A 144,179-nucleotide genomic window follows, 5' to 3' on the forward strand; every position below is an offset into this window, starting at 1 on the left:
CACATTGTTGGGTAAAGTTATGCACAGCATGGAAGTCGCGCATTCACATTTTTGAGCTTTGGTCTGTACAGCGTGGTGATCACTTTCTCACGTTGTTGGTTTATGGTCTGTACAGCATGGAGATCAATCTCTAACATTGTTTGGTTATGGTCTGTACAGCAGGAGGTCGCGCTCTCACATTGTTGGTCTGTGGTACGTACAGCATGGGGATCACTCTCTCACATAGATGTGTTATGGTCTGTAAAGCATGTAGATCACTCTCTCAAACTGTTGGGTTATCATCTGTACAAAGTGGTGAGCACTCTCACATTGTTGCATTATATCGTTTACAACATTGAGATCACTCAGTCACATTGTTGTGTTATGGTCTGCACAGCAGGGAGTGCACCCTCTCACATTTTTGGGGCAATGTCTCTGCTGCAGGGAGTGGGCTCTCTTACTGTGTTATGACACAAGTATGGTAGGAAATCAACTCGGGCAGTTGAGCATAATGGGCGGGATCGGATTGGCCGCCTGCTATTGGCAGCGCCTGATTTTCACGTCCTTTTACGATACTGGAACTGAATTTCACGTGCTACTTTTAATGAGCGGCCGAACAAAAACATGGAAACACAGAAACAAAGATGATAGGAGAAGGATTAGGCCATTCGGCCCCTCGAGCCTGCACCGCCATACAATGAGATCATGGCTGATTATCGAAATTCAGTACCCTGTTCCTGCCTTCTCTCCATATCCCTTGACCCCTTTAGCCTTAAGAAATATATCTATCTCCTTCTTGAATATATTTAATGAATTGGCCTCTACGGCCTTCTGTGGTAGAGAATTCCACAGGCTCACGACACTCCGGGTGAAGAAATTCCTCCTCTTCTCTGTCATAAATGGCTTACTCTTATCCTTAGTCTGTGACCCCTGGTTCTGGACTCCCTGAACATCGGGAACATCCTTCCCGCATCTAGTCTGCATAGTCCTTTTAAAATTTTATAATTTCAGTGAGATCCCCTCTCATTTTTCTAAACTCCAGCGAGTATAAGCACAGTAGACCCAATCTCTCCTCATACGTCATTGCTGCCATTCCAGGTATCAGCCTGGTGAATCTTCGCTGCACTCCCTCCATGGCAAGTACATCCTTCCTCAGATAAGGCGGCCTAAACTGCACACAATACTCAAGATGTGGTCTCACCAAGGCCCTGTACAACTGCAGCAAGACATCCTTGTTCCTGTACTCAAAGACTCTCGCTGCGAAGGCCAACATACCATTTGCCTTCTTAACCGCCTGCTGCACCTGCATGCTTACCTTCAGTGACTGGTGCACATGGATACCCAGGTCTCGTTGCCCTACCACTTCTCCCAATCTATTGCAATTCAGCTAATAATCTGCCTTCCTATTTTTGACACCAAAGGGGGTAACCACGCATTTATCCACGTTATATTGCATCTGCCATGATTTTGCCCAATCACCCAACCTGTCGAAATCGAACTGGAGTTTCTCGGCATCCTCATCACAGCACACACGTCCACCCAGCTCTGTGTCGTCTGCAAACTTTGAGGCATTACATCTAGGCCCCTCATCTACATCATTAGTATATATTGTGAATAGCTGGGGTCCAAGGACCGAACCCTGTAGTACCCGCCTAGTCACTGCCTGCCACATGGAAACAATCCCCTTTATTCCAACTCTTTGCTTTTTAACTGCCAACCAGTTCTCTATCCAACTCAATACCTTGCCCCCAATCCCATGTGCCTTAACTTTACATGCTAATCACTTATGCGTGACCTTATCGAACGCCTTTTCAAAGTTCAAAAACACCACATCCACTGGTTCTCCCTTATCTATTTTACCAGTTACATCCTCAAATAATTCCAGTTGATCAGTCAAGCACGATTTACCCTTTGTAAATCCACGATGACTTTGTCCGCTCCGGTCACTGTTTTCCAAGTGCTCTGCTATTACATCTTTTATAATGGACTCTAGCATTTTCCCCACTCCCGATGTCAGGCTTACCAGTCTATAATTCCCCGTTTTCTCTCTACCACCTTTTTTGAAGAGTGGGGTAACATTAGCTAGACTCCAATCCATGGGTACTGTTCCTGAGTCTTTCGAATTTTGGAAGCCGACCAGCAATGCATCTACTATTTCTAGGGCCACTTCCTTAAGTACCCTAGGATGTAGATTATCAGGTCCTGGGGATGTTTCGGCCTTCAATCCCGTCAATTTCCCCAACACCATTTCCCTACAAATACTGATTTCCTTCAGTTCCTCCCTTTCATTAGACCCTATGTTCCCCGACATGTCTGGGGTTTTATCTGTGTCCTCCTTTGTGAAGACAGAACCGAAGTATGTATTTAATTGGTGTTGCCATTTCTTTGTTCCCCATTATAAATTCCCGTGATTCTTACTGCAAGGGACCTACGCTTGTCTTCAACAATCTTTTTCTCTTCACATATCTATAAAAGCATTTACAGTCAGTTTTTATCTTCCCTGCAAGGTTACTCTCATACTCTATTTCCCCCCTCTTAATTAATCCCTTTGTCCTCCTTTGTTGAATCCTAATCTGCTCCAATCCTCAGGTTTATTTCTTTTTCTGACCAATTTATATGTCCTCTCCTTGGATCTTATGCTATCCCTAATTTCCCTTGTCAGCTGCGGTTGAATCATCTTTTTTGTTTTGTTTTTATGCCAAACTGGGATGAACAAATTGTGTAATTCATCCATGCGATCTTTGACTGTTTGCCATTGCCTATCTACCGACAACCCTTTGATTGATATTCCCCAATCAATTCTACCCAACTCGCGCCTCATACCATCGTCGTTTCCTTTATTTAAATTCAGGACCAAGTCTCTGAGTCAACTACTTCTCTCTACATCTTAATGAAGAATTCTATCATATTATGATCGCTCTAACCCAAGGATCATCGCACAACAAGTCTGCTAATTAATTCTTTCTCATTACATAATACCCGTCCAAGATGGCCTGATCGCAAGTTGGTTCATCGACATACTGGTCCAGGAAACAATCCCGTATACAATCCAAGGATTCCTCCTTTCTTTTGTCCAATTTATATGTAGATTAAAGTCACCCATGGTAACTGCTGTGCCCTTATTGGAAGCTTCTCTAATTTCCCTTTTAATGCCATCCCCAACATCCGCATTACTGTTTGGAGGTCTATATACCACTCCCACTAACGTTTTCTGCCCTTTGGTATTTCTCAGTTCTACCCATACAGATTCCACATCATCAGAGCTAATATCCTTCTGTACCATTGTGTTAATCTCCTCTTTAACCAGCATTGCTGCCCCACCTCCTTTTCCTTTTTGCCTATATTTCCTGAATATTGTATAACCCTAGATGTTGAGTTCCCAGCCTTGGCCAACCTGGAGCCATGTTTCCGTAATCCCAATCGTATCATATTTGCTTACCTCTATTTGTGCAGTTAATTCATCCACCGTATTTCTAATGCTCCTCGCATTAAGTCACAAAGCCTTCAGGCTTGTTTTTTTAATTCTCGTAGACATTTTAAAATTATTATTTACAGTGGCCATGCTTGATTTCATCCCTTGATTTCTCTGACTTCCTCTTTTGTTTTTCTCCATCCTGTCTTTTGCTTTTATCCTTGTTTCCCTTTCATCTGCCTCCCTGCTCAGGTTCCCAACCCCCTACCATTTTAGTTTAAACCCTCCCCCAGAGCACTAGCAATCACTACCCCTAGGACATCGGTCCCGGCCCTGTCCAGGTGCAAACAGTCTCGTTTGATCTGCTCCGACCTCCCCCAGAACCGGTACCAATGTCCCAGGAATTTGAATCCCTCCCCCTTGCACCATTCGTCTAGCCACGTATTCGCCTGAAATATCCTTATCGTTCAACTCTGAGTAGCACTTGGCACTGGTAGCAATCCTGAGTTTACTGCATTTGAGGTCCTATTTTTTAATTTACCTCCTAACTCCCTATATTCAGCATTTAGGACCTCATCCCGTTTTTTACTTATATCGTTGGTACCTGTATGCACCACGACAACCGCCCCTTTTGTTACATTGCAGAATATCAAAATCTACCCACTTTTGCTTTCCATGAACCGCATACCTGCAAGAGACCATTGGTTGCAATGACACCTGCAGATTACCACTTACTCATTATCCATTTAAATCAATCATATCGAACTTTTCCGTAAAAGTATTAGTTAGAAACAAGAAAATGATACAATCTATTATTAGGTATGTGGTAACAGGGCAGTTAGAAAAATCATAATATTATTGGTCAGAGTCAAGGCGGAATTCTGAAAGGGAAATCGTGTTTGACGAATCTGTTATGGTTTTTGAGGGTGCAACTAGCAGGGTTGGTAAGGGGGAACTGGTAGGTGTAATGTATTTGGATTTTCAAAAAAGCTTTCGTTCAGGTGCCACTCAAAATTGGGGCTCATGTGATTTGGGATAATATTGTTGCGTGGATTGATGTTTGGTTAACGGACAGAAAACAGTGAGCAGGAATAAACATGTCATTTTCGGTATGGCTGGCTGTGACATTGACGTAGTGCACGATCAGTGCTTGGGCTTCAGCTATTTAGAATCTACATCAATGAAAAGATCAGGGGACCGACTGTAATTTATCCAAGTTTGCTGACATTACAAAGTTCCGTGGCAAAGTGAATCTGGCAGGGTGGATTGCACGCTGCTCACAGAAATCACAGGATTTTTGCTTCCATTTAAAGCAACCACAAATGCAATCGGAGCTGAACTGAAGGCCAAGAAAACAAGAGAGATTACTGCAGTTGAACCAATGTATACATGAAATAACGCTACAAAGCAATAATTATTAAAATCCCCATGTTACCCGTCAAACACAACTAACAACATCAAGACATTAAAATATTTATGAATTAATGTCTGATCGGATGTCAGTGTCAAATCTAGGGAAGAGTATCTGCTGAAAACAATAAAAAGGATCATTGTTTCAACCTTGTCTGTGGAGGACATTGAAGAACCGTTAGTATTTCAATTAAGAAATCATGTTAAGAAAACAAGACAATCAATTAATTTACTGATAATAACAAACGGAACGGATAGCCTGAACAGTCACACATTAATATTCAAGTTTTACTCTCTCGTTTTACTGTCTTACCAGGAATACCAAGGGCTGCAAGAACCGGGTAGTAAATGAGGTCGATCTGGAAAATTACTGGGTACCTCATTTCTTACGTGAAGCACCAAAGTCTGTTCTGCCAGACACAGAGCTCTGACTGTGTGAATGTTAAGGCTGATTCAGAGAAGCTCTTACATATACCATATAGAAACATCCCCGGAGACAGTCATCTGGGGAGAGTGAGCAGGGATATTAGTTACAGTTCACCAAACAAACAAATTTAATGAAATAACAACAGGAAACGCTGGTAAAATTAAGCAGGTCAGGCAGCATCGGTGGAGCGAGAAACAGAGTTAAAGTTTCAGGTCGATGAAATTTGCCAGAACTGGAAAAAAAGCAGTAAATGGAAAGCTAGGTTGGGGGCTGGGAAAAGGGGGAGGGGATGCAAGAACAAAAGCAAATGTCAGTGATAGGATAGAAAGCAGGAGAGATTAAGAGGCATTGAGAGACATTAAGAGATATTCAAGGCAAGGGGGGGTGGAAATGGGGCAGGTTAAGGAACAAAGGATGGCTCTAGATGGTGTGTGAATTGCGCTGGCAGATTGAAGGACAGCTGAAGGGAGGGAAAAAACGTGTGGATAATAGATGAAGAAAATATACATATGTGACAGGGGCCGAGGTTATGATCTGAAATTGTTGAACCGCTTTTACTCCAAGGATTTGTGTTTAATAAGATATTATCATTAGATGATAGGCAAAACAAAATAATTTTATGTTTCTTTGAAATTTAATCCAAAGTTAAATTGTAAATTATTTTGCTATTATCCCGCTGTTGAGCTGTATGAACACTCCTGATGTTGAGGGGGGTGAAGTGTCTCATTTAAGAGAATAAGAACAGAAGAAATAGGAGAAGTAGTAGGCCATTCGGCCTTTCGAGCCTGCTCCACCATTCAATAAGATCAGAGCTGAAATTCTACCTCCATCACACCTGCCCACGTTAACCACATATCCCTTGATTCCCTGAAAATCCAAAAACCTATATATCTCTGACGTGAATATACTCATAGCTCTGACTGTGTTCTAAGAAGTTCTAGCCTCTCCAGATAAAGGCAACTTCCTCTGAGCATCTACATTAATAAGCCCTGTTAGAATTGTAAATGATTCAATGAGATCACATTGCAGGCCCAGTCTCCTCAATCTCTTCTCTGGGGCAATTCCCCATCCCAGGAAACATTCTGGTGAACCTTCATTGAACTCCGTCACAGAAAAGTAATCCTTCCTTGGTAAGGAGACCAAAACTGTACACAATTCTCAATTGTGTTTTCACCAGGCCCCCATATAATAGCAGTAGAATGTCTTTACACTTATACTGGAATGGTTTTTGTAATCGCTGTGATTTTTTCCATGAACACCTTTGTGACCTTCTGCAATGCACGCTGCAAATTGGAGCCAAGCATGCATACCCGATCCCCTTCCACGGATGCGTGCTGTATACCGGAACCTGCATGTGGGCCACACTTTCATCGGCTCAGTGCAGAGAAGGTCGGGGATACATCAATAGTTGGTGTTGGGGGAGGGGGAAGATGGAGGATAACAAGTGGAGAGAGCGGATCGAAGTCGGGGGATGGAGGAATTCGGAGGGGTGAGCGAGGGGACGGGGGGAAAGGAGATCGGAGAGAGAGGCAGGAGATCGGAGAGAGAGAGAGGAAATCCGAGGGAGAGTGATGACAATTTCAATTTCAATTTCAATTTCAATTTTATTTGTCACATAAACAAATACAACAAGTGAAATCCAGTCAGTGAAATGCTTTTTTCTTACAAGCCGAGCGCACCAAGGAGCAAAGGATAATGGCTGCCTGGTACGCATGGAGCCCGCAAGGATGGTAGCCATCTTAATCGGCGCCATCAAAATGGGGTCCGCTCTCGCCTCGCTCCGCCTTTCCCGCACTCCTGCCTGATGAGATGATCGTAGGGGAGAGAGAGGTGATAGGAGAAAGAGGGGACATGAGAATGAAGAGAGGAGATCAGAGCGAGAGAGGGGATTGGAGGGGAGATGGTGAGGAGATTGGAGCGAGAGAAGATCGGAGAGAGAGATGAGATCGGTAAGAGAGAGAAGATTGGGCTGGAGATAGAGGAGATCTGAGAGAAAGATGATAAAGTACGTAGGTGGAGAGGAGATCAGAGAGAGCAGAGAGGGAGAGAGAAGATCAGAGGGGGAGAGAGAGGAGATTGGAGAGAGAGAGGAGATTGGATAAGGAGTGCAGAGAAGATCGCAGAATGAGGAGGGGGAGAGAGGAGATTGTATTGTGAGAGAGAACAGACTGAAGAGAGAGAGGAGATTGGAGAGGGGATGAAAGGGACTTCGGAGAGAGAGGAGGGGAGGGAGGAAATCGATGAGGGAGAGGAAATCGGAGGGTCATGGATAGGAGTTCAGCGAGAGAGAGGAGGGGCAGAGAGGACATTTGTGATAGTGATGACATCAGAGAGAGAGAGCAGGGGGAGAGAGAGGAGACGGAGAGAGAGAGGAGATAGGAGAGCGAGCGTATATGGGAGGGAGAGTTATTGGAGAGAAAGAGGAGAATGGAGAAAGAGATCTTGGAGAGAGAGAGGAGATGGGCGTTGGAGAGGAGATCAGAGAGAGAGAGAGGAGATTGGAGAGAGCGAGGGGAGATGGGAGATAGAGGAGATCGGAGAGAGTGTGACGAGATTTGAGAGAGAGAGACGAGATCGGAGAGAGAGTGAGGATGAGCAGGTGGGAGAGAGGGGATCAAAGGGGAGAGAGAGCCAATGGGAGGGAGCGAGGTGAAGGGAGATGAGAGATAGGAGATCGCAGAGACAAGGTGTTCAGAGGGGAGAGAGGAGATCGGAGGGGAGATAGATGTAATCGGAGCAAGCCTGGTGATAGGAGGGGAGAGAGAGGAAATCGGAGAGAGAGGGGTAATCAGAGGGGAGATGAGAGGAGATAGAGGAGATCGGAGTTAGCGAGGAGATTGGAGGGGGTATGCAGAGGAGATCTTGGGGACAGAAAAAGGGGAGATGGAGAGGAGTTCGGGGATAGAGATCAGAGGTAGAATGGAGAGGAGACCAGAGAGAGTGATGAGTTCGAAGAGAGTTCGGAGTTCGGAGGGGAGATGGGGAGGAGATCGGTGAGAGAGAGCAGTGGTAGGATGGCGAGGAGGTCTGAGGGAGAGGAGATCGAAGAGAGAGGCGAGATCAGAAAGAGAGTGGAGATTTGAGGGGAGAGTGAGGAGATTGGAGAGAAAGAGGAGATAGGAGGTGGGATGGAGAGGAGATTGGGGAGAGAAGAGGGGAGAGTGAATATCGGAGGGGAAGAGAGACGTGATTTGAGAGAGAGAGGTGATCGGAGAGACAGAGGAGATTGGAAAGAGAGGGGGTCGATTAGAGAGGAGATTGGAGGGAGCGAGATGAGATTGGAGAGAGAGGTAGAGTTTAGAGTTTTACAGCACAGAAAGAGGCCCTTCGGCCCATCGTGTCTGCGCCGCCCATCCATCCCTGTCCAGTCTAATCCCATTTTCCAGCATTTGGTCCATAGCCTTGTATGCAATGGCATTTCAAGTGCTCATCCAAATACTTCTTGAATGTTGTGAGGGTTTCTGCCTCTACCACCCTTTTAGGCATTGAGTTCCACATTCCAACCACCCTCTGGGTGAAAATGTTCCTCCTCAAATCCCCTCTAAATCTCCTGCCCCTTACCCTGAATCTATGCCCCCTTGTTATTGACCCACCTACTAAGGGGAAAAGTTCCTCTTTGTCTACCCTATCTATGCCCCTCATCATTTTGTACACCTCAATCAGGTCCCCCCTCAGCCTTCTTTGCTCCAAGGAAAAGAACCCCAGCCTGTTTAGTCTTTCTTCATAGCTGAGGCGCTCCATCCCAGGTAACATCCTGGGTAATCTTCTCTGCACCCTCTCCAAAGCAATCACATCCTCCCTATAGTGAGGCGACCAGAACTGCACACAGTACTCCAGCTGTGGCCTCACCAGCGTTTTGTACAGCTCCATCATAACCTCCCTGCTCTTATATTCTATGCCTCGGCTAATGAAGGCAAGTATCCCATATGCCTTTTTAACCACCTTATCTACTTGTTCCGCTGCCTTCAGAGATCTATGTACATGTACACCGAGGTCCCTCTGACCCTCTGTACTTCCTAGGGTCCTACCACTCATTGTGTATTCCCTTGCCTTATTTGTCCGTCCAAAATGCATCACCTCGCACTTTTCAGGGTTAAATTCCATTTGCCACTTTTCCGCCCATCTGACCAACCCGTCTATATCGTCCTGTAGCCTGAGGCTTTCCCCCTTGCAATTTACCACCCCACCAATTTTCGTGTCATCTGCAAACTTACTGATCATCCCTTTTACATTCTCATCCAAATCATTTATGTAGATCACAAACAACAAGGGACCCAGCACCGATCCCTGAGGTACCCCACTGGACACAGGCTTCCAGTCACAAAAGAAAACTTCGACCATCACCCTCTGCCTCCTGCCACTCAGCCAGTTTAGGATCCAACGTGCCAAGGCACCCTGGATCCCATGGGCTCTTACCTTCTTGACCAGTCTCCTATGCGGGACTTTGTCAAAAGCTTTACTGAAGTCTATGTAAACCACATCCAGCGCATTTCCCTCATCCACCTCCCTAGTCACCCCGTCGAAAAATTCAATCAGATTTGTCAGACATGATTTACCCTTGACAAAGCCATGCTGACTATCCCCGATTAATCCTTGCCTCTCCAAGTGGAGACTAATTTTGTCCCTCAGAATTTTTTCCAATAATTTCCCTACCACAGATGTTAGGCTCACTGGCCTGTAATTCCCTGGTTTATCCCTGCTACCCTTCTTGTATAATGGTACTACATTAGCTGTTCTCCAGTCCTGTGGTACATCCCCTGTGGCCAGAGAGGTTCTGAAAATTTGTGTCAGAGCCCCTGCAATCTCCTCCTTTGCCTCCCACAGCAGCCTGGGATACATCTCGTCCGGGCCTGGGGATTTTTCCACTTTTTGGCCTGCTAAAACCGCTAGCACCTCCTCCCTCTCGATGCTAGTATGTTCAAGTATGTCACAATCCCCTTGCCTGATTTCTATGTCTGCATCGTCTTTCTCCATAGTGAGCACAGATGCAAAAAAATCATTTAAAACCCCGCCTACAGGTGATGGGAGAGAGAGAAAAAAAAGGAGAGAGAGGCGAGATTAGAGAGATAGAGAGTTTGGAGTTAGAGGAGATCGGAGAGAGAGGAGATCGAAGAGTGAGAGGAGATTGGAGGGAGAGGAGATCGGAGAGAAAGGCGATCGGAGGGGCAGAGAGAGGAGATCGAAGGTACGGGTAGAGATGAGATCAAAGGGGGGGATAGGGAGTGAATATCATAGGGGGAGGGAGCATCGAAGGGAAAGAGAGCGGATGGAAGAGGAGAGGAGCATGAGCTCAGAAGGGGGGAGATGAGGTTAGGTACTCGGGGGGAGAGAACGTCAGGAACCCAGGGGTCGTTTAAGGAGCATGGAGAGCACAGTGGGGATGGGGGAAATACGTGATCTAGGCCTAAAGGGCGTGAGAGCGAGAACGTGATCCAGATGGTAAGATGGATCACGTTCTTCAAATCCCATCCGCTTTACATCTGCACCACCTTCTCCCTCTCCTGACCGAGACCTGGTTGATGTTTCGGAAAGCCTGGCATGTTTGCGACAAGTGACATCATTGGACTGGAGGAAATCCGAAAGTAGTGACACTGTCACTATTCACTTCATACCCACTGAACATGCTAACACCCCGTGACCCACACACAACGCCCCATCGATGGGTAGGGATGATCAGGAACTTGTTGCGGGAGAAGCACAGGAACCCGAGGGGGAGAAGCTCAGGAAGCCGGGTGGGGGGGAGAGGGGATGGTGGCGAATGTCAGGCAGAGTCTAATTTCACATTGCAGATGAACTGCTGGGTGCGCCTTGTCCTCCAAGGGGACCAATCGGACAAATTGTGTTGCAAATAGAAATGACATTTTGTAGCAAAGGCTAATGTAACCTGTTCTTTCGTAATTACTTTTTGTACCTGCATTTTAAATATCTGTGATTCGTGTACAAGGGCACTCGATCTTTCCCAATCTCTCACCATTTAAAAAATATTATGCTTTCCTATTTTTGCTACCAATGTTCTTTCTCACTCACGTAACCTTTCTATATGCCTTGCAGCTTCTTTGCATTCTCATCACAACTTACTTCCCCACCTAGCTTTGTATCGTCAGAAGACTTGGATACATTTCACTTGGTCCCGTCATTTAATTCATTGAGAAAGATTGTGAATAGCTGAGGCCCAAGCATTGATCCTTGCGGGACACCACTAGTTACAGCTTGTCAACCTGAAATTGACCCTTTTGTTCCTATTTTCTGTTTTCTCTCCGTTAACCAATCCTCAATCCATGCTAATATATTACCCTCAATTCCATAAGCTGTAATTTTGAGTAATAAACTTTAGTGTGGCCCCTTATGCCATAGCTTTTTGAAAATACAAATCGACTGCATATACTGGCCCCCCTTTATCTATTCTGCTAGATACTACATCAATAAACTATTAGGTTTGTAATCATGATTTTACTTTCATAAACCCCTGTCGACTCTGGTCAAACATATAATGATTTTCGAAGTGCCCTGTTAACACGTCCCCAATAATACATTCTAGCATTTCCCCTACTACTGATGACAAGCTAACTGACTCAATGCTCCATAATTTATCTTTCCCTCTTTTTTTTTGAAATGCGAGGTTATATTTGCTACCTTCCAATGCACGCACACCCTTCTATACTCTAGGGAATTCTGGGAGATCAAAACCAAAGCAGGCACTATTTCTGTAGCCACCTATTTAAAACCGTACAAATGTATGCCATCAGGTCCAGCGAATTCCTCAGCTTTTAATGCCATTAAATTCTCCAGTACTATTTCTTTACTAATACTTATTTTGTTACGTTCCTCATTCTCACTCGACCCTTGGTTCCCCACTATTTTCCTAGTGACCTGGCTCAATCTTCAAGCCGCTACCACCTTATTGATAATTGGGAATTCCCTGTTTCATTCCACAAATACACAATGAATGGCACCAGAGTCGAATACATCTGGAGGTAAATGATAGAAGTTCACCTGGTAATTCAGAATGGAGGCGGCTATTCGGCCCGTCGCAGCTCATCCATCTAGCAAGTCCTTAGTCTCTTCAATGCAATATCTGCTTGTTCGGTCAACAGTCCTGAGGCTCTCGTCTCTCTGGGAGTCCATCCCATGTGTCTGTGGCAAATGAACTTCCTGAGCCCGACCCTAACTTTGCATTTTGCTAGTTCGAAACAGTTACCACTTGCTGAAGAGATCAACTCGCTCCCAAACTTTCCTCACATTCGAGCCTGCGGATCAACCTCACCAGTCTTCTCAGCAATGAGAAACTTGATTTGCTGCCCCAATTTTCTCCAAATGTTGTGAGATGCAAATACCCTGTGTCTAATGTACTGAAACATTAGTACATAGGATTATCTAGGATAGAATTACAGAGGAGATAAGCAGCAGAAACAGACCATTCGGCCCAACCAGTCCATGCCGGCAGTTATGCTCCACACGAGCCTCCTCCCGTAATTCCTCATCTAAATCTATCAGCATAACCCTCTATTCGCTTCTCCCTCATGTGCTTGTCTAGCCTCCCCTTTAATGTAACGATTGTAGGAATCGTCGAATTCCTAACTAATAACTGAGGTCGACTCAGGAGATCAAACAAACAGGCCTTTAATGTAAGACTAAACGAGTTAGGACCGTTTGTGAGATCGATACAGGAGAACTGCGAAAACAGGTCTTAACAAGATGGAGATTCCATGAGGACTGCCTGGGCAGTCACGTGGTTTCCGCTGTCACGTCATCGCGTATGCCCGCGTTTTCCCGAGCTCTTAAAGTGGCCACGCCCAGCCCATACAAAACCTATTGCCCAGAAATTCGGTTCGGGGGCTTCACGCGGGTGCAAGCCCCCGACCTACACATACCTAGCGTGCCAGCAGTTGAGCTCTGGGCCTGTGTGGAATTCCACTCTGGGGCCTGGCCCAGATGCCGGCACGCTGTGCTTGTGTGACCCAGGGGTGTAGTTGGTGCGATGCGTCCCCTGGGATCATGTGAGCCATGGACAGCCAATCGGAGGAGGGAAAAGCCCATTCATAAGATTGAAAGAAGGACCTGTCGAAACGTATGAATGCTGAGGGCCCAAAACAGTAGTAAACCTTCAAATAATTTATTAAAAAGTCACACTTTTTAAATAAACTATAAATTACACTAAATAACTATTTTAAATAATAATTTAATTTTTGAAACAAATAATTTTATAAAAAAACGGAGCTAAAAATAAACTTACCTTGTTTAAAGTATTTAAAAATAATAAACCTGTGGAAAATATGTTTTAATTTTAATTAATTGACCACTTACCTTTTAAAATGCAGTCATTTCGCCTGGTTTTTACAGTTCTAAAATCTAAAGATTTACCCTCACGGAAAAACCTGTAAATAAAGCGTTAGTTCAAAGTGCACTCGCAGACTCCCGTGCGCACGCGTTCATCCTCTGGAACCCTTCGTTCAGAGGATCAAAAGTGCCAGTTTTCCATGCATGCATAGTGCATGCAAGAAACCGGCACTTCCATCGGCTCCACACGTGAGTACCCCGTGCGTACTCACGCGTTGGGACCCGAATTTCTGGGCCCATATACAAAACACAGTAATGTCTAACACAATGGTACCGGCTTAGGCTGGTGTTAGAACATCGTTAAAGGGAATTATATACAGTTGCCCAGAGTCATTCAGTGGCTCCGCCACATGCGCCCCCCCAGAATTCGCTTTAACTGACAAAGTCAAGCAGTGAGGTGGTCTGATGAGCCTGTCAGTACGACTCCTGTACTCCTGACATGGAGGCTGTTGGGCGGCTGGTGGTCTGGCGGGTGGTTGCACTTCGTCTGCTGTAATGACGATGGGTGGCCGACTTCGTCTCGGCGGTTGTGCTGTCTCGACGGGGTGTTCGATATCCAGATGTGCTGGTTGTAAGCGATCGACCGAAATGTGGTCCAGTTTAGCACCGACATCCCCTGCCTTCAACACGCAGAACGGGCCAGTATATGGGGACTTGAGTGGTTCCGTATCAGCATTGTGGCGAATAAAGTTGTACTCAGCCTTGTGAAGCTCCGGGGGAACGTGCAAACTCTGCAGCCCATCATGCGAATTGGGCACCAGTGCGAAGCATCTGGCCGCCTCCTGGTAACTAGTAAGCTGGTCAGACACAGACCATGGCTTCGTCGAAGCTGCAGGAAATCCCCCGGGACTCGCAGCAGCTGACCGTACAACAGCTCCACTGATGAAGAATGACGGTCTTCCTTGGGGGCCGTGTGAAGACCTAACAGGGCCCAAGGTACCTTGCCTGCACATCCAGCGTCCTGGAGGGAGGCCCTCAGGGCGGCTTTAAGTGTTCGGTAGAAGCATTCACAGCGGCCATTCGCCTGTTGGTGGCAGGCCATTGTGCGGTGCAATTTGACACCGAGTCCTTGGGCCACTGGATTCCAGAGTTCGAAGGAAAACTGCGGTCCTCTGTCAGAAGAAATATCCACGGGCACTCCGAGATGGGCGACCCAGGTAGAAATGAACACCCTGGACACGTCCGCCAAAGTAGTGGATGACAGGGGAACCGCCTCCAGCCATCTGGTGGTGCAGTCAACCATGGTCAGGATGTGTGAAAATCCTTGGGAGGTTGCGAATGGTCCTACTAGGTCCACATTGACATGGTCAAAACATCGCTCCGGAACTGTGCAGGTGGCCAACGGAGCTTTGATGTGGCGCTGTACTTTGGCCTTTTGGCAGATCACGCAGTTGTTGGCCCAGTCACGGACATCATTGTGCATGCCATGCCATACGAATTTCACTGACATCAGCTTCTGAGAGACCTTCTTTCCTGGGTGTGAAACCAGTGTATGGCGTTGAACACTTTACGGTGCCAGACGACAGGCACGACCGGGCGAGGGTCCCGTATGGAGATGTCACATAACAGCATGGTACCTGCCGAATGGAACTTGACGTCAGCCAACTGAAGGCCAGTGACGGCCGTTCTGCAGGCTTGGACTTCTGGGTCTGAGGCTTGGTCCGCTGCCATGAGGGAATAATCGCTGCCCAAATGAGCCATATTGATGGTCGCGCGGGAGAGGCAGTCTGCCACCAGGTTGTCCTTACCGGCCACGTGCTGTATATCCGTGGTGAATTTGGATATGTCGGTCAGTTGAAGTTGCTGTCGGCATGACTACGGTTCGGCCGACTTGGACATGGCAAAAGTTAATGGCTTATGGTCCACAAAGGCGGTGAAAGGACGTCCTTCCAGGTGGAAGCGAAAATGGCTGATGGCCAGAAAAAGGGCGAGCAACTCTCGTCGAAAGTGCTATTTGCTCTCCCGTTCTGCCATAGTTGATGTCTGAAGAACGCCAACGGCTGCCATGTCCCGATCACCCACTGCTCTTGCACGGCGCCTATTGCGTAGTCTGACGCATCGGTGGTGAGGGCGATGGTGGCTCCTGGCAGCACGTGCGTCAGCATGGTTGCGTTGGCTAAAGCTCTTTTGGTGTGGGCGAACGCTCGGGCCATGTCATCCGTCCATTCTACCGGGTTCTTGCCAGTCTTGCCCTTGAGGGCCTCGCACAGGGGCTGCATGAGCAGTGATGCCCTAGGCACGAAACAATGGTAAAAGTTTATGATGCCTAGGAATTCCTGCAGGGCCCTAATGTTTTGCGGTTGTAGAAAGGATATCACCGCCTCTACCTTCGCTTGTAAAGAGCCCGCTCCCTCTGCAGTGATGCGGTGCCCCAGGAAATCATTTTGGTGCAGGCCAAACTGACAATTGGCCTGGTTGATTATCAGGCCGTTTTGGCTGAGGCGTCGAAAAAGGGTGCGTAGGTGACAGATATATTCGTCTTTAGTAGGACTGGCAATGAGAATATCGTCCAGGTAGACGAAGAGGAACTTGAGGTCCCGCAGCATGGAGTCCATCAGTCGTTGGAAAGCCTGGGCAGCGTCCTTTAACCCAAACGGCATTCGCAAAAACTCGAAGAGGCTGAATGTGGTGATGACTGCGGTGTTCTGGACGTCCTGTGGGTGCACTGGGACCTGGTGGTAGCCCCATATGAGGTCGACTTTCGAGAAGACGGTGCTCCCTGCCAAATGAGCAGAGCAATCCTGGATGTGGGGGATCGGGTACCGATCAGGAGTGGTGGCATCATTTAGGCGTCGATAGTCGCTGCATGGTCGCCGTCCGCCGCCAGGCTTCGGGATGATATGGAGGGGTGAAGACCAGGGACTATTCATCTGGTGATTAATCCCTAACCATTCCATGGTCACGAACTCTGCCTTTGCGACCGCCAGATGCCAGGTACCAGGCGCCGGGCTTGCGCGTAGACCGGGGGGCCATTGGTGGTGATGTGGTTCTTAACACCATGTTTCGTTTCTTTGGTGGAGAACGTGGGTCTTGCCATGTCGGGAATTTCGGTGAGCAGACGAGCGAACTTGTCAGGAGTCGGGAAAGCATAGGCGACAGTGCGTGATGTAGTGTTACTGCGGCAAAAAGGGATTGAATTGAAAGTTGCTGCGTTGATCAACCGCCGGTTCTGCACATCGACCAGGAGGCTTTTGGCGCACAGGCAATCCGCGCTGAGAATGGGTTGAGAAACCTTGGCCCTTACAAACTCCCAGTGAAAACATTGCCCCCTGAAGCACACCTTCACTCGCCGTCTGCCAAAGTTCCGAATTGCTCTGCCATTGGCCGCTTCAAGGGCGAGGCCGTGATTCCCCGCCTGCACATCGAGGGCGGACACGCCTAAAATGATGCACTGCGCTCTGGTGTCGCACAGAAAATGACGACGGGAGAGCATATCAGTGATGGAAAACAACTTGCCCGCGTTGCCAATCGCCATGGCACCCATTAAACTCATTCCTCAGTAGTCACGGTTGCTTTATTTTGGGGAAAGCTGCAGGGAGAGCGGCAACATCTCGCCTTCGCGCTGAACTGCGCGTGGCAGAAACACAGCCCAGCAGGCTGACGAGCTGGTGCAGCGTCTGTGGGGGATGGGCGCCTCGTGGCGGTGCAGTACTGCTGCATTAGCACAAAAATGTTGTGCGCCTCTGCCACGAGTGCCGCGCAGTCTTCCACCTCGGATCTGGCCAGGGCAACTTGCACCTGCTCAGGCAGCTGGCTGAGGAATAATTCACGGAAAAGGAAGCATTCCAGTTCCGTGCCCAGGAGTGTGAGCATTTGTCTCATCAACTCCGAAGGCCTGGAGTCCCCGAGCCCGGGCATAGCGAGCAATCGACAGGTGCGCTCCGATTCAGTGAGCCTGAAAACTTGCAGCAACCGCGCCTTGAGTGTTTCATACTTGCGCTCCGTTGGAGATTTCTCGAGGAGGCTGATGATCCGCGAGGTGGTAGACCCATCGACTGCGGAGACCATATAGAGATATTTGGTCTGATCCACAACAATGTCCCTCAGGGCGAACTGGGCCTCGGCCTGAATGAACAACGAGGTCGCTTGCTGCTGCCAGAACTGCGGTAGCTTCAACGAAACGGCGTTGGCCTCCATGTTGTGTTCTTTTTGCGAAAAACCTTCACAAAAAACGGGGTCACCAATGTAGGAATCGTCGAATTCCTAACTAATAACTGAGGTCGACTCAGGAGATCAAACAAACAGGTCTTTTATGTAACATTAAACGAGTTGGAACCATTTGATGAGATCGATACAGGAGTACCACGAAAACATGTCTTAACAACATGGAGATTCCACGAGGACTGCCTGGGCAGTCACGTTGTTTGTGACGTCACGTCATCGCGTTTGCCCGTGTTTTCCCGTGCCCTAAATGTGGCCATGCCCCGTACATAAAAACACTATACACAAAACACAGTAATGTCTAACGCAATGGTACTGGCTTAGGCTGGTGTTAGAACATCGTTAAAGGGAAGTATATGCAGTTGCACAGAGTCATTCAGTGACTCCGCCACACTATACTATTTGCTTCAACCACTTCCTGTGGTAGCGAGTTCTAAATTCTCACCACTCTTTCGGTTTATGAAGTTTCTTCTGAATTCCTGATTGGATTACTTGGTGACTACCTTATATTGATGGCCTCTAGTTATGATTTTCCCCACAAGTGGAAGCTCTCTCGCTGTAGCCACTCTATCAAAAGCTTTCTGTTAGATCACCCCTCCGCCGTCTTTATTCAAGAGAATAAAGACCAAGCCTGTTCCTTCTTTCCTGATATGTATACCCTCATATTTCTGGTGTCATCCTTGTAAATTTTCTCTGTACCCTCTCCAGTGCCTCTATATCTTTTTATAATATGGCGACCAGAACTGTATGCTGTATTCTAAGTGTGATCTATCCAAGGTACGATATAGGCCTAGCATAACTTCCCTGCTTTTCAATTCTATCTATCTAGAAATAAACCCTACTCTTTGGTTTGCTTTTTTATGGCCTTGCTAAACTGCGTCGCAACTTTCAGCGATTTGTGTATTTGTACTCTTAGAACCCATTTTTCCTCTACCCCACCTAGACTCGCACCCTACTTGTGTTAAGTAACGTCCCTATTCTGCCTACCGAAATGTAATAGCGCACATTTATCTGTGTTGAACTTAATTTGCCAATATATGCACATTCAGCAAGTGTATTAATGTCCTCAAGTTTGTTGCAGTCCTCCTCGGTATTGACGATCCCCCAGCCAATTCGGCGTCATCTGCAAATTTAGAAATTGTGTTTTTGATTCCGAAGCCTAAATCGTTAATGCAAATTTTGAACAGCAGTGGTTCCAGCAATGGACCTTGTGGAACACCACTACTCACCTTCTGTCATTGTGAATAGCCAACCTTTATGCCTACTCTCTACATTCAGTCCTGAAGACAGCCAACAATCCATTCTGCAGAATGCATTGCTAGCAGGCTTCAGGACAGAAAGGCAGAAAAAGATGAGTACATCCAGGAATAACGCTCCTTTCCCCTTATTGAGCCTCTCCTGGGCTGGCTAATTCTTCCCGGCAGCAGCTCTTGAGGCTCTGCTGCCACTCCCAAGGGGACCTTTTCTTTGTTGAGACGAGACAGTGATTATTGGTTTCATTGATATGGCAGAGCCCAGATTGATACTGAGGATTGGGAGCAGTTTAGGATTCAACAAAGGAGGACAAAGGGATTAATTATGAAAGGGAAAATAGAATATGAGAGTAAGCCATCAGGGAACATAAAAACTGACTGTAAAAGCTTTTATTGATATGTGAAGAGAAAAAGATTGGTGAAGTCAAGCGTAGGTCCCTTACACTCAGAATCAGGGGAATTTATAATGGGAAACAAGGAAATGGCTGACCAACTAAACACATACTTTGGTTCTGTCTTCACAAAGGAGGACACAAATAACCTCCCAGAGAGGTCGGGTCTAAAGGGTCTGATGAAAGGGAGGAACTGAAAGAAATCAGTATTTGTAGGGAAATGGTGTTAGGAAAATTGATGCGACTGAAGGCCGATAAATCCCCAGGGCCTGATGGTTTGCATCCCAGGGTACTCAAGGAAGTGGCACTAGAGATAGTAGATGCATTGCTGGTCATCTTCCAGAACTCGATAGACTCTGGAACGGTACCCATGGATTGGAGGGTAGCTAATGTTACCCCAATATTCAAAAAAGGTGGTGGAGAAAAAGTGGGGAATTATAGACCGGTAAGCCTGACATCGGTAGTGGGGTAAATGTTGAGTCCATTATAAAAGATGTAATAGCAGAGCACTTGGAAAGCAGTGACAGGATCGGACAAAGTCAACATGGAGTTACCAAAAGGTAAATCATGCTTGACTAATCTACTGGAATTTTTTGAGTATGTAACTGGTAAAATAGATAAGGGAGAACCAGTGGATGTGGTGTATTTGGACTTTCAGAAGGCTTTCGGTAAGGTTCCACATAAGAGATTAGCGTGCAAAATTAAGGCACATGGAATTGGGGGCAAGGTATTGACTTGGATAGAGAACTGGTTGGCAGAAAGAAAGCAAAGAGTTGGAATGAACGGGTCGTTTTCTGAGTGTCAGGCAGTGACTGGTGGGGTACCGCAAGGATCGATCCTAGGACCCCAGCTGTTCTCGCTATATATTAATGATCTGCACGAGGGAATTGGATGTAATATCTGCAAATTTGCAGTCGACACAAAGCTGGGTGGGAGGGTAAGCTGTGAGGAGGAAGTCGTGAAACTGCAGTGCAATTTGGACAGGTTGGGTGATTGGGCAGAAACATGGCAAATGCACTATAATGTGGATAAGTGTGAGGTTATCCACTTTGGTGGCAAAAACTGGAAGGCAGATTATTATTTGAATGGCAATAGATTGGGAGAAGGGGAAGTGCAAAGAGACCTGGGTGTCCTTGTGCACCAGTCGCTGAAGGTAAGCATGCAGGTGCAGCAGGCAGTTAAGAAGGCAAATGGTATGCCGGCCTTCGTAGCAAGAGGGTTCGAGTACAGGAACAAGGATGTCTTGCTACAGTTGTACCGGGCCTTGGTGAGACCTCACCTTGAGTATTGTGTGCAGTTTTGGTCACCTTACCAGAGGAAGGGCGTTCTTGCCATTGAGGGAATGCAGCGAAGTTTCACCAGGCTGATACCTGGGATGGCAGGAATGACGTATGAGGAGAGATTGTGTCGATTGGGCTTATACTCACTGGAGTTTAGAAGATTGAGAGGGGATCTCATCGAAACCTTTAAAATTCTTTCAGGTCTGCACAGACTAGATGCAGGAAGGATGTTTCGGATGGCCGGGAGTCCAGAACCAGGGGTCATTGTCTAAGGATAAGGGTTAAGCCATTTAGGACTGAAATGAGGAGGAACTTCTTCACCCAGAGAGTGGTGAACCTGTGGAATTCTCTGCCACAGAGGGCGGTGGAGGCCAGTTCATTAAATATATTCTAGAAAGAGTTGGATATATTTCTTGAGGCTAAAGGGATCAAGGGATATGTGGAGAAGGCAGGGACAGGGTACTGAATTTGGATGATCAGCCATGATCTCATTGAATGGCGGAGCAGGCTCGAAAGGCCGAATGGCCTACTCCTGCTCCTGTCTTCTATGTTTCTATGTTTCTATGAAAAAAGCCGCCCTTTACACCACACTTAATACAGGGTCCGCACACAGTCCACAAGCGGAAGGACACTCGCAGAGATCCCAGTCTTCCTGGTAGTTTCCTACCTGGTTATTCTTTAAGAGATTTAACAACTTGCCTAACACCCTTTAATTCAGTCCTGCTCCAAGCACGGGCCGCTGAAACTACTCTATCCACAGCGACCTTCTTACTTTGAAGCGGATTTCAATCCATTATAATGAGACTTGAAACTTAGGCCTGGCATTGATCAGCTTCTCCAGCTCTTTGCAACCTTGAGAAGTGAAACAATTCATGTGTAATTTGTAAAAGTAGGGGAAAATACCAACCATTTAAGGGGGGCTCTGTGAAATTATTTTAGATTAAATGACATGGAATAACATTTAATTTAAATTTACATTATGGATTATCTGTCAGTGTAATCGAAATTGTGCACCATTCAGTCTCCCTCTCTCTCTCTGTGTGTATTTTTATATTTCTTTATTTAGCATATCATTATCTTTTACCTCGTCTCTCTCTTTCTCCCTCTCTGGGTCTATCCACATCTCTCTGTCTCAATCTCCTACCATCCCTCTATATCTTTCCATTGTTCTATCTCTCCAACTCTAGCTATCACTTTCTATTCCTCTTTTTACCCCGTCTCACTGCATCCGCCTCTATCTTCCTCCCTCTCTGAATTTATTTCTACCTCCATCACTCCATTTATCTATTCCTTTTCATCTCTCTCTCTTCCTCTGTCTCTGTCTCCACCTCTGTGTATATATCTAACAAGACTGACTAGACAGACTAGATGCAGGACTGATGTTCCCGATAGTCGGGGATTCCAAAATCAAGGGTCACAGACTAAGGATAAGGAGTAAGCCATTTAGGACAGAGATGAGCAGCAATTTCTTCACCCAGAGAGTGGTGAACCTGTGGAATTCTCTACCACAGAAGGCAGTTGAGGCCAATTCATTAAATGAATTCAAGAATGAGCTAGATATATCTCTTTAGGCTAAAGGAATCAAGGGATATGGAGAGTAGGTAGGGACATGGTACAGAATTTGCAAGATCAGCCATGATCTGACTGAATGGCGGAGCAGGCTCGAGGGGCCGAATGGCCTACTCCTGCTCCTATCTTCTATGTTTCTATGTTTCCATGTTTCTCTATTTCTATATACCTCTCCCTCGCTCTCTGTCTCTATCTCTCAGTATTTGTTCCTCTGTCTCTGTCTCTATCTCTCTGTATATATACCTCTGTCTCTGACTCTGTCACAGTGTATATATTATACCTCTGTCTCTGTCTCTGTCTCTGTCTCTATCTCTGTGTATATTTACCTCTGTCGCTGTCCCTATCTCTGTGTATATTTACCTCTGTCTCTGTCTCTCTGTGTATATACATCTGTTTCTCTCTCTATCTCTATTTCGATTTACCTCTGCCTCTGTCTCTATCTCTGTGTATATATGCCTCTGTCTCTGTCTCTGTCTCTATCTCTGTGTATAATTCCCACTGTCTGTCTCTATCTCTGTGTATATATAGCTCTGCCTCTGTCTCTGTCTCTATTTCTGTGTATATTTACCTCTGCCTCTGTCTCTAACTCTGTTCATATATACCATTGTCTCTGTCTCTGTCTCTGTGTATACTTACCTCTGTCTCTCTCTCTATCTCTGTGTATACTTACCTCTGTCTCTCTCTCTATCTCTGTGTATATTTATCTCTGTCTCTGTCTCTGTGTATGTTTACCTCTGTCTCTGTCTCGATCTCTATTTATATTTACCACTGCCTCTGTCTCTATCTCTGTGTATATATACCTTTGTTTCTCTCTCTGTCTCTGTGTATATTTACATATGTCCCTCTCTCTATTTCTGTGTATATCTACCTCTGTCTCTGTCTTTATATCTACGTATATTTACCTCTGCCTTTGTCTCTTCTGTATCTCTGTGTATATATACCACTGTCTCTCTCTCTATCTCTGTGAATATATACCTCTGCCTCTGTCTCTGTCTCTATGTCTCTATATTTGTACCTCTGCCTCTGTCTCTGTCTCCGTGTCTATATACCTCTGCCTCTGCCTCTGTCTCTATATGTGTGTCTATTTACCCCTGCCTCTCTCTCTGTCTCTATCTCTATGTTTATTTACTTCCGCCATTGTCGCTGTCTTTTTCTCTGTGTATATATACCTCTGTCAGTGTCGCTATCTCTGTGTATATATACCTCTGTCTCTGTCTCTATCTCTGTGTTATATTTATACCTGTCTCTGTCTCTATATCTGTGTACATTTACCTCTGCCTCTGTCTGTCTCCATCTCTGTGTATATATACCTCTGCCTCTGTCTCTGTCTCTGTCTCTCTGTATTTATACCTCTGCCTCTGTCTCTATCTCTGTGTAAATATACCTCTGCCTCTGCCTCTGTCTCTAGCTCTGTGTATATTTACCTCTGTCTCTTTTTTTATATTCCTCTGCCTCTGTCTCTATCTCTGTTTATAGATACCTCTATCACTGTCTCTATCTCTTTGTATTTACACCTCTGCCTCTGTCTCTGTCTCTATCTCTGTGTATATTTGCCTCTGTCTCTGTCTCTATCTCTGTGTATATGTAGCTCAGCCTCTGTCTCTGTCTCTACCTCTGTGTATATTTACCTGTGTCGCTGTCTCTATCTCTGTGTATATTTACCTCTGTCTCTGTCTCTCTGTATATATACATCTGTTTCTCGCTCTAATTCTATTTCTATTTACCTCTGCCTCCGTCTCTATCAATTTCAATTCAATTCAATTCAATTCAAATCGCTTTATTGGCATGACCAGGTAAATCTTATGTTGCCAAAGCATCTAAAAAACATTTATGATTGAACACATAATCGCAGATCTATCCATACAGTGTATAAACAGATATATCCCTGAGTGTATAAATATACATTCAAGTAATTTGTATATACTCTATTCTTAGATTTAATGGTTGTCCCTCTGTTTATGGCAAGCTGTAACATAGTGCACCACTAAGGTTACACAATTTCTCTGTTCCCCTAATAGGTATGGGAGTTTTTGGTCGTCATTCACATTTTTGAATTCAGGGCATATTTTTGTGAATTTTGGGTAGAAATTCCCCCTAATGCCCTGATATTTTCCACAAGCTGTGAGGAAGTGCATCTCTGTCTCCACCATTCCCTGACTGCAGTGAGAGCCTATCCTGTCCTCTCTTGTCAGCCAGGTTTGTCTGTGTCTGCCTTTTTCGATAGCCAGGCTGTGTATATATACCTCTGTCTCTCTCTATCTCTGTGTATTTATACCTCTGCCTCTGTCGCTGTCTCTATCTCTGTGTATAAATACCTCTGTCTCTGTCTCTATCTTTTTGAATATATAGCTCTGCCTCTGTCTCTGTCTCTATCTTTTTGAATATATAGCTCTGCCTCTCTCTCTGTCTCTATCTCTGTGTATATTTACCTCTGCCTCTGTCTCTAACTCTTTTCATACATGCCATTGTCTCTGTCTCTGTCTCTGTGTATATTTACCTCTGTCTCTCTGTATATCTCTGTGTATATTTACCTCAGTCTCTGTCTCTGTCTCTATGTATGTTTACCTCTGTCTCTGTCTCTATCTCTATTTATATTTACCACTGCCTCTGTCTCTATCTCTGTGTATATATACCTCTGTCTCTCACATAGACACATAGAAGATAGGAGCAGGAGTAGGCCATTCGGCCCTTCGAGCCTGCTCCGCCTTTCAATGAGATCATGGCTGATCATCCAAATTCAGTACCCTGTCCCTGCCTTCTCCACATATCCCTTGTTCCCTTTAGCCTTAAGAAATATAATCAACTCTTTTTTGAATATATTTAATGAACTGGCCTCCGCCGCCCTCTGTGGCAGAGTATTCCACAGGTTCACCACTCTCTGGGTGAAGATATTCCTCCTCATTTCAGTACTAAGTGGCTTACCCCTTATCCTTAGACTATGACCCCTGGTTCCTGACTCCCTGGCCAACATAAACATCCTTCCTGCATCTAGTCTGTCCAGACCTGACAGAATTTTATAGGTTTCGATGAGATCCCATCTCAATCTTCTTAACTCCAGTGAGTATAAGCCCAATCGACACAATCGCTCCTCATACGTCATTCCTGCCATCCCAGGTATCAGCCTGGTGAATCTTCGCTGAACTCCTTCCAAGGCAAGAATATCCTTCCTCAGATAAGGCGACCAAAACTGCACACAATACTCAAGATGTGGTCAAAGCAAGGCCCTGTACAACTGGAGCAAGACATCGTTGTTCCTTTACTCAAACCCTCTCGCTACGAAGGCCAAAATACTATTTGCCTTCTGAACAGCCTGCTGCACCTACATGCTTACCTTCAGCGACTGGTGCACAAGGATACCCAGATCTCGTTGCACGTCCCCGTCTCCCAATCCATTGTCTTTCTGATAATAATCTGCCTTCCTGTGGGGATAGCCTTAGCAAGGTGTTTGTCATCATCGATGACATGTTGAAGGCTGCGAAGAACATGGCGTAGTTTCTCCGCTCCGGGGAAGTACTGGACGACGAAGGGTACTCTTTTGGTTGTGTCCTGCGTTTGTCTTCTGAGGAGGTCTATGCGATGTTTTGCTTTGGCCCGTCGGCCCACGAGTCCACTACTCGCCTTCAAACAGCTGCCTAACCTCAAACAGACCATCGGTCGCAGCAAATTACCCAGGTTACAGGAGAAAAGCGACCACAACACCACACAACCCTGCCACGGCAACCTCTGCAAGACATTCCAGATCATCAACACAGATACCATCATCACACGTGAGGACACCATCCACCAGGTACATGATACTTACTCATGTGACTCGGCCAACGTTGTCTACCTCATACGTTGCAGGAAAGGATGCCCCGGAGCATGGTACATCGGCGAGACCATGCAGACACTTCAACAACGGAAGAACGGACACCGTGCAACAATCGCCAGGCAAGATTGTTCCCTTCCAGTCGGGGAACACTTCAGCAGTCAAGGACATTCAGCCTCCGATCTTCGGGTAAGCATTTTCCAAGGCGGCCTTCGAGACACACGACAACGCAAAATCGTCGAGCAGAAACTGATAGCCAAGTTCCGCACTCATGAGGATGACCTAAACCACAATCTTGGCTTCATGTCGCGTACATGTAACCCCACATGACGTATGGCCACCCAGACTCGAGTCGTCGTTGGCTTGTGCTATCTGCACTGATGCGGCCGGACCTGCTGTAATTTCCAGCAAAAAACATGTTTTTCGGTCTGTTTTTTGTTTTTCATACAAACCCCAGCATCTGCAACATCTGACCCCTTGTGACCCCACCTCATTGTTCTTTGCTGTTATGTTTTCCTGACTAACCTGTTTGGACACCATTCACACCTTTGATCGCTGTGATTATCTCTCTGCCGAGGTGCGACAAATGGCAGTTAGAAAGATTACCTGTAATCATCTGGCTTTATTCTCTGACTATATAAGTTGTGTCTTTATGCATCTCTCCACTTCACCTGACGAAGGAGCAGCGCTCCGAATGCTTGTGATATCAAATTAAACTGTTGGACTATAACCAGGTGTTGTGTGACTTCTTCTTACATTTGTCCACCCCAGTCCAACTCCGGCATCTCCACACAATGACTTCTATCAACACCACAATCTGCCAGCTCAAAGTGGAGAGGATCTCCAAGAAGATCGCGCATATTGACACAGACATCAAGTTTCTACAGAGATGCAAGAAATCAGACAAGATCCCAAAAGCACTACAGATCACGAACCCACTCAAGTCGAGCTACAGCACAGACTACGCTGAGAGACTCTGCCGTCGAAACTCTCGCACATTCCTCAACCATCACGTACACCAGCTCTACAGCAGACGCCAACCTCGAAACCGAGATAGAGTCCATATTCTCAGCCTGTGCTCAGGACACAGCAGACCAACTACGTGACACTGCCAAACAGGCGAGGCAAAGGAACTACTCTGCCTACATGCACACCAAGAACAGGAAGCTTGAGAAACACGGCATCACCACCAGCAGCAACTAAGCCATCCCTGGTACCACGGTTGAAACCACAGGGAAGTCCATCGTCATCTTGTCCGACCACACCCTTCAACCAGACGAAAATGAAGTTCTCAGCTGAGTGCTCAACTTCTGCCCCACCTCCAAAATGGACCCCATCAGTCTCACGGCAGACACAGAGGAATTCATCAGGAGAATGAGGCTTCGGGAATTCTTCCACAAATCCCAAGATGTCAGCAGCGAACCCAATGAGACAACCAATGATCCGGAACTGCAGACAGAGGGATCCGCAGTGCAGCAACCAAAGAAGAAAGAGTCAAATTGGACCCCTCCGGAGGGTCGCTGCCCTAAGCTTGACATGTATGCTCAAGCTGTCAGGAGATGCATCAATGCCAGATTCATGAGCCGCACTCACAAGACAGTCCAGAATGTCACCCGAGCACAATGCAACGCCATCCACGCTCTCAAGACCAACCGCAACATTGTCATCAAACCAGCAGACAAAGAAGGAGACAACGTCATACAGAACAGAACGGACTATTGCAAAGAAGCATACCGACAACTGGACAACCAGGAACACTACAGACAGTTACCCACAGTTCTGACCAAAGAACACACCCGCCAACTAAACAGACTGATCAAGACCTTCGATCCAGACCTTCAAAGCATCCTATGCGCTCTCATCCCACGTACTCCCCGCGTGGGAGAATTCTACTGCCCCCAAAGATACATATAGCCAACACACCCGGACGTCCTATCGTTTCAGGCAACTGAACCCTACAGACTTAATTCAGAAACTCAGCACCCACGGACCAGTTGAACCAGGAACACTCCTCGCCACGATGATCGTCTCGGCACTCTACACCAGTATCCCCCACGATGACGGCAACGCTGCGACAGCCTCAGTACTCAACACCAACAACAGCCAATCTCCATTCGCCATCCTACAACTCATCCGATTCATCCTTGACCACAATGTCTTCACCTTCAACAAACAGTTCTTTACCCAAACACACGGAACAGCCATGGGGACCAAATTCGCACCCCAATATGCCAACACCTTCATGCACAAGTTCGAGCAAGATTTCTTCGCTGCACAGGACCTCCAACCAACGCTGTATACCTGATACATCGACGACATTTTCTTCCTATGCACCCACGGCGAAGAATCAGTGAAAAGACTACACGATAACATCAACAAGTTCCATCCCACCATCAAACTCACCATGGACTACTCCTCAGAATTGGTTTCATTCTTGGACACACGAATCTCCATCAAAGACGGACACATTAGCTGTTCACTCTACCGCAAGCCCACGGACAACCTCAGTATGCTCCACTTCTCCAGCTTCCAACCTAATCACGTTAAAGAAGCCATCCCCTATGGACAAGCCCTGCGAATACACGGGATCTGCTCAGATGAAGAGGAATGTGATGGACACCTACAGACGCTGAAAGATGCCCTCGTAAGAATGGGTTATGACGCTCGACTCGTCCATCGACAGTTCTGACGGGCCACAGCAAAAAATCGCATAGACCTCCTCAGAAGAAAAACACGGGACACAACCAACAGAGTACCATTCGTCGTCCAGTACTTCCCCAGAGCAGAGAAACTACGCCATATTCTTCGCAGCCTTCAACATGTCATCGATGACGCCGAACACATTGCTAAGGCCATCCCCACGCATCCACTACTCGCCTTCAAACAGTCGCCTAACCTCAAACAGACCATCGTTCGCAGCAAATTACCCAGATTTAAGGAGAACAGCGACCACAACACCACATAACCCTGCCACGGCAACCTCTGCAAGACATGCCAGATCATCAACACAGATACCTTCATCACACGTGAGGACACCACCCACCAGGTACATGGTACATACTCATGTGACTCGGCCAAAGTTGTCTACCTCATAGGTTGCAGGAAAGGATGCCCCGGAGCAAGGTACATCAGCGAGATCATGCAGACACTGCGACAATGGATGAACGGACGCTGTGCAACAATCGCCAGGCAGGAGTGTTCCCTCCCAGTCGGGGAACACTTCAGCAGTCAAGGACATTCAGCCTCCGATCTTCGGGTAAGCATTCTCCAAGGCGGCCTTCGAGACACACGACAACTCAAAATCGTCGAGCAGAAACTGATAGCCAAGTTTCGCACTCATGAGGATGGCCTCAACCGCGATCTTGGGTTCATGTCACGTTACATGTAACCCCACCTGACGTAGGGTCACCCAGACTCGAGTCGTAGTTGGCTTGTTCTCTCTACACAGATGCGGCCGGACCTGCTGTGATTTCCAGCGAAAAAAATGTTTTTCGGTCTGTTTTTTGTTTATCATAAAGCCCCCAGCATTTGCAACATTTGACCCCTTGTGATCCCACCTCATTGTTCTTTGCTGTAATGTTTTCCTGACTTACCTGATTGGACACCATTCACACCTTTGATCGCTGTGATTATCTCTCTGCTGAGGTGCGACAAATGGCAGTTAGAAAGATTACCTGTAATCATCTGGCATTATTCTCTCACTCTATAAGCTGTGTCTTTATGCATCTGTCCTCTTCCCCTGACGAAGGAGCAGCGCTCCGAAAGCTTGTGATTTCAAATAAACTGTTGGACTATAACCTGGTGTTGTGTGACTTCTTACAATTGGATCATAGCTGTTCTTCTAACTTATCTCCACTTTCCTGCACTATCCACATATCCCTTGATTCCCTTAAAGGGAATTGGAATGTGTGCTCAGTTATATTTGCAACATGTCCATGGCGTGTTAATAAAGACAAGATTTATGAAAGAATGTATTTGACAATTATCTGCAGATGTTAAAGGAAATACAAAGCAGAAACATTAAAGCTATTACGTAATCTCCTCCAGACTGGCACAGTTAAGTATTAGCTGGTGGAATTGCACCAGAGATTTGTCTGTGAATCCGTTAAAGGAGAGTTCCAGGACTTTCAGCATGTTCTTCACACAGAGAGCAGAAATAAGTTCCTCACAACACTCGTCTGTCAGTTATTTGCTCTTCAGGTTATTCGATAAATGGAAACACGAAGCTGCCAGATTGTTACAGAGAGCGAGATTGATAGAGACAGAATGGCAGAGGGAGAGAGAGAGAGAGAGAGACAGAGAGAGAGTGGGATAGACAGTGTCAGAGAGAGAGTGGGGAGCGAGGCAGAGAAACATAGAAACAGGGAGAGACGGATAGACAGGGAGAGACACAAAGAGAGAGAGAGAGAGGCAGATAGTGAGAGATAGACAATGACAAACACAGAGAGAGAAAGAGAGAGAGAGAGAGAGCGGGATGAGACAGAAAGTGATAGAGACAGAGAGAGAGGGAGGGTAGGAGAGACAGAGAAACAGAGAGACACAGAGAGAGGGATAGACAGAGAGAGGCTGAGAGTGAATGAGAGCAAGAGGGAGGAAAGAGAGGGGAGATAGAGATGGGGAGGAGAGAGAGAGAGACAGTGAGAGAAATGCAGAGCGAGGGATAGACAAAGAAACAGAGATATAGTGAATAAGAGAGACGGTGGCAAAGTGAGGGAGAGATAGAGAGAGATGGATAGACAGACTGAAATAGAGAAATAGAATGAGAGAGAGAGGGGGAGAGAGAGAGGTAAGAGAGCGAGGGAGAGAGACAGAGATGGAGGGAGAGGGAGAGAGATAGATGGGGAGATATTGAGAAACAGATGGAGCCATAAAGATGAAAAGAAAGAAAAGATAGGCAGTCAAAGTTGTACAAACACAGAGCTGGAGAAAAAATGTTATAAATAAACAGTCCAGTGTGGCGGAGCCATTAAGGGACTGCAGTCAATTGTGTATAATTCCCTTTAATAATATGTTGGCTGCAGCCTGAGTCTGTATCTTTGTTTTCACTGTTTACATGTACAGAGCGCGATCACTTTAATAGCGCGGGTAAACGCGATGACGTCACGCCGTTCATCACGTGATCCCCAACGGCGGGAAAACGTGATGACGTCATGACGTCAGCCACAGGACCACCCAAGCATTCCTCGTGGAGCCTCCACATGACTAGATCTATATTCGATGTTCTCCTGCAGTTATCTGTTAAACTCTGTTACTTTTCATTGAACCTCGTTTATTTGATCACCTGAGTGGACCTCAGTTTTTTCGTTAGGAACTAGACATTCCTACAGCAGGATAAAAAGCAAAGAGATGGTATACGCAATGTGATGCGAAGGAGAATGAGAGAGAGAGCGTGCACAAAGCAAATAACAACAAAATTAGTCACAGAAATGCCTGAATAATAAACGTTTTCATCCAGAATAATAGCAAACTGCAGTTTAAGTTGAAGCATTTGCAACAACCTTCAGCCTCTGCCCAAGGTTCCCACCATCACAGAAGCCAATCATCAGCCAATTCAATTCACTCCACGTGATAACAAGGAATGGCACGGGGCACTATATAAAGCAAATGATACCCCGGCTGTGGTGCTGAAGACTTGTGCTCCAGAACTAGCCGTGCCTCTAACCAAGCTGTTGCAGTACAGCTACAACACTGCCATCTATCCAACAAAGTTAAAAACTGCCCAGGTATGCCCTATGTAGAAAAAGCAGTAAAAATCCAAACTTATCTGTCTAATCTCAATCATCAGCAAAGTGATGGAAGGTGTCGTCGACAGTGCTATATAGTGTCACTTAAACAATAATAACCTGCTCAGCAATGCTTAAGTGGATTCTGCGAGGGCCACTTGGCACCAGCCCTGATTGCAGCGTTGATCCAAACATGGACAATAGAGCTGAACTCAAGGGGTGAGGCGAGACTGACTGCCCTTGACACCAAGGCAGCATTTGACCGAGTAAAGAATAAAGGAGGCCGAGAAAAAACCTGATGTCAATGGCAATCACGGGGGAGAACGCTTCACTGGCTGGAGCCATACCTAGCACGAAGGAAGATGGTTGTGGTTGTTGGAGGTCAATCACATCAACCCCAGGACTTCGTTGCAGGATTTCCTGAGGGCAGTATCCGAGGCCCAATCACCTTCAGCTGCTTCACTAATGACCTTCCCTCCTTCGTAACATCAGAAGTGGGGATGTTCTCTGATGACTGCACAGTGTTCAGCGCCATTCGTAACTCCTCAGATAACGAAGAAGTCCATGTCCACATGCAGCCAGACCTGGACGACGTTCATTTTGGGCTGATAAGTGGTTCAAAATCCTGAAACTTAATTCCGAACAGTACTGTGAGAGTCCCTTCACCACATGGACTGAAGCCATTCAAGGTGGCGGAACATCATCACCTTCTCAAGGGTGATTAGGTATGAGCATTACATGCCAGCAACGCTGAAATCCCTTGAATACATTCAAAAAATTGTAGCAATGCTTTCATTTATCCTTGTGATACGCATTGGATTATACAATGTCTTAGGATTGGAGTCGAATAGTTTACCTACTTAATTGACATATATAAAAATCGATGCTAACAGCAATAATTACCGAAAATGAAACTGTAAACCAAATGAATTTGTGGATATCCGTTGGATACTGAGAATATGTGAGACGATGATTTCTGCGAGGCTGACATCATGTAAGACGATGGGTTCTGGGAGACTGAGAACATGTGAGATTATTGGTTCTTCGTGAATGTAAGAACACATATAATTCTGGAGACTGTGAAACCGTTAACCCGGCTGAAACAATGTATATTGTGAGAGAAAAGATTACATGGTCACCGACACTGTCAGAGCAGGTCTCTCGTGGATACTGAGACAATTAGAATTAATGACTCGTTCCATAAGTCGACTTTTCAAACATGTAAGACATTGGATCCTGAGAGCCTGTTACAACAGGTGAGACATTGGATCCTGAGAGATTATTAGAACAGGTGAGATAATTGATCCTGAGAGACTGTTAGAACAGGTGTGACATTGTGAGCAGAGAGACTTTTGGAAAAGGAGTGATATTGGGAGCAGAGAGACTGTTAGAACAGGTGAGATATTGGGTGCTAAGAGACTGTTAGAACAGGTGAGAAGTTGGGTGCTAAGTGACTGGTAGAACAGGTGAGACATTGGCTGCTAAGTGACTGGTAGAACATGTGGGACGGTGGGTGCAGAGAGGCTGTTAGACCAGGTGAGGCATTGAATCCTGAGAGACGGTGAGAGCAGGTGAAACATTGGATCCCGAGAGACGGTTTGAACAGGTAGGCAATGGGTGCAGAGATACTGGTAGAGCAGGTGAGTAATTGAATCCCGAGAGATGGTTAGAACAGGTGAGGCATTGGGTGCAGAGATACTGGTAGAACAGGTGAGACCTTGAAAGCAGAGAGACTGGTACAACTGGTGAGACATTTTTTGCAGAGTTACTGTTAGAATTGGTGAGGCATTGGGTGCAGAGGGACGGTTAGAACAGGATATTATTTGTTGCAGAGTGAAGCTTTAGTGACCCGTTGTGACATTACGCCTATTACTGGAGCCGTAGTCATTGGCTATGATTTCCTCAAACTGCCTAACCATGTTTCGATACAGGTTTAGCATAACTTCCCTACTATTCAGTGCTATACTTCGAGAAATAAACCTTAGTTCTTGGTTTGCCTTTTTATGGCCTTGCTAAACTGTGTCGCAAATTGTCGTTATTTGTCTATTTTATTCCGAGATCCCTTTGTTCCGCTGCCCCACCGAGACTCGCACCCTCGAAGTAATAAGCGACCTCCCTATTTTCCTACCAAACTGTAATACCTCGCATTTATTTGTGTTGAACATAATTTGCCAATTAAATGGCCATTCTGCAAGGTTATTAATGTCCTCCTGTATTTTGTTGCAGCCCTCCTCAGTATTGAATATCCGCCCCCTTCCCCCCGATGGGGTGTCATCCACAAATATAGAAATTGTGTTTTTGATTCCAGTCTAAATCGTTAAAACAAATTGTGAACAACAGTGGTCCCAGCCCTGATCCTTGTGGAACACCACTACCCAACTTCTGCCACTGAGAATAGCTACCCTTTACTCCTACTCTCTGCTTTCTGTCTTGAAACCAGCTCGCTATCCATTCTGTTACTAGTCCCCTGACTCCGCATTCTCTAACCTTGTTCATCAGTCTATTATGGCGTATCTTATCGAAGGCGTTTTGAAAATCTAGATGAATTACATCTGATGCATTACCACCAGCAGGACTTTCCCTCTGGAAATCCATGCTGAATTTTCATTACAATATTTTTGTTTTCTAGATGTAGTTCTATTTTATCCTTTAGTAGTGATTCCATTATTTTTCTACCATCGATGATAAGCAAACAGTTCTATAATTCCCTTGACATGTTCGATAAGCCTACTTAAATATACGTATTACTTTGGCCAGCAGGCAGTCATCTGGCTCAATACCTTTATCTAACACATTATTAAATATGTGTAGTAATGCCTCTGGTATCTCTTCTCTAGCTTATTTTTAAAATGCGTGGATGCAAACTGTCTGGACCAGTGGTTTTATCCTCTTTGTTTCTGATTAGTTTATTTAATATATCCTTTAAAAAAAAAATTAAATGCACTTATCAGATTACTATTCCCATCATCCAATGTCATATTTACCTGTTCCTTCTCTGTTTGAGATTATTGGATTTTTCTGGTGCAGAATGATTCCCCTGTTATCGCACTCCAAAGGTAACTTACTTGCTGAAGCGCATTTAAGATATTTTGACAACATTTTGGCTTTTACTAATAGTGGAATGGAAGTGTGCTTTATAAAACACTGGCTAGGCCTCAGCTGATGCATTTACTCAATTCTGGGCACTCTACTTTAGGAACTATGTCAATGCCTTAGAGAGGGTGCAGCAGAGATTAACTAGAATTCTACTAAGGATGAGGGACATCATTTACGTGGAAAGACTGGAGAATCCTGATTATTCTCCTTGGAGTAGCGAAGATGAAGAGCAGATTTGATAGAGGTGTGCAAAGTCATGAACGGTTTTGATGGAAAAAAATTTAGAAACTGTTCCCAATGGCAGTAGAATCGGTAACCAGAAGGCACCAGAGATTTAAAGTGACTGGCAAATGAACCAGAAGCGACATGAAGAAAGAAACATTAATGCAGCGAGTTGAGAGTAATTGTGATCTGGATGTGCTGCCTGAAATGATGGTGGAAGCAGATTCAATAGCAACTTTCGCAAGGGACCACGCTTTAGGAAGAATGTCTTCGGAAAAGTGTGCAAACGAGATTCCTTAGAATGGTTTCAGGGATGAGGTACTTCAGTTATGTGGAGAGACTGGAGAATCTGGGGTTGTCCTCCTTGGAGCAGAGAAGGTTAAGAGGAGATTAATAGTGATGTGCAACATTTTGAAGTGCTTCGCCAGAGCCAATAAAGAGATACTCTATCCATTGGCGAGAGGGTCGGTAACCAAAGGACACAGATGTTAAGGTGATTGGCAAAAGAACCAGAGGCGACATGAGGAGACATTTCTTTTACCGTGAGTTGTTATGATCTGGACTGCACTGGAAAAGCAAGTGAGAGCAGATTTAATAGTAATTTTCGAAAGAAAATTGGATGAAGACCTGAAAATGAAACATTTGCTGGGCTTTGGGGAAAGAGCAGGGGAGTTGGATTAAATGGATAACTCTTTCAACGATCCGGTTCAGACACGAGGGGCCGAATGGCACCTTTCTGTGCTGTACCACTCTATGAAGCTATGATTCTATGATGAATATGGAAAAAACCCAAGAGTGAACACAAGACAATTCAGTTTGTGGGAAAGTTTGCGTTAAATAGACGAAAGCCATAGTTACATAACAGCACTGGTCGTGGGTCATCAACTGCAGACTGCGAAGTGCAGATTTTCCATGAGATAAGAGAATTATCCCCAAGTTCTCAGTCCAGAGTGTGAATCATCCACCGGAAGTGGCAACATAATGCTGACAGACAGTCACCTGAGACACTGGATATTGGAATTGCTGTTTTTCAATACTTGACACAAAAGTTCAACACCTGCATCAGGTAATTTTTCCGCGCTGAGGAGCAGGTCCAATAACCCTGAATTCTCCTTGAGAGCAGAGGATAATTCTTTACAGCAATCATATGTCAAACTGTTATGTTTCAAACTGAAGGAAAGTGTTTTAATTGTTTAGATAGCCAGTGCTAATCGAATGGATTCTTCGTTAATCGGTTGAGGGCTGGTGCAGGAGGCGAATTAACACTTTACTAATTAAGTTACGTACTATATGATGCTACTATCTTCATTTTCAGAGAAAATTTCTGTGAGATTTAGTGGGAAATAATTCTGAATTTTTTGTGGAGATTGAAACCATTCAGCATTCAATGTCTGTTTAGGATTTTTGAATAAACAATCCATTTCCCCATTCCCCATTTCATTTCAGTTTAATTTTCTTGCTGAAACAATTGTGGACTTCACTTATAAACGTTAGAATGCTTTCAGGTTCCAGCTCCGTTTCTGGAATCATCGCATCATAGAATCTTCCATCACAGGAATAGGCCATTCGGCCCATCGTGTCTCTGCCCGCTCTTGGAAAGAGCTGTTCAATTCATCCCACTCCGCTGCCCTTGGACCATAGCACCACAGATTTTGATCCTGATGCCTTTATCTCATTAATTTTGCAAGTTATTAATTAATCTGCCTCCACCACCATTTCTGACAGTGAATTATAGATCGTAACATGTCGTTAAGTCAAAAGAAATTCCTCAACTCGCTTCTGGTTCTTTTGGCAGGCTTAACCTTAAAACTCCATCTGTAAGTGTAAGATGTTGTAAATTCTCCCCTTATTCTTTTAATGTTAATCCGCTTGTGTAATTCTTCCTATTTACCTTACCAAATCCTCTCAGGGTTGTGATCGCCTCTATGAGAGCTCCTTTAACAGTCGCTGTTCTAGTAAACAGAATCCTTATTTCTCTCGTTTCTTCTCATAATTAATGCCTCACCCGCCAGTAGCATCTTAGGAAGTCTCTACTGCACTATCTGCATGGCCTTGACATCCTTCATGAGGCAGGGCACCACCAACTGGACCAAACACAGGTACTTTATTATATCCACATCAACCCGAGCTGTTTCCTTTAAAGTTCTAAGAATCAATCCCTCCACTGATCCACAACGTACTTCAGATGACAATTACTGCTGATATCATTACCAAAAAGTATCATTTATTGACAAAATGTAGTAAACATACGAAATAGTTGCAGGAGTAGGCCATACGACCCCTCGAGCCTGCTGCGCCATTCAGTAAGATAATGGCTTATCTTTGACATCAACAACACTTTTCCGTCCGATCCCCATGTCCCTTGATTCCCTTAGAGTCCACAAATCTATCGAACTTAGCCTTGGATATAATCAACGACTGAACATCCACAGCCCTCTGTGGTAGAGAATTCCAAAGATTCTCAACACTTTGAATGAAGAAATTTCTCCTAAACCCTGTCCTAATTGGCCGATCCCCTATCCTGAAGTTATGCCCCCCAATTCCTAGACTCGCTCGCAAGGTAAAGCAGCCTCTCACCATCTACCGTGTCAAGCCCTCTAAGAATCTTGAAGTTTCAATGAGATCACCTCTCATTATACTAAATTCGCGAGAGTATAGACACAATCTACCCAATCTCTCGTCATAGGACAACACTCTCCTTCCAGGAACCAATCAAGTGCACCGCCGCCAAGGCAAGTCTGTCATTCCTTAGGTCTGGGGACCAAATCTGTCTAAATTGCTTCAGTTCGCACCAAAGCCCCATATAATTGCAGTCAGATTTCCTCACTCTTAGACTCCAACCCGCTTTCAATACAGGCCAACATTTGCTTTCCTCATTTATTGCTGTACCTGCATGGTAACTTTCTGTGATTCGAGTACAAGAACACACAAATACCTCGACATACCAATATTTTCTAGTCTCTCAACTAATTAAAAATATTCTGCTTTTCCATTCTTCCTAACAAAGTGGTAACCTCACATTTCCCAATGTATTCTCCACCTGACACCGTCTTGCCCACTCACCTAACCTGTATATTACACTTTGCAGCCTCTTTATATGCTCCTCGCTGTTTACTTTCCATCTAGTTTTCTATCCACAGCTAAACTTGGATACATTACACTCGGTCCCCTGGGCTAATTGTTGAAATAGTTTGTGAATAGCTGAGGACCAATCATTGATCCTTGCCCACTTAAAAGCCTGCCATCTAGAAAATGACCCCTTTATTCCTATTCGTTAACTTCTGTTCGTTAACCAGTCGATGTAATATATTTGGATTTTCAGAAGCCTTTCGATTAGGTGCCACAGTAGAATTTATTGCACAAGATTAGGGCTCTTGGGATTACCCCAACAACCTCTATTGTGGCATCTTAACGAATGCTTACTTAAGATCCAAATATATTACATCGACTGGTTCCTCCTTTCCAAATTATAGGTCTTTAACCTAAATCAGTGGGGAGGATTCAAGTGAGTGGAAATTTATAAATCTAAAGAAAGAAGTCAAAGACATGGAGGAATGTAGCGATTTGGATAAAGATAAGCAGGATATGATCGGAAGTGACAGAGTGCTTAACGATAATGGTGCATCAGTGAAACAGGTCAAATCAGGGAAAAATTCCCATTTACAACTCTTCTAGATCCAGCATTTGTTTCTTTAATTCCACTACCATCTCCTTCCGCCTTGCACCATCACCCCTTTTGTCTTTTGATCTCTCCTGCCTTCCAACCTATTACAGGCCTTCTCCTTTGTTTTTCCTCCACTCCCCTTTCCCTGCCCCTGCACTTGCGTAAGACCTAGAACACCACTAACCTTTCCTAGTTCCAAGGAAAGGACATTTAGCTGAAATTTTAAATCTGTTTCTCTCTCCACAGATGCTGGCTGACCCGTTGCATATTTCCAGCATGTTCTGCTTTTATTTCAACATTCCTGTTGGATTATTTCATCTTCCAGATAATGATCCTGGATTAGTTCCCACACTCTATCCAAGTCCTTTCCAAATTCCACACAGACCGTGCAACAACCAGCCTTAGTTATAACTCCAGCATTACCGAGCTTATTTTGGGTCAGGTTTAGGCAGGACAGCGCATGGCAACTGCTGCTGGTGATCTGGTTGTGATTCATGTGGTGTATGTGCCTTTAAGAGCCCCAGGTGTGCGTAATGCCGGTAATTGCCACTTGGGCTATATAAGCCTGTGTATTGTTTATATCCTTTAGAACCCCCCCCCCCAGACTTGCTCAGTAAATACCTATGAACCAACTCTTGTCTTCAGTGTCTTTATCTACACACGGACACTACAGTGGCGATGAAGTAGAAGCGGACTTACCTGCAATTCGGCAGCACCTCAAGAACATCGATTCCTCCGGCGTCCAGAAGACTCAAGGAAGTAAGAGAAACTGTGGTTTCACCAGCTGGCCAAGCTGGTGGCAGGTACTGCGCTAATCCTTCCTGGGCATCAGGCTGGGTCTCCAGCGGTTGGCTCTACAGCTGAGACAGGCAGCGAAATCGGAGGCAAGCAATAACGGACTGGGAGGGAGCACACAGTAGACGGCCGGCGCGGCAAGCAGGTCAGCGTTCAGACCTCTGGCCGGCATGAGTCTCCAACAGTGAATAAATGGAAACCGCAGTAAAACAGCGTTGTTATTGGCAGCAGTGGCAGGAAAGCACGGGAAGCACCATATTATTGCTACAGAAAAAAAAAGCGCGGGTAGCGCCATATCTTTTCTGAAATGCCTAAATCTGGTAATATTGTTGCTTTTGATAGCGAAATAAAGGATTGGACCACATACGTGGAAAGAGTAGAGGTATATTGCACTGCAAATGGAATAGAAGATGAAAAAAAAGCTTCAGTACTTCTGAACTTAATGGGCGCAAAGACATACGGACTGTTATGAAACTTAATTACTCCAGCCAAACCAAAGGACAAGAATTTTTAAGAAATTGTTGATACCCTGCAGGACCACTTAAACCCAACACCGCTGCTGATAGCGGAACGATTCAAGTTCTTCAAGAGAAATCAACACAAGAATGAAAGTAACGCTGATTACCCAGCCGAATTAAGAAAGCTATCAAAGTACTGCCAATTCGGGGCAGGACTATCGGATTACATTCGAGACAAATTCGTTTGTGGTCTCTTAAGTGAAGGAACACAAAAAAGACTGCTTTCTGAAAAAGATTTAACATTGGACAAAGCTTTCAGTATGGCTGTATCATACGAAGCAGCAGCAAAAGGAGCTGCAGAGGTACAACAAAAGACACAGGACTTCGGCACCCATGAAATGACACAGGGGTTCGGAAGATGTTATCGCTGTGGCAGATCCACCCATAACCAGAGGGACTGCTGGTTCAATGACAAAGCATGCAGGCAATGCTGGAAGATTGGACACATTGCACGGGTATGCCAATCTGGACAAAATAAATCCACCGACAGAAAACAAAAAAGCAATAAAGAAAAGTACAGGAAGGTACAAATGATGACGGACAGTAGCTCCGAAGACCAGAAAAGCGATAGCGACTCCAGAAACAAGAGACTAAGCTGTCTCAAATTACATAATGTACTTGCCAAAGAGGATTACCAAACCATTTGGGTTACCCTCACAATAGCAGGGTCCCCAGTTAAAATGGAGCAGGATACAGGATCAGCTCTGACCGTAATAAATCGACGAGATTACGAGAGGCTATTTTCGCATATACCTCTAAAAGACACATCCATTATCTTAAAAACATGTACAGGGCAGAAAGTATAGCCCAAAGGAAAAATAAGGGTGCCTGTTGTAGACAACGGCAAAGAAATACAAAAGTTGTATTTATACATTCTACAAGATGGTCGTCCACTGTTGTTGGGACGTGAATGGATCAGGAAGATACGTTTAGACTGGCACTCCATTCAGGCACTGACGGTGACCCATAATGAAAAAAACAATGATGACATCATACCTGAACGATTAAAAGACATCTTGGCCAATGCCAAAGAAGTGTTTCAAGATAACTAGGAACCTTGAAAGGCATCACCGCCTCAATAAAAGTGGAAGATGCAGCAATTCCCAAACATTTTAATGCAAGACCGGTGCCATACGCAATACGTCCAGCAGTCGAGGCAGAGCTGGAGAATTTGGAAAAAGCAGGCGTATTATCCGAAATAGATTGGAGCGAATGGGAAACATCCATCGTTCCAGTAATGAAAAAAGCATTTGAAAAATAACTCTGAAGAACAGAGAAAAATTCGCATCTGTGGTGACTTCAAGGTGACTGTAAACCCGGTCCTTCACACAGTACAGTATCCTCTTCCGAGGAGAGAAGATATTTTCGCCTCACTATCCAGAGGGAAACGTTTAACCAAAATTGAATTGGCAAAGGCATATCTACAGATGGAGGTTGAGGACGCCTCTAAAAAGTATCTCACAATAAGCACACACAAAGGCCTGTACCTGTACAATCGACTGGTTTTTGGAGTAGCATCAGCTCCAGCTATCTGGCAAAGAGCTATGGAGCAAGTCCTGCAAGGGATTCCGGGGACCCAATGCTACCGAGACGACATCCTTATAACAGGAGAAAACGACAACGAGCACCTTGCCAATTTGGAGCAGGTGCTCACTAGGCTGAAAGAACGGGGCCTACGAGCAAATCGCTCCAAGTGCGAATTTTTCCAAAATCAGATATCATATTGTGGCCACATAATTAATAAGGAAGGGTTGCATAAGTCACCTGAAAAAATTGAAGCAGTTATAAAAGCCCCAGCACCTGAAAATGTTTCACAATTAAGGTCATTCCTGGGATTAATAAATTACTATCATAAATTTTTACCGAACTTATCAACTGTTCTACACCCTCTTAATGAACTTCTACAGACAGGAGTGATTTGGAAATGGAACGAAGACAGTAAACGTGCCTTCCATAAATGTAAAGACTTAATAACATCCGAAGAAGTTTTGGCTCATTACAACCCATCACTACCAATCAGACTGGCGTGCGATGCATCCCCTTATGGCATATGAGCAGTATTATCCCATAAATTCTCTGATGGCTCAGAACGGCCGATAGCTTTTCCGTCACGCTCATTTAACTCAGCTGAGCGTAACTATACCCAAATAGACAGGGAAGCACTCAGCCTGGTATGGGGAGTGAAGAAATTCAACCATTACCTCCACGGACAAAAATTTACCTTGTTGACTGACCATCAACCCCTCATCTCCATATTCAACCCTAAAAAAAGGTGTTCCCATTATGACAGCACAAAGGCTACAGAGATGGTCCCTTTTTCTAGGGGCACACCAATACAACATAGAATACAAAGGGTCAAAACAGCATGGGAATGCTGACGGTTTATCGCGCCTACCGTTGCCAACGATAGAAGAGGCACCTACAGCAGACCCAGTAGAGATATTCCACTCTACCATAGTGGAATGTCTACCAGTGACAAATTCTGCCATTGAAAGGGAGACAAGAAATGACCCAACTCTCTCATGGGTCTACGATTTAACAGTGAAGGGATGGCCAGCACATGGCAAACCACTGTTGCCAGCATTCTCGCAAAGAAGAGAACAGCTGTCAGTGTGCCGAGGCACCTTGTTATGTGGATCCAGAGTGGTGATTCCACCCAAACTCCAGGATAAAGTGCTAAAGGAGCTTCACGAGGGCCATCTGGCTGGAGTGAAAATGATGAACCTAGCTAGGGCGTTTGTATGGTGGCCAGGTATCGATGGAGACATCGAAGACATGACCAAGAGCTGCCTAGGATGCCAGAAGGTCCAAAACGCTCCACCACAGGCCCCTCTACATCCATGGGGGTGGCCCTCATCTCCCTGGCAAAGGGTGCACATCGACTTTGCTGGTCCATTTATGGACTCAATGTTCTTAATCACGGTTGATGCACACTCCAAGTGGCCGAAGGTAATAAAGATGTCCTCCACCACCACGGAAAAAACCATCACAGTATTAAGGACCATATTTGACTGGAATGGGCTCCTGGAACAGGTATGTTCTGATAATGGACCGCAATTTGTGTCCGAAGAATTCAGAAAGTTCTTAATGAACAATGGGGTAAAGCACTACACGTCCACCCCATACCATCCCGCCACCAATGGATTGGCTGAAAGGTTTGTCCAGAGATTCAAGAAGGCCATAAAGGCCATTGGTAATGAAGACATAAAACTTCAGCACAAGGTGGATAACTTCTTATTCGCATACTGGAATGCAACGCATATGCTTACCAACCAAACTCCTGCCATGATGTCCTTCAATAGAAACCTAAGATGCCGGCTGGATTTGGTCAAGCCCAACAACTGAAGGGACGTGGAGAACCGGCAGTTTCAAGGCATGAATGAAAGGCCAACTAGGGCCTTACAGATAGGCCAACAGGTTTTCGCCCGGGACTACCGTACCGAAAAATGGCAGCCTGGAACTGTCTGCACATGACTAGGACCACTGATGTATGCCGTGGACATCGGAGGAAGCATAATAAGGCACCATGCTGACCAAATCATAAAGTCATCCGAAAAGGGACAACCTACACCACCACTCTATACATCTAACGATGAAGTAGAGATACCCATATCTACCTCCGATCCGGTGATACTGGAGCCCAATGAACCCGACACTGGCATTCAAGCCGAATCAGCCTTGCCAGAAGAACCTACTACACCACCAGAAACTACTACACCCCCGAGGCATTATCCGGACCGAGTCAGAAAGCCTCCTGAGAGACTAACTTATAATTGATTAATTACAGCAATGTATATTATTTTGCATATAACATGTAATTAATAATTACTTAAAATATGATGTACTTGTTAGCTAAAAGGGGAGGAATTGTGGTGTCTGTGCCTTTAAGAGCCCCAGGTGTGCATAATGCCGGTAATTGCCACTTGGGCTATATAAGCCTGTGTGTTGTGTATATCCTTTTGAACCCCCCCCCCCAGACTTGCTTAGTAAATACCTATGAACCAACTCCTGTCTTCAGTGTCTTTATCTACACACGGACACTACAATTCAGACTGGAGGAGAAAGCACATTTATGAAACACAGTGAAAGGAGATGATAAAAATTCATAAAATGTGATTTTTACGTGGAATTGCATCGTAATTTCAGCACATAACCCGGCCATTCGGCCCAACAGGTCCATATCGATGCTCCACACTAGCCTCCTCCCACCGCTCTTCAACTCACGCTATCAGCACATCCTTCTATTCCATTCTCCTTCGTGAGTTTATATAGTTTACCGATAAATACATCCACATTATTTGATTCAACTACTCCTCACGTTAGCGAGTACTACATTCTCACTGTTCTCTGGGAAAAAACAGTCTCCTGCTTTCCCTATTTTTTATTCGTGACTATCTTTTATTTATTGCCCCTACTTTTTGTTCTTCCCATGAGTTTTATCATCTTCGCTATGCCTATGCTATCAAACCCATTCATAATCCTAAAAACCTCTATCAGGTCATCGCTCAGGCTTGCAGATGCTGGGGTCTGTATGAAAAACAAAAAGCATTCCGTTTCCTGGTAGTTACAGCAGGTCCGGCCGCATCTGTGTCGTTGTTGGTTGGGTCTCTCTACACAGGTGTGGCCGGACCTGCTGTGATTTCCAGCAAAAAAAAAGATTTTTTGTTTTTCATACAGACCCCAGCATCTGCAACATTTGACCCCTTGTGACCCCACCTCATTGTTCTTTGATGTAATGTTTTCCTGACTGACCTGTTTGGACACCATTCACACCTTTGATTGCCGTGATTATCTCTCTGCCGAGGTGTGATAAATGGCAGTTAGAAAGATTACCTGTAATCATCTGGCATTATTACCTGACTATATAAGCTGTGTCTTTATGCATCTCTCCCCTTCACCTGACGAAGGAGCAGCGCTCCGAAAGCTTGTGATTTCAAATAAAAATGTTGGACTATAACCTGGTGTTGTGTGACTTCTTACATCTGATATCTATGGCCACGAAATCCAGTGTTCAAATATCCATGGACCCTATATCCAGGGCTCTAATATCTATGGACCCTATATCCAGGGCTCTTATATCTATGGTCCCTATATCTAACGCACTCATATCCACGGCTCCTATATCCAGGGCTCCTACAGCTATGTCTCGTATATCAAGAGCTCTGATATCTATGGAGCCTACATCCAGAACTCTAATATCCACGGATCCTATATCCAGGGCTCTTACATCTATGTCTCCTATATCCAGTGTCCTTACATACTCGGCACATATATCGAGGGCTCTTGTATATATTGTTCCTATATCCTGGGATTTTATACCCACATTCCCTATATCCAGAGCTCTTATATCTATAATCCCTATATCGAGGGCTATTATTTCAATGGCCCCTATAACTAGAGATCTTATATATATGGACTCTATATCCAGAGCTATTTTCAATATGGTCCCTATATCCAGGGCAATTATATCTGAGTACCTTAGACCCAGATCTCATTTACTATGGTTAATATATCCAGGGCTCTTATATCTATACCCGCTATCTCCAGGGCTTTTATATGGATGACCCCTATATCCAGGGCCCTAATATATATGGTCCTTTAATCCCAGGTTCTAATATCCATGATTCCTAAACCCAGGGGTGTTATATCTATATCCAGAGCACTTATCACTATGGCCTCTTTATCCGGTGCTCTTTTAGCTATAGCCCCCTATCTGCAGGAAACTTATATGTAAGGCTCTTCATATCCAGTACTCATATATAAGGGCCCTATATCCGAGCTCATAGCAGCGGCACCTATATCCAGTGCTCTCATATCTATGGCCACTATTCGCAGGGCTCTTATATCTATGATAACTGTAACAAGGGCTGTAACATTATTGCTCCCTATATCCGGGGCAGTTATCTCCTCGGCCCCTATATCCAGGGCTGTAATATCCACGGAACTTATATCCATGGCTCTAATATCTATGGCCCCTATATCTAGGTCTCTAATATCTATGGCCCCTATATCCCGAGCTCCAATAGCTATGGCCCTATATCGAGGGCACATATATCCACGGACCCTATATCCAAGACTAATATCCACGGCCCCTATATGCAGGGCTCTTGCAGCTATGGCTCTATAAACTGGGCCCTTATATCTATGGCCCCTATATTCAGTGTACTTATATTTATGGTTTCTGATATCGAGGGCTCTAACATCAAAGGCCCCTATATCCAGGGCTCTTACATCTATGTCTCCTATTTCAAAAGCTCTTATATCTATGGCCCCTATATTTAGGGTTCTTATATGCTCGACACATATATCGAGGGCTCTTGTATATATGGTCCCTATATCCTGGGCTCTTATACCCAAAGTGCCTATATCCAGAGCTCTTGTATCTATAATCCCTATATCGAGGGCTATTATATCTATGGCCCCTATAACTAGGGGTCTTATATTTATGGGCCCGATATCCAGAGCTGGATTCAATATGGTCCCTATATCAAGGGCAATTATATCTCAGTTCCTTCGATCCAGATCTCATATATCTATGGTTCAGTTTTGTATTCGTGCATCCAGAATTCTCATTTGCATTTTAGCTTTTTTTGCTGTTAACGAACAGGAATGAACTCAATGTTATTAAAACATTTCTAGTAACCGTTTGTAGACATTTTATTGTATTTAGCAACACAAATGTGAATCGCATACAGTGCCAATCGCTGTGACACATTTAGTGAATCTGACCAAGAATCAAACTAAACTCTGAATTTATATTTTCAGCATTCAATTCATGTGATGTATCAGACAGGAAGTGAAGAGCTAGTGCAGTCACAGATGCATAGAGGAAAGAGAGAAAGAGACACAAATATATAAAGCAAACGTCATTTAAAATGTGATCCACTGTGCTTATTTGTTTATAATAGGAAGTCTGATCATGCATTGTTCAAAATATTTAGATATTTACAGTGAAGTAGTAAAATAGTTCGCAATTGCTGAATAAATTAGTGTCAGTGTAAGCATCACAGGATTTTGCAAACATGCTGAGAAGTGGTACAGCGGCACCACTGCTGAGTATCTGTAATTACTGCATGGCAAATTTCTATCGGCAGATTTTGATGCTACAAGTGAACAGAGCAGTGTAATTTATAATGGTCAAAGAGATGCAAAAGTGTGACAAACAATTACAATCGGAAGTGAGTTTATATAAAGAGCACACAAAAGATTTTTATTGCATTACTAATCAAACTCGCAGTGCATTAGGTACGTGGAGTCCGGAAGAAGTGGAGTCTTCAGGTGCAGCATTGTAGGGTAATACCTTACTGGGCCCGGCTACACAGATATAATTATATTCCAATGTTGTCAGTCTTTCCCTTTTGTACAATACTTAACTTTTTATTATTATTTATATTTAAATAGCGTTATCATTGCCAAGCTGTGAAGCTAACATATTGGGATGAGTGGGGCATCAAACTTCCTTTACAGTACAGGTTAATGCTCTGTAGTGCCACCAGTGGTGAGACGGTGTAACTACAGTGTGGGTAATTTACATAGACAGCTTCCAGCATAAAGGTTCACATAAGGTATTATAATGAGAAAAGTCCAGGACAAAAAGTAGGCAGAGCATTTACAACAGGACGTAAGATTTTCTAGAGAGGTAGCAAGATGCCTGTATGATGTTATTACGTTAAAGCCATATAAATAATTCGGTATCAAGTGCTTCCTTATTGAAATTGGTAAAAATAATGTCAAAGTTAAAAATACATGAATATTCAACAATGGATACAGGTTAACACTCAGTGAGATCACAGAAAAACTCAAGACAAGCAAACTATTGCTGCATATGCAGTGGTCCGAGAAACATCAAGCTACACAGAGAAATTCTACTGCCCACTTCGAGAGAAACCTCGGCCAACCCATCCACTTCCTGGAGAAGGAGAGGAAGTGGGAAGGGAAGCTCAGCATAGGAGGTATATTCACTTCCTAGTGGACAGTCCAAGACCAATTGGTGGTTGTCAAGAGTAGCAATTTCCCATTATTGAGAGTGGAGATGGTGTCCCGTCCATATGAGGGCCCACAAAATCCCCATAGGCATCAAACTCTTTAATAAAAGTGGGAAACCCTCTAAGTGTTTAAACATCAATGCATTCTTTTGTGTGTTTCGTTTTATTTAGATGCTGTTCTTAACCTGCAAACACAGCCGAGGAGAAACGCTGTGAATGACAAATGAACTTGGGAATTTAATTTTTCCTTTGATGTTGTATTTTATCTCGCTCATTAACGTTCCTGGAAAGATGTGTCCAAAATATGTTGCTGCTTTCTCTCACAGGGCCTGTGCTCTTTTCAAATAACACAATTGTCTTGTCCAGTACTTAAAACACATGGGGCGAAATACGTTTTCGTTCACACTTCAATATGTCTACAAACGACGACAAGAAGGTGTACAAGAAAGAATAGTGAACATATCTCTGTTTGTCTCAGCAGACTGAACAAATGCTTCTCAATGGAACTCGAATCTTTGAGGGATGAGGCTCCCTCTATAGGAACTGAAGGGAAATGACCGAGTTTAATTACCTCGATTGCAGCTGCATTTGTGTAAATACACTTCTCTACAACCGAATCTAGACAGTGTTCAGCAGTTACCGTTTCATTGTTGGTTAATGTGTGGAATATACAGAACATTGTGATGCAAACAAGACACTGAACCAGCTTCCGATTTCCAGGACTTAAACCCACGGTCCTTGTATCCACCTGGAATGTCGCCCTTCATTTTCCTATGCTATCAGAAATGGGCAAAGGAACTTTTGGCTTGGGGGGGCGTAATAAGGTGATTTGAATTCAGCCGCCCATTGTACACCCTCCCGATGTCCCTTTCCATCTCAACACTGTGCCCAGTGGCCGAAACCTTATCGCCCTTATCGTGCCTTTAACGCGCCTCTGATCAAGCAGAAAGTTCCTCCCGCTATCTGTTTCAAGCGTCTTCTGTTGCCCTCCAGCTGCGCGAGAGCCCCTTCTTGTTTTTAAATAAACAGCATTAACTTGAGCTGATAAATGCATCAGAGAATTAAACCGTTAGCAGAGAGTTAATACCGGTTATAGTCGCACAATATTTCACGTTAACTATTGCTCTCTGGAGCAACAGCGCTTTTGATAGTTTTCGGTTTCGGCCAGGACGCATCTGCTGATAGAATTTCGCTGAACTGTTACCAGAGTGTAGGATGATCGATTGAATTTCTGACCAAAGGCACCGTTCATTTTAGGATCAGTGCAACACTGTCCAAACCCTCGCTGAGATCTCCACCATGTAAGCAGCGGTGAAGCTGTAAAACATTTGCAGACACCAGGTGCGTCCATCTCAAAAAGGCCGGGAAATACGGTGGTCATCAGCATTTCACCCATTACAATATTTTTCAGACAGACTTTGTGTTTGCAAATCGTTATCTATACAAATCTTATCTAGGAAAAATGTCCGACCCCACTCCAGGTATTTAGATTAATTTTTTAAAGTAATTAGTTGAGGTGGTTGAAGTTCAATCATCAGAGCCCCAGAACATCGCTGCAAGATTTCCTCAGTGCAGTGTCCGAGCACCAGCCAACTTCAGCGTCATCATCAATGACCTTCCCTCCAACATAAGGTCGAAAATGGGGATGTTCGCTGAAGACTGCACAGTATTCAATGCCATTTACAATTGCTCAGATAATTAAGCAGTCCATGCCCGCATGCCAAAAATAACTGGACGACGTTCAGTCTAGAGCTGATACGTGGCAGGCAATACTTGCGCCAAAGAAGTGCCAGGCAATCACTACCTCCAGCAATCGAAAGTCTAACCACCTCTCCTTGACATTCATATGCATCACCATCGCCGAACCCCGTTCATCGACATCCTGAGGGTCACCACTGAACAGAAACATAACTATTTCCTCTATATTGTCCTTGATATTTTGGTGGTGATTATTCAATATCCCGACGTCTTTTCTCTGACTGTGTGTCTCTGAGAAAAGCACAGAAGGAAATAGATTTCAGGTGGACGCCTACCAGCACTTGATGCTGTGGTTTCGCAAACAGGTCATTTGTGATCTGGCCTAAAAAATTTCACCTTGTACGAAAAGTTTGCCTGGCGTGAAAGTGATCTGAATTTCAAAGCAGCAAGGAGGAAAGACTGCATTGTTCTGCTTGCTGGCGGCACGCTTCCAACAGCTTCCTTGATGGTCTAGTGTTTAGAATTCGGCGCTTTCACCGCTGCGACCCTCGTTCGGTGCCCAGTCAGAGAGCAGTGCGTTTTCGGGCTGTTTGAAATGCCAGCAATCAAAGGACCCACGCGAAGCAATGCTGGCACCTCATCAATCTTTCACCTTTGCACACCGCTGCTGTTGCCTCAACAGTCAGCAGCGCATCATTCGGGACAGAGGCACAACGTTCACTTCTTTGCCTTCTGTGAAATATTTGAGCTACAGGGGAGTCAAGGGTTGTGGGGAGCGGGCGGCAAAGTGGCGTTGTGTCGAAGATCGCATCAGCCATGAACTTATTGAATGGCAGGGCAGGCTCGAGGGGCCGAAAGGTCGAATCCTGCTCCTATTTATTCTTTTGGGGAAGGTTAGTTTCTTAAGATGAGAGCTCATGCACCTGAAAGGTTCACCTGTGTTTCTCTGTCCATAGATGTTCAAGGACCTTCAGAGTGTTTCCAGCATTTAATCTACAATTCCAGATCCAGCATCTGCTGCATTTTGCTTTATATGTTAATGCAGTGTCCCCGCTTGTATTAACAAAAGTCAAATATAAATTGTAGCTACCAGAAAATGGAATGTCTTGCATATGCGTGCATTGGTGGTTCAGATGTAGAATTCTTGCCTGGTATGTGGAAAAACTGTGTTTGATTCCCGGTCAATGCAGGTTAAATGTTTTAACAATTTATTTCATAGCAAACACATCACATGAAGCATTAATAATGGGGCAAAAATTCCTCCTCAAATGCGTGAGTACGGAAGGGGTACTCACACGTCTGGCCGGAGGAAATGCCGGTTATCAGCATGCACAGCGCATGCGCTGAAAACCGGCATTTCCTCTCCCGCAACCCAAGAGGTGAAGAGGCTAGCACGTGCGCTGTAGGGGACAGCGCGTGCATCTTGGATTTCCTGTGTTTTGGGGGATTTGCGCATGTCTAAAGGCCTCCGGTCTTTCCGAGTGTAAAAAGCACACATAAGTATTTATTTTTACATGTAAGTGGTGTTTCAATACAATTTAGAATTTTTTTTTCCACAGGTTTATTATTTTAAACAATCTACAATAAGGTAAGTTTAGTTTTAGACCCTTTTTATTAAAAATTTATTTTTTTCAAAAAAAAATTATTGTTTAAATTATTTTTTAAAACTTATTTATACTTAATTTAAGGCTTGGGATGTGTTTTAAAATTATATTTAAAGTTTAAGTAGTGTTTAGAGGTGCAGTACTTCTCATGAGTTTGACAGTTCTTACTCTCAAACTTATGAATGAAGTTTCCCCTCCCCTGATTGGCTGAACAGTGCTCACCTGATCCCAGCCGGCACATCGCACTAACTATGCTGCTGGGTCAGGTTAGCACAGTGCGCCGACATCGGAACCGTGCCTGTCACAGGAAATCCACTGCGGGCCAGGTTTCAGATGTCGGCGCGCAGGGTGAGCGCACATCGGGGGCTTGCACGCGCGGCAGGCCCCCGACACCAGGTTGGCCCAGAAATTCATGTCAGGGGCTTCCCGCTGGTGCAAGCCCCCAACCTACACTTACATTGTATGCTGACATTTGTGGCCTGGGCCTGCGTGGATTTCCTGTCTGTGGCCCACTCCAGCTCCCAGCGCGCGGTGCTTGCGTGATCCAGCGGGGTACTGAGTGCGATGCGTCGGCTGGGATCACGTGAGCACTGGGCAGCCAATCGGAGGAGGGAAAAGTCCATTCATGAGGTTGACAAAAGACCTGTCAAAATCATGAAAACACCGGGCGCCCAAAGCAGTACATAACCTTAAAATACAATTTTAAAATCATCACACTATTTAAATCAAATATAAATAACATTAAATAAACATTTTAAACAATAATTAAAATTTAAAAAAAAATAATTTTATAAGAAATCGGAGCTAAAAATACACTTATGTGGCAAAACAACTAATGATCTTCTGCACAAATGCATAACTGTCTTTACCCCAATGCTGCAGCATCTGTGCTTGTTGGCTGAGTGTAAATAAGCTTTCTGCAAAAGCCCTGAAACAACGTGATGGCGTCATCACGTTGGTCACGTGATGCCACGAACGGCGGGAAACGTGATGACGTCATGACATCAGTGAGTGGGAGTTTCTAAAACCAGACCTCGTGTAACAAGCTGTTGAAAAGACCTGTTTGTTGTTGCTCCTGCATGTTTTTGTTTTGTTCACTTGTTTGATTAAATTCAGTTGAATTATTGAACTGACTCGACTTCAGTGCTTCAGTTAGGGATAGATTGATCCCTACATTGGTGACCCCGAAGCTTCGCGGAAGATTTTCGTGGTGAAAAGTTCGAGGACAACATGGATGTGAACGCAGCGAGTCTGAAGCTTCCTCAATTTTGGGAATGACAGGCAGCCTCCTGGTTCGTGCAAGTGGAGGCTCAGTTCCAACTTTGGAACATCGTGCTGGATCAGACCTATTACCTTTACGTGGTCTCCGCACTGGACAGCTCGACGGCTTCCCGAATCATCAGCCTGCTGGAGAACCCGCCCGTGGATGACAAGTATGAAACACTTAAGGCGCACCTTATGCAAATATACAGTCTCACGAAAGTGGAGCGCGCAGGATGTTTGCTCGCACTCCCCGGGTTAGGTGACGCTAAACCTTCCGAGTTGATGAGCCAAATGTTCACACTCCTTGGGTCTGAGCTACAGTGTTCTCTGTTTCGGGATCTGTGCCTGAGCCAGTTCCCTGAGCAGTTACAAGCAGCCCTCGGCAGTTCAGAGGCTACGGGCAGTGTAGCGCTCGTGGCCGAAGCCGACACCATTCACGTGGTGATGCAACAGTACTCTGCCAGTTCGAAGCGTCCTGCCTCGAGGAACCCCGCCTCGGCGCCTCCACAGACCGGCCTCTGTTACTAGCATGCCTGGTTCGGACCGAAAGCCAGATATTGCCGACCCCCATTTAGTTTCGTGCCACTGGCACCGAGAAAGCAGCAAAACCATGCAAGAGAACGGAAGAGCGACACCGAGGTCGGGTTCGCGTCCATAATGACGGTGGGTTATTCCGGGATTTCAGAGTCGCTCTGACAGAATTGTCCTTTGTGATTAAAGACACCTCTGGGGGGGGCGCATGTGGCAAAACCACCAATGATCTTCTGTAGAAATGCATTACTGGCTTTAAACCAATGCTACAGCATCTGTGCTTGTTGGCTGAGTGTAAAAAAGCTTTCTGCAGAAGCCATGAAATCAACGTGTTGACGTCATCACGTTGGTCCCGTGATGCCCCGAACGGCGGGAAACGTGATGACGTCATGACGGCAGAGAGTGGGAGGATCTAAGACCAGACCTCGTGCAACAAGCTGCTGAAAAGACGTGTTTGCTGTTGCTCCTGCATGTTCTTGTTTTGTTCACTTGTTTGATTAAATTCAGTTGAATTATTGAACTGACTCGACTTCAGTGCATCAGTTAGGGATAGATCGATTCCAACACTTATGTTATTGTGAGGTAATTAGAAATAATAAACCTGTGGAAAAAAAATTCTAATTTTAATTAATTGCCCACTTACCTTTTCAAATGAAGTCCTTACTTCTGCTTTTTTAATGTGTAAAAAGTGGAGGCCTTCACGCACGGGCAAACCTGTCAAAAAAAAGAAAGTTCAACGCGCACGCGCTGCCTCATATGTCACCCGCGTTTCACCTCTTAACCCCTGCTTTCAGGGGACCGGAAGTGCCGTTTTCCCGCGCATGCGCTGTGCATGCATGAAACCGGCACTTCCATCGGGTCCATTCGTGGGTACCCCGTGCGTACTCATGCGTTGGGACCCAAATTACTGGGCCATTAGCTGTACCTGTGCAACTGGGTCAAGGGAGTGAATGTTCTCCTCCTGTTCCTGTCTAACAGGTTTGAAGGGCTAAATGCCACCCTGTTCCTGTGTAACATGCTAGATTCTTACTCTGACAGAAATTGCCTTGCTCACTTCCTCATTAGTATAGTGGTGAGTATGGCCACCTGTCACGTGGGAGACCGGGGTACAAGTCCCCGATGAAGAGGAATTTTAACATCCCCAATTTTAAACCTTTGGGCAGAACCTCAAAGTGCTCCTTGGAAAAGTTGAGCAGATAAAAACGAACTAAAATAATTTTAAACGGTGTACTGGCATGTGAAGAACTGTATAACAACTTCCTGCATCAATCTCTCATTAGCATAGTGTTCTCCTTCTGTTTGTGTTTTGTTTGCTGCCCAGTTCAATTACCAGACAGGGAACTAAGCGTTTTCGTGCTGTTTGCAATGCAAGCAATCAAAGCACCCGCGCGAAGCAATACTTGCACCTCATCAATCTTTCAACTTTCCACACCGCTGCTGTTGCCTCAACAGTCAGCAGCGCATCATTCGGTACAGAGGTACAACATTCACTTCCTTGCTTTCTGTGAAATATTTGAGCTACAGGGGAGTCAAGGGTTATGGGGAGCGGGCGGCAAAGTGGCTTTGTGTCGAAGATCTCATCAGCCATGAAATTATTGAATGGCGGGGCACGCTCGAGGTGCTGAATGGCCCAATAGAGCTCCTATTTATTCTTTTGGGGATGGTTAGTTTCTTCATTATGTAATTTTCGAACAGCTTAAAAACTTTGGAAGGAAACTCACACAGGACCTACAAAGCTGCAAAATCTTAGCTCTGCTGAGAGCTCATGGACCTGAAAGGTTAACCCTGTGTTTCTCTGTACACTGATGTTCCAGGACCATTTTTAATCAACAATTCCAGATCCGGCTTCTGCTGCATTTAGCTTTTTATGTTAACGCACTGACCCTGCTTGTGGTAACAAAAGTCAATAATAAATTGAAGCTACCAGAAAATGGAATTGCGTTTGTCTGCGTTCATTGGTAGTTCAGGGGTAGAATTTTCGCCTGCTCCGGGGGAGACCTGGGTTCGTTTTCGAGTCAATCCAAGTTAAATTTTTTAACAATTTATTTCATATCAAACACATCACATGAAGCATTAATAATATATTAGCTGTACCTGTGCAACTGGGTCAAATGAATGAATGTTCGCCTCCTGTTCCTGTGTAACAGGTTTGAGGGGCTGAATGACATCCTGATTCTGTTTAACAGGTTACATTGCTCACTACCTCATTGGTATAGTGGTGAGTATCCCCACCTGTTGCGCCGGAAACTGGGATTCAATTCCCCAATGTGGAAGAGTTTTAACATCCCCAATTTTAAACATTTTGGCAGCACTTTAAAGTGCTCTTGGAAAGGTTGGACAGAAAAAAATGAACTAAAATAATTTTCGAAGGTGTACTTGCATGTGAAGAACTGTATAACAACTTCCTGCATCAAGCCCTAGTTAGCATAGTGTTCTCCTTCTGTTTGTCTTTTGTGCGGGGCATTGAGGAAGGAGAGAGGACAGATAAATGGAGATTACAACGGGAGTAAGCACGACTGCTCTCTTTCAAGGAGACAGCACTGGCACGAATGGCCTCACACTGTGCTGCAAGCCTCCAAGACTCAAATGGATATCTGAGACATACCCACACAAAGTTAGCACACGCCTTTGTTCGAGGATATGTTTGAGTCTTTGTCTCAAGCACTGCATAACTATTTCCTGTACATTGTCCTTGATATTTTAATGGTGATTATGCAATATCCCGACGTCTTTTCTCTGACTGTGTGTCTCTGAGAAAAGCACAGAAGTAAATAGATTGCAGGTGGACGCCTACCCGCACTTGATGCTGTGGTTTCGCGAACATGTCATTTGTGATCTGGCCTAAAAAATTTAATCTTGTACGAAAAGCTTGTCTGGCGTGAAAGTGATCTGAATTTCATAGCAGCAAGAAGGAAAGACTACATTGTTCTGCTTGCTGGCAGAATACTTCCCACAGCTTCCCTGGTGGTCTAGATGTTAGGACTCGGTGCTTTCACCGCCGTGGCCTGGGTTTGATTCCTGGTCAGGGAACGGTGCGTTTTCAGGATGTTTGAAATGCCAGCAATCAAAGCACCCGTGCGAAGCAATGCTTGCAACTCATCAATCTTTCAACCCTGCTGCTGTTGCCTCATCAGTCAACAGCGCAGCATTTGGTACAGATGTGCAATATTCACTTCCTTGCCTTCTGTGAAATATTTGAGCTACCGGTGTGTCAAGGGTTCTGGGGAGCAGGCGGCAAAGTGGCGTTGTGTCGAAGATCTCATCAGCCATGAACTTATTCAATGGCGGGGCAGGCTCGAGAGGCTGAATGAGCCAATCGAGCTCCTATTTATTCCTTTGGGGAATGTTAGTTTCTTAATTATGTAATTTTTGAGCAGCTTAAACATTTTGGAAGGAAAGTCACACGGGACCTACAAAGCTGCAACATCTTAGCTCTGCCGAGAGCTCATGGTCCTGAAAGGTTAACCCTGTGTTTCTCTGTCCACAGATCTTCCAGACCCTTCGGAGTGTTTCGAGCATTAATCAACAATTCCCGATCCAGTATCTGCTGCATTTTGATTTTTATTTTAAAGCAGTGTCCCCGCTTGTATTAACAAAAGTAAAAAAAATATTGTAGCTACCAGAAAATGGAATCGGTTGCATCTGCGTTCATTGGTGTTTCAAGTCAGCAGGAAATGACATTGGGAATAATACACATTAAATGTTGACTTGATCACATTTAACTGTACCTCACAGTGTCAGAACAGTCACAGTTATTATCCGTCTTCTATGTATTTTCTTGCCGACTGCATCTCCCTAACAAACTTCGCTGATCACAGCACGGCTATCAGTGAACTCATTGCCAGTATGAAAAATGCCACATTAGCAACGTGTGCAAGACTGGAATGAGAGGGTACCTGGGCCGTGATAACCTACACTGAGCATTAAGTTATTTATTAGTCCTTAACCCTTGCTGCGGAAGACAAGTCTCCCCATGCTGGTTATGAAGGCTCTAGCGATGTCCGCCGAAGTGGTGGAAACCAAAGGAATTGGCTCTGGCCACCTGGTGGTGTTTTCCACCACAGTGAGGAGATGAGTTAAACTACGCGAAGGTGGAAAATGTCCCAGAAGGTCCACATGTATGTGGTCGTAACGATGCTCCAGAGCAACGAACGTAGCTACTGGTGAATTGACATGCTGCTGGACCTTGGCCTTCTGATAAACCACACAGGTGTTGGCCCAGACAACAGTGCTAACCACTATGCCACCGTGCTGCCCTCCCGGGGTCAGAGTGTAAAGCTCCTCTCACACATTCCAATCAATCCCTCCTGGGGTCAGAGTGTAAAGCTCCTCTCACACATTCCAATCAATCACTCCCGTGGTCAGAGTGTAAAGCTCCTCTCACACATTCCAATCAATCCCTCCCGGGGTCAGAGTATAAAGCTCCTCTCACACTCTCCAAGCAATCCCTCCCGGGGTCAGAGTGTAAAGCTCCTCTCACACATTCCAATCAATCCCTCCCGGGGTCAGAGTGTAAAGCACCTCTCACACTCTCCAATCAATCCCTCCCGGGGTCAGAGTGGAAAGCTCCTCTCACACATTCCAATCAATCCCTCCTGGCGTCAGAGTGTAAAGCTCCTCCCACACATTCCAATCAAGCCCTCCCGGGGTCAGAGCATAAAGCTCCTCTCACACTGTCCAATCAATCCCTCCCGGGGTCAGAGGATAAAGCTCCTCTCACACTCTCCAATCAATTCCTCCCGGGGTCAGAATGTAAAGCTCCTCTCACACATTCCAATCAACCCCTCCCTGGGTCAGAGTGTAAAGCTCCTCTCACACATTCCCATCAATCCCTCCCACGGTCAGAGTGTAAAGCTCCTCTCACACATTCCAATCAATCCATCCCGGGGTTGGAGTGTAAAGCTTCACTCACACATTCAAATCAATCCTTCCCAGAGTCAGAGTGTATGGCTCCTCTCACACATTCCAATCAATCCCTCCCGGGGACAGAGCGGAAAGCTCCTCTCACACATTCCAATCAATCCCTCCCGGGGTCAGAGTGTAAAGCTCCTCTCATACTGTCAAATCAATCCCTCCTGGGGTCAGAGCGTAAAGCTCCTCTCTCACATTCCAATCATTCCCGCCCGAAGACAGAGTGAAAAGCTCCTCTCACACATTCCACTCAATCCCTCCCGTGGTTACAGTGTAAAGCTCCTCTCATACATTCCAATCAATCCCTCCCGGGGTCAGAGTGTAAAGCTCCTCTCACACTGTCCAATTAATCCCTCAAGGGGTCAGAGTGTAAAGCTCCTCTCATACAATCCAATCAATAACTCCCGGGGTCAAAGTGTAGAGCTCCTCTCACACATTCCAATCATCCCTCCCAGGGTATGAGTGTAATGCTCCTCGCACACTTTCCAATCAATCCCTCCCACGGTCAGAGTGTAAAGCTCCTCTCACACATTCGAATCAATCCCTCCCGTGGTCAGAGTGTAAAGCTCCTCTCACACTGTCCAATCAATCCCTGCCAGTGTCAGAGTGTAAAGCTCCTCTCACACATTCCAAACAATCCCTCCCCTGGTCAGAGTGTAAAGATCCTTTCACACATTCCAAACAATCCCTCCCGTGGTCAGATTGTAAAGCTCCGCTCACATTGTCCAATGAATCCCTCCCGGGGTCAGAGTTGAAAGCTCCTCTCACACATTCGAATCAATCCCTCCCAGGGTCAGAGTGTAAAGCTCCTCTCACACATTGCAATCAATCCCTCCCGGGGTCAGAGTGTAAAGCTCCTCTCACACTCTCCAATCAATCCCTCCCGGGGTCAGAGTGTAAAGATCCTCTCACACATTCCAATCAATCCCTCCTGGGGTCAGAGTGTAAAGCTATTCTCAAACATTCCAATCAATCCCCTCCGGGGTCAGAGTGTAAAGCTTCTCTCACACATTCCAAACAATCCCTCCCGGGGTCAGAGTGTAAAGCTCCTCTCGCACATTCCAATCAATCCCTCCTGGGTCAGAGTGTTAAGCTTCTCTCACACATTCCAATCAACCACTCCCGGGGTCAGAGTGTAAAGCTCCTCTCACACCTTCCAATCAATCCCTCCCGGGGTTAGAGTTTAAAGCTCCTCTCACACATTCCAATCACTCCCTCCCGGGGTCAGTGTGCAAAGCTCCTCTCACACATTCCAATCAATCCCTCCCGTGGTCAGAGGATAAAGCTCCTCTAATGCAGTCCAATCATTCCATCCCGGGGTCAGAGTGTACAGCTCCTCTCACACTGTCCAATCAATCCCCCCCGGGGTCAGACAGTAAAGCTCCTCACACACATTCCAATCAAACCCTCCCGCGGTCAGAATGTAAAGCTCCTCTCACACATTCCAAACAATCCCTCCCCTGGTCAGAGTGTAAAGATCCTTTCACACATTCCAAACAATCCCTCCCGTGGTCAGATTGTAAAGCTCCGCTCACATTGTCCAATGAATCCCTCCCGGGGTCAGAGTTGAAAGCTCCTCTCACACATTCGAATCAATCCCTCCCAGGGTCAGAGTGTAAAGCTCCTCTCACACATTGCAATCAATCCCTCCCGGGGTCAGAGTGTAAAGCTCCTCTCACACTCTCCAATCAATCCCTCCCGGGGTCAGAGTGTAAAGATCCTCTCACACATTCCAATCAATCCCTCCTGGGGTCAGAGTGTAAAGCTATTCTCAAACATTCCAATCAATCCCCTCCGGGGTCAGAGTGTAAAGCTTCTCTCACACATTCCAAACAATCCCTCCCGGGGTCAGAGTGTAAAGCTCCTCTCGCACATTCCAATCAATCCCTCCTGGGTCAGAGTGTTAAGCTTCTCTCACACATTCCAATCAACCACTCCCGGGGTCAGAGTGTAAAGCTCCTCTCACATCTTCCAATCAATCCCTCCCGGGGTTAGAGTTTAAAGCTCCTCTCACACATTCCAATCACTCCCTCCCGGGGTCAGTGTGTAAAGCTCCTCTCACACATTCCAATCAATCCCTCCCGTGGTCAGAGGATAAAGCTCCTCTAATGCAGTCCAATCATTCCATCCCGGGGTCAGAGTGTACAGCTCCTCTCACACTGTCCAATCAATCCCTCCCGGGGTCAGACAGTAAAGCTCCTCACACACATTCCAATCAAACCCTCCCGCGGTCAGAATGTAAAGCTCCTCTCACACATTCCAAACAATCCCTCCAAGGGTCAGAGTGTAGAACTCCTCTCACACATTCCAATCAAACCTTCCCGGGGACAGAGTGTAAAGTTCCTCGCACACATTCCAATCAATCCCTCCCGGGGTCATAGTGTAAAGCTCATCTCACACTGTCCAATCAATCGTTCCCGGGGTCAGAGTGTAAAGCTCCTCTCACACTGTCCAATAAATCCCTCCCGGGGTCAGAGTGTAAAGGTCCCCTTAAACATTCCAATCAGTCCCTCCCGGGGTCAGATTGTAAAGCTCCTCCCGCACTGTCCAATCAATCCCTCCCGGGGTCAGAGTGTAAAGGTCCCCTCAAACATTCCAATCAGTCCCTCCCGGTTTCAGAGTGTAAAGCTTCACTCACACATTCGAATCAATTTCTCACGGGGTCAGAGTGTAAAGCTCCTCTCGCACATTCCAATCAATCCCTCCCGGGGTCAGAGTGTAAAGCTCCTCTCACACTGTCAAATCAATTACTCCCGGGGTCAGAGTGTAAAGCTCCTCACAGACATTCCAATCAATCCCTCCCGAAGTCAGAGTGAAAAGCTCCTCTCACACATTCCAATCAATCCCTCCCGTGGTCAGATTGTAAACCTCCTCTCACACATTCCAATCAATCCCTCCCGGGGTCAGATTGTAAAGCTCCTCTCATACATTCCAATTAATCCCTCCAGGGGTCAGAGTGTAAAGCTCCTCTCATACATTCCAATCAATACCTCCTGGGGTCAGAGTGTAAAGCTCCTCTCACACATTCCAATCATCCCTCCCGGGGTCAGAGTTTAATGCTCCTCGCACACATTCCAATCAATCCCTCCCATGGTCAGGGTGTAAAGCTCCTCTCACACATTCGAATCAATCCCTCCCCTGGTCAGAATGTAAAGCTCCTCTCACACTGTCCAATCAATCCCTCCCAGTGTCAGAGATTAAAGCTCCTCTCACACATTCCAAACAATCCCTCACGTTGCCAGAGTGTAAAGCTCCTCTAACACATTCCAAACAATCCCTCCCGGGGTCAGAGTGTAAAGCTCCTCTCACACTCTCCAATCAATCCCTTCCGGGGTCAGAGTATAAAGCTCCTCTCACACATTCGAATGAATTCCTCCCGGGGTCCAGAGTAAATAGCTCCTCTCACACATTCCAATCAAACCCTCCCGGGGTCAGAATGTAAAGCTCCCCTCACACATTCCAATCATTCCCTCCCGGGGTCAGAGTGTAAAGCTCCACTCACACATTCCAATCAATCCCTCCCGGGGTCAGAGTATAAAGCTCCTCTAATGCAGTCCAATCATTCCCTCCCGGGGTCAGAGTGTAAAGCTCCACTCACACATTCCAATCAATCCCTCCCGGGGTCAGACTTTAAAGCTCCTCTCACACTGTGCAATCAATCCCTCCCGGGGTCAGAGAGTAAAGCTCCTCACACACATTCGTATCAATCCCTCCCGCTGTCAGAGGGTAAAGCTCCTCTCACACAATCGAATTAATTCCTCAGGGGGTCAGAGTGCAAAGCTCCTCTCACACATTCCAATCAATCCCTCCCGGGGTCAGAGTGTAAAGCTCCTCTCACACATTCCAATCAATCCCTCCCGGGGTCAGAGTGTAAAGCTCCTCTAACACTGTTCAATCATTCCCTCCCGGGGTCAGAGTGTAAAGCTCCTCACACACTGTCCAATCAATCCCTCCCGGGGTCAGAGTGTATAGCTCCTCTCACACTGTCCAATCAATCCCTCCCGTGGTCAGATTGTAAAGCTACTCTCAAACATTCCAATCAATCCTTCCCTGGGTCAGAGTGTAAAGCTCCTCTCACACTTTCCAATTTATCACTCCCGGGGTCAGTGTGTAAAGCTCCTCTCACACTCTCCAATAAATCCCTCTCGGGGTCAGAGTGTAAACCTTCTCTCTCACATTCCAATCAATCCATCCTGGGTTCAGAGTGTAAAGCTCCTCTCACACATTCGAACCAATCACTCCTGGGGTAAAAAGTGTAAAGCTCCTCTCACACATTCCAATGAAACCCTTGCGGGGTCAGAGTGTAAAGCTATTTTCAAACATTCCAATCAATCCCTCCCGGAGTCAGAGGATAAAGCTCCTCTAATGCAGTCCACTCAATCCCTCCCGGGGTCAGAGAGTAAAGCTCCTCACACACATTCCAATCAAACCCTCCCGGGATCAGAATGTAAAGCTCCTTTCACACATTCCAAACAATCCCTCCCGGGGTCAGAGTGGAAAGCTCCTCTCACACATTCCAAGCAACCATTCCCGGGTACAGAGTGTAAAGTTCCTCCCACACATTCCAATCAATCCCTCCCGGGGTCAGTGTATAAAGCTCCTCTCACACTGTCCAATCAATCCCAGTCGGGGTCAGAGAGTAAAGCTCCTCACAGTCATTCCATTCATTCCCTCTCGAAGTCAGAGTGGAAAGCTCCTCTCACACTGTCCAATTAATCCCTCCCGGGGTCAGAGTGTAAAGCTCCTCTCACACATTCCAATCAATACCTCCTGGGGTCAGAGTGTAAAGCTGCTCTCACACATTGAAATCATCTCTCCTTGGCTCTGAGTTTAATGCTCCTCGCACACATTCAAATCAATCCCTCCCGGGGTCAGAGTATAAAGCTCCTCCCACACATTCCAATCAATCCCTCCCGGGGTCAGAGTGTAAAGCTCCTCTAACACTGTCCAATCATTCCCTCCCGGGGTCAGAGTGCATAGCTCCTCGCACACTGCCAATCAATCCCTCCCGGGCTCAGAGTGTAAAGCTCCTCACACACATTCCAATCACACCCTCCCGCGGTCAGAGTGTAAAGCTCCTCTCACATATTACAATCAATCCCTCCCGGGGTCAGTGTGTAAAGCTCCTCTCACACTGTCCAATCAATCGCGGTCGGGGTAAGTGTGTAAAGCTCCTCTCACACATTCCAATCATCCCTCCCGGGGTATGAGTGTAATGCTCCTCACACACATTCCAATCAATCCGTCGTGGGGTCAGATACAAAGCTCCTCTCACACATTCCAATCAATCCCTCCCGGGGTCAGAGTGTAAATCTCCTCTCACACATTCCAATCATTCCCTCCCGGGGTCAGAGTGTAAAGCTCCCCTCACACATAAGAATCAATCCCTCCCGTGTTCAGAGTGTAAAGCTCCTCTCACACATTCCAATCAATCCCTCCCAGGGTCGGAGTGTAAAGCTCCTCGCACACATTCCAATCAATCGCTCCCGTGGTCAGAGTGTAAAGCTCCCCTCACACATTCCAATCAATCCCTCCCGGGGTCAGAGTTTAAAGCTTCTCTCACACTGTCCAATCAATCCCGGTCGGGGGCAGAGTGTAAGCCTCCTCTCACACGTTTCAATCAATCGCTCCCGGGGTCAGAGTGTAAAGCTCCCCTCACACATTCCAATCAATCCCTCACGGGGTCAGAGTTTAAAGCTCCTCTCACACTGTCCAATCAATCGCGGTCGGGGTCAGAGTGTAAAGCTCCTCACACACATTCCAATCAATCCCTCCCGGGGTCAGAGTGTAAAGCTCCTCTAACAATGTCCAATCAAACCCTCCCGTGGTCAGAGTCGAAAGCTCCTCTCACACTGTCCAATCAATTCCTCCAGGGTTCAGAGTATAAAGCTCCTCTAACACTGTCCAATCAATCCCTCCCGGGGTCAGAGTTTAAAGCTCCTCTCACACTGTCCAATCAATCCCTCCCGGGGTCAGTGTGTAAAGCTCCTCTCACACATCCCAATCAATTCCAACCGGGTTCAGAGTGTAAAGCTCCTCTCACACATTCCAATCAATCCCTCCCGGGGTCAGAGTGTAAAGCTCCTCTCACACAATCCAATCAAACGTTCATGGGGTCAGAATGTAAATCTCCTCTCACACTGTCCAATCAATCGTTCCCGGGATCAGAGTGTAAAGCTCTTCTCACACTGTCCAATAAATCCCTCCCGGGGTCAGAGTGTAAAGCTCCTCTCACACATTCCAATCAATCCCTCCCGGGGTCAGAGTGTAAAGCTCCTCTAACACTGTCCAATCAATCCCACCCACGGTCAGAGTGTAAAGCCCCTCTCACACTGTCCAATCAATTCCTCCCGGGGTCAGAGTGTAAAGCTCCTCACAGACATTCCAATCAATCCCTCCCGAAGTCAGAATGAAAAGCTCCTCTCACACATTCCAATTAACCCCTCCCATGGTCAGAGTGTAAAGCTCCTCTCAAACATTACAATCAATCCCTCCCGGGATCAGAGTGTAAAGCTCCTCTCATGCATTCCAATCAATCCCTCCCGGTGGTCAGAGTGTAAAGCTCCTCTCACACATTCCAATCAATCCCTCCCGGGGTCAGAGTGTAAAGCTAATCTCACACATTCCAATCAATCCCTCCCGGGGTCAGAATGTAAAGAAATTCTGAAACATTCCAATCAATCCCCCCCGGTGTCAGATGTGTAAAGCTCCTCTCACACATTCCAATCAATCCCTCCCGGATCAGAGTCTGAAGCTCCTCTCACACATTCCAATCAATCCCTCCCGGGGTCAGAGTGTAAAGCTCCTCTCATATATTCCAATCAATCCCTCCCGGGGTCAGAGTGTAAAGCTCCTCGCACACATACCAATCAATCCCTCCCGGGGTCAGAGTGTAAAGCTCCTCTCACACATTCCAATCAATCCCTCCGGGGTCAGAGGATAAAGCTCCTCTAACGCATTCCAATCATTCCCTCCCGGGGTCAGAGTGTAAAGCTCCTTTCACACATTCCAATCAATCCCTCCCGGGGTCAGAGTGTAAAGCTCCTCTAACACTGTCCAATCAATCCCTCCCGGGGTCAGAGTGTAAAGCTCCTCTAACACTGTCCAATCAATTCCTCCCGGGGTGAGAGTGTAAAGCTCCTCACAGACATTCCAATCAATCCCTCCCGAAGTCAGAATGAAAAGCTCCTCTCACACATTCCAATCAACCCCTACCGTGGTCAGAGTGTAAAACTCCTCTCATGCATTCCAATTAATCCCTCCCGGTGGTCAGAGTGTAAAGCTCCTCTCACACATTCCAATCAATCTCTCCCGGGGTCAGAGTGTAAAGCTAATCTCACACATTCCAATCAATCCCTCCCGGGGTCAGAGTGTAAAGCTCCCCTCATATATTCCAATCAATCCCTCCCGGGGTCAGAGTGTAAAGCTCCTCGCACACATACCAATCAATCCCTCCCGGGGTCAGAGTGTAAAGCTCCTCGCACACATACCAATCAATCCCTCCCGGGGTCAGAGTGTAAAGCTCCTCTCACACATTCCAATCACTCCCTCCCGTGGTTAGAGTGCAAAGCTCCTCTCACACATTCCAATCAATCCCTCCCGGGGTCAGAGGATAAAGCTCCTCTAACCCATTCCAATCATTCCCTCCCGGGGTCAGAGTGTAAAGCTCCTCTCACACATTCCAATCAATCCCTCCCGGAGTCAGAGTGTAAAGCTGCTCTCACTCATTCGAATTAATCTCTCCCGGGGTCAGAGTGTAAAGCTCCTCTCACACATTCCAAACAATCCCTCCCGTGGTCAGTGTGTAAAGCTCCTCTCAGACATTGAAATCAATCCCTCACGGGGTCAGATTTTAAAGCTCCTCTCACACATTCCAATCACTCCCTCCCGGGGTCGGAGTGCAATGCTCCTCTTACACATTCCAATCAATCCCTCCCGGGGTCAGAGTGCAAAGCTCCTCTAACACTGTCCAATCATTCCCTCAAGGGCTCAGAGTGTAAAGCTCCTCACACACATTCCAATCACACCCTCCCGCGGTCAGAGTGTAAAGCTCCTCTCACACATTACAATCAATCCCTCCCGGGGTCAGAGTGTAAAGCTCCACTCAAACATTCCAATCAATCCCGGTCGGGGTCAGAGTGTAAAGCTCCTCTCACACATTCCAATCATCCCTTCCGGGGTATGAGTGTAATGCTCCTCGCAAACATTCCAATCAATCCCTCCCGATGTCAGAGTGCAAAGCTCCTCTCACACATTCCAATCAATCCCTCCCTGGGTCAGAGTGTAAAGCTCCACTCACACATTCGAATCAATCCCTCACGCGGTCAGAGTGGAAAGCTCATCTCACACATTCAAATCAATCCCTCACGTGGTCAGATTTTAAAGCTCCTCTCACACATTCCAATCACTCCCTCCCGGGGTCAGAGTGTAAAGCTCCTCTCACACATTCCAATCAATCCCTCCCGGGCTCAGAGTGTAAAGCTCCTCTCACACTGTTCAATCACTCTCTCCCGTGGTCACAGTGTAAAGCTCCTCTCACACTGTCCAATCAATCCCTCCCGTGGTCAGAGTGTAAAGCTCCTCTCTTACTTTCCAATCAACCCCTCCCGTGGTCAGAGTGTAAAGCTACTCTCACACATTCCAATCAATCCCTCCCTGGGTCAGAGTGTAAAGCTACTCTCACACTTTCCAATTAATCGCTCCCGGGGTCAGAGTGCAAAGCTGCTCTCACACTCTCCAATCAATTCATCCAGGGTTCAGAGTGTAAAGCTGCTCTCACACATTCGAATCAATCACTCCCGGGGTCCAAAGTGTAAAGCTCCTCTCACACATTCCAATGAAACCCTTGCGGGGTCAGAGTATAATGCTATTGTCAAACATTCCAATCAAACCCTCCCGGGGTCATTGTGTAAAGCTCCTCTCACACATTCCAATCACTCCCTCTCGGGGTCAGAGTGTAAAGCTCCTCTCAAACATTCAAATCTTCCCTCCCGGGGTCTGAGTGTAATGCTCCTCGCAGACATTCAAATCAAACCCTCCCGTGGTCAGAGTATAAAGCTCCTCTCACATATTCCAATCAATCCTTCCCAGGGTCAGAGTGGAAAGCTCCTCTCACACATTCCAATGAATCCCTCCCAGTGTCAGAGTTTAAAGCTCCTCGATCACATCCCAATCACTCCCTCCCGGAATCTTGTGCAAAGCTCCTCTCAGACATTCCAATCAATCCCTCCCGGAGTCAGAGGATAAAGCTCCTCTAATGCAGTCCAATCATTCCCTCCCGGGGTCAGAGTGTATAGCTCCTCTCACACTGTCCAATCAATCCCTCCCGGGGTCAGAGAGTAAAGCTCCTCAGACACATTCCAATCAAACCGTCCCGGGGTCAGAATGTAAAGCTCCTCTCACACATTCCAATCAATCACTCCCGGGGTCAGAGTGTAAAGCTCCTCTCACACATTCCAATCAACCCTTCCCGGGGACAGAGTGTAAAGTTTCTCTCACACATTCCAAACAATCCCTCCCGTGGTCAGAGTATAAAACTCCTCTAACACATTCCAATCAATCCCACCTGGGGTCAGAATGTAAAGCTCCTCTCACACATTCCAATCAATCGTTCCCGGGGTCAGAGTGTAAATCTCCTCTCACACATTCATATCAATTCCTCCCGGGGTAAGAGTGTAAAGCTCCTCTCACACATTCGAATCAATCCCTCCCGTGGTCAGAGTGTAAAGCTCCTCTCACACTGTCCAATCACTCCCTACCGGTGTCAGAGTGTAAAGCTTCTCTCACAGATTCCAATCAATCCCTCCCGGGGTCAGAGTGTAAAGCTCCTCTCACACATTGCAATCAATCCCTCCCGGGATCAGAGTGTAAAGCTTCTCTCACACACTCCAATCAATCCCTCCCGGGGCCCAGAGTGTTAAGCTCCTCTGACACATCCCAATCAAACCCTCCCGGGGTCAGAGTGTAAAGCTATTTTCAAACATTCCAAACAATCCCCCCCGGGTTCAGAGTGTAAAGGTTCTCTCACACATTGCAATCAATCCCTCCCGGGGTCAGAGTGTAAAGCTCCTCTCACACATTCCAATCAATCGCTCCCGGGGTCAGAGTTTAAAGCTCCTCTCACACGTTCCAATCACTCCCTCCTGGGGTCAGAGTGCAAAGCTCCTCTCACACATTCCAATCAATCCCTCCCGGGGTCAGAGGATAAAGCTCGTCTAATGCAGTCCAAACATTCCCTCCCGGGGTCATAGTGTACAGCTCCTCCCGCACTATCCAATCAATCCCTCCCGGAGTCAGGGAGTAAAGCTCCTCACAAACATTCCAATCAACCCTCCCGGGGTCAGAATGTAAAGCTCCTCTCACACATTCCAATCAATCCCTCCAGGGGTCATAGTGTAAAGCTCCTCTGACACATTCCAATCAAACGTTCATGGGGTCAGAGTGTAAAGCTCCTCTCACACTGTCCAATCAATCGTTCCCGGGGTCAGAGTGTAAAGCTCTTCTCACACTGTCCAATAAATCCCTCCCGGGGTCAGAGTTTAAAGGTCCCCTCAAACATTCCAATCGATCCCTCCCAGGGTCAGAGTGTAAAGCTTCTCTCACACATTCGAATCAATCCCTCCCGGGGTCAGCGTGTAAAGCTCCTCTCACACATTCCAATCAATCCCTCCCGGGGTCTGAATGTAAAGCTCCTCTAACACTGTCCAATCAATCCCTCAAGGGTTCAGAGTGTAAAGCTCCTCTCACACTGTCCAATCAATTCCTCCCGGGGACAGAGTGTACAGCTACTCACAGACATTCCAATCAATCCCTCCCGAAGTCTGAGTGAAAAGCTCCTCTCATGCATCCCAATCAATCCCTCCCGGTGTCAGAGTGTAAAGCTCCTTTCACACTGTCCAATTAATCCCTCCAGGGGTCAGAGTGTAAAGCTCCTCTCATACATTCCAATCAATACCGCCCGGGGTCAGAGTGTAAAGCTCCTCTCACACATTCCAATCTTCCCTCCCGGGGTCTGACTGTAATGCTCCTCGCACACATTCCAATCAATCCCTCCCATGGTCAGCGTGCAAAGCTCCTCTCACACATTCGAATCAATCCCTCCCAGTGTCAGAGTGTATATCTCCTCTCACACATTCCAAACAATCCCTCCCGTGGTCAGAGTGTAAAGCTCCTCTCACACATTCCTATCAATCCACCCTGGGGTCAGAGTGTAAAGCTCCTCTCACACATTCGAATCAATCCCTCCCGGGGTCCAGAGTGTAAAGCTCCTCTCACACATTCCAATCAATTCCTCCCGGGGTCAGAGTTTAAAGCTCCTCTCAAACATTCCAATCAATCCTCCCCGGGTCAGAGTGTAAAGCTCCTCTCACACATACCAATCAATCCCTCCCGGTGTCAGAGTGTAAAGCTCCTCTCACACTGTCCAATCAATCCCTCCCGGGGTCAGATTTTAAAGCTCATCTCACACATTCCAATCACTCCCTCCCGGGGTCAGAAAGTAAAGCTCCTCTCACACATTCCAATCAATCCCTCCCGGTGTCAGAATGTATAGCTCCTTTCACACATTCCAATCAAACCCTCCCGGGGTCAGAGTGTAAATCTCCTCTCACACATTCCAATCAACCCTTCCCGGGGACAGAGTGTAAAGATCCTCTCATACATTACAATCAATCGTTCCCGGGGTCAGAGTGTATAGCTCCTCTCACACATTCGTATCAATCCCTTCCGGGGTCAGAATGTAAAGCTCCTCTCACACTGTCGAATCAATTCCTCCCGGGGTCAGAGTGTAAAGCTCCTCTCACACATTCCAATCATCCCTCCCGGGGTCTGAGTGTAATGCTCCTCGCACACATTCCAATCAATTCCTCCCATTGTCAGAGTGTAAAGCTCCTCTCACACATTCGAATCAATCCCTCCCAGTGTCAGAGTGTATATCTCCTCTCACTCATTCCAAACATTCCCTCCCGTGGTCAGAGTGTAAAGCTCCTCTCACACATTCCAATCAAACCCTCCCGGGGTCAGAGTTTAAAGCTCCTCTCACACATTCCAATCACTCCCTCCCGGGGTCAGAGTGTAAAGCTCCTCTCACACATTACAATCAAACCCTCCCGGGGTCAGAATGTAAAGCTATTCTCAAACATTCCAATCAATTCCCCCCGGGGTCAGAGTGGAAAGCTCCTCTCACACATACCAATCAATCCCTCCCGGGGTCAGAGAGTAAAGCTCCTCTCACACATTCCAATCAATCCCTCCCGGGGTCAGAGTTTAAAGCTCCTCTCACACATTCCAATCACTCCCTCCCGGGATCAGAGTGTAAAGCTCCTCTCACACATTCCAATCACTCCCTCCCGTGATCAGAGGGTAAAGCTCCTCTCACACATTCCAATCAATCCCTCCCAGGGTCAGAGGTTAAAGCTCCTCTAATGCAGTCCAATCAATCCCTCCCGGGGTCAGAGAGTAAAGCTCCTCTCACACATTCCAATCAATCCCTCCCGGGGTCAGAATGTATAGCTCCTTTCACACATTCCGATCAAACCCTCCCGGGGTCAGAATGTAAAGCTCCTCTCACACATTCCAATCAATCCCTCCCGGGGTCAGAGTGTAAATCTCCTCTCACACATTCCAATCAACCCTTCCCGGGGACAGAGTGTAAAGATCCTCTCACACATTCCAATCAATCGTTCCCGGGGTCAGAGTGTAAAGCTCTTCTCACACTGTCCAATAAATCCATCCCGGGGTCAGAGTGTAAAGATCCTCCCGCACTGTCCAATCAATCCCTCCCGAGGTCAGAGTGTAAAGCTCCCCTCAAACTTTCCAATCAATCCCTCCCGGGGTCAGATTGTAAAGCTCCTCTCACACATTCGTATCAATCCCTTCCGGGGTCAGAATGTAAAGCTCCTCTCACACTGTCCAATCAATTCCAACCGGGGTCAGAGTGTAAAGCTCCTCTCACACATTCCAATCATCCCTCCCGGGGTCTGAGTGTAATGCTCCTCGCACACATTCCAATCAATCCCTCCCATGGTCAGAGTGTAAAGCTCCTCTCACACATTCGAATCAATCCCTCCCAGTGTCAGAGTGTATATCTCCTCTCACTCATTCCAAACATTCCCTCCCGTGGTCAGAGTGTAAAGCTCCTCTCACACATTCCAATCAAACCCTCCCGGGGTCAGAGTGTAAAGCTCCTCTCACACATTACAATCAAACCCTCCCGGGGTCAGAATGTAAAGCTATTCTCAAACATTCCAATCAATTCCCCCCGGGATCAGAGTGGAAAGCTCCTCTCACACATACCAATCAATCCCTCCCGGGGTCAGAGTGTAAAGCTCCTCTCACAAATTCCAATCAATCCCTCCCGGGGTCAGAGTTTAAAGCTCCTCTCACGCATTCCAATCACTCCTTCCCGGGATCAGAGTGTAAAGCTCCTCTCACACATTCCAATCAATCCCTCCCGGGGTCAGAGGATAACACTCCTCTAATGCAGCCCAATCATTCCATCCCGGGGTCAGAGTGTATAGCTCCTCTCACACTGTCCAATCAATCCCTCCCGAGGTCAGAGTGTAAAGCTCCTTTAAAACATTCCAATCAAACCCTCCCGGGGTCAGAATGTGAAGCTCCTCTCACACATTCCAATCAATCCCTCCCGGGGTCAGAGTGTAAAGCTACTCTCACATATTCCAATCAAACCTTCCCGGGGACAAAGTGTAAAGATCCTCTCACACATTCCAAACAATCGTTCCCGGGGTCAGAGTGTAAAGCTCTTCTCACACTGTCCAATAAATCCATCCCGGGGTCAGAATGTAAAGCTCCTCCCGTACTGTCCAATCAATCTCTCCCGAGGTCAGAGTGTAATGCTCCCCTCAAACATTCCAATCCATCCCTCCCGGATTCAGAGTGTAAAGCTCCTCTCACACATTCGTATCAATCCCTTCCGGGTCAGAATGTAAAGCTCCTCTCACACATTCCAATCAATCCCTCCCGGGGTCAGAGTGCAAAGCTCCTCTCACACTGTCCAATCAATTCCTCCCGGGGACAGAGTGTAAAGCTCCTCACAGACATTCCAATCAATCCCTCCCGAAGTCAGAGTGAAAAGCTCCTCTCATGCATTCCAATCAATCCCTCCCGGGGTCAGAGTGTAAAGCTCCTTTCACACTGTCCAATTAATCCCTCCAGGGGTCAGAGTGTAAAGCTCCTCTCATACATTCCAATCATTCCCTCCCGGGGTCAGAGTGTAAAGCTCCTCTCACACATTCCAATCAATCCCTCCCGGAGTCAGAGTGTAAAGCTCCTCTCACACATTCCAAACAATCCCTCCCGTGGTCAGTGTGTAAAGCTCCTCTCAGACATTGAAATCAATCCCTCACGGGGTCAGATTTTAAAGCTCCTCTCACACATTCCAATCACTCCCTCCCGGGGTCGGAGTGCAATGCTCCTCTTACACATTCCAATCAATCCCTCCCGGCGTCAGAGTGCAAAGCTCCTCTAACACTGTCCAATCATTCCCTCAAGGGCTCAGAGTGTAAAGCTCCTCACACACATTCCAATCACACCCTCCCGCGGTCAGAGTGTAAAGCTCCTCTCACACATTACAATCAATCCCTCCCGGGGTCAGAGTGTAAAGCTCCACTCAAACATTCCAATCAATCCCGGTCGGGGTCAGAGTGTAAAGCTCCTCTCACACATTCCAATCATCCCTCCCGGGGTATGAGTGTAATGCTCCTCGCAAACATTCCAATCAATCCCTCCCGATGTCAGTGTGCAAAGCTCCTCTCACACATTCCAATCAATCCCTCCCTGGGTCAGAGTGTAAAGCTCCACTCACACATTCGAATCAATCCCTCACGCGGTCAGAGTGGAAAGCTCATCTCACACATTCAAATCAATCCCTCACGTGGTCAGATTTTAAAGCTCCTCTCACACATTCCAATCACTCCCTCCCGGGGTCAGAGTGTAAAGCTCCTCTCACACATTCCAATCAATCCATCCCGGGCTCAGAGTGTAAAGCTCCTCTCACACTGTTCAATCACTCTCTCCCGTGGTCAGAGTGTAAAGCTCCTCTCACACTGTCCAATCAATCCCTCCCGTGGTCAGAGTGTAAAGCTCCTCTCTTACTTTCCAATCAACCCCTCCCGTGGTCAGAGTGTAAAGCTACTCTCACACATTGCAATCAATCCCTCCCTGGGTCAGAGTGTAAAGCTACTCTCACACTTTCCAATTAATCGCTCCCGGGGTCAGAGTGCAAAGCTGCTCTCACACTCTCCAATCAATCCCTCCCGGGGTCAGTGTGTAAAGCTTCTCTCACACATTCCAATCAATTCATCCAGGGTTCAGAGTGTAAAGCTCCTCTCACACATTCGAATCAATCACTCCCGGGGTCCAAAGTGTAAAGCTCCTCTCACACATTCCAATGAAACCCTTGCGGGGTCAGAGTATAATGCTATTGTCAAACATTCCAATCAATCCCTCCCGGGGTCATTGTGTAAAGCTCCTCTCACACATTCCAATCACTCCCTCTCGGGGTCAGAGTGTAAAGCTCCTCTCAAACATTCAAATCTTCCCTCCCGGGGTCTGAGTGTAATGCTCCTCGCAGACATTCAAATCAAACCCTCCCGTGGTCAGAGTATAAAGCTCCTCTCACATATTCCAATCAATCCTTCCCAGGGTCAGAGTGGAAAGCTCCTCTCACACATTCCAATGAATCCCTCCCAGTGTCAGAGTTTAAAGCTCCTCGCCCACATTCCAATCACTCCCTCCCGGAATCTTGTGCAAAGCTCCTCTCACACATTCCAATCAATCCCTCCCGGAGTCAGAGGATAAAGCTCCTCTAATGCAGTCCAATCATTCCCTCCCGGGGTCAGAGTGTATAGCTCCTCTCACACTGTCCAATCAATCCCTCCCGGGGTCAGAGAGTAAAGCTCCTCAGACACATTCCAATCAAACCGTCCCGGGGTCAGAATGTAAAGCTCCTCTCACACATTCCAATCAATCACTCCCGGGGTCAGAGTGTAAAGCTCCTCTCACACATTCCAATCAACCCTTCCCGGGGACAGAGTGTAAAGTTTCTCTCACACATTCCAAACAATCCCTCCCGGGGTCAGAGTATAAAGCTCCTCTAACACATTCCAATCAATCCCACCTGGGGTCAGAATGTAAAGCTCCTCTCACACATTCCAATCAATCGTTCCCGGGGTCAGAGTGTAAATCTCCTCTCACACATTCATATCAATTCCTCCCGGGGTAAGAGTGTAAAGCTCCTCTCACACATTCGAATCAATCCCTCCCGTGGTCAGAGTGTAAAGCTCCTCTCACACTGTCCAATCACTCCCTACCGGTGTCAGAGTGTAAAGCTTCTCTCACAGATTCCAATCAATCCCTCCCGGGGTCAGAGTGTAAAGCTCCTCTCACACATTGCAATCAATCCCTCCCGGGATCAGAGTGTAAAGCTTCTCTCACACACTCCAATCAATCCCTCCCGGGGCCTAGAGTGTTAAGCTCCTCTGACACATCCCAATCAAACCCTCCCGGGGTCAGAGTGTAAAGCTATTTTCAAACATTCCAAACAATCCCCCCCGGGGTCAGAGTGTAAAGGTTCTCTCACACTTTGCAATCAATCCCTCCCGGGGTCAGAGTGTAAAGCTCCTCTCACACATTCCAATCAATCGCTCCCGGGGTCAGAGTTTAAAGCTCCTCTCACACGTTCCAATCACTCCCTCCCGGGGTCAGAGTGCAAAGCTCCTCTCACACATTCCAATCAATCCCTCCCGGGGTCAGAGGATAAAGCTCGTCTAATGCAGTCCAAACATTCCCTCCCGGGGTCATAGTGTACAGCTCCTCCCGCACTATCCAATCAATCCCTCCCGGAGTCAGGGAGTAAAGCTCCTCACAAACATTCCAATCAAACCCTCCCGGGGTCAGAATGTAAAGCTCCTCTCACACATTCCAATCAATCCCTCCAGGGGTCAGAGTGTAAAGCTCCTCTGACACATTCCAATCAAACGTTCATGGGGTCAGAGTGTAAAGCTCCTCTCACACTGTCCAATCAATCGTTCCCGGGGTCAGAGTGTAAAGCTCTTCTCACACTGTCCAATAAATCCCTCCCGGGGTCAGAGTTTAAAGGTCCCCTCAAACATTCCAATCGATCCCTCCCAGGGTCAGAGTGTAAAGCTTCTCTCACACATTCGAATCAATCCCTCCCGGGGTCAGAGTGTAAAGCTCCTCTCACACATTCCAATCAATCCCTCCCGGGGTCTGAATGTAAAGCTCCTCTAACACTGTCCAATCAATCCCTCAAGGGTTCAGAGTGTAAAGCTCCTCTCACACTGTCCAATCAATTCCTCCCGGGGACAGAGTGTACAGCTACTCACAGACATTCCAATCAATCCCTCCCGAAGTCTGAGTGAAAAGCTCCTCTCATGCATCCCAATCAATCCCTCCCGGTGTCAGAGTGTAAAGCTCCTTTCACACTGTCCAATTAATCCCTCCAGGGGTCAGAGTGTAAAGCTCCTCTCATACATTCCAATCAATACCGCCCGGGGTCAGAGTGTAAAGCTCCTCTCACACATTCCAATCAATCCCTCCCATGGTCAGCGTGCAAAGCTCCTCTCACACATTCGAATCAATCCCTCCCAGTGTCAGAGTGTATATCTCCTCTCACACATTCCAAACAATCCCTCCCGTGGTCAGAGTGTAAAGCTCCTCTCACACATTCCTATCAATCCACCCTGGGGTCAGAGTGTAAAGCTCCTCTCACACATTCGAATCAATCCCTCCCGGGGTCCAGAGTGTAAAGCTCCTCTCACACATTCCAATCAATTCCTCCCGGGGTCAGAGTTTAAAGCTCCTCTCAAACATTCCAATCAATCCTCCCCGGGGTCAGAGTGTAAAGCTCCTCTCACACATACCAATCAATCCCTCCCGGTGTCAGAGTGTAAAGCTCCTCTCACACATTCCAATCAATCCCTCCCGGGGTCAGATTTTAAAGCTCATCTCACACATTCCAATCACTCCCTCCCGGGGTCAGAGAGTAAAGCTCCTCTCACACATTCCAATCAATCCCTCCCGGTGTCAGAATGTATAGCTCCTTTCACACATTCCAATCAAACCCTCCCGGGGTCAGAATGTAAAGCTCCTCTCACACATTCCAATCAATCCCTCCCGGGGTCAGAGTGTAAATCTCCTCTCACACATTCCAATCAACCCTTCCCGGGGACAGAGTGTAAAGATCCTCTCATACATTACAATCAATCGTTCCCGGGGTCAGAGTGTATAGCTCCTCTCACACATTCGTATCAATCCCTTCCGGGGTCAGAATGTAAAGCTCCTCTCACACTGTCGAATCAATTCCTCCCGGGGTCAGAGTGTAAAGCTCCTCTCACACATTCCAATCATCCCTCCCGGGGTCTGAGTGTAATGCTCCTCGCACACATTCCAATCAATTCCTCCCATTGTCAGAGTGTAAAGCTCCTCTCACACATTCGAATCAATCCCTCCCAGTGTCAGAGTGTATATCTCCTCTCACTCATTCCAAACATTCCCTCCCGTGGTCAGAGTGTAAAGCTCCTCTCACACATTCCAATCAAACCCTCCCGGGGTCAGAGTTTAAAGCTCCTCTCACACATTCCAATCACTCCCTCCCGGGGTCAGAGTGTAAAGCTCCTCTCACACATTACAATCAAACCCTCCCGGGGTCAGAATGTAAAGCTATTCTCAAACATTCCAATCAATTCCCCCCGGGGTCAGAGTGGAAAGCTCCTCTCACACATACCAATCAATCCCTCCCGGGGTCAGAGTGTAAAGCTCCTCTCACACATTCCAATCAATCCCTCCCGGGGTCAGAGTTTAAAGCTCCTCTCACACATTCCAATCACTCCCTCCCGGGATCAGAGTGTAAAGCTCCTCTCACACATTCCAATCACTCCCTCCCGTGATCAGAGGGTAAAGCTCCTCTCACACATTCCAATCAATCCCTCCCAGGGTCAGAGGTTAAAGCTCCTCTAATGCAGTCCAATCAATCCCTCCCGGGGTCAGAGAGTAAAGCTCCTCTCACACATTCCAATCAATCCCTCCCGGGGTCAGAATGTATAGCTCCTTTCACACATTCCGATCAAACACTCCCGGGGTCAGAATGTAAAGCTCCTCTCACACATTCCAATCAATCCCTCCCGGGGTCAGAGTGTAAATCTCCTCTCACACATTCCAATCAACCCTTCCCGGGGACAGAGTGTAAAGATCCTCTCACACATTCCAATCAATCGTTCCCGGGGTCAGAGTGTAAAGCTCTTCTCACACTGTCCAATAAATCCATCCCGGGGTCAGAGTGTAAAGATCCTCCCGCACTGTCCAATCAATCCCTCCCGAGGTCAGAGTGTAAAGCTCCCCTCAAACATTCCAATCAATCCCTCCCGGGGTCAGATTGTAAAGCTCCTCTCACACATTCGTATCAATCCCTTCCGGGGTCAGAATGTAAAGCTCCTCTCACACTGTCCAATCAATTCCAACCGGGGTCAGAGTGTAAAGCTCCTCTCACACATTCCAATCATCCCTCCCGGGGTCTGAGTGTAATGCTCCTCGCACACATTCCAATCAATCCCTCCCATGGTCAGTGTGTAAAGCTCCTCTCACTCATTCGAATCAATCCCTCCCAGTGTCAGAGTGTATATCTCCTCTCACTCATTCCAAACATTCCCTCCCGTGGTCAGAGTGTAAAGCTCCTCTCACACATTCCAATCAAACCCTCCCGGGTCAGAGTGTAAAGCTCCTCTCACACATTACAATCAAACCCTCCCGGGGTCAGAATGTAAAGCTATTCTCAAACATTCCAATCAATTCCCCCCTGGATCAGAGTGGAAAGCTCCTCTCACACATACCAATCAATCCCTCCCGGGGTCAGAGTGTAAAGCTCCTCTCACAAATTCCAATCAATCCCTCCCGGGGTCAGAGTTTAAAGCTCCTCTCACGCATTCCAATCACTCCTTCCCGGGATCAGAGTGTAAAGCTCCTCTCACACATTCCAATCAATCCCTCCCGGGGTCAGAGGATAACACTCCTCTAATGGAGCCCAATCATTCCATCCCGGGGTCAGAGTGTATAGCTCCTCTCACACTGTCCAATCAATCCCTCCCGAGGTCAGAGTGTAAAGCTCCTTTAAAACATTCCAATCAAACCCTCCCGGGGTCAGAATGTGAAGCTCCTCTCACACATTCCAATCAATCCCTCCCGGGGTCAGAGTGTAAAGCTACTCTCACATATTCCAATCAAACCTTCCCGGGGACAAAGTGTAAAGATCCTCTCACACATTCCAAACAATCGTTCCCGGGGTCAGAGTGTAAAGCTCTTCTCACACTGTCCAATAAATCCATCCCGGGGTCAGAATGTAAAGCTCCTCCCGTACTGTCCAATCAATCTCTCCCGAGGTCAGAGTGTAATGCTCCCCTCAAACATTCCAATCCATCCCTCCCGGAGTCAGAGTGTAAAGCTCCTCTCACACATTCGTATCAATCCCTTCCGGGTCAGAATGTAAAGCTCCTCTCACACATTCCAATCAATCCCTCCCGGGGTCAGAGTGCAAAGCTCCTCTCACACTGTCCAATCAATTCCGCCCGGGGACAGAGTGTAAAGCTCCTCACAGACATTCCAATCAATCCCTCCCGAAGTCAGAGTGAAAAGCTCCTCTCATGCATTCCAATCAATCCCTCCCGGGGTCAGAGTGTAAAGCTCCTTTCACACTGTCCAATTAATCCCTCCAGGGGTCAGAGTGTAAAGCTCCTCTCATACATTCCAATCATTCCCTCCCGGGGTCAGAGTGTAAAGCTCCTCTCACACATTCCAATCAATCCCTCCCGGAGTCAGAGTGTAAAGCTGCTCTCACTCATTCGAATTAATCTCTCCCGGGGTCAGAGTGTAAAGCTCCTCTCACACATTCCAAACAATCCCTCCCGTGGTCAGTGTGTAAAGCTCCTCTCAGACATTGAAATCAATCCCTCATGGGGTCAGATTTTAAAGCTCCTCTCACACATTCCAATCACTCCCTCCCGGGGTCGGAGTGCAATGCTCCTCTTACACATTCCAATCAATCCCTCCCGGGGTCAGAGTGCAAAGCTCCTCTAACACTGTCCAATCATTCCCTCAAGGGCTCAGAGTGTAAAGCTCCTCACACACATTCCAATCACACCCTCCCGCGGTCAGAGTGTAAAGCTCCACTCAAACATTCCAATCAATCCCGGTCGGGGTCAGAGTGTAAAGCTCCTCTCACACATTCCAATCATCCCTCCCGGGGTATGAGTGTAATGCTCCTCGCAAACATTCCAATCAATCCCTCCCGATGTCAGAGTGCAAAGCTCCTCTCACACATTCCAATCAATCCCTCCCTGGGTCAGAGTGTAAAGCTCCACTCACACATTCGAATCAATCCCTCACGCGGTCAGAGTGGAAAGCTCATCTCACACATTCAAATCAATCCCTCACGTGGTCAGATTTTAAAGCTCCTCTCACACATTCCAATCACTCCCTCCCGGGGTCAGAGTGTAAAGCTCCTCTCACACATTCCAATCAATCCCTCCCGGGCTCAGAGTGTAAAGCTCCTCTCACACTGTTCAATCACTCTCTCCCGTGGTCAGAGTGTAAAGCTCCTCTCACACTGTCCAATCAATCCCTCCCGTGGTCAGAGTGTAAAGCTCCTCTCTTACTTTCTAATCAACCCCTCCCGTGGTCAGAGTGTAAAGCTACTCTCACACATTCCAATCAATCCCTCCCTGGGTCAGAGTGTAAAGCTACTCTCACACTTTCCAATTAATCGCTCCCGGGGTCAGAGTGCAAAGCTGCTCTCACACTCTCCAATCAATCCCTCCCGGGGTCAGTGTGTAAAGCTTCTCTCACACATTCCAATCAATTCATCCAGGGTTCAGAGTGTAAAGCTCCTCTCACACATTCGAATCAATCACTCCCGGGGTCCAAAGTGTAAAGCTCCTCTCACACATTCCAATGAAACCCTTGCGGGGTCAGAGTATAATGCTATTGTCAAACATTCCAATCAATCCCTCCCGGGGTCATTGTGTAAAGCTCCTCTCACACATTCCAATCACTCCCTCTCGGGGTCAGAGTGTAAAGCTCCTCTCAAACATTCAAATCTTCCCTCCCGGGGTCTGAGTGTAATGCTCCTCGCAGACATTCAAATCAAACCCTCCCGTGGTCAGAGTATAAAGCTCCTCTCACATATTCCAATCAATCCTTCCCAGGGTCAGAGTGGAAAGCTCCTCTCACACATTCCAATGAATCCCTCCCAGTGTCAGAGTTTAAAGCTCCTCGCCCACATTCCAATCACTCCCTCCCGGAGTCAGAGGATAAAGCTCCTCTAATGCAGTCCAATCATTCCCTCCCGGGGTCAGAGTGTATAGCTCCTCTCACACTGTCCAATCAATCCCTCCCGGGGTCAGAGAGTAAAGCTCCTCAGACACATTCCAATCAAACCGTCCCGGGGTCAGAATGTAAAGCTCCTCTCACACATTCCAATCAATCACTCCCGGGGTCAGAGTGTAAAGCTCCTCTCACACATTCCAATCAACCCTTCCCGGGGACAGAGTGTAAAGTTTCTCTCACACATTCCAAACAATCCCTCCCGGTGTCAGAGTATAAAGCTCCTCTAACACATTCCAATCAATCCCACCTGGGGTCAGAATGTAAAGCGCCTCTCACACATTCCAATCAATCGTTCCCGGGGTCAGAGTGTAAATCTCCTCTCACACATTCATATCAATTCCTCCCGGGGTAAGAGTGTAAAGCTCCTCTCACACATTCGAATCAATCCCTCCCGTGGTCAGAGTGTAAAGCTCCTCTCACACTGACCAATCAATCCCTACCGGTGTCAGAGTGTAAAGCTTCTCTCACAGATTCCAATCAATCCCTCCCGGGGTCAGAGTGTAAAGCTCCTCTCACACATTGCAATCAATCCCTCCCGGGATCAGAGTGTAAAGCTTCTCTCACACACTCCAATCAATCCCTCCCGGGGCCCAGAGTGTTAAGCTCCTCTGACACATCCCAATCAAACCCTCCCGGGGTCAGAGTGTAAAGCTATTTTCAAACATTCCAAACAATCCCCCCCGGGGTCAGAGTGTAAAGGTTCTCTCACACATTGCAATCAATCCCTCCCGGGGTCAGAGTGTAAAGCTCCTCTCACACATTCCAATCAATCGCTCCCGGGGTCAGAGTTTAAAGCCCCTCTCACACGTTCCAATCACTCCCTCCCGGGGTCAGAGTGCAAAGCTCCTCTCACACATTCCAATCAATCCCTCCCGGGGTCAGAGGATAAAGCTCGTCTAATGCAGTCCAAACATTCCCTCCCGGGGTCATAGTGTAAAGCTCCTCCCGCACTATCCAATCAATCCCTCCCGGAGTCAGGGAGTAAAGCTCCTCACAAACATTCCAATCAAACCCTCCCGGGGTCAGAATGTAAAGCTCCTCTCACACATTCCAATCAATCCCTCCATGGGTCAGAGTGTAAAGCTCCTCTGACACATTCCAATCAAACGTTCATGGGGTCAGAGTGTAAAGCTCCTCTCACACTGTCCAATCAATCGTTCCCGGGGTCAGAGTGTAAAGCTCTTCTCACACTGTCCAATAAATCCCTCCCGGGGTCAGAGTTTAAAGGTCCCCTCAAACATTGCAATCGATCCCTCCCAGGATCAGAGTGTAAAGCTTCTCTCACACATTCGAATCAATCCCTCCCGGGGTCAGAGTGTAAAGCTCCTCTCACACATTCCAATCAATCCCTCCCGGGGTCTGAATGTAAAGCTCCTCTAACACTGTCCAATCAATCCCTCAAGGGTTCAGAGTGTAAAGCTCCTCTCACACTGTCCAATCAATTCCTCCCGGGGACAGAGTGTACAGCTACTCACAGACATTCCAATCAATCCCTCCCGAAGTCTGAGTGAAAAGCTCCTCTCATGCATCCCAATCAATCCCTCCCGGTGTCAGAGTGTAAAGCTCCTTTCACACTGTCCAATTAATCCCTCCAGGGGTCAGAGTGTAAAGCTCCTCTCATACATTCCAATCAATACCGCCCGGGGTCAGAGTGTAAAGCTCCTCTCACACATTCCAATCTTCCCTCCCGGGGTCTGACTGTAATGCTCCTCGCACACATTCCAATCAATCCCTCCCATGGTTAGCGTGCAAAGCTCCTCTCACACATTCGAATCAATCCCTCCCAGTGTCAGAGTGTATATCTCCTCTCACACATTCCAAACAATCCCTCCCGTGGTCAGAGTGTAAAGCTCCTCTCACACATTCCTATCAATCCACCCTGGGGTCAGAGTGTAAAGCTCCTCTCACACATTCGTATCAATCCCTCCCGGGGTCCAGAGTGTAAAGCTCCTCTCACACATTCCAATCAATTCCTCCCGGGGTCAGAGTTTAAAGCTCCTCTCAAACATTCCAATCAATCCTCCCCGGGGTCAGAGTGTAAAGCTCCTCTCACACATACCAATCAATCCCTCCCGGTGTCAGAGTGTAAAGCTCCTCTCACACATTCCAATCAATCCCTCCCGGGGTCAGATTTTAAAGCTCATCTCACACATTCCAATCACTCCCTCCCGGGGTCAGAGAGTAAAGCTCCTCTCACACATTCCAATCAATCCCTCCCGGTGTCAGAATGTATAGCTCCTTTCACACATTCCAATCAAACCCTCCCGGGGTCAGAATGTAAAGCTCCTCTCACACATTCCAATCAATCCCTCCCGGGGTCAGAGTGTAAATCTCCTCTCACACATTCCAATCAACCCTTCCCGGGGACAGAGTGTAAAGATCCTCTCATACATTACAATCAATCGTTCCCGGGGTCAGAGTGTATAGCTCCTCTCACACATTCGTATCAATCCCTTCCGGGGTCAGAATGTAAAGCTCCTCTCACACTGTCGAATCAATTCCTCCCGGGGTCAGAGTGTAAAGCTCCTCTCACACATTCCAATCATCCCTCCCGGGGTCTGAGTGTAATGCTCCTCGCACACATTCCAATCAATTCCTCCCATTGTCAGAGTGTAAAGCTCCTCTCACACATTCGAATCAATCCCTCCCAGTGTCAGAGTGTATATCTCCTCTCACTCATTCCAAACATTCCCTCCCGTGGTCAGAGTGTAAAGCTCCTCTCACACATTCCAATCACTCCCTCCCGGGGTCAGAGTGTAAAGCTCCTCTCACACATTACAATCAAACCCTCCCGGGGTCAGAATGTAAAGCTATTCTCAAACATTCCAATCAATTCCCCCCGGGGTCAGAGTGGAAAGCTCCTCTCACACATACCAATCAATCCCTCCCGGGGTCAGAGTGTAAAACTCCTCTCACACATTCCAATCAATCCCTCCCGGGGTCAGAGTTTAAAGCTCCTCTCACACATTCCAATCACTCCCTCCCGTGATCAGAGGGTAAAGCTCCTCTCACACATTCCAATCAATCCCTCCCAGGGTCAGAGGTTAAAGCTCCTCTAATGCAGTCCAATCAATCCCTCCCGGGGTCAGAGAGTAAAGCTCCTCTCACACATTCCAATCAATCCCTCCCGGGGTCAGAATGTATAGCTCCTTTCACACATTCCGATCAAATCCTCCCGGGGTCAGAATGTAAAGCTCCTCTCACACATTCCAATCAATCCCTCCCGGGGTCAGAGTGTAAATCTCCTCTCACACATTCCAATCAACCCTTCCCGGGGACAGAGTGTAAAGATCCTCTCACACATTCCAATCAATCGTTCCCGGGGTCAGAGTGTAAAGCTCTTCTCACACTGTCCAATAAATCCATCCCGGGGTCAGAGTGTAAAGATCCTCCCGCACTGTCCAATCAATCCCTCCCGAGGTCAGAGTGTAAAGCTCCCCTCAAACATTCCAATCAATCCCTCCCGGGGTCAGCTTGTAAAGCTCCTCTCACACATTCGTAACAATCCCTTCCGGGGTCAGAATGTAAAGCTCCTCTCACACTGTCCAATCAATTCCAACCGGGGTCAGAGTGTAAAGCTCCTCTCACACATTCCAATCATCCCTCCCGGGGTTTGAGTGTAATGCTCCTCGCACACATTCCAATCAATCCCTCCCATGGTCAGAGTGTAAAGCTCCTCTCACACATTCGAATCAATCACTCCCAGTGTCAGAGTGTATATCTCCTCTCACTCATTCCAAACATTCCCTCCCGTGGTCAGAGTGTAAAGCTCCTCTCACACATTCCAATCAAACCCTCCCGGGGTCAGAGTGTAAAGCTCCTCTCACACATTACAATCAAACCCTCCCGGGGTCAGAATGTAAAGCTATTCTCAAACATTCCAATCAATTCCCCCCGGGATCAGAGTGGAAAGCTCCTCTCACACATACCAATCAATCCCTCCCGGGGTCAGAGTGTAAAGCTCCTCTCACAAATTCCAATCAATCCCTCCCGGGGTCAGAGTTTAAAGCTCCTCTCACGCATTCCAATCACTCCTTCCCGGGATCAGAGTGTAAAGCTCCTCTCACACATTCCAATCAATCCCTCCCGGGGTCAGAGGATAACACTCCTCTAATGCAGCCCAATCATTCCATCCCGGGGTCAGAGTGTATAGCTCCTCTCACACTGTCCAATCAATCCCTCCCGAGGTCAGAGTGTAAAGCTCCTTTAAAACATTCCAATCAAACCCTCCCGGGGTCAGAATGTGAAGCTCCTCTCACACATTCCAATCAATCCCTCCCGGGGTCAGAGTGTAAAGCTACTCTCACATATTCCAATCAAACCTTCCCGGGGACAAAGTGTAAAGATCCTCTCACACATTCCAAACAATCGTTCCCGGGGTCAGAGTGTAAAGCTCTTCTCACACTGTCCAATAAATCCATCCCGGGGTCAGAATGTAAAGCTCCTCCTGTACTGTCCAATCAATCTCTCCCGAGGTCAGAGTGTAATGCTCCCCTCAAACATTCCAATCCATCCCTCCCGGAGTCAGAGTGTAAAGCTCCTCTCACACATTCGTATCAATCCCTTCCGGGTCAGAATGTAAAGCTCCTCTCACACATTCCAATCAATCCCTCCCGGGGTCAGAGTGCAAAGCTCCTCTCACACTGTCCAATCAATTCCTCCCGGGGACAGAGTGTAAAGCTCCTCACAGACATTCCAATCAATCCCTCCCGAAGTCAGAGTGAAAAGCTCCTCTCATGCATTCCAATCAATCCCTCCCGGGGTCAGAGTGTAAAGCTCCTTTAACACTGTCCAATTAATCCCTCCAGGGGTCAGAGTGTAAAGCTCCTCTCATACATTCCAATCAATACCTCCCGGGGTCAGAGTGTAAAGCTCCTCTCACACATTCCAATCTTCCCTCCCGGGGTCTGACTGTAATGCTCCTCGCACACATTCCAATCAATCCCTCCCATGGTCAGCGTGTAAAGCTCCTCTCACACATTCGAATCAATCCCTCCCAGTGTCAGAGTGTATATCTCCTCTCACACATTCCAAACAATCCCTCCCGTGGTCAGAGTGTAAAGCTCCTCTCAGACATTCCTATCAATCCACCCTAGGGTCAGAGTGTAAAGCTCCTGTCACACATTCGAATCAATCCCTCCCGGGGTCCAGAGTGTAAAGCTACTCTCACACATTCCAATCAATCCCTGCCGGGGTCAGAGTTTAAAGCTCCTCTCAAACATTCCAATCAATCCCCCCGGGGTCAGAGTGTAAAGCTCCTCTCACACATACCAATCAATCCCTCACGGGGTCAGAGTGTAAAGCTCCTCTCACACATTCCAATCAATCCCTCCCGGGGTCAGAGTTTAAAGCTCCTCTCACACATTCCAATCACTCCCTCCCGTGATCAGAGGGTAAAGCTCCTCTCACACATTCCAATCAATCCCTCCCAGGGTCAGAGATTAAAGCTCCTCTAATGCAGTCCAATCAATCCCTCCCGGGGTCAGAGAGTAAAGCTCCTCTCACACATTCCAATCAATCCCTCCCGGGGTCAGAATGTATAGCTCCTTTCACACATTCCAATCAAACCCTCCCGGGGTCAGAATGTAAAGCTCCACTCACACATTCCAATCAATCCCTCCCTGGGTCAGAGTGTAAATCTCCTCTCACACATTCCAATCAACCCTTCCCGGGGACAGAGTGTAAAGATCCTCTCACACATTCCAATCAATCGTTCCCGGGGTCAGAGTGTAAAGCTCTTCTCACACTGTCCAATAAATCCATCCCGGGGTCAGAGTGTAAAGCTCCTCCCGCACTGTCCAATCAATCCCTCCCGAGGTCAGAGTGTAAAGCTCCCCTCAAACATTCAAATCAATCCCTCCCGGGGTCAGATTGTAAAGCTCCTCTCACACATTCGTATCAATCCCTTCCGGGGTCAGAATGTAAAGCTCTTCTCACACTGTCCAATCAATTCCTCCCGGGGTCAGAGTGTAAAGCTCCTCTCACACATTCCAATCATCCCTCCCGGGGTCTGAGTGTAATGCTCCTCGCACACATTCCAATCAATCCCTCCCATGGTCAGAGTGTAAAGCTCCTCTCACACATTCGAATCAATCCCTCCCAGTGTCAGAGTGTATATCTCCTCTCACTCATTCCAAACATTCCCTCCCGTGGTCAGAGTGTAAAGCTCCTCTCACACATTCCAATCAAACCCTCCCGAGGTCAGAGTTTAAAGCTCCTCTCACACATTCCAATCACTCCCTCCCGGGGTCAGAGTGCAAAGCTCCTCTCACACATTACAATCAAACCCTCCCGGGGTCAGAATGTAAAGCTATTCTCAAACATTCCAATCAATTCCCCCCGGGGTCAGAGTGGAAAACTCCTCTCACACATACCAATCAATCCCTCCCGGGGTCAGAGTGTAAAGCTCCTCTCACACATTCCAATCAATCCCTCCCGGGGTCAGAGTTTAAAGCTCCTCTCACACATTCCAATCACTCCCTCCCGGGATCAGAGTGTAAAGCTCCTCTCACACATTCCAATCAATCCCTCCCGGGGTCAGAGGATAACGCTCCCCTAATGCAGCCCAATCATTCCATCCCGGGGTCAGAGTGTATAGCTCCTCTCACACTGTCCAATCAATCCCTCCCGTGGTCAGAGAGTAAAGCTCCTCTCACACATTCCAATCAATCCCTCCCGGGATCAGAATGTATAGCTCCTTTCACACATTCCAATCAAACCCTCCCGGGGTCAGAATGTGAAGCTCCTCTCACACATTCCAATCAATCCCTCCCGGGGTCAGAGTGTGAAGCTCCTCTCACATATTCCAATCAAACCATCCCGGGGACATAGTGTAAAGATCCTCTCACACATTCCAATCAATCGTTCCCGGGGTCAGAGTGTAAAGCTCTTCTCACACTGTCCAATAAATCCATCCCGGGGTCAGAATGTAAAGCACCTCCCGCACTGTCCAATCAATCTCTCCCGAGGTCAGAGTGTAATGCTCCCCTCAAACATTCCAATCAATCCCTCCCGGGGTCTGAGTGTAAAGGTCCTCTCACACATTCGTTTCAATCCCTTCCGGGGTCAGAATGTAAAGCTCCTCTCACACTGTCCAATCAATTCCTCCCGGAGTCAGAGTGTAAAGCTCCTTTCACACATTCCAATCATCCCTCCCGGGGTCTGAGTGTAATGCTCCTCGCACACATTCCAATCAATCCCTCCCATGGTCAGAGTATAAAGCTCCTCTCACACATTCGAATCAATCCCTCCCAGTGTCAGAGTGTCTATCTCCTCTCACACATTCCAATCAAACCCTCCCGTGGTCAGAGTTTAAAGCTCCTGTCACACATTCCAATCACTCCCTCCCGGGGTCAGAGTGTAAAGCTCCTCTCACACATTACAATCAAACCCTCCCGGGGTCAGAATGTAAAGCTATTCTCAAACATTCCAAACAATCCCCCCCGGGGTCAGAGTTTAAAGCTCCTCTCACACATACCAATCAATCCCTCCCGGGGTCAGAGTGTAAAGCTCCTCTCACACATTCCTATCAATCCCTCCCGGGGTCAGAGTTTAAAGCTCCTCTCACACATTCCAATCACTCCCTCCCGGGATCAGAGTGTAAAGCTCCTCTCACACATTCCAATCAAGCCCTCCCATGGTCAGAGTGTAAAGCTCCTCTCACACATTCCAATCAATCCCTCCCATGGTCAGAGTGTAAAGCTCCTCTCACACATTCGAATCAATCCCTCCCAGTGTCAGAGTGTAAAGCTCCTCTCACACATTCCAAACAATCCATCCCGTGGTCAGAGTGTAAAGCTCCTCTCACACATTCCAATCAATCCATCCTGGGGTCAGAGTGTAAAGCTCCTCTCACACATTCGAATCAATCACTCCCGGGGTCCAGAGTGTAACGCTCCTCTCACACATTCGAAACAAACCCTCCCGGGGTCAGAGTTTAAAGCTCCTCTCACACAATCCAATCACTCCCTCCCGGGGTCAGAGTGTAAAGCTCCTCTCACACATTACAATCAAACCCTCCCGGGGTCAGAATGTAAAGCTATTCTCAAACATTCCAATCAATCCCCCCCGGGGTGAGAGTGCAAAGCTCCTCTCACACATTCCAATAAAACCCTCCCGGGGTCAGAGTTTAAAGCTCCTCTCACACATTCCAATCACTCCCTCCCGGGGTCAGAGTGTAAAGCTCCTCTCACACATTCCAATCAATCCCTCCCGGGGTCAGAATGTAAAGCTCCTTTCAAACATTCCAATCAAACCCTCCCGGGGTCAGAATAAAAAGCTCCTCTCACACATTCCAATCAATCCCTCCCGGGGTCAGATTGTAAAGCTCCTCTCACACATTCCAATCAACCCTTCCCGGGGACAGAGTGTAAAGCTCCTCTCACACATTCCAATCAATCGTTCCCGGGGTCAGAGTGTAAAGCTCTTCTCACACTGTCCAATAAATCCATCCCGCGGTCAGAGTGTAAAGCTCCTCCCGCACTGTCCAATCAATCCCTCCCGAGGTCAGAGTGTAAAGCTCCCCTCAAACATTCCTATCAATCCCTCCCGGGGTCAGAGTGTAAAGCCCCTCTCACACATTCGTATCAATCACTCCCGGTGTCAGAGTGTAAAGCTCCTCTCACACATTCGAATCAATTCCTCACGGGGTCAGAGTGTAAAGCTCCTCTCACACATTCAAATCAATCCCTCACGTGGTCAGATTTTGAAGCTCCTCTCACACATTCCAATCACTCCCTCCCGTGGTCAGAGTGTAAAGCTCCTCTCACACATTCCAATCAATCCCTCCCGGGGTCAGAGTGTAAAGCTCCTCTAACACTGTTCAATCATTCCCGCCCGGGGTCAGAGTGTAAAGCTCCTCTCACACTATCCAATCGAACTCTCCGCCTACAATTACGATATCTTGTCCCGGCCCGTGAAACTCAATGAGCCCCCAGATGCCCTATCACGTGGTACATGCGCCAACACGCAGGTCGATAGACTGAAGACCCTCCACAATGACCTCTGCCACCCGGGGGTCACCAGGTTTTTTCACTTCATCAAATCAAGTAACCAGCCCTACTCCAACGAGGAGATCAGGACCATAACCAGGAACTGCCAAATCTGTGCCGAGTGCAAACCGCATTTTTAGAGGCCAGACAGAGCAAGCTTGATCAAAGCCACGTGCCCCTTTGAACGGCTGAGCGTCGATTTTAAAGGGCCCCTCCCATCATCCGACCGCAATGTGTACTTCCTCAAAATAATTGATGAGTACTCCCGTTTCCCGTTTGCCATCCCTTGCTCAGACATGACCAGTACCACCGTCGTTAAATGACTGAATGACCTCTTCGCCTTGTTCGGTTTCCCTAGATATATTCATAGCGACAGGGGCTCATCCTTTATGAGCGACGAACTACGGCAGTACCTGCTCTCGAGAGGTATCGCTACAAACAGGACCACCAGCTACAACCCCCGGGGGAATGGCCAGGTGGAAAGGGAGAATGCGACGGACTGGAAGGCACTCCTTTTAAACTTGAAATCTAAGGGCTTTCCGACCTCTCGCTGGCAGGAAGTCCTCCCTGCGGCGCTCCATTCCATTCGGTTACTGCTCTGTACAGCCACCAATGCTACCCCTCACGAGAGAATGTTCTCCTTCCCCAGGAAGTCCACATCGGGGATCTCGTCACTGACATGGCTGACTTCTCCAGGAACCCGTCCTACTGCGGAAGCACGTGAGGTCCCATAAGAAGGACCCCCTGGTCGAGAGGGTGCGCCTCCTCCATGCCAACCCTCAGTATGCTTACGTGGTGTACCCAGACGGGCGGGAGGACACAGTCTCCATACGAGACTTCGCACCTTCGGGTGCTCCCGAAACACCTCCCTCGCCACCCACCACTACCCAGGCTACCCCCAGTACGCTTACGTAGCGTACCCGGACGGGCGGGAGGACACATCCCCCACATGAGATCTAGAACCTTTGGGTGCCCCTGAAACACTACCATTGCCATCCACTGCTACCCACAAGCCAACCCCGCTAGACGGCATGCCGCAGCCCCAGGACCCGTCATTGACCACCCAACCACTCAATGAGACGCCAGATTCAACGTTGGATGCTGCACCATTACCGCCGCCACCACGACGATCAGGACGGCATACAAGGCCACCTGATAGACTTACTTACACGAACCTTTAGTACACTTCACCCCGCCGGACTCAATTTTAAACAAGGGGTGAATGTGGTAAACCACTGTTATTGTTGTTGTTGTTGTTGTTGTTGTTACACACTGTTGTACCTATGCATGCCTCAACATGTCTCGGCTGGCTCAACCCACATGCCCAGGTATAAAGGTGATTGACCTGCAGCCCCCTGCCTTCTTGGAACCCAGTCAACCACGAGAGGGATGCTCTGTTCTTTGCTAATTAAAGCCTTTAGTTACTCTCTTAACTCTCAGTCTTTTATGAGTCATTGATAGCGCATCACATTCCAAACAATCCCTCCCGGGGTCAGAGTATAAAGCTCCTCTAACACATTCCAATCAATCCCAGATGTGGTCAGATTGTAAAGCTGCTCTCACACATTCCAATCAATCGTTCCCGGGGTCAGAGTGTAAAGCTCTTCTCACACGGTCCAATAAATCCCTCCAGGGGTCAGAGTGTAAAGCTCCTCCCGCACTGTCCAATCAATCCCTCCCGGTGTCAGAGTGTAAAGCTCCCCTCAAACATTCCAATCAATCCCTCCCGGGTGAGTGCAAAGCTCCTCTCACACATTCGAATCAATCCCTCCCGGGGTCAGAGTGTAAAGCTCATCTAACACATTCGAATCAATCCCTCACGGGGTCATAGTGTAAAGCTCCTCTCACACATTCCAATCAATCCCTCCCGTGGTCTGTGTGTAAAGCTCCTCTCAAACATTCAAATCAATCCCTCACGTGCTCAGATTTTAAAACTCCTCTCACACATTCCAGTCACTCCCTCCCGGGGTCAGAGTGTAAAGCTCCTCTCACACATTCCAATCAATCCCTCCCGGGGTCAGAGTGTAATTCTCCTCTAACGCTGTTCAATCATTCCCTCCCGGGGTCAGAGTGTAAAGCTCCTCTCACACTGCCCAATCAATCCCTCCCGGGGTCAGAGTGTAAAGCTCCTCTCACACTGCCCAATCAATCCCTCCCGTGGTCAAAGTGCAAAGCTCCTCACAGACATTCCAATTAATCCCTCCCGAAGTCAGAGTGTGAAGCTACTCTCACACATTCCAATCAATCCCTCCCTGGGTCAGAGTGTAAAGCTCCTCTCACACTGTCCAATTAATCACTCCCGGGGTCAGAGTGTAAAGCTTCTCTCACACTGTCCAATTAACCCCTCCCGGGGTCAGAGTGTAAAGCTCCTCTCACACTCTCCAATCAATCCGTCCCGGGGTCAGAGTGTAAAGCTTCTCTCACACATTCCAATCGATCCATTCTGGGGTCAGATTGTAAAGCTCCTCTCAGACATTCAAATCAGTCCCTCCCGGGGTCAGAGTTAAAAGCTCCTCTCACACATTCGAAACAACCACTCCCAGGCTCCAGAGTGTGAAGCTCCTCTCACACATTCCAATCAAACCCTCCTGGGTTCAGAGTGTAAAGTTGCTCTCAGACATTCAAATCAGTCCCTCCCGGGGTCAGAGTTAAAAGCTCCTCTCACACATTCCAATCACTCCCTACCAGGGTCAGAGTGTAAAGCTACTTTCACACATTCCAATCAATCCCTCCCGGGGTCAGAGTGTAAAGCTCCTCTCACACATTCCAAGCAACCATTCCCGGGTACAGAGTGTAAAGTTCCTCCCACACATTCCAATCAATCCCTCCCGGGGTCAGTGTGTAAAGCTCCTCTCACACTGTCCAAGCAATCCCGGTCGGGGTCAGAGTGTAAAGCTCCTCACAGACATTCCATTCATTCCCTCTCGAGGTCAGAGTGTAAAGCTCCTCTCACACTGTCCAATTAATCCATCCCGGGGTTAGAGTGTAAAGCTCCACTCACACATTCCAATCAATTCCTCCTGGGGTCAGAGTGTTAAGCTGCTCTCACACATTCAAATCATCCCTCCCGGGGTCTGAGTGAAATGTTCCTCGCACACATTCAAATCAATCCCTCCCGGGGTCAGAGTATTGAGCTCCTCTCACACATTCCAATCAATCCCTCCCGGGGTCAGCATGTAAAGCTCCTCTCATACATTCCAATCAATCCCTCCCCCGGTCAGAGTGTAAATCTCCCCTCACACATTAGAATCATTCACTCCCGGGGTCAGAGTATGAAGCTCCTCTAAAACATTCCAATCAATCCTACTCGGGGTCAGAGTGTAAAGCTCCTCTCACACATTCCAATCAATCGTTCCCGGGATCCGAGTGTAAAGTTCTTCTCACACTGTCCAATAAATCCCTCCCGGGGTCAGAGTGTAAAGCTAATCCCAAACTGTCCAATCAATCCCTCCCGGGGTCAGAATATAAAGCTCCTCTCACACATTCGTATCAATCCCTCCCGGGGTCAGAGTGTAAAGCTCCTCTCACACATTCAAACCCATCCCTCACAGGGTCTGATTTTAAAGCTCCTCTCACACATTCCAAACACTCCATCCCGGGTTCAGAGTGAAAAGCTCCTCTCACAAATACCAAACAATCCCTCCCGGGGTAAGAGTGCAAAGCTCCTCTAACACTGCCCAATCATTCCCTCCCGGGGTCAGAGTGCAAAGCTCCTCTCACACTGTCCAATCTATCCCTCCCGGGCTCAGAGTGTAAAGCTCCTCACACACATTCCAATCACACCCTCCCGGGGTCAGAGTGTAAAGCTCCTCTCACACATTACAATCAATCCCTCCTGGGGTCAGAGTGTAAAGCTCCTCTCACACATTCCAATCAATCCTTCCCGGGGTCAGACTGTAAATCTCCTCACACACATTCCAATCAATCCCTCCCGGGGTCAGTGTGTAAAGCTCCTCTCACACAGTCCAATCAATCGCGGTCGGGGTCAGAGTGTAAAGCTCCTCTCACACATTCCAATCATCCCTCCCGGGGTATGAGTGGAATGCTCCTCGCACACATTCCAATCAATCCCTCGCGGGGTCAGAGTGCAAAGCACCTCTCACACATTCCAATCAATCCCTCCCGGTGTCAGAGTGTAAATCTCCTCTCACACATTCCAATCAATCTCTCCCGGGGTCAGAGTATAAAGCTCCCCTCACACAAAAGAATCAATCCATCCCGCGTTCAGAGTGTAAAGCTCCTCTCACACATTCCAATCAATCCCGGTCGGGGGCAGAGTGTAAGCCTCCTCTCACACATTTCAATCAATCGCTCCCTGGGTCAGAGTGTAAAACTCCCCTCACACATTCCAATCAATCCCTCACGGGGTCAGAGTTTAAAGCTCCTCTCACACTGTCCAATCAATCCCGGTCGGGGTCAGAGTGTAAAGCTCCTCACATACATTCCAATCAATCCCTCCCGGGGTCAGAGTGTAAAGCTCCTCTAACACTGTCCAATCAATCCCACCCAGGGTCAGTGTCTAAAGCTCCTCTCACACTGTCCAATCAATTCCTCCTGGGTTCAGATTGTAAAGCTCCTCTAACACTGTCCAATCAATCCCTCCCGGCGTCAGAGTCTAAAGCTCCTCTCACACTGTCCAATCAATCCCTCCCGGGGTCAGAGTGTAAATCTCCTCTCACACATTCCAATCAATTCCACCCGGGTTCAGAGTGTAAAGCTCCTCTCACACATTCCAATCAATCCCTCCCGGGGTCAGAGTGTAAAGCTCCTCTCACACGTTCCAATCAATCCCTCCCGGGGTCAGAGTGTAAAGCTCCTCTCACACATTCGAATCAATGGCTCCCGTGGTCAGAGTGCAAAGCTCCTCTCACACATACCAAACAATAACTACCGGGGTCAGAATGTAAAACTCCTCTCACACATTCCAATCAATCCATCCTGGGGTCAGAGTGTAAAGCTCGTCTCACACATTCGAATCAATCCCTCCCGTGGTCAGAGTGTAAAGCTCCACTCACACATTCCAATCAAACCCTCCCGGGGTCAGAGTGTAAAGCTAATCTCACACATTCCAATGAATCCCTCCCGGGGTCAGAGTGTAAAGCACCTCTCACACATTCCAATCAATCCCTCCCGGGGTCAGAGTGTAAAGCTCTGCTCACACATTCCAATCACTCCCTCCCGGGGTCAGAGTTTAAAGCTAATCTCAAACATTCCAATCAATCCGTCCTGGGGTCAGAGTGTAAAGCTATTCTGAAACATTCCAATCAATCTCCCCCGGGGTCATGGTGTAAAGCTCCTCTCACACATTCCAATCAATCCCTCCCGGGGTCAGAGTGTGAAGCTCCTCTCACACATTCCAATCAATCCCTTCCGGGGTCAGAGTGTAAAGCTCCTCTCACACATTCCAATCAATCCCTCCCGGGGTCAGAGTGTAAAGCTCCTCTCACACATTCCAATCAAACCCTCCCGGGGTCAGAGTGTAAAGCTCCTCTAACACATTCCAATCAATCCCTTCCGGGGTCAGAGTGTAAAGCTCCTCTCACACATTCCAATCAATCCCTCCCGGGGTCAGAGTGTAAAGCTCCTCTCACACATTCCAATCAAACCCTCCCGGGGTCAGAGTGTAAAGCTCCTCTAACACATTCCAATCACTTCCTCCCGTGGTCAGAGTGTAAAGCTCCTCTCAAACATTCCAATCAAACCCTCCCGGGGTCAGAGTGTAAAGCTCCTCTCACACTGTCCAATCAATCCCTCCCTGGGTCAGAGTGTAAAGCTAATCTCACACATTCCAATGAATCCCTCCCGGGGTCAGAGTGTAAAGCACCTCTCACACATTCGAATCAATCCCTCCCGGAGTCAGAGTGTAAATCTCTCTAACACTGTCCAATCATTCCCTCCCAGGTCAGTGTGTAAAGCTCCTCTCACACATTCAAATGAATCCCTCACGGGGTCAGATTTTAAAGCTCCTCTCACACATTCCAATCACTCCCTCCCGGGGTCAGAGAGTAATGCTCCTCTCACACATTCCAATCAATCCCTCCCGGGGTCAGAGTGTAAAGCTCCTCCAACACTGTCCAATCATTACCTCCCGGGCTCAGAGTGTAAAGCTCCTCACACACATTCCAATCACACCCTCCCGGGGTCAGAGTGTAAAGCTCCTCTCACACATTCCAATCAATCCCTCCCGGGGTCAGAGTGTAATGCTCCACTCACACACTCCAAACAACCCTTCCCGTGGTCAGTCTGTAAATCTCCTCATACACATTCCAATCAATCACTGCCGGGGTCAGTGTGTAAAGCTCCTCTCACACTGTCCAATCAATCCCGGTCGGGGTCAGAGTGTAAAGCTCCTCTCACACATTCCAATCATCCCTCCCGGGGTCACAGTACAAAGCTCCTCTCACACATTCCAATCAATCCCTCACGGGGTCAGAGTGTAAAGCTCCCCTTACACATAAGAATCAATCCCTCCCGGGGTCAGAGTATAAAGCTCCTCTCACACATTCCAATCAATCCCTCCCGGGATCAGAGTGTAAAGCTCCTCTCACACATTCCAATCAATCGCGGTCGGGGGCAGAGTGTAAGCCTCCTCTCACACATTTCAATCAATCGCTCCCGGGGTCAGAGTGCAAAGCTCCCCTCACACATTCCAATCAATCCCTCCCGGGATCAGAGTGTAAATCTCCCCGCACACATTCCAAACAATCCCTCCCATGGTCAGAGTGTCAAGCTCCTCTCACGCATTCAAATCAATCCCTCCTGGGGTCACAGTGTAAAGCTCCTCTCACACTGTCCAATCAATCCCGGTCGGGGTCAGAGTGTAAAGCTCCTCTCACACTGTCCAATCAATCCCTCCCGGGGTCAGAGTGTAAAGCTCCTCTAACACTGTCCAATCAATCCCTCCCGGGGTCAGAGTGTCTTGCTCCTCTCACACTGTCCAATCAATTCCTCCCGGGGTCAGAGTGTAAAGCTCCTCACAGACATTCCAATCAATCCCTCCCGAAGTCAGAGTGAAAAGCTCCTCTCAAACATTCCATTCAATCCCTCCCGAAGTCAGAGTGAAAAGCTCCTCTCACACATTCCAATCAATCCCTCCCGGGGTCAGAGTGTAAAGCTCCTCTCACACTGTCCAATTAATCCCTTCCGGGGTCAGAGGGTAAAGCTCATCTCACACATTCCAATCAAAACCTCCCGGCGTCTGAGTGCAATGCTCCTCGCACACATTCCAATCAATCCCTCCCATGGTCAGAGTGCAAAGCTCCTCTCACACATTCGAATCAATCCCTCCAGGGGTCAGAGTGTAAAACTCCTCTCACAAATTCGAAACAATCCCTCCCGGGGTCAGAGTGTAAAGCTCCTCTCACACATTCCAAACAATCCCTCCCGTGGTCAGAGTGTAAAGCTCCTCTCACACATACCAATCAATCCCTACCGGGGACAGAGAGTAAAGCTCCTCTCATACATTCCAATCAATCCCTCCCGGGGTCAGAGTGTAAAGCTCCTCTCACATTGTCCAATTAATCCCTTCCGGAGTCAGAGGGTAAAGCTCCTCTCACACATTCCATCAGTACCTCCCGGGGTCTGAGTGTAATGCTCCTCGCACACATTCCAATCAATCCCTCCCGGGGTCAGAGTGTATAGCTCTACTCTCCCTGTCCAATCAATCCCTCCCTGGGTAAGAGTGTAAAGCTCCTCTCACTCATTCGAATCAATCCCTCCCGGGGTCAGAGTGTAAAGCTCCTCTCACACATTCCAAACAATCCCTCCCGTGGTCAGTGTGTAAAGCTCCTCTCACACATTCAAATCAATCCCTCACGGGGTCAGATTTTAACACTCCTCTCACACATTCCAATCACTCCCTCCCGGGGTCAGATTGTAAAACTCCTCTCACACATTCCAATCATTCCCTCCCGGGCTCAGAATGTAAAGCTCCTCACACACATTCCAATCACACACTCCCGGGGTCAGAGTGTAAATCTCCTCTCACACATTACAATCAATCCCTCCCGGGGTCAGAGTGTAAAGCTCCACTCACGCATTCCAATCAACCCTTCCCGGGATCAGCCTGTCAATCTCCTCACACACATTCCAATCAATCCCTGCCGGGGTCAGAGTGTAATGCTCCTCGCACACATTCCAATCAATCCCTCCCGGGGTCAGAGTACAAAGCTCCTCTCACACATTCCAATCAATCCCTCACGGGGTCAGAGTATAAAGCTCCTCTCACACTGTCCAATCTATCCCGGTCGGGGTCAGAGTTTAAAGCTCCTCCAACACTGTCCAACCAATCCCTCCCGAAGTCAGAGTGAAAAGCTCCTCACACACATTCCAATCAATCCCTCCCATAGTCAGAGTGCAAAGCTCCTCTCACACATTCGAATCAATCCCTCCCTTGGTCAGAGTGTAAAGCTCCTCTCACACTGTCCAATCAATCCCGGTCGGGGTCAGAGTGTAAAGCTCCTCTCACACATTCCAATCATCCCTCCCGGGGTCACAGTACAAAGCTCCTCTCACACATTCCAATCAATCCCTCACGGGGTCAGAGTGTAAAGCTCCCCTTACACATAAGAATCAATCCCTCCCGGGGTCAGAGTATAAAGCTCCTCTCACACATTCCAATCAATCCCTCCCGGGATCAGAGTGTAAAGCTCCTCTCACACATTCCAATCAATCGCGGTCGGGGGCAGAGTGTAAGCCTCCTCTCACACATTTCAATCAATCGCTCCCGGGGTCAGAGTGCAAAGCTCCCCTCACACATTCCAATCAATCCCTCCCGGGATCAGAGTGTAAATCTCCCCGCACACATTCCAAACAATCCCTCCCATGGTCAGAGTGTCAAGCTCCTCTCACGCATTCAAATCAATCCCTCCTGGGGTCACAGTGTAAAGCTCCTCTCACACTGTCCAATCAATCCCGGTCGGGGTCAGAGTGTAAAGCTCCTCTCACACTGTCCAATCAATCCCTCCCGGGGTCAGAGTGTAAAGCTCCTCTAACACTGTCCAATCAATCCCTCCCGGGGTCAGAGTGTCTTGCTCCTCTCACACTGTCCAATCAATTCCTCCCGGGGTCAGAGTGTAAAGCTCCTCACAGACATTCCAATCAATCCCTCCCGAAGTCAGAGTGAAAAGCTCCTCTCAAACATTCCATTCAATCCCTCCCGAAGTCAGAGTGAAAAGCTCCTCTCACACATTCCAATCAATCCCTCCCGGGGTCAGAGTGTAAAGCTCCTCTCACACTGTCCAATTAATCCCTTCCGGGGTCAGAGGGTAAAGCTCATCTCACACATTCCAATCAAAACCTCCCGGCGTCTGAGTGCAATGCTCCTCGCACACATTCCAATCAATCCCTCCCATGGTCAGAGTGCAAAGCTCCTCTCACACATTCGAATCAATCCCTCCAGGGGTCAGAGTGTAAAACTCCTCTCACAAATTCGAAACAATCCCTCCCGGGGTCAGAGTGTAAAGCTCCTCTCACACATTCCAAACAATCCCTCCCGTGGTCAGAGTGTAAAGCTCCTCTCACACATACCAATCAATCCCTACCGGGGACAGAGAGTAAAGCTCCTCTCATACATTCCAATCAATCCCTCCCGGGGTCAGAGTGTAAAGCTCCTCTCACATTGTCCAATTAATCCCTTCCGGAGTCAGAGGGTAAAGCTCCTCTCACACATTCCATCAGTACCTCCCGGGGTCTGAGTGTAATGCTCCTCGCACACATTCCAATCAATCCCTCCCGGGGTCAGAGTGTATAGCTCTACTCTCCCTGTCCAATCAATCCCTCCCTGGGTAAGAGTGTAAAGCTCCTCTCACTCATTCGAATCAATCCCTCCCGGGGTCAGAGTGTAAAGCTCCTCTCACACATTCCAAACAATCCCTCCCGTGGTCAGTGTGTAAAGCTCCTCTCACACATTCAAATCAATCCCTCACGGGGTCAGATTTTAACACTCCTCTCACACATTCCAATCACTCCCTCCCGGGGTCAGATTGTAAAACTCCTCTCACACATTCCAATCATTCCCTCCCGGGCTCAGAATGTAAAGCTCCTCACACACATTCCAATCACACACTCCCGGGGTCAGAGTGTAAATCTCCTCTCACACATTACAATCAATCCCTCCCGGGGTCAGAGTGTAAAGCTCCACTCACGCATTCCAATCAACCCTTCCCGGGATCAGCCTGTCAATCTCCTCACACACATTCCAATCAATCCCTGCCGGGGTCAGAGTGTAATGCTCCTCGCACACATTCCAATCAATCCCTCCCGGGGTCAGAGTACAAAGCTCCTCTCACACATTCCAATCAATCCCTCACGGGGTCAGAGTATAAAGCTCCTCTCACACTGTCCAATCTATCCCGGTCGGGGTCAGAGTTTAAAGCTCCTCCAACACTGTCCAACCAATCCCTCCCGAAGTCAGAGTGAAAAGCTCCTCACACACATTCCAATCAATCCCTCCCATAGTCAGAGTGCAAAGCTCCTCTCACACATTCGAATCAATCCCTCCCTTGGTCAGAGTGTAAAGCTCCTCTCACACTGTCCAATTAATCCCTTTCGGGGTCAGAGGGTAAAGCTCCTCTCACACATACCAATCAATCCCTACCGGGTTCAGAGTGTAAAGCTCCTCTCACACATTCCAATCAATCCCTCCAGGGGTCAGAGTGTAAAGCTCCTCTCACACTCTCCAATCAATCCCTTCCGTGGTCAGAGTGTAAAGCTCCTCACAGACATTCCAATCAATCCCTCCCGAAGTCAGAGTGAAAAGCTCCTCTCAAACATTCCATTCAATCCCTCCCGAAGTCAGAGTGAAAAGCTCCTCTCACACATTCCAATCAATCCCTCCCGGGGTCAGAGTGTAAAGCTCCTCTCACACTGTCCAATTAATCCCTTCCGGGGTCAGAGGGTAAAGCTCATCTCACACATTCCAATCAAAACCTCCCGGCGTCTGAGTGCAATGCTCCTCGCACACATTCCAATCAATCCCTCCCATGGTCAGAGTGCAAAGCTCCTCTCACACATTCGAATCAATCCCTCCCGGGGTCAGAGTGTAAAGCTCCACTCACGCATTCCAATCAACCCTTCCCGGGATCAGCCTGTCAATCTCCTCACACACATTCCAATCAATCCCTGCCGGGGTCAGAGTGTAATGCTCCTCGCACACATTCCAATCAATCCCTCCCGGGGTCAGAGTACAAAGCTCCTCTCACACATTCCAATCAATCCCTCACGGGGTCAGAGTATAAAGCTCCTCTCACACTGTCCAATCTATCCCGGTCGGGGTCAGAGTTTAAAGCTCCTCCAACACTGTCCAACCAATCCCTCCCGAAGTCAGAGTGAAAAGCTCCTCACACACATTCCAATCAATCCCTCCCATAGTCAGAGTGCAAAGCTCCTCTCACACATTCGAATCAATCCCTCCCTTGGTCAGAGTGTAAAGCTCCTCTCACACTGTCCAATTAATCCCTTTCGGGGTCAGAGGGTAAAGCTCCTCTCACACATACCAATCAATCCCTACCGGGTTCAGAGTGTAAAGCTCCTCTCACACATTCCAATCAATCCCTCCAGGGGTCAGAGTGTAAAGCTCCTCTCACACTCTCCAATCAATCCCTTCCGTGGTCAGAGTGTAAAGCTCCTCACAGACATTCCAATCAATCCCTCCCGAAGTCAGAGTGAAAAGCTCCTCTCAAACATTCCATTCAATCCCTCCCGAAGTCAGAGTGAAAAGCTCCTCTCACACATTCCAATCAATCCCTCCCGGGGTCAGAGTGTAAAGCTCCTCTCACACTGTCCAATTAATCCCTTCCGGGGTCAGAGGGTAAAGCTCATCTCACACATTCCAATCAAAACCTCCCGGCGTCTGAGTGCAATGCTCCTCGCACACATTCCAATCAATCCCTCCCATGGTCAGAGTGCAAAGCTCCTCTCACACATTCGAATCAATCCCTCCAGGGGTCAGAGTGTAAAACTCCTCTCACAAATTCGATACAATCCCTCCCGGGGTCAGAGTGTAAAGCTCCTCTCACACATTCCAAACAATCCCTCCCGTGGTCAGAGTGTAAAGCTCCTCTCACACATACCAATCAATCCCTACCGGGGACAGAGAGTAAAGCTCCTCTCATACATTCCAATCAATCCCTCCCGGGGTCAGAGTGTAAAGATCCTCTCACATTGTCCAATTAATCCCTTCCGGTGTCAGAGGGTAAAGCTCCTCTCACACATTCCATCAGTACCTCCCGGGGTCTGAGTGTAATGCTCCTCGCACACATTCCAAACAATCCCTCCCGTGGTCAGAGTGTAAAGCTCCTCTCATACTCTCCAATCAATCCCTCCCGGGGTCAGAGTGTAAAGCTCCTCTCACACATTCCAATCAATCCCTCCCGGGGTCAGAGTTTATAGCTCTACTCTCCCTGTCCAATCAATCCCTCCCTGGGTCAGAGTGTAAAGCTCCTCTCACTCATTCGAATCAATCCCTCCCGGGGTCAGAGTGTAAAGCTCCTCTCACACATTCCAAACAATCCCTCCCGTGGTCAGTGTGTAAAGCTCCTCTCACACATTCAAATCAATCCCTCACGGGGTCAGATTTTAACACTCTTCTCACACATTCCAATCACTCCCTCCCGGGGTCAGATTGTAAAACTCCTCTCACACATTCCAATCAATCCCTCCCGTGGTCAGAGTGTAAAGCTCCTCCAGCACTGTCCAATCATTCCCTCCCGGGCTCAGAATGTAAAGCTCCTCACACACATTCCAATCACACCCTCCAGGGGTCAGAGTGTAAAGCTCCTCTCACACATTACAATCAATCCCTCCCGGGGTCAGAGTGTAAAGCTCCACTCACGCATTCCAATCAACCCTTCCCGGGATCAGCCTGTCAATCTCCTCACACACATTCCAATCAATCCCTGCCGGGGTCAGAGTGTAATGCTCCTCGCACACATTCCAATCAATCCCTCCCGGGGTCAGAGTACAAAGCTCCTCTCACACATTCCAATCAATCCCTCACGGGGTCAGAGTATAAAGCTCCTCTCACACTGTCCAATCTATCCCGGTCGGGGTCAGAGTTTAAAGCTCCTCCAACACTGTCCAACCAATCCCTCCCGAAGTCAGAGTGAAAAGCTCCTCTCACACATTCCAATCAATCCCTCCCGGGGTCAGAGTGTAAAGCTCCTCTCACACTATCCAATTCATCCCTTCAGGGGTCAGAGGGTAAAGCTGCTCTCACACATTCCAATCAATACCTCCCGGGGTCTGAGTGTAATGCTCCTCACACACATTCCAATCAATCCCTCCCATAGTCAGAGTGCAAAGCTCCTCTCACACATTCGAATCAATCCCTCCCTTGGTCAGAGTGTAAAGCTCCTCTCACACATTCGAATCAACCCCTCCCGGGGTCAGAATGTAAAGCTCCTCTCACACATTCGAATCAATCCCTCCCGGGGTCAGAGTGTAAAGCTCCTCTCACACATTCCAAACAATCCCTCCCGTGGTCAGAGTGTAAAGCTCCTCTCACACATACCAATCAATCCCTACCGGGGTCAGAGTGTAAAGCTCCTCTCATACATTCCAATCAATCCCTCCCGGGGTCAGAGTGTAAAGCTCCTCTCACACTGTCCAATTAATCCCTTTCGGGGTCAGAGGGTAAAGCTCCTCTCACACATACCAATCAATTCCTACCGGGTTCAGAGTGTAAAGCTCCTCTCACACATTCCAATCAATCCCTCCAGGGGTCAGAGTGTAAAGCTCCTCTCACACTCTCCAATCAATCCCTTCCGTGGTCAGAGCGTAAAGCTCCTCTCACACATTCCAATCAATCCCTCCCGGGGTCAGAGTGAAAAGCACCTCTCACACATTTCAATCAATCCCTCCCGGGGTCAGAGTGTAAAGCTCCTCTCACACTGTCCAATCAATCACTCCCTGGGTCAGAGTGTAAAGCTCCTCTCACACATTCGAATCAATCCCTCCCGGGGTCAGAGTGTAAAGCTCCTCTCACACATTCCAAACAATCCCTTCCGTGGTCAGTGTGTAAAGCTCCTCTCTCACATTCAAATCAATCCCTCACGGGGTCAGATTTTAAAGCTCCTCTCACACATTCCAATCACTCCCTCCCGGGGTCAGAGTGTAAAGCTCCTCTCACACATTCGAATCAATCCCTCCCGGGGTCAGAGTGTAATGCTCCTCTCACACATTCCAATCAATCCCTCCCGGGGTCAGAGTGTATAGCTCCTCTAACACTGTCCAATCATTCCCTACCGGGCTCAGAGTGTAAGGCTCCTCACACACATTCCAATCACACCCTCCCGGGGTCAGAGTGTAAAGCTCCACTCACACATTCCAATCAACCCTTCCCGGGATCAGCCTGTAAATCTCATCACACACATTCCAATCAATCCCTGCCGGGGTCAGTGTGTAATGCTCCTCTCACACTGTCCAATCAATCCCGGTCGGGGTCAGAGTGTAAAGCTCCTCTAACACTGTCCAATCATTCCCTCCCGGGGTCAGAGTGCAAAGCTGCTCTCACACTGTCCAATCAATCCCTCCCGGGCTCAGAGTGTAAAGCTCCTCACACACATTCCAATCACACCATCCCGGGGTCAGAGTGCAAAGCTCCTCTCACACATTCCAATCAATCCCTCGCGGGGTCAGAGTGTAAATCTCCTCTCACACATTCCAATCAATCCCTCCCGGGGTCAGAGTGTAAAGCTCCTCTCACACATTACAATCAATCCCTCCCGGGGTCAGAGTGTAAAGTTCCTCTCACACATTCCAATCAATCCTTCCCGGGGTCAGACTGTAACTCTCCTCACACACATTCCAATCAATCCCACCTGGGGTCAGTGTGCAAAGCTCCTCTCACACTGTCCAATCAATCGCGGTCGGGGTCAGAGTGTAAAGCTCCTCTCACACATTCCAATCATCCCTCCCGGGGTATGAGTGTAATGCTCCTCGCACACATTCCAATCAATCCCTCGCGGGGTCAGTGTATAAAGCTCCCCTCACACAAAAGAATCAATCCCTCCCGGGTTCAGAGTGTAAAGCTCCTCTCACACATTCCAATCAATCCCAGTCGGGGGCAGAGTGTAAGCCTCCTCTCACACATTTCAATCAATCGCTCCCGGGGTCAGAGTGTAAAGCTCCCCTCACACATTCCAATCAATCCCTCACGGGGTCAGAGTTTAAAGCTCCTATCAGACTGTCCAATCAATCCCGGTCGGGGGCAGAGTGTAAGCCTCCTCTCACACATTCCAATCAATCCCTGCCGGGGTCAGAGTGTAATGCTCCTCGCACACATTCCAATCAATCCCTCCCGGGGTCAGAGTACAAAGCTCCTCTCACACATTCCAATCAATCCCTCACGGGGTCAGAGTATAAAGCTCCTCTCACACTGTCCAATCTATCCCGGTCGGGGTCAGAGTGTAAAGCTCCTCCAACACTGTCCAACCAATCCCTCCCGAAGTCAGAGTGAAAAGCTCCTCTCACACATTCCAATCAATCCCTCCCGGGGTCAGAGTGTAAAGCTCCTCTCACACTATCCAATTCATCCCTTCAGGGGTCAGAGGGTAAAGCTCCTCTCACACATTCCAATCAATACCTCCCGGGGTCTGAGTGTAATGCTCCTCACACACATTCCAATCAATCCCTCCCATAGTCAGAGTGCAAAGCTCCTCTAACACATTCGAATCAATCCCTCCCTTGGTCAGAGTGTAAAGCTCCTCTCACACATTCGAATCAAACCCTCCCGGGGTCAGAATGTAAAGCTCCTCTCACACATTCGTATCAATCCCTCCCGGGGTCAGAGTGTAAAGCTCCTCTCACACATTCCAAACAATCCCTCCCGTGGTCAGAGTGTAAAGCTCCTCTCACACATACCAATCAATCCCTACCGGGGTCAGAGTGTAAAGCTCCTCTCATACATTCCAATCAATCCCTCCCGGGGTCAGAGTGTCAAGCTCCTCTCACACTGTCCAATTAATCCCTTTCAGGGTCAGAGGGTAAAGCTCCTCTCACACATACCAATCAATCCCTACCGGGTTCAGAGTGTAAAGCTCCTCTCACACTTTCCAATCAATCCCTCCAGGGGTCAGAGTGTAAAGCTCCTCTCACACTCTCCAATCAATCCCTCCCGTGGTCAGAGTGTAAAGCTCCTCTCACACATTCCAATCAATCCCTCCCGGGGTCAGAGTGTAAAGCTCCTCTCACACATTTCAATCAATCCCTCCCGGGGTCAGAGTGTCAGGCTCCTCTCACACTGTCCAATCAATCACTCCCTGGGTCAGAGTGTAAAGCTCCTCTCACACATTCGAATCAATCCCTCCCGGGGTCAGAGTGCAAAGCTCCTCTCACACATTCCAAACAATCCCTCCCGTGGTCAGTGTGTAAAGCTCCTCTCTCACATTCAAATCTATCCCTCACGGGGTCAGATTTTAAAGCTCCTCTCACACATTCCAATCACTCCCTCCCGGGGTCAGAGTGTAAAGCTCCTCTCACACATTCGAATCAATCCCTCCCGGGGTCAGATGTAATGCTCCTCTCACACATTCCAATCAATCCCTCCCGGGGTCAGAGTGTATAGCTCCTCTAACACTGTCCAATCATTCCCTACCGGGCTCAGAGTGTAAGGCTCCTCACACACATTCCAATTACACCCTCCCGGGGTCAGAGTGTAAAGCTCCACTCACACATTCCAATCAACCCTTCCCGGGATCAGCCTGTAAATCTCATCACACACATTCCAATCAATCCCTGCCGGGGTCAGTGTGTAATGCTCCTCTCACACTGTCCAATCAATCCCGGTCGGGGTCAGAGTGTAAAGCTCCTCTCACACATTCCAATCATCCCTCCCGGGGTATAAGTGTAATGCTCCTCACAAACATTCCAATCAATCCCTCCCGGGGTCAGAGTACAAAGCTCCTCTCACACATTCCAATCAATCCCTCCCGGGGTCAGAGTGTAAAGCTCCTCTCACACATTTCAATCAATCCCTCCCGGGGTCAGAGTGTAAAGCTCCTCTCACACTGTCCAATCAATCCCTCCCTGGGTCAGAGTGTAAAGCTCCTCTCACACATTCGAATCAGTCCCGCCCGGGGTCAGAGTGTAAAGCTTCTCTCACACATTCCAATCAATCCATTCTTGGGTCAGATTGTAAAGCTCCTCTCACACATTCGAAACAATCACTCCCAGAGTCCAGAGTGTGAAGCTCCTCTCACACATTCCAATCAAACCCTCCCGGGTTCAGAGTGTAAAGCTGCTCTCAGACATTCAAATCTATCCCTCCCGGGGTCAGGGTTAAAAGCTCCTCTCACACATTCCAATCACTCCCTACCGGGGTCAGAGTGTAAAGCTACTTTCACACATTCCAATCAATCCCTCCCGGGGTCAGAGTGTAAAGATCCTCTCACACATTCCAAGCAACCATTCCCGGGTACAGAGTGTAACGTTCCTCCCACACATTCCAATCAATCCCTCCCGGGTTCAGTGTGTAAAGCTCCTCTCACACTGTCCAATCAATCCCGGTCGGGGTCAGAGTGTAAAGCTCCTCACTGACATTCCATTCATTCCCTCCCGAAGTCAGAGTGCAAAGCTCCTCTCACACTGTCCAATTAATCCCTCCTGGGGTCAGATTGAAAAGCTCCTCTCACACATTCCAATCAATACCTCCTGGGGTCAGAGTGTAAATCTGCTCCCACACATTCAAATCATACCTCCCGGGGTCTGAGTGTAATGCTCCTCGCACACATTTAAATCAATCCCTCCCGGGGTCAGTGTATTGAGCTCCTCTCACACATTCCAATCAATCCCTCCAGGGGTCAGAGTGTAAAGCTCCTCTCATACATTCCAATCAAACCCTCCCCCGGTCAGAGTGTAAATCTCCCCTCACACATTAGAATCATTCACTTCCGGGGTCAGAGTAAAAGCTCCTCTAAAACATTCCAATCAATCCTACTCGGGGTCAGAGTGTAAAGCTCCTCTCACGCATTCCAATCAATCGTTCCCGGGGTCCGAGTGTAATGGTCTTCTCACACTGTCCAATAAAACCCTCCCGGGGTCAGAGTGTAAAGCTAATCCCAAACTGTCCAATCAATCCCTCCCGGGGTCAGAATGTAAAGCTCCTCTCACACATTCGTATCAATCCCTCCCGGGGTCAGAGTGTAAAGCTCCTCTCACACATTCAAACCCATCCCTCACAGGGTCAGATTTTAAAGCTGCTCTCACACATTCCAATCACTCCCTCCCGGGGTCAGAGTGTAAAGCTCCTCTCACACATTCCAAACAATCCCTCCCGGGGTCAGAGTGTAAAGCTCCTCTCACACTGTCCAATCAATCCCTCCCGGGCTCAGAGTGTAAAGCTCCTCACACACATTCCAATCACACCATCCCGGGGTCAGAGTGTAAAGCTCCTCTCACACATTACAATCAATCCCTCCCGGGGTCAGAGTGTAAAACTCCTCACACACATTCCAATCAGTCCCACCTGGGGTCAGTGTGTAAAGCTCCTCTCACACTGTCCAATCAATCGCGGTCGGGGTCAGAGTGTAATGCTCCTCGCACACATTCCAATCAATCCCTCGCGGGGTCAGAGTATAAAGCTCCCCTCACACAAAAGAATCAATCCCTCCCGGGTTCAGAGTGTAAAGCTCCTCTCACACATTCCAATCAATCCCAATCGGGGGCAGATTGTAAGCCTCCTCTCACACATTGCAATCAATCGCTCCCGGGGTCAGAGTGCAAAGCTCCCCTCACACATTCCAATCAATCCCTCACGGGGTCAGAGTTTAAAGCTCCTATCAGACTGTCCAATCAATCCCGGTCGGGTGCAGAGTGTAAGCCTCCTCTCACACATTTCAATCAATCGCTCCCGGGGTCAGAGTGTAAAGCTCCGCTCACACATTCCAATCAATTCCTCCCGGGTTCAGAGTGTAAAGCTCCTCTAACACTGTCCAATCAATCCCTCCCGGGGTCAGAGTCTAAAGCTCCTCTCACACTGTCCAATCAATCCCTCCCGGGGTCGGATTGTAAAGCTCCTCTCACACATTCCAATCAATTCCACCCGGGTTCAGAGTTTAAAGCTCCTCTCACACATTCCAATCAATCCCTCCCGGGGTCAGAGTGTAAAGCTCCTCTCACACATTCCAATCAATCCCTCCCGTGGTCAGAGTGCAAAGCTCCTCTCACACATACCAATCAATAACTACCGGGGTCAGAGTGTAAAACCCCTCTCACACATTCCAATCAATCCATCCTGGGGTCAGAGTGTAAAGCTCGTCTCACACATTCGAATCAATCTCTCCCGTGGTCAGAGTGTAAATCTCCACTCACACATTCCAATCAAACCCTCCCGGGGTCAGAGTGTAAAGCTAATCTCACACATTCCAATGTATCCCTCCCGGGGTCAGAGTGTAAAGCTCCTCTCACACATTACAATCAATCCCTCCCGGGGTCAGAGTGTAAAGCTCTGCTCACACATTCCAATCACTCCCTCCTGGGGTCAGAGTGTAAAGCTAATCTCAAACATTCCAATCAATTCCTCCTGGGGTCAGAGTGCAAAGCTATTCTGAAACATTCCAATCAATCCCCCCCGGGGTCATAGTGCAAAGCTCCTCTCACACATTCCAATCAATCCCTCCCGGGGTCAGAGTGTGAAGCTCCTCTGACACATTCCAATCAATCCCTTCCGGGGTCAGAGTGTAAAGCTCCTCTCACACATTCCAATCAATCCCTCCCGGGGTCAAAGTGTAAAGCTCCTCTCATACATACCAATCAATCCCTCCCGGGGTCAGAGTGTAAAGCTCCTCTCACACATTCCAATCACTCCCTTCCGTGGTCAGAGTGTAAAGCTCCTCTCAAACATTCCAATCAATCCCTCCGGGGTCAGAGGATAAAGCTCCTCTTAAGCATGCCAATCATTCCCTCCCGGGGTCAGAGTGTAAACTCCTCTCACACATTCCAATCAATCCCTCCCGGGGTCAGAGGATAAAGCTTCTCTAACGCATTCCAATCATTCCCTCCCGGGGTCAGAGTGTAAAGCTCCTCTCACACATTCCAATCAATCCCTCCCGGGGTCAGAGTGTAAAGCTCCTCTCACACATTCCTATCAATCCCTCCCGGGGTCAGAGTGTATAGCTCCTCTCACACTGTCCAATCAATCCCTCCCTGGGTCAGAGTGTAAAGCTCCTCTCACACATTCGAATCAATCCTTCCGGGGGTCAGAGTGTAAAGCTCCTCTCACACATGCAAATCAATCCCTCACGGGGTCAGATTTTAAAGCTCCTCTCACACATTCCAATCACTCCCTCCCGGGGTCAGAGTGTAATGCTCCTCTCACACATTCCAATCAATCCCTCCCGGGGTCAGAGTGTAAAGCTCCTCTAACACTGTCCAATCATTCCCTCCCGGGCTCAGAGTGTAAAGCTCCTCACACACATTCCAATCACACCCTCCCGGGGTCAGAGTGTAAAGCTCCTCTCACACATTACAATCAATCCCTCCCGGGGTCAGAGTGTAAAGCTCAACACACACATTCCAATCAACCCTTCCCGGGATCAGCCAGTAAATCTCCTCACACACATTCCAATCAATCCCTGCCGGGGTCAGTGTGCAAAGCTCCTCTCACACTGTCCAATCAATCCCAGTCGGGGTCAGAGTGTAAATCTCCTCTCTCACATTCCAATCATCCCTCCCGGGGTATGAGTGCAATGCTCCTCGCAAACATTCCAATCAATCCCTCCCGGGGTCACAGTACAAAGCTCCTCTCACACATTCCAATCAATCCCTCACGGGCTCAGAGTGTAAAGCTCCTCTCACACATTCCAATCAATCCCTCTCTGGGTCAGAGTGTAAAGCTCCCCTCACACATAAGAATCAATCCCTTCCGGGGTCAGAGTATAAAGCTCCTCTCACACATTCCAATCAATCCCTCCAGGTGTCAGAGTGTAAAGCTCCTCTCACATATTCCAATCAATCCCTCCTGGGATCAGAGTGTAAAGCTCCCCGCACACATTCCAATCAATCCCTCCCGTGGTCAGAGTGTCAAGCTCCTCTCACACATTCAAATCAATACCTCCTGGGGTCATAGTGTAAAGCTCCTCTCAAACTATCCAATCAATCCCGGTCGGAGTCAGAGTGTAAAGCTCCTCTAACACTGTCCAATCAATCCCTCCCGAGGTCAGAGTGTAAAGCTCCTCTAACACTGTCCAATCAATCCCTCCCGGCGTCAGAGTGTATAGCTCCTCTCACACTTTCCAATCAATTTCTCCCGGGGTCAGAGTGTAAAGCTCCTCACTGACATTCCAATCAATCCCTCCCGAAGTTAGAGTGAAAAGCTCCTCTCAAACATTCCAATCAATCCCTCCCGAAGTCAGAGTGAAAAGCTCCTCTCACACATTCCAATCAATCACTCCCGGGGTCAGAGTGTAATGCTCCTCTCACACTGTCCAATTAATCCCTTCCGGGGTCAGAGGGTAAAGCTCCTCTCACACATTCCAATCAATACCTCCCGGGGTCTGAGTGCAATGCTCCTCGCACACATTCCAAACAATCCCTCCCATGGTCAGAGTGCAATGCTCCTCTCACACATTCGAATCAATCCCTCCCGTGGTCAGAGTGTAAAGCTCCTCTCACACATTCGAATCAACCTCTCCAGGGGTCAGAGTGTAAAACTCCTCTCACACATTCGAATCAATCCCTACCGGGGTCAGAGTGTAAAGCTCCTCTCATTCATTCCAATCAATCCCTCCCGGGGTCAGAGTGTAAAGCTCCTCTCACACTGTCCAATGAATCCCTTCCAGGGTCAGAGGGTAAAGCTCCTCTGACACATTCCAATCAATACCTCCCGGGGTCTGAGTGTAATGCTCCTCGCACACATTCCAATCAATCCCTCCCATGGTCAGAGTGCAAAGCTCCTCTCACACATTCGAATCAATCCCTCCCGTGGTCAGAGTGTAAAGCTCCTCTCACGCACTCGAATCAATCCCTCCAGGGGTCAGAGTGTAAAATTCCTCTCACACATTCGAATCAATCCCTCCCGGGGTCAGAGTGTAAAGCTCCTCTCACACATTCCAAACAATCCCTCCCGTGGTCAGAGTGTAAAGCTCCTCTCACACATACCAATCAATCCCTACCGGGGTCAGAGTGTAAAGCTCCTCTCATACATTCCAATCAATCCCTCCCGGGGTCAGAGTGTAAAGCTCCTCTCACACTGTCCAATTAATCCCTTCCGGGGTCAGAGGGTAAAGCTCCTCTCACACATTCCAATCAATCCCTCCCATGGTCAGAGTGTAAAGCTCCTCTCACACATACCAATCAATCCCTACCGGGGTCAGAGTGTAAAGCTCCTCTCACTCTCTCCAATCAATCCCTCTCGGGGTCAGAGTGTAAAGCTCCTCTCACACATTCCAATAAATCCCTCCCGGGGTCAGAGTGTAAAGCTCCTCTCACACATTCCAAACAACCCCTCCCGTGGTCAGTGTGTAAAGCTCCTCTCACACATTCAAATCAATCCCTCACGGGGTCAGATTTTAAAGCTCCTCTCACACATTCCAATCACTCCCTCCCGGGGTCAGAGTGTAATGCTCCTCTCACACATTCCAATGAAACCCTCCTAGGGTCAGAGTGTAAAGCTCCTCTAACACTGTCCAATCATTCCCTCCCGGGCTCAGAATGTAATGCTCCTCACACACATTCCAATCACACCCTCCCGGGGTCAGTGTGTAAAGCTCCTCTCACACATTACAATCAATCCCTCCCGGGGTCAGAGTGTAAAGCTCCACTCACACATTCCAATCAACCCTTCCCGGGATCAGCCTGTAAATCTCCTCACACACATTCCAATCAATCCCTGCCGGGGTCAGTGTGTAAAGCTCCTCTCACACTGTCCAATCAATCCCGGTCGGGGTCAGAGTGTAAAGCTCCTCTCATACATTCCAATCATTCCTCCCGGGGTCTGAGTGTAATGCTCCTCGCACACATTCCAATCAATCCCTCCCGGGGTCAGAGTACAAAGCTCCTCTCACACATTCCAATCAATCCCTCACGGGGTAAAGCTCCTCCCGCACTGTCCAATCAATCACTCCCGGGATCAGAGTTTAAAGCTCCCCTCACACATTCCAGTCAATCCCTCCCGTGGTCAGAGTGTCAAGCTCCTCTCTCACATTCAAATCAATCCCTCCTGGGGTCAGACTGCAAAGCTCCTCTCACACTGTCCAATCAATCCCGGTTGGGGTCAGAGTGTAAAGCTCCTCTCACACTGTCCAATCAATTCCTCCCGGGGTCAGAGTGTAAAGCGCCTCACAGACATTCCAATCAATCCCTCCCGCAGTCAGAGTGAAAAGCTCCTCTCACACATTCCAATCAATCCCTCCCGAAGTCAGAGTGAAAAGCTCCTCTCACACATTCCAATCAATCCCTCCCGTGGTCAGAGTGCAAAGCTCCTCTCACACTGTCCAATTAATCCCTTCCGGGGTCAGAGGGTAAAGCTCCTCTCACACATTCCAATCAATACCTCCCAGGGTCTGAGTGTTATGCTCCTCACACACATTCCAATCAATCCCTCCCATAGTCAGAGTGCAAAGCTCCTCTCACGCATTCGAATCAATCTCTCCCGTGGTCAGAGTGTAAAGCTCCTCTCACACATTCCAATCATCCCTCCCGGGGTATGAGTGTAATGCTCCTCGCACACATTCCAATCAATCCCTCGCGGGGTCAGAGTGTAAATCTCCTCTCACACATTCCAATCAATCCCTCCCGGGGTCAGAGTGTAAAGCTCCTCTCACACATTACAATCAATCCCTCCCGGGGTCAGAGTGTAAAGCTCCTCTCACACATTTCAATCAATCCTTCCCGGGGTCAGACTGTAAATCTCCTCACACACATTCCAATCAATCCCACCTGGGGTCAGTGTGTAAAGCTCCTCTCACACTGTCCAATCAATCGCGGTCGGGGTCAGAGTGTAATGCTCCTCACACACATTCTAATCAATCCCTCCCATAGTGAGAGTGCAAAGCTCCTCTCACACATTCGAATCAAACCCTCCCGTGGTCAGAGTGTAAAGCTCCTCTCACACATTCGAATCAACCCCTCCCGGAGACAGAATGTAAAGCTCCTCTCACACATTCGAATCAATCCCTCCCGGGGTCAGAGTGTAAAGCTCCTCTCACACATTCCAAACAATCCCTCCCGTGGTCAGAGTGTAAAGCTCCTCTCACACATACCAATCACTCCCTACCGGGGTCAGAGTGTAATGCTCCACTCAGACATTCCAATCAATCCCTCCCGGGGTCAGAGTGTAAAGCTCCTCTCACACTGTCCAATTAATCCCTTTCTGGGTCAGAGGGTAAAGCTCCTCTCACACATTCCAATCAATCCCTCCCATGGTCAGAGTGTAAATCTCCTCTCACACATTCCAATCAAACCTTCCCGGGATCAGCCTGTAAATCTCATCACACACATTCCAATCAATCCCTGCCGGGGTCAGTGTGTAATGCTCCTCTCACACTGTCCAATCAATCCCGGTCGGGGTCAGAGTGTAAAGCTCCTCTAACACTGTCCAATCATTCCCTCCCGGGGTCAGAGTGCAAAGCTGCTCTCACACTGTCCAATCAATCCCTCCCGGGCTCAGAGTGTAAAGCTCCTCACACACATTCCAATCACACCATCCCGGGGTCAGAGTGCAAAGCTCCTCTCACACATTACAATCAATCCCTCCCGGGGTCAGAGTGTAAAGCTCCTCTCACACATTCCAATCAATCCTTCCCGGGGTCAGACTGTAAATCTCCTCACACACATTCCAATCAGTCCCACCTGGGGTCAGTGTGTAAAGCTCCTCTCACACTGTCCAATCAATCGCGGTCGGGGTCAGAGTGTAAAGCTCCTCTCACACATTCCAATCATCCCTCCCGGGGTATGAGTGTAATGCTCCTCGCACACATTCCAATCAATCCCTCGCGGGGTCAGAGTGTAAATCTCCTCTCACACATTCCAATCAATCCCTCCCGGGGTCAGAGTGTAAAGCTCCTCTCACACATTACAATCAATCCCTCCCGGGGTCAGAGTGTAAAGTTCCTCTCACACATTCCAATCAATCCTTCCCGGGGTCAGACTGTAACTCTCCTCACACACATTCCAATCAATCCCACCTGGGGTCAGTGTGCAAAGCTCATCTCACACTGTCCAATCAATCGCGGTCGGGGTCAGAGTGTAAAGCTCCTCTCACACATTCCAATCATCCCTCCCGGGGTATGAGTGTAATGCTCCTCGCACACATTCCAATCAATCCCTCGCGGGGTCAGAGTATAAAGCTCCCCTCACACAAAAGAATCAATCCCTCCCGGGTTCAGAGTGTAAAGCTCCTCTCACACATTCCAATCAATCCCAGTCGGGGGCAGAGTGTAAGCCTCCTCTCACACATTTCAATCAATCGCTCCCGGGGTCAGAGTGTAAAGCTCCCCTCACACATTCCAATCAATCCCTCACGGGGTCAGAGTTTAAAGCTCCTATCAGACTGTCCAATCAATCCCGATCGGGGGCAGAGTGTAAGCCTCCTCTCACACATTCCAATCAATCCCTGCCGGGGTCAGAGTGTAATGCTCCTCGCACACATTCCAATCAATCCCTCCCGGGGTCAGAGTACAAAGCTCCTCTCACACATTCCAATCAATCCCTCACGGGGTCAGAGTGTAAAGCTCCTCCAACACTGTCCAACCAATCCCTCCCGAAGTCAGAGTGAAAAGCTCCTCTCACACATTCCAATCAATCCCTCCCGGGGTCAGAGTGTAAAGCTCCTCTCACACTATCCAATTCATCCCTTCAGGGGTCAGAGGGTAAAGCTCCTCTCACACATTCCAATCAATACCTCCCGGGGTCTGAGTGTAATGCTCCTCACACACATTCCAATCAATCCCTCCCATAGTCAGAGTGCAAAGCTCCTCTAACACATTCGAATCAATCCCTCCCTTGGTCAGAGTGTAAAGCTCCTCTCACACATTCGAATCAACCCCTCCCGGGGTCAGAATGTAAAGCTCCTCTCACACATTCGTATCAATCCCTCCCGGGGTCAGAGTGTAAAGCTCCTCTCACACATTCCAAACAATCCCTCCCGTGGTCAGAGTGTAAAGCTCCTCTCACACATACCAATCAATCCCTACCGGGGTCAGAGTGTAAAGCTCCTCTCATACATTCCAATCAATCCCTCCCGGGGTCAGAGTGTCAAGCTCCTCTCACACTGCCCAATTAATCCCTTTCGGGGTCAGAGGGTAAAGCTCCTCTCACACATACCAATCAATCCCTACCGGGTTCAGAGTGTAAAGCTCCTCTCACACTTTCCAATCAATCCCTCCAGGGGTCAGAGTGTAAAGCTCCTCTCACACTCTCCAATCAATCCCTCCCGTGGTCAGAGTGTAAAGCTCCTCTCACACATTCCAATCAATCCCTCCCGGGGTCAGAGTGTAAAGCTCCTCTCACACATTTCAATCAATCCCTCCCGGGGTCAGAGTGTCAAGCTCCTCTCACACTGTCCAATCAATCACTCCCTGGGTCAGAGTGTAAAGCTCCTCTCACACATTCGAATCAATCCCTCCCGGGGTCAGAGTGCAAAGCTCCTCTCACACATTCCAAACAATCCCTCCCGTGGTCAGTGTGTAAAGCTCCTCTCTCACATTCAAATCAATCCCTCACGGGGTCAGATTTTAAAGCTCCTCTCACACATTCCAATCACTCCCTCCCGGGGTCAGAGTGTAAAGCTCCTCTCACACATTCGAATCAATCCCTCCCGGGGTCAGATGTAATGCTCCTCTCACACATTCCAATCAATCCCTCCCGGGGTCAGAGTGTATAGCTCCTCTAACACTGTCCAATCATTCCCTACCGGGCTCAGAGTGTAAGGCTCCTCACACACATTCCAATTACACCCTTCCCGGGATCAGCCTGTAAATCTCATCACACACATTCCAATCAATCCCTGCCGGGGTCAGTGTGTAATGCTCCTCTCACACTGTCCAATCAATCCCGGTCGGGGTCAGAGTGTAAAGCTCCTCTCACACATTCCAATCATCCCTCCCGGGGTATAAGTGTAATGCTCCTCACAAACATTCCAATCAATCCCTGCCGGGGTCAGTGTGTAATGCTCCTCTCACACTGTCCAATCAATCCCGGTCGGGGTCAGAGTGTAAAGCTCCTCTCACACATTCCAATCAATCCCTCCCGGGGTCAGAGTGTAAAGCTCCTCTCACACATTTCAATCAATCCCTCCCGGGGTCAGAGTGTAAAGCTCCTCTCACACTGTCCAATCAATCCCTCCCTGGGTCAGAGTGTAAAGCTCCTCTCACACATTCGAATCAGTCCCGCCCGGGGTCAGAGTGTAAAGCTTCTCTCACACATTCCAATCAATCCATTCTTGGGTCAGATTGTAAAGCTCCTCTCACACATTCGAAACAATCACTCCCAGGGTCCAGAGTGTGAAGCTCCTCTCACACATTCCAATCAAACCCTCCCGGGTTCAGAGTGTAAAGCTGCTCTCAGACATTCAAATCTATCCCTCCCGGGGTCAGGGTTAAAAGCTCCTCTCACACATTCCAATCACTCCCTACCGGGGTCAGAGTGTAAAGCTACTTTCACACATTCCAATCAATCCCTCCCGGGGTCAGAGTGTAATGTTCCTCCCACACATTCCAATCAATCCCTCCCGGGTTCAGTGTGTAAAGCTCCTCTCACACTGTCCAATCAATCCCGGTCGGGGTCAGAGTGTAAAGCTCCTCACTGACATTCCATTCATTCCCTCCCGAAGTCAGAGTGCAAAGCTCCTCTCACACTGTCCAATTAATCCCTCCTGGGGTCAGATTGAAAAGCTCCTCTCACACATTCCAATCAATACCTCCTGGGGTCAGAGTGTAAATCTGCTCTCACACATTCAAATCATACCTCCCGGGGTCTGAGTGTAATGCTCCTCGCACACATTTAAATCAATCCCTCCCGGGGTCAGTGTATTGAGCTCCTCTCACACATTCCAATCAATCCCTCCCGGGGTCAGAGTGTAAAGCTCCTCTCATACATTCCAATCAAACCCTCCCCCGGTCAGAGTGTAAATCTCCCCTCACACATTAGAATCATTCACTTCCGGGGTCAGAGTAAAAGCTCCTCTAAAACATTCCAATCAATCCTACTCGGGGTCAGAGTGTAAAGCTCCTCTCACGCATTCCAATCAATCGTTCCCGGGGTCCGAGTGTAATGGTCTTCTCACACTGTCCAATAAAACCCTCCCGGGGTCAGAGTGTAAAGCTAATCCCAAACTGTCCAATCAATCCCTCCCGGGGTCAGAATGTAAAGCTCCTCTCACACATTCGTATCAATCCCTCCCGGGGTCAGAGTGTAAAGCTCCTCTCACACATTCAAACCCATCCCTCACAGGGTCAGATTTTAAAGCTGCTCTCACACATTCCAATCACTCCCTCCCGGGGTCAGAGTGTAAAGCTCCTCTCACACATTCCAAACAATCCCTCCCGGGGTCAGAGTGTAAAGCTCCTCTCACACTGTCCAATCAATCCCTCCCGGGGTCAGAGTGTAAAACTCCTCACACACATTCCAATCAGTCCCACCTGGGGTCAGTGTGTAAAGCTCCTCTCACACTGTCCAATCAATCGCGGTCGGGGTCAGAGTGTAATGCTCCTCGCACACATTCCAATCAATCCCTCGCGGGGTCAGAGTATAAAGCTCCCCTCACACAAAAGAATCAATCCCTCCCGGGTTCAGAGTGTAAAGCTCCTCTCACACATTCCAATCAATCCCAATCGGGGGCAGATTGTAAGCCTCCTCTCACACATTGCAATCAATCGCTCCCGGGGTCAGAGTGCAAAGCTCCCCTCACACATTCCAATCAATCCCTCACGGGGTCAGAGTTTAAAGCTCCTATCAGACTGTCCAATCAATCCCGGTCGGGGGCAGAGTGTAAGCCTCCTCTCACACATTTCAATCAATCGCTCCCGGGGTCAGAGTGTAAAGCTCCCCTCACACATTCCAATCAATTCCTCCCGGGTTCAGAGTGTAAAGCTCCTCTAACACTGTCCAATCAATCCCTCCCGGGGTCAGAGTCTAAAGCTCCTCTCACACTGTCCAATCAATCCCTCCCGGGGTCGGATTGTAAAGCTCCTCTCACACATTCCAATCAATTCCACCCGGGTTCAGAGTTTAAAGCTCCTCTCACACATTCCAATCAATCCCTCCCGGGGTCAGAGTGTAAAGCTCCTCTCACACATTCCAATCAATCCCTCCCGTGGTCAGAGTGCAAAGCTCCTCTCACACATACCAATCAATAACTACCGGGGTCAGAGTGTAAAACCCCTCTCACACATTCCAATCAATCCATCCTGGGGTCAGAGTGTAAAGCTCGTCTCACACATTCGAATCAATCTCTCCCGTGGTCAGAGTGTAAATCTCCACTCACACATTCCAATCAAACCCTCCCGGGGTCAGAGTGTAAAGCTAATCTCACACATTCCAATGTATCCCTCCCGGGGTCAGAGTGTAAAGCTCCTCTCACACATTACAATCAATCCCTCATGGGGGCAGAGTGTAAAGCTCTGCTCACACATTCCAATCACTCCCTCCTGGGGTCAGAGTGTAAAGCTAATCTCAAACATTCCAATCAATTCCTCCTGGGGTCAGAGTGCAAAGCTATTCTGAAACATTCCAATCAATCCCCCCCGGGGTCATAGTGCAAAGCTCCTCTCACACATTCCAATCAATCCCTCCCGGGGTCAGAGTGTGAAGCTCCTCTGACACATTCCAATCAATCCCTTCCGGGGTCAGAGTGTAAAGCTCCTCTCACACATTCCAATCAATCCCTCCCGGGGTCAGAGTGTAAAGCTCCTCTCATACATACCAATCAATCCCTCCCGGGGTCAGAGTGTAAAGCTCCTCTCACACATTCCAATCACTCCCTTCCGTGGTCAGAGTGTAAAGCTCCTCTCAAACATTCCAATCAATCCCTCCGGGGTCAGAGGATAAAGCTCCTCTTAAGCATGCCAATCATTCCCTCCCGGGGTCAGAGTGTAAACTCCTCTCACACATTCCAATCAATCCCTCCCGGGGTCAGAGGATAAAGCTTCTCTAACGCATTCCAATCATTCCCTCCCGGGGTCAGAGTGTAAAGCTCCTCTCACACATTCCAATCAATCCCTCCCGGGGTCAGAGTGTAAAGCTCTCTCACACATTCCTATCAATCCCTCCCGGGGTCAGAGTGTATAGCTCCTCTCACACTGTCCAATCAATCCCTCCCTGGGTCAGAGTGTAAAGCTCCTCTCACACATTCGAATCAATCCTTCCCGGGGTCAGAGTGTAAAGCTCCTCTCACACATGCAAATCAATCCCTCACGGGGTCAGATTTTAAAGCTCCTCTCACACATTCCAATCACTCCCTCCCGGGGTCAGAGTGTAATGCTCCTCTCACACATTCCAATCACACCCTCCCGGGGTCAGAGTGTAAAGCTCCTCTCACACATTACAATCAATCCCTCCCGGGGTCAGAGTGTAAAGCTCAACACACACATTCCAATCAACCCTTCCCGGGATCAGCCAGTAAATCTCCTCACAAACATTCCAATCAATCCCTGCCGGGGTCAGTGTGCAAAGCTCCTCTCACACTGTCCAATCAATCCCAGTCGGGGTCAGAGTGTAAATCTCCTCTCTCACATTCCAATCATCCCTCCCGGGGTATGAGTGCAATGCTCCTCGCAAACATTCCAATCAATCCCTCCCGGGGTCACAGTACAAAGCTCCTCTCACACATTCCAATCAATCCCTCACGGGCTCAGAGTGTAAAGCTCCTCTCACACATTCCAATCAATCCCTCTCTGGGTCAGAGTGTAAAGCTCCCCTCACACATAAGAATCAATCCCTTCCGGGGTCAGAGTATAAAGCTCCTCTCACACATTCCAATCAATCCCTCCAGGTGTCAGAGTGTAAAGCTCCTCTCACATATTCCAATCAATCCCTCCTGGGATCAGAGTGTAAAGCTCCCCGCACACATTCCAATCAATCCCTCCCGTGGTCAGAGTGTCAAGCTCCTCTCACACATTCAAATCAATACCTCCTGGGGTCATAGTGTAAAGCTCCTCTCACACTATCCAATCAATCCCGGTCGGAGTCAGAGTGTAAAGCTCCTCTAACACTGTCCAATCAATCCCTCCCGAGGTCAGAGTGTAAAGCTCCTCTAACACTGTCCAATCAATCCCTCCCGGCGTCAGAGTGTATAGCTCCTCTCACACTGTCCAATCAATTTCTCCCGGGGTCAGAGTGTAAAGCTCCTCACTGACATTCCAATCAATCCCTCCCGAAGTCAGAGTGAAAAGCTCCTCTCAAACATTCCAATCAATCCCTCCCGAAGTCAGAGTGAAAAGCTCCTCTCACACATTCCAATCAATCACTCCCGGGGTCAGAGTGTCATGCTCCTCTCACACTGTCCAATTAATCCCTTCCGGGGTCAGAGGGTAAAGCTCCTCTCACACATTCCAATCAATACCTCCCGGGGTCTGAGTGCAATGCTCCTCGCACACATTCCAAACAATCCCTCCCATGGTCAGAGTGCAATGCTCCTCTCACACATTCGAATCAATCCCTCCCGTGGTCAGAGTGTAAAGCTCCTCTCACACATTCGAATCAACCTCTCCAGGGGTCAGAGTGTAAAACTCCTCTCACACATTCGAATCAATCCCTGCGGGGTCAGAGTGTAAAGCTCCTCTCACACATTCCAAACAATCCCACCCGTGGTCAGAGTGTAAAGCTCCTCTCACACTGTCCAATCAATCCCTACCGGGGTCAGAGTGTAAAGCTCCTCTCATTCATTCCAATCAATCCCTCCCGGGGTCAGAGTGTAAAGCTCCTCTCACACTGTCCAATGAAACCCTTCCAGGGTCAGAGGGTAAAGCTCCTCTGACACATTCCAATCAATACCTCCCGGGGTCTGAGTGTAATGCTCCTCGCACACATTCCAATCAATCCCTCCCATGGTCAGAGTGCAAAGCTCCTCTCACACATTCGAATCAATCCCTCCCGTGGTCAGAGTGTAAAGCTCCTCTCACGCACTCGAATCAATCCCTCCAGGGGTCAGAGTGTAAAATTCCTCTCACACATTCGAATCAATCCCTCCCGGGGTCAGAGTGTAAAGCTCCTCTCACACATTCCAAACAATCCCTCCCGTGGTCAGAGTGTAAAGCTCCTCTCACACATACCAATCAATCCCTACCGGGGTCAGAGTGTAAAGCTCCTCTCATACATTCCAATCAATCCCTCCCGGGGTCAGAGTGTAAAGCTCCTCTCACACTGTCCAATTAATCCCTTCCGGGGTCAGAGGGTAAAGCTCCTCTCACACATTCCAATCAATCCCTCCCATGGTCAGAGTGTAAAGCTCCTCTCACACATACCAATCAATCCCTACCGGGGTCAGAGTGTAAAGCTCCTCTCACTCTCTCCAATCAATCCCTCCCGGGGTCAGAGTGTAAAGCTCCTCTCACACATTCCAATAAATCCCTCCCGGGGTCAGAGTGTAAAGCTCCTCTCACACATTCCAAACAACCCCTCCCGTGGTCAGTGTGTAAAGCTCCTCTCACACATTCAAAGCAATCCCTCACGGGGTCAGATTTTAAAGCTCCTCTCACACATTCCAATCACTCCCTCCCGGGGTCAGAGTGTAATGCTCCTCTCACACATTCCAATGAAACCCTCCTGGGGTCAGAGTGTAAAGCTCCTCTAACACTGTCCAATCATTCCCTCCCGGGCTCAGAATGTAATGCTCCTCACACACATTCCAATCACACCCTCCCGGGGTCAGTGTGTAAAGCTCCTCTCACACATTACAATCAATCCCTCCCGGGGTCAGAGTGTAAAGCTCCACTCACACATTCCAATCAACCCTTCCCGGGATCAGCCTGTAAATCTCCTCACACACATTCCAATCAATCCCTGCCGGGGTCAGTGTGTAAAGCTCCTCTCACACTGTCCAATCAATCCCGGTCGGGGTCAGAGTGTAAAGCTCCTCTCATACATTCCAATCATTCCTCCCGGGGTCTGAGTGTAATGCTCCTCGCACACATTCCAATCAATCCCTCCCGGGGTCAGAGTACAAAGCTCCTCTCACACATTCCAATCAATCCCTCACGGGGTAAAGCTCCTCCCGCACTGTCAAATCAATCACTCCCGGGATCAGAGTTTAAAGCTCCCCTCACACATTCCAGTCAATCCCTCCCGTGGTCAGAGTGTCAAGCTCCTCTCTCACATTCAAATCAATCCCTCCTGGGGTCAGACTGCAAAGCTCCTCTCACACTGTCCAATCAATCCCGGTTGGGGTCAGAGTGTAAAGCTCCTCTCACACTGTCCAATCAATTCCTCCCGGGGTCAGAGTGTAAAGCGCCTCACAGACATTCCAATCAATCCCTCCCGCAGTCAGAGTGAAAAGCTCCTCTCACACATTCCAATCAATCCCTCCCGAAGTCAGAGTGAAAAGCTCCTCTCACACATTCCAATCAATCCCTCCCGTGGTCAGAGTGCAAAGCTCCTCTCACACTGTCCAATTAATCCCTTCCGGGGTCAGAGTGAAAAGCTCCTCTCACACATTCCAATCAATCCCTCCCGTGGTCAGAGTGCAAAGCTCCTCTCACACTGTCCAATTAATCCCTTCCGGGGTCAGAGGGTAATGCTCCTCACACACATTCCAATCAATCCCTCCCATAGTCAGAGTGCAAAGCTCCTCTCACGCATTCGAATCAATCTCTCCCGTGGTCAGAGTGTAAAGCTCCTCACACACATTCCAATCATCCCTCCCGGGGTATGAGTGTAATGCTCCTCGCACACATTCCAATCAATCCCTCGCGGGGTCAGAGTGTAAATCTCCTCTCACACATTCCAATCAATCCCTCCCGGGGTCAGAGTGTAAAGCTCCTCTCACACATTACAATCAATCGCTCCCGGGGTCAGAGTGTAAAGCTCCTCTCACACATTTCAATCAATCCTTCCCGGGGTCAGACTGTAAATCTCCTCACACACATTCCAATCAATCCCACCTGGGGTCAGTGTGTAAAGCTCCTCTCACACTGTCCAATCAATCGCGGTCGGGGTCAGAGTGTAATGCTCCTCACGCACATTCTAATCAATCCCTCCCATAGTCAGAGTGCAAAGCTCCTCTCACACATTCGAATCAAACCCTCCCGTGGTCAGAGTGTAAAGCTCCTCTCACACATTCGAATCAACCCCTCCCGGAGACAGAATGTAAAGCTCCTCTCACACATTCGAATCAATCCCTCCCGGGGTCAGAGTGTAAATCTCCTCTCACACATTCCAAACAATCCCTCCCGTGGTCAGAGTGTAAAGCTCCTCTCACACATACCAATCACTCCCTACCGGGGTCAGAGTGTAATGCTCCTCTCAGACATTCCAATCAATCCCTCCCGGGGTCAGAGTGTAAAGCTCCTCTCACACTGTCCAATTAATCCCTTTCTGGGTCAGAGGGTAAAGCTCCTCTCACACATTCCAATCAATCCCTCCCATGGTCAGAGTGTAAAGCTCCTCTCACACATACCAATCAATCCCTACCGGGGTCAGAGTGTAAAGCTCCTCTCACTCTCTCCAATCAATCCCTCCCGGGGTCAGAGTGTAAAGCTCCTCTCACACATTCCAATAAATCCCTCCCGGGGTCAGAGTGTAAAGCTCCTCTCACACATTCCAAACAACCCCTCCCGTGGTCAGTGTGTAAAGCTCCTCTCACACATTCAAATCAATCCCTCACGGGGTCAGATTTTAAAGCTCCTCTCACTCATTCCAATCACTCCCTCCCGGGGTCAGAGTGTAATGCTCCTCTCACACATTCCAATGAAACCCTCCTGGGGTCAGAGTGTAAAGCTCCTCTAACACTGTCCAATCATTCCCTCCCGGGCTCAGAATGTAATGCTCCTCACACACATTCCAATCACACCCTCCCGGGGTCAGTGTGTAAAGCTCCTCTCACACATTACAATCAATCCCTCCCGGGGTCAGAGTGTAAAGCTCCACTCACACATTCCAATCAACCCTTCCCGGGATCAGCCTGTAAATCTCCTCACACACATTCCAATCAATCCCTTCCGGGGTCAGTGTGTAAAGCTCCTCTCACACTGTCCAATCAATCCCGGTCGGGGTCAGAGTGTAAAGCTCTTCTCATACATTCCAATCATTCCTCCCGGGGTATGAGTGTAATGCTCCTCGCACACATTCCAATCAATCCCTCCCGGGGTCAGAGTACAAAGCTCCTCTCACACATTCCAATCAATCCCTCACGGGGTAAAGCTCCTCCCGCACTGTCCAATCAATCACTCCCGGGATCAGAGTTTAAAGCTCCCCTCACACATTCCAGTCAATCCCTCCCGTGGTCAAAGTGTCAATCTCCTCTCTCACATTCAAATCAATCCCTCCTGGGGTCAGAGTGCAAAGCTCCTCTCACACTGTCCAATCAATCCCGGTTGGGGTCAGAGTGTAAAGCTCCTCTCACACTGTCCAATCAATTCCTCCCTGGGTCAGAGTGTAAAGCGCCTCACAGACATTCCAATCAATCCCTCCCGCAGTCAGAGTGAAAAGCTCCTCTCACACATTCCAATCAATCCCTCCCGAAGTCAGAGTGAAAAGCTCCTCTCACACATTCCAATCAATCCCTCCCGTGGTCAGAGTGTAAAGCTCCTCTCACACTGTCCAATTAATCCCTTCCGGGGTCAGAGGGTAAAGCTCCTCTCACACATTCCAATCAATACCTCCCAGGGTCTGAGTGTAATGCTCCTCACACACATTCCAATCAATCCCTCCCATAGTCAGAGTGCAAAGCTCCTCTCACGCATTCGAATCAATCTCTCCCGTGGTCAGAGTGTAAAGCTCCTCTCACACATTCCAATCATCCCTCCCGGGGTATGAGTGTAATGCTCCTCGCACACATTCCAATCAATCCCTCGCGGGGTCAGAGTGTAAATCTCCTCTCACACATTCCAATCAATCCCTCCCGGGGTCAGAGTGTAAAGCTCCTCTCACACATTACAATCAATCCCTCCCGGGGACAGAGTGTAAAGCTCCTCTCACACATTCCAATCAATCCTTCCCGGGGTCAGACTGTAAATCTCCTCACACACATTCCAATCAAACCCACCTGGGGCCAGTGTGTAAAGCTCCTCTGAAACTGTCCAATCAATCGCGGTCGGGGTCAGAGTGTAATGCTCCTCACACACATTCGAATCAATCCCTCCCGTGGTCAGAGTGCAAAGCTCCTCTCACACATTCGAATCAACCCCTCCCGGAGACAGAATGTAAAGCTCCTCTCACACATTCGAATCAATCCCTCCCGGGGTCAGAGTGTAAAGCTCCTCTCACACATTCCAAACAATCCCTCCCGTGGTCAGAGTGTAAAGCTCCTCTCACACATACCAATCACTCCCTACCGGGGTCAGAGTGTAATGCTCCTCTCAGACATTCCAATCAATCCCTCCCGGGGTCAGAGTGTAAAGCTCCTCTCACACTGTCCAATTAATCCCTTTCTGGGTCAGAGGGTAAAGCTCCTCTCACACATTCCAAACAATCCCTCCCGTGGTCAGAGTGTAAAGCTCCTCTCACACATATAAATCAATCCCTACCGGGGTCAGAGTGCAAAGCTCCTCTCACACATTCCAATCAATCCCTCCCGGGGTCAGAGTGCAAAGCTCCTCTCACACTCTCCAATCATTCCCTCCCGTGGTCAGAGTGTAAAGCTCCTCTCACACATTCCAATCAATCCCTCCCGGGGTCAGAGTGTAAAGCTCCTCTCACACATTTCAATCAAACCCTCCCGGTGTCAGAGTGTAAAGCTCCTCTCCCACTGTCCAAGCAATCCCTCCCTGGGTCAGAGTGTAAAGCTCCTCTCACACATTCGAATCAATCCCTCCCGGGATCAGAGTGCAAAGCTCCTCTCACACATTCCAAACAATCCCTCCCGTGCTCAGTGTATAAAGCTCCTCTCACACATTCCAATCAATCCCTCCCGGGGTCAGAGTGTAAAGCTCCTCTCACACATTTCAATCAAACCCTCCCGGGGTCAGAGTGTAAAGCTCCTCTCACACTGTCCAATCAATCCCTCCCTGGGTCAGATTTTAAAGCTCCTCTCACACATTCCAATCAGTCCCTCCCGGGGTCAGAGTGTAATGCTCCTCTCACACATTACAATCAATCCCTCCCGGGGTCAGAATGCAAAGCTCCTCTAACACTGTCCAATCATTCCCTCCCGGGCTCAGAGTGTAAGGCTCCTGACACACATTCCAATCACACCCTCCCGGGGTCAGAGTGTAAAGCTCCTCTCGCACATTACAATCAATCCCTCCAGGGGTCAGAGTGTAAAGCTCCACTCACACATTCCAATCAACCCTTCCCGGGATCAGCCTGTAAATCTCCTCACACACATTCCAATCAATCGCTGCCGGGGTCAGTGTGTAAAGCTCCTCTCACACTGTCCAATCAATCCCGGTCGGTGTCAGAGTGTAAAGCTACTCTCACACATTCCAATCATCCCTCCCAGGGTATGAGTGTAATGCTCCTCGCACAGATTCCAATCAATACCTCCCGGGGTCAGAGTACAAATCTCCTCTCACACATTCCAATCAATCCCTCACGGGGTGAGAGTGTAAAGCTCCTCTCACACATTCCAATCAATCACTCCCTGGGTCAGAGTGTAAAGCTCCCCTCACACATAAGAATCAATCCCTCCCGGGGTCAGAGTATAAAGCTCCTCACACACATTCCAATCAATCCCTCCCATAGTCAGAGTGCAAAGCTCCTCTCACACATTCGAATCAACCCCTCCCGTGGTCAGAGTGTAAAGCTCCTCTCACACATTCGAATCAACCCCTCCCGGGGTCAGAATGTAAAGCTCCTCTCACACATTCGATTCAATCCCTCCCGGGGTCAGAGTGTAAATCTCCTCTCACACATTCCAAACAATCCCTCCCGTGGTCAGAGTGTAAAGCTCCTCTCACACATACCAATCACTCCCTACCGGGGTCAGAGTGTAAAGCTCCTCTCATACATTCCAATAAATCACTCCCGGGGTCAGAGTGTAAAGCTCCTCTCACACTGTCCAATTAATCCCTTTCGGGGTCAGAGGGTAAAGCTCCTCTCACACATTCCAAACAATCCCTCCCGTGGTCAGAGTGTAAAGCTCCTCTCACACATATAAATCAATCCCTACCGGGGTCAGAGTGCAAAGCTCCTCTCACACATTCCAATCAATCCCTCCCGGGGTCAGAGTGCAAAGCTCCTCTCACACTCTCCAATCATTCCCTCCCGTGGTCAGAGTGTAAAGCTCCTCTCACACATTCCAATCAATCCCTCCCGGGGTCAGAGTGTAAAGCTCCTCTCACACATTCCAATCAAACCCTCCCGGGGTCAGAGTTTAAAGCTCCTCTCACACTGTCCAATCAATCCCTCCCTGGGTCAGAGTGTAAAGCTCCTCTCACACATTCGAATCAATCCCTCCCGGGGTCAGAGTGCAAAGCTCCTCTCACACATTCCAAACAATCCCTCCCGTGCTCAGTGTATAAAGCTCCTCTCACACATTCCAATCAATCCATCCCGGGGGCAGAGTGTAAAGCTCCTCTCACACATTTCAATCAAACCCTCCCGGGGTCAGAGTGTAAAGCTCCTCTCACACTGTCCAATCAATCCCTCCCTGGGTCTGATTTTAAAGCTCCTCTCACACATTCCAATCAGTCCCTCCCGGGGTCAGAGTGTAATGCTCCTCTCACACATTCCAATCAATCCCTCCCGGGGTCAGAGTGCATAGCTCCTCTAACACTGTCCAATCATTCCCTCCCGGGCTCAGAGTGTAAGGCTCCTCACACACATTCCAATCACACCCTCCCGGGGTCAGAGTGTTAAGCTCCTCTCACACATTACAATCAATCCCTCCAGGGGTCAGAGTGTAAAGCTCCCCTCACACATAAGAATCAATCCCTCCCGGGGTCAGCGTTTTAAGCTCCTCTCACACATTCCAAGCAATCCCTCCCGGGGTCAGAGTGTAAAGCTCCTCTCACACATTCCATTCAATCGCTCCCTGGGTCAGTGTGTAAAGCTCTTCTCACACTGTCCAATTAATCCCTCCCGGGATCAGAGTGTAAAGCTCCCCGCACACATTCCAATCAATCCCCCTCGTGGTCAGAGTGTCAAGCTCCTCTCACACATTCAAATCAATCCCTCCTGGGGTCAGAGTGTAAAGCTCCTCTCACACTGTCCAATCAATCCCGGTCGGGGTCAGAGTGTAAAGCTCCTCTAACACTGTCCAATCAATCCCTCCCGGGGTCAGCGTGTAAAGCTCCTCGAACACTGTCCAATCAATCCCTCCCGGGGTCAGAGTGTATTGCTCCTCTCACACTATCCAATCAATTACTCCCGGGGTCAGAGTGTAAAGCTCCTCACAGACAATCCAAGCAATCCCTCCCGAAGTCAGAGTGAAAAGCTCCTCTCACACATTCCAATCAATCCCTCCCGATGTCAGAGTGAAAAGCTCCTCTCACACATCCCAATCAATCCCTCGCGGGGTCAGAGTGTAAAGCTCCTCTCACACTGTCCAATTATTCCTTTCCGGGGTCAGAGGGAAAAGCTCCTCTCACACATTCCAATCAATACCTCCCGGGGACTAAGTGTAATGCTCCTCGCACACATTCCAATAAATCCCTCCCGGGGTCAGAGTGTATAGCTCCTCTAACACTGTCCAATCATTCCCTCCCGGGCTCAGAGTGTAAGGCTCCTCACACACATTCCAATTACACCCTCCGAGGTCAGAGTGTAAAGCTCCTCTCACACCTTACAATCAATCCCTCCCGGGATCAGAGTGTAAAGCTCCACTCACACATTCCAATCAACCCTTCCCGGGATCAGCCTGTAAATCTCCTCACACACATTCCAATCAATCCCTGCCGAGGTCAGAGTGTAAAGCTCCCCTCACACATAAGAATCAATCCCTCCCGGGGTCAGCGTATAAAGCTCCTCTCACACATTCCAATCAATCCCTCCCGGGATCAGAGTGTAAAGCTCCCCGCACACATTCCAATCAATCCCCCTCGTGGTCAGAGTGTCAAGCTCCTCTCACACATTCAAATCAATCCCTCCTGGGGTCAGAGTGTAAACCTCCTCTCACACTGTCCAATCAATCCCGGTCGGGGTCAGAGTGTGAAGCTCCTCTAACACTGTCCAATCAATCCCTCCCGGGGTCAGAGTGAAAAGCTCCTCTAACACTGTCCAATCAATCCCTCCCGGGGTCAGAGAGTATAGCTCCTCTCACACTATCCAATCAATTCCTCCCGGGGTCAGAGTGTAAAGCTCCTCACAGACACTCCAAGCAATCCCTCCCGAAGTCAGAGTGAAAAGCTCCTCTCACACATTCCAATCAATCCCTCCCGAAGTCAGAGTGTAAAGCTCCTCTCACACATTCGAATCAATTCCTCCCGGGGTCAGAGTGTAAAGCTCCTCTCACACATTCCAAACAATCCCTCCCGTGGTCAGAGTGCAAAGCTCCTCTCATATTTACCAATCAATCCCTCCCGGTGTCAGAGTGTAAAGCTCCTCTCACACATTCCAATCAATCCCTCCCGGGGTCAGAGTGTAATGCTCCTCTCACACTGTCCAATTAATCCCTCCTGGGGTCAAAGTGTAAAACTCCTCTAACACTGTCCAATCAAACCCTCCCGGGGTCAGAGTGTAATGCTCCTCTCACACTGTCCAATCTATCCCTCCCGGGGTCAGAGTGTAAAGCTCCTCTCACACATTCCAATCAAACCCTTCCGGGGTGAGAGTGTAAAGCTTCTCTCACACATTCCAATCAACACTTCCCGGGGTCAGACTGTAAATCTCCTCACACACATTCCAATCAATCCCTCACGGGGTCAGTGTGCAAAGCTCCTCTCACACTGTCCAAACAATCCCTCCCGGGGTCAGAGTACAAAGCTCCTCTCAAACATTCCAATCAATCCCTCCCGGGGTCAGAGTGTATAGCTACTCTCACACATTCCAATCAATCGCTCCCGGGGTCAGAGTGTAAAGCTCTTCTCACACTTTCCAATAAATCCCTCCCGGAGTCAGAGTGTAAAGCTCCTCCCACACTGTCCAATCAATCCATCCCGGTATCAGAGTGTAAATTTCCCCTCACACATTCCAATCAATCCCTCCCGGGTTCAGAGTTTAAAGCTCCCCTCACACTGTCCAAGCAATCCCGGTCGGGGTCAGAGTGTAAAGCTCCTCTCACACTCTCCAATCAATTCCTCCCGGGGTCAGAGTGTAAAGCTCCTCACAGACATTCCAATCAATCCCTGCGGAAGTCAGAGTGAAAAGCTCAACTCCCACATTCCAATCAATCCCTCTCGGGTTCAGAGTGTAATGCTCCTCTCACACTGTCCAATTAATCCCTCCCGGGGTCAGAGTGTAAAGCTCCTCTCACACATTCCAATCAATACCTCCCGGGGTCAGAGTGTAAAGCTCCTCTCACACATTGCAATCAATACCTCCCAAGGTCAGAGTGTAAAGCTCCTGTCACACTCTCCAATCAATCCCTCCCGGGGTCAGAGTGTAAACCTTCTCTCACACATTCCAATCATCCCTCCCGGGGTCTGAGTGTAAATCTCCTCTCACACTGTCCAATCAATCCCTCCCAGGGTCAGAGTGTAAAGCTCCTCTCACACGTTCCAAACAATCCCTCCCGTGGTCAGAGTGTAAAGCTCCTCTCACACATTCCAATCAATCCCTCCCGGGGACAAAGTGTAAGGCTCCTCTCACACATTCGAATCAATGCCACCCGGCCTCAGAGTGTAAAGCTCCTCACACACATTCCATTCACACCCTCCCAGGGTCAGAGTGTAAAGCTCCTCTCACACATTCCAATCAACACTTCCCGGTGTCAGACTGTAAATCTTCTCACACACATTCCAATCAATCCCTCACGGGGTCAGTGTGCAAAGCTCCTCTCACACTATCCAAACAATCCCTCCCGGGGACAGAGTCCAAAGCTCCTCTCACACATTCCAATCAATCCCTCCCGGGGTCAGAGTGTAAAGCTCCTCACAGACATTCCAACCAATCCCTGCGGAAGTCAGAGTGAAAAGCTCAACTCCCACATTCCAATCAATCTCTCCCGGGTTCAGAGTGTAATGCTCCTCTCACACTGTCCAATTAATCCCTCCCGGGGTCAGAGTGTAAAGCTCCTCTCACACATTCCAATCAATACCTCCCGGGGTCAGAGTGTAAAGCTCCTCTCACACATTCCAATCATCCCAACCGGGGTCTGAGTGCAATGCTCCTCGCACACATTCCAATCAATCCCTCCCATGGTCAGAGTGTAAAGCTCCTCTCACACATTCGAATCAATCCCTCCCGTGATCAGAGTGTAAAGCTCCTCTCACGCTGTCCAATCAATCCCTCCCAGCGTCAGAGTGTAAAGCTCCTCTCACACATTCCAATCAATCCCTCCCGGGGTCAGAGTGTAAAGCTCCTCTCACACATTGCAATCAATACCTCCCAAGGTCAGAGTGTAAAGCTCCTCTCACACTCTCCAATCAATCCCTCCCGGGGTCAGAGTGTAAACCTTCTCTCACACATTCCAATCAATCCATCCTGGGGTCAGAGTGTAAAGCTCCGCTCACACATTCGAGTCAATCCCTCCCGGGGTCCAGAGTGTAAAGCTCCTCTCACACTGTCCAATCAATCCCGGTCGGGGTCAGAGTGTGAAGCTCCTCTAACACTGTCCAATCAATCCCTCCCGGGGTCAGAGTGTAAAGCTCCTCTAACACTGTCCAAACAATCCCTCCCGGGGTCAGAGTTTATAGCTCCTCTCACACTATCCAATCAATTCCTCCCGGGGTTAGAGTGTAAAGCTCCTCACAGACACTCCAAGCAATCCCTCCCGAAGTCCGAGTGAAAAGATCCTCTCACACATTCCAATCAATCCCTCCCGAAGTCAGAGTGTAAAGCTCCTCTCACACATTCGAATCAATCCCTCCCGGGGTCAGAGTGCAAAGCTCCTCTCACACATTCCAAACAATCCCTCCCGTGGTCAGAGTGCAAAGCTCCTCTCATATTTACCAATCAATCCCTCCCGGTGTCAGAGTGTAAAGCTCCTCTCACACATTCCAATCAATCCCTCCCGGGGTCAGAGTGTAATGCTCCTCTCACACTGTCCAATTAATCCCTCCTGGGGTCAGAGTGTAAAGCTCCTCTAACACTGTCCAATCAAACCCTCCCGGGGTCAGAGTGTAATGCTCCTCTCACACTGTCCAATCTATCCCTCCCGGGACCAGAGTGTAAGGCTCCTCTCACACTGTCCAATCAATCCCTCCCAGCGTCAGTGTGTAAAGCTCCTCTCACACATTCCAATCAATCCCTCCCGGGGATCAGAGTGTAAAGCTCCTCTCACACATTGCAATCAATACCTACCAAGGTCAGAGTGTAAAGCTCCTCTCACACTCTCCAATCAATCCCTCCCGGGGTCAGAGTGTAAACCTTCTGTCACACATTCCAATCAATCCATCCTGGGGTCAGAGTGTAAAGCTCCTCGCACACATTCGAGTCAATCCCTCCCGGGGTCTAGAGTGTAAAGCTCCTCTCACACATTCCAATCAACACTTCCCGGGGTCAGACTGTAAATCTCCTCACACACATTCCAATCAATCCCTCACGGGGTCAGTGTGCAAAGCTCCTCTCACACTGTCCAAACAATCCCTCCCGGGGTCAGAGTACAAAGCTCCTCTCAAACATTCCAATCAATCCATCCCGGGGTCAGAGTGTAAAGCACCTCTCACGCATTCCAATCAATCCCTCCCGGGGTCAGAGTGTGTAGCTACTCTCACACATTCCAATCAATCGCTCCCGGGGTCAGAGTGTAAAGCTCTTCTCACACTTTCCAATAAATCCCTCCCGGAGTCAGAGTGTAAAGCTCCTCCCACACTGTCCAATCAATCCCTCCCGGTATCAGAGTGTAAATCTGCCCTCACACATTCCAGTCAATCCCTCCCGGGGTCAGAGTGTAATGCTCCTGTCACACATTCCAATCAATCCCTCCCGGGTTCAGAGTGTAAAGCTCCCCTCACACTGTCCAATCAATCCCGGTCGGGGTCAGAGTGTAAAGCTCCTCTCACACATTCCAGTCAATCCCTCCGGGGTCGGAGTGCAAAGCTCCTCTCACACTGTCCAATCAATCCCTCCCGTGGTCAACGTGCAAAGCTCCTCACAGACATTCCAATCAATCCCTCCCAGGGTCAGAGTGTAAAGCTCCTCTCACACATTCCAATCAACACTTCCCGGTGTCAGACTGTAAATCTCCTCACACACATTCCAATCAATCCCTCACGGGGTCAGTGTGCAAAGCTCCTCTCACACTATCCAAACAATCCCTCCCGGGGACAGAGTCCAAAGCTCCTCTCACACATTCCAATCAATCCCTCCCGGGGTCAGAGTGTAAAGCTCCTCACAGACATTCCAATCAATCCCTGCGGAAGTCAGAGTGAAAAGCTCAACTCCCACATTCCAATCAATCCCTCCCGGGTTCAGAGTGTAATGCTCCTCTCACACTGTCCAATTAATCCCTCCCGGGGTCAGAGTGTAAAGCTCCTCTCACACATTCCAATCAATACCTCCCGGGGTCAGAGTGTAAAGCTCCTCTCACACATTCCAATCATCCCAACCGGGGTCTGAGTGCAATGCTCCTCGCACACATTCCAATCAATCCCTCCCATGTTCAGAGTGTAAAGCTCCTCTCACACATTCGAATCAATCCCTCCCGTGATCAGAGTGTAAAGCTCCTCTCACGCTGTCCAATCAATCCCTCCCAGCGTCAGAGTGTAAAGCTCCTCTCACACATTCCAATCAATCCCTCCCGGGGTCAGAGTGTAAAGCTCCTCTCACACATTGCAATCAATACCTCCCAAGGTCAGAGTGTAAAGCTCCTCTCACACTCTCCAATCAATCCCTCCCGGGGTCAGAGTGTAAACCTTCTCTCACACATTCCAATCAATCCATCCTGGGGTCAGAGTGTAAAGCTCCGCTCACACATTCGAGTCAATCCCTCCCGGGGTCCAGAGTGTAAAGCTCATCTCACACTGTCCAATCAATCCCGGTCGGGGTCAGAGTGTGAAGCTCCTCTAACACTGTCCAATCAATCCCTCCCGGGGTCAGAGTGTAAAGCTCCTCTAACACTGTCCAAACAATCCCTCCCGGGGTCAGAGTTTATAGCTCCTCTCACACTATCCAATCAATTCCTCCCGGGGTCAGAGTGTAAAGCTCCTCACAGACACTCCAAGCAATCCCTCCCGAAGTCAGAGTGAAAAGCTCCTCTCACACATTCCAATCAATCCCTCCCGAAGTCAGAGTGTAAAGCTCCTCTCACACATTCGAATCAATCCCTCCCGGGGTCAGAGTGCAAAGCTCCTCTCACACATTCCAAACAATCCCTCCCGTGGTCAGAGTGCAAAGCTCCTCTCATATTTACCAATCAATCCCTCCCGGTGTCAGAGTGTAAAGCTCCTCTCACACATTCCAATCAATCCCTCCCGGGGTCAGAGTGTAATGCTCCTCTCACACTGTCCAATTAATCCCTCCTGGGGTCAGAGTGTAAAGCTCCTCTAACACTGTCCAATCAAACCCTCCCGGGGTCAGAGTGTAAGGCTCCTCTCACACTGTCCAATCAATCCCTCCCAGCGTCAGAGTGTAAAGCTCCTCTCACACATTCCAATCAATCCCTCCCGGGGATCAGAGTGTAAAGCTCCTCTCACACATTGCAATCAATACCTACCAAGGTCAGAGTGTAAAGCTCCTCTCACACTCTCCAATCAATCCCTCCCGGGGTCAGAGTGTAAACCTTCTGTCACACATTCCAATCAATCCATCCTGGGGTCAGAGTGTAAAGCTCCTCTCACACATTCGAGTCAATCCCTCCCGGGGTCCAGAGTGTAAAGCTCCTCTCACACATTCCAATCAAACCCTTCCGGGGTCAGAGTGTAAAGCTTCTCTCACACATTCCAATCAACACTTCCCGGGGTCAGACTGTAAATCTCCTCACACACATTCCAATCAATCCCTCACGGGGTCAGTGTGCAAAGCTCCTCTCACACTGTCCAAACAATCCCTCCCGGGGTCAGAGTACAAAGCTCCTCTCAAACATTCCAATCAATCCATCCCGCGGTCAGAGTGTAAAGCACCTCTCACGCATTCCAATCAATCCCTCCCGGGGTCAGAGTGTGTAGCTACTCTCACACATTCCAATCAATCGCTCCCGGGGTCAGAGTGTAAAGCTCTTCTCACACTTTCCAATAAAACCCTCCCGGCGTCAGAGTGTAAAGCTCCTCCCACACTGTCCAATCAATGCCTCCCGGTATCAGAGTGTAAATCTGCCCTCACACATTCCAGTCAATCCCTCCCGGGGTCAGAGTGTAATGCTCCTGTCACACATTCCAATCAATCCCTCCCGGGTTCAGAGTGTAAAGCTCCCCTCACACTGTCCAATCAATCCCGGTCGGGGTCAGAGAGTAAAGCTCCTCTCACACATTCCAATCAATCCCTCCGGGGTCGGAGTGCAAAGCTCCTCTCACACTGTCCAATCAATCCCTCCCGTGGTCAACGTGCAAAGCTCCTCACAGACATTCCAATCAATCCCTCCCGGGGTCAGAGTGTAAAGCTCCTCTCACACATTACAATCAGTCCCTCCCTGGGTCAGAGTGTAAAGCTCCTCTCACACTGTCCAATTAATCACTCCCGGGGTCAGAGTGTGAAGCTGCTCTCACACATTCCAATCAATACCTCCCGGGGTCAGATTGCAAAGCTCCTCACACACATTCCAATCATCCCTCCCGGGGTCTGAGTGTAAATCTCCTCTCACACTGTCCAATCAATCCCTCCCAGGGTCAGAGTGTAAAGCTCCTCTCACACGTTCCAAACAATCCCTCCCGTGGTCAGAGTGTAAAGCTCCTCTCACACATTCCAATCAATCCCTTCCGGGGACAAAGTGTAAGGCTCCTCTCACACATTCGAATCAATGCCACCCGGGGTCAGAGTGTAAAGCTCCTCTCACACAGTCCAATCAATACCTCCCGGCCTCAGAGTGTAAAGCTCCTCACACACATTCCAATCACACCCTCCCAGGGTCAGAGTGCAAAGCTCCTCTCACACTATCCAAACAATCCCTCCCGGGGTCAGAGTCCAAAGCTCCTCTCACACATTCCAATCAATCCCTCCCGGGGTCAGAGTGTAAAGCACCTCTCACGCATTCCAATCAATCCCTCCCGGGGTCAGTGTGTATAGCTACTCTCACACATTCCAATCAATCGCTCCCGGGGTCAGAGTGTAAAGCTCTTCTCACACTTTCCAATAAATCCCTCCCGGAGTCAGAGTGCAAAGCTCCTCCCACACTGTCCAATCAATCCCTCCCGGGATCAGAGTGTAAATCTCCCCTCACACATTCCAGTCAATCCCTCCCTGGGTCAGAGTGTAAAGCTCCTCTCACACATTCCAATCAATCCCTTCCGGGGACAAAGTGTAAGGCTCCTCTCACACATTCGAATCAATGCCACCCGGGGTCAGAGTGTAAAGCTCCTCTCACACAGTCCAATCAATACCTCCCGGCCTCAGAGTGTAAAGCTCCTCACACACATTCCAATCACACCCTCCCATTGTCAGAGTGCAAAGCTCCTCTCACACTATCCAAACAATCCCTCCCGGGGTCAGAGTCCAAAGCTCCTCTCACACATTCCAATCAATCCCTCCCGGGGTCAGAGTGTAAAGCACCTCTCACGCATTCCAATCAATCCCTCCCGGGGTCAGTGTGTATAGCTACTCTCACACATTCCAATCAATCGCTCCCGGGGTCAGAGTGTAAAGCTCTTCTCACACTTTCCAATAAATCCCTCCCGGAGTCAGAGTGCAAAGCTCCTCCCACACTGTCCAATCAATCCCTCCCGGGATCAGAGTGTAAATCTCCCCTCACACATTCCAGTCAATCCCTCCCTGGGTCAGAGTGTAATGCTCCTGTCACACATTCCAATCAATCCCTCCCGGGTTCAGAGTGTAAAGCTCCCCTCACACTGTCCAATCAATCCCTCCCGGGGTCGGAGTGAAAAGCTCCTCAAAAACTGTCCAATGAATCCCTCCCGGTGTCAGAGTGTAAAGCTCCTCTCACACTCTCCAATCAATTCCTCCCGGGGTCAGAGTGTAAAGCTCCTCACAGGCATTCCAATCAATCCCTCCGGAAGTCAGAGTGAAAAGCTCCACTCCCACATTCCAATCAATCCCTCCCGTGGTCAGAGTGTAAAGCTCCTCTCATTCATTCCAATCAATCCCTCCCGGGTTCAGAGTGTAATGCTCCTCTCACACTGTCCAATTAATCCCTCCCGGGGTCAGAGTGTGAAGCTCCTCTCACACATTCCAATCAATACCTCCTGCGTTCAGAGTGTAAAGCTCCTCTCACACATTCCAATCATCCCAACCGGGGTCTGAGTGCAATGCTCCTCGCACACATTCCAATCAATCCCTCCCATGGTCAGAGTGTAAAGCTCCTCTCACACATTCGAATCAATCCCTCCCGTGGTCAGAGTGTAAAGCTCCTCTCACACTGTCCAATCAATCCCTCCCAGCGTCAGAGTGTAAAGCTCCTCTCACACATTCCAATCAATCCCTCCCGGGGGCCGAGAGTAAAGCTCCTCTCACACATTGCAATCAATAGCTCCCAAGGTCAGAGTGTAAAGCTCCTCTCACACTCTCCAATCAATCGCTTCCGGGGATCAGAGTGTAAACCTTCTCTCACACATTCCAATCAATCCATCCTGGCGTCAGAGTGTAAAGCTCCGCTCACACATTCGAGTCAATCCCTCCCGGGGTCCAGAGTGTAAAGCTCCTCTCACACATTCCAATCAAACCCTCCCGGGGTCAGAGTGTAAAGCTTCTCTCACACATTCGAATCAACACTTCCCGGGGTCAGACTGTAGATCTCCTCACACACATTCCAATCAATCCCTCACGGGGTCAGTGTGCAAAGCTCCTCTCACACTGTCCAAACAATCCCTCCCGGGGTCAGAGTACAAAGCTCCTCTCACACATTCCAATCAATCCCTCCCGGGGTTAGAGTGTAAAGCACCTCTCACGCATTCCAATCAATCCCTCCAGGGGTCAGAGTGTATAGCTACTCTCACACATTCCAATCAATCGCTCCCGGGGTCAGAGTGTAAAGCTCTTCTCACACTTTCCAATAAATCCCTCCCGGAGTCAGAGTGTAAAGCTCCTCCCACACTGTCCAATCAATCCATCCCGGTATCAGAGTGTAAATCTCCCCTCACACATTCCAATCAATCCCTCCCGTGTTCAGAGTTTAAAGCTCCCCTCACACTGTCCAAGCAATCCCGGTCGGGGTCAGAGTGTAAAGCTCCTCTCACACTCTCCAATCAATTCCTCCCGGGGTCAGAGTGTAAAGCTCCTCACAGACATTCCAATCAATCCCTGCGGAAGTCAGAGTGAAAAGCTCAACTCCCACATTCCAATCAATCCCTCCCGGGTTCAGAGTGTAATGCTCCTCTCACACTGTCCAATTAATCCCTCCCGGGGTCAGAGTGTAAAGCTCCTCTCACACATTCCAATCAATACCTCCCGGGGTCAGAGTGTAAAGCTCCTCTCACACATTCCAATCATCCCAACCGGGGTCTGAGTGCAATGCTCCTCGCACACATTCCAATCAATCCCTCCCATGGTCAGAGTGTAAAGCTCCTCTCACACATTCGAATCAATCCCTCCCGTGATCAGAGTGTAAAGCTCCTCTCACGCTGTCCAATCAATCCCTCCCAGCGTCAGAGTGTAAAGCTCCTCTCACACATTCCAATCAATCCCTCCCGGGGTCAGAGTGTAAACCTTCTCTCACACATTCCAATCAATCCATCCTGGGGTCAGAGTGTAAAGCTCCGCTCACACATTCGAGTCAATCCCTCCCGGGGTCCAGAGTGTAAAGCTCCTCTCACACTGTCCAATCAATCCCGGTCGGGGTCAGAGTGTGAAGCTCCTCTAACACTGTCCAATCAATCCCTCCCGGGGTCAGAGTGTAAAGCTCCTCTAACACTGTCCAAACAATCCCTCCCGGGGTCAGAGTTTATAGCTCCTCTCACACTATCCAATCAATTCCTCCCGGGGTTAGAGTGTAAAGCTCCTCACAGACACTCCAAGCAATCCCTCCCGAAGTCCGAGTGAAAAGATCCTCTCACACATTCCAATCAATCCCTCCCGAAGTCAGAGTGTAAAGCTCCTCTCACACATTCGAATCAATCCCTCCCGGGGTCAGAGTGCAAAGCTCCTCTCACACATTCCAAACAATCCCTCCCGTGGTCAGAGTGCAAAGCTCCTCTCATATTTACCAATCAATCCCTCCCGGTGTCAGAGTGTAAAGCTCCTCTCACACATTCCAATCAATCCCTCCCGGGGTCAGAGTGTAATGCTCCTCTCACACTGTCCAATTAATCCCTCCTGGGGTCAGAGTGTAAAGCTCCTCTAACACTGTCCAATCAAACCCTCCCGGGGTCAGAGTGTAATGCTCCTCTCACACTGTCCAATCTATCCCTCCCGGGACCAGAGTGTAAGGCTCCTCTCACACTGTCCAATCAATCCCTCCCAGCGTCAGTGTGTAAAGCTCCTCTCACACATTCCAATCAATCCCTCCCGGGGATCAGAGTGTAAAGCTCCTCTCACACATTGCAATCAATACCTACCAAGGTCAGAGTGTAAAGCTCCTCTCACACTCTCCAATCAATCCCTCCCGGGGTCAGAGTGTAAACCTTCTGTCACACATTCCAATCAATCCATCCTGGGGTCAGAGTGTAAAGCTCCTCGCACACATTCGAGTCAATCCCTCCCGGGGTCTAGAGTGTAAAGCTCCTCTCACACATTCCAATCAACACTTCCCGGGGTCAGACTGTAAATCTCCTCACACACATTCCAATCAATCCCTCACGGGGTCAGTGTGCAAAGCTCCTCTCACACTGTCCAAACAATCCCTCCCGGGGTCAGAGTACAAAGCTCCTCTCAAACATTCCAATCAATCCATCCCGGGGTCAGAGTGTAAAGCACCTCTCACGCATTCCAATCAATCCCTCCCGGGGTCAGAGTGTGTAGCTACTCTCACACATTCCAATCAATCGCTCCCGGGGTCAGAGTGTAAAGCTCTTCTCACACTTTCCAATAAATCCCTCCCGGAGTCAGAGTGTAAAGCTCCTCCCACACTGTCCAATCAATCCCTCCCGGTATCAGAGTGTAAATCTGCCCTCACACATTCCAGTCAATCCCTCCCGGGGTCAGAGTGTAATGCTCCTGTCACACATTCCAATCAATCCCTCCCGGGTTCAGAGTGTAAAGCTCCCCTCACACTGTCCAATCAATCCCGGTCGGGGTCAGAGTGTAAAGCTCCTCTCACACATTCCAGTCAATCCCTCCGGGGTCGGAGTGCAAAGCTCCTCTCACACTGTCCAATCAATCCCTCCCGTGGTCAACGTGCAAAGCTCCTCACAGACATTCCAATCAATCCCTCCCAGGGTCAGAGTGTAAAGCTCCTCTCACACATTCCAATCAACACTTCCCGGTGTCAGACTGTAAATCTCCTCACACACATTCCAATCAATCCCTCACGGGGTCAGTGTGCAAAGCTCCTCTCACACTATCCAAACAATCCCTCCCGGGGACAGAGTCCAAAGCTCCTCTCACACATTCCAATCAATCCCTCCCGGGGTCAGAGTGTAAAGCTCCTCACAGACATTCCAATCAATCCCTGCGGAAGTCAGAGTGAAAAGCTCAACTCCCACATTCCAATCAATCCCTCCCGGGTTCAGAGTGTAATGCTCCTCTCACACTGTCCAATTAATCCCTCCCGGGGTCAGAGTGTAAAGCTCCTCTCACACATTCCAATCAATACCTCCCGGGGTCAGAGTGTAAAGCTCCTCTCACACATTCCAATCATCCCAACCGGGGTCTGAGTGCAATGCTCCTCGCACACATTCCAATCAATCCCTCCCATGTTCAGAGTGTAAAGCTCCTCTCACACATTCGAATCAATCCCTCCCGTGATCAGAGTGTAAAGCTCCTCTCACGCTGTCCAATCAATCCCTCCCAGCGTCAGAGTGTAAAGCTCCTCTCACACATTCCAATCAATCCCTCCCGGGGTCAGAGTGTAAAGCTCCTCTCACACATTGCAATCAATACCTCCCAAGGTCAGAGTGTAAAGCTCCTCTCACACTCTCCAATCAATCCCTCCCGGGGTCAGAGTGTAAACCTTCTCTCACACATTCCAATCAATCCATCCTGGGGTCAGAGTGTAAAGCTCCGCTCACACATTCGAGTCAATCCCTCCCGGGGTCCAGAGTGTAAAGCTCATCTCACACTGTCCAATCAATCCCGGTCGGGGTCAGAGTGTGAAGCTCCTCTAACACTGTCCAATCAATCCCTCCCGGGGTCAGAGTGTAAAGCTCCTCTAACACTGTCCAAACAATCCCTCCCGGGGTCAGAGTTTATAGCTCCTCTCACACTATCCAATCAATTCCTCCCGGGGTCAGAGTGTAAAGCTCCTCACAGACACTCCAAGCAATCCCTCCCGAAGTCAGAGTGAAAAGCTCCTCTCACACATTCCAATCAATCCCTCCCGAAGTCAGAGTGTAAAGCTCCTCTCACACATTCGAATCAATCCCTCCCGGGGTCAGAGTGCAAAGCTCCTCTCACACATTCCAAACAATCCCTCCCGTGGTCAGAGTGCAAAGCTCCTCTCATATTTACCAATCAATCCCTCCCGGTGTCAGAGTGTAAAGCTCCTCTCACACATTCCAATCAATCCCTCCCGGGGTCAGAGTGTAATGCTCCTCTCACACTGTCCAATTAATCCCTCCTGGGGTCAGAGTGTAAAGCTCCTCTAACACTGTCCAATCAAACCCTCCCGGGGTCAGAGTGTAAGGCTCCTCTCACACTGTCCAATCAATCCCTCCCAGCGTCAGAGTGTAAAGCTCCTCTCACACATTCCAATCAATCCCTCCCGGGGATCAGAGTGTAAAGCTCCTCTCACACATTGCAATCAATACCTACCAAGGTCAGAGTGTAAAGCTCCTCTCACACTCTCCAATCAATCCCTCCCGGGGTCAGAGTGTAAACCTTCTGTCACACATTCCAATCAATCCATCCTGGGGTCAGAGTGTAAAGCTCCTCTCACACATTCGAGTCAATCCCTCCCGGGGTCCAGAGTGTAAAGCTCCTCTCACACATTCCAATCAAACCCTTCCGGGGTCAGAGTGTAAAGCTTCTCTCACACATTCCAATCAACACTTCCCGGGGTCAGACTGTAAATCTCCTCACACACATTCCAATCAATCCCTCACGGGGTCAGTGTGCAAAGCTCCTCTCACACTGTCCAAACAATCCCTCCCGGGGTCAGAGTACAAAGCTCCTCTCAAACATTCCAATCAATCCATCCCGCGGTCAGAGTGTAAAGCACCTCTCACGCATTCCAATCAATCCCTCCCGGGGTCAGAGTGTGTAGCTACTCTCACACATTCCAATCAATCGCTCCCGGGGTCAGAGTGTAAAGCTCTTCTCACACTTTCCAATAAAACCCTCCCGGCGTCAGAGTGTAAAGCTCCTCCCACACTGTCCAATCAATGCCTCCCGGTATCAGAGTGTAAATCTGCCCTCACACATTCCAGTCAATCCCTCCCGGGGTCAGAGTGTAATGCTCCTGTCACACATTCCAATCAATCCCTCCCGGGTTCAGAGTGTAAAGCTCCCCTCACACTGTCCAATCAATCCCGGTCGGGGTCAGAGAGTAAAGCTCCTCTCACACATTCCAATCAATCCCTCCGGGGTCGGAGTGCAAAGCTCCTCTCACACTGTCCAATCAATCCCTCCCGTGGTCAACGTGCAAAGCTCCTCACAGACATTCCAATCAATCCCTCCCGGGGTCAGAGTGTAAAGCTCCTCTCACACATTACAATCAGTCCCTCCCTGGGTCAGAGTGTAAAGCTCCTCTCACACTGTCCAATTAATCACTCCCGGGGTCAGAGTGTGAAGCTGCTCTCACACATTCCAATCAATACCTCCCGGGGTCAGATTGCAAAGCTCCTCACACACATTCCAATCATCCCTCCCGGGGTCTGAGTGTAAATCTCCTCTCACACTGTCCAATCAATCCCTCCCAGGGTCAGAGTGTAAAGCTCCTCTCACACGTTCCAAACAATCCCTCCCGTGGTCAGAGTGTAAAGCTCCTCTCACACATTCCAATCAATCCCTTCCGGGGACAAAGTGTAAGGCTCCTCTCACACATTCGAATCAATGCCACCCGGGGTCAGAGTGTAAAGCTCCTCTCACACAGTCCAATCAATACATCCCGGCCTCAGAGTGTAAAGCTCCTCACACACATTCCAATCACACCCTCCCAGGGTCAGAGTGCAAAGCTCCTCTCACACTATCCAAACAATCCCTCCCGGGGTCAGAGTCCAAAGCTCCTCTCACACATTCCAATCAATCCCTCCCGGGGTCAGAGTGTAAAGCACCTCTCACGCATTCCAATCAATCCCTCCCGGGGTCAGTGTGTATAGCTACTCTCACACATTCCAATCAATCGCTCCCGGGGTCAGAGTGTAAAGCTCTTCTCACACTTTCCAATAAATCCCTCCCGGAGTCAGAGTGCAAAGCTCCTCCCACACTGTCCAATCAATCCCTCCCGGGATCAGAGTGTAAATCTCCCCTCAC

Source organism: Somniosus microcephalus, unplaced genomic scaffold (genome assembly GCF_052327205.1).
Source record: "Somniosus microcephalus isolate GS21.2 unplaced genomic scaffold, FLI_Smic_1.0 unresolved_chr8, whole genome shotgun sequence".
Taxonomy (NCBI): Eukaryota; Metazoa; Chordata; class Chondrichthyes; order Squaliformes; family Somniosidae; genus Somniosus; species Somniosus microcephalus.